General features: G+C 39.3%; 2 protein-coding genes across 3 annotated transcripts; both read right to left on the reverse strand.

Annotated features, from left to right (window-relative positions):
- Window positions 1–15193: 15193 nt before the first annotated feature.
- Window positions 15194–79827, reverse strand: TAF2 (TATA-box binding protein associated factor 2). Of its 2 annotated transcripts, XM_086608797.1 has the most exons (26): window positions 79674–79827; window positions 78142–78196; window positions 77190–77350; window positions 68869–68987; window positions 67402–67543; window positions 66805–67036; window positions 65379–65563; window positions 64695–64808; window positions 63110–63209; window positions 61396–61481; window positions 56571–56706; window positions 54966–55120; window positions 52766–52880; window positions 52562–52671; window positions 51720–51785; window positions 49481–49733; window positions 45904–46044; window positions 43785–43895; window positions 41910–42103; window positions 41194–41333; window positions 33615–33684; window positions 31963–32072; window positions 29281–29510; window positions 26424–26576; window positions 25911–26016; window positions 15194–15667 (listed from the first exon to the last, which is right to left on the reverse strand). In XM_086608797.1, the coding sequence occupies exons 1-26, from the start codon at window positions 79724–79726 to the stop codon at window positions 15402–15404; spliced, it is 3603 nt and encodes a 1200-aa protein (XP_086464923.1). In that variant the 5' UTR covers window positions 79727–79827; the 3' UTR covers window positions 15194–15401. The 2 variants fall into 2 exon arrangements, with proteins under 2 accessions (XP_086464923.1, XP_086464925.1); XM_086608799.1 differs by lacking the exon at window positions 79674–79827 and having other exon boundaries at window positions 78142–78204.
- A 5193-nt stretch (window positions 79828–85020) lies between these two features.
- DSCC1 (DNA replication and sister chromatid cohesion 1) lies at window positions 85021–97349 on the reverse strand. Its single transcript, XM_086609542.1, has 9 exons — window positions 97147–97349; window positions 95276–95444; window positions 94148–94282; window positions 92046–92136; window positions 90574–90712; window positions 89569–89621; window positions 88205–88359; window positions 87491–87639; window positions 85021–85708 (listed from the first exon to the last, which is right to left on the reverse strand). The coding sequence occupies exons 1-9, from the start codon at window positions 97314–97316 to the stop codon at window positions 85600–85602; spliced, it is 1170 nt and encodes a 389-aa protein (XP_086465668.1). The 5' UTR covers window positions 97317–97349; the 3' UTR covers window positions 85021–85599.
- Between the last annotated feature and the right edge of the window lie 12617 nt (window positions 97350–109966).

The following is a 109966-nucleotide window of genomic DNA, read 5'->3' on the forward strand; positions in this document are numbered from 1 at the left end:
CCAGTAGAGACAAGGACCTACACAGGGAATTTAAGCTGGTGATTGCATTGACTTGTTCAGCCACCTTTTACTAAACAAAGGGTTTGAAAGCCGTTTCTCCAGGCCTGAGTTTTTTGTTGGTGGGGTTTTTTTTGCAGTCTACATGAACAGGACAGGGCTCTGTGAGGCTGGAACAGAGAGAGGCAATGGGCTTGTGAGGGGATGCCAAGGAAGAGGCCTGGGGCAGGTGAGAGCTGAACACCCAAATTTTCTTTACATGTCATCTCTTGTCTCTTGGCACTGTGTTTCTTGACAGCTCTCAGCCACTTTCGTGACATGCATGCCAGGGAATGGGATAGGACAACAAGGAGTTCCTGTAGGTCTAAACAAGACAGTTTCCTGTTACCAGAGATGCACTTTTTTCCCAGGTCCTCTCCCAGTTTATTACTTCTCAGCCAACAAAAATCTCAAATCCAGCTAAGGTGGTGTCAGCTCCTCCTTTTTGCCATGTGCCCAGAGTATAGTCTTCCTCTATATTTCAAATATCAAACCTTTCATTACAGCTTTGAGCATTTCCAGTTTAAGTTGTAGCGTCTCCTGCAACATACCCATGTAGCTAGAAGAGCGTATACAACTCAGACACCACAGCAACTTGACAAGTTGAGTTCAGCTGAGTTTCTTGCTTCCATGTGGAGTTTGCTGTTATGGATCACAATACTGAAACCAGCATATGTCAGACTTCATTAATTAAGAGCTGTTGAGCTGACTCAGGCAACTCCACAAAGCTCTCCATCACAGCCTAATTTCAGGTTAGATTTCTTTGATTCATCTCTGAGGTTCAAGTAACTTCATTCCTTCAAGTCCATTATTCTTAATATCAGTGTTGATGTTCTTATCACCCCTTTTGGCTCAAAAGGTGAAAACTCCTCCAGGCTCGGCCTGTTATGCCTCTTATCATCCCACCTGTAAATTCATTACTTCAGAGAGAGAAGTATTTAATAGAACATGCCTGGGGAAGCCTGATCCAAATTAACAGGTGATGGCACCCGTCCTTCTTCCACTTCTTGCCTTACTGACAGTCATTTCCATATAATGTTAGGCATATAAACACCTTGGTGCAAAACCCACATTTTACCTTTTATAAAGTGCTCAGAGTACCTTCAGAAAACATGTAATTACTAGCAAAGTAGAATTCTTTTCTGTCAGTCCTCACACATTTTCCAGGGGACCAATATGAATTTCAAAAGTAAAATTAAGCACAAAATGTTCTTTAAAAGACAACTTTTCCAGGTGCTTTCCTACATTTTAAAGGATTTACAGAGCACAACTCCATCTTGGTTCCTTCTCAAGTTACCTGCAAGACACTCAGGAATTCCTGAAGCACAACGAAAAGCCAACTCGTATAAACACAACACAAGCACAGCAGAAATAAAACAAGTAATTAATTTTTAAAACTTATTATTGGAGCACATAGTCTCCAGCAGAGTTTCAGCACTCTATTAATTCAGCTCATTCTTTACCAATAGGTAAAGACAGCAGGATCTATGTGGATCTGTGCAAATAAATATGAGCAGCAATAATAAAACTTGCAGAGTTCCAAGAAGGTGTTGCCTCTCTCTTGCAAAGCAACAGTCTTCTCTCCCTGATCCCTTATGCTTTCGCCATTCATCTAAGGTTGGAAGTAAGACGAAATTGTTAAATCGGAGGCTGGGGAGCACGCCAGGCTTCCAAGCCCGGGCTGTGAAAGGCCCCCTCTGTCCACTGCAGAGTTTTATGGGGACTGCAGACAGCAGAGCCGAGACAGCCTTTCAGGCCTGTCTTTATCAGTCAAATCTTGTGCTCCGGAGGAGCGCCTGGGAGAGGCTTCAGCCCCCCCGGCTGTACTGGCGTGCGGGGGCCAGGGGTGCGTGCCCCTGGCCAGCCGGATCTCCAGCCAGACGTTCCCTTCGCACCGCCAGTTGGCTCCTGAGCTGCACTGGCCTCTCTCTACTTGCAGGACTTCTCTTTCTTACACCAGTTTCGATGTATGGAAAAACAAGATACCTGTCAGGAGAAGAAATTAAGTCCCTTTCAGTTTTATTACATTCCTTCCATTTTATAGGTGGGCTGTTTCTTTGTCGTTTGCTTTGCAAAAGACATTACAATAATAATTAACCAGTGGAAAGAGTTTGCTTGTGATTCCTTGGATGAATTGCCTTAGAGAGACTGTGTCTGAAGTAGCAGAGGTTAGTACTATATTTACTAACATGCCACAGGCTGAGTGAGAGAAGGGGGGAGTAATCCCTCAAAAAGGGCTGTTTGTTATAAAGCCCACCACATATACCCCGAAAGAGCAGAGGCAGCGAAGGAGCAAACCCTTAATGTGAACCAGACCGAATAAGATGAAACAATCAGCTTGATGGGTGAAGTAGTGATTTGGAAAATGTTCTGACGCTCCTTGCCATGGGATTTCCGGACAGTCATGGTGAGAGTAAGTAAACATGCCTCATCAGAAATAACATTAGCAACAGGCACAGCAGGAATGCGCAGCGGGGCCGTTCGTTCAGGAAAGGGATTCCTTCCTTCACCTGACATGAAACCTTATGCTCCGCGTGGTGCCACAGAGCAACTTGGATGCGAACTTTATGTGGGGTTCACTTCCATCAAAACACTCCTGAGCTGGAGGTGCAACAATGCGATGGCGCAGTTCATGCTTCATGACAGACCCAAGAGGTTCCCTGAACAAATCCATACCCGTTACGAAAGTTTGAGGAAACCATCCGGGAGCTGGCACTTGCTGGCTTCCAATTTCACACTCTACCCATTACACAAAGAAATTCTGTGTTTCAGTGACAGCATTACCCAGCCCTTTCTGGGAAGTTTTAAGACAAATCAATTTCCTCACCTAGAAAACAAGAATAAGAGTGTTAAAACATGTAAAGGCTTTTAAATACTCACAGTGAAAATGCTAATTGCTATTCTCCATGTAGCAGCTGAATCTTGATTTTTTTGTTTATATTTAATTGAAGGAACTCCTCCCATCCCTGGGGAGTGTGAACCGCACAGAATGGAGAGAAGCAGAAAAGAGATGTCTCATTTTGTCAAGAGAGGGATTTGGTCCCTCCAGGAAAAGGAATATAATACATAAAATCACTTTATAAATCTTCAGCTCCAAAGCTACTAATCCAGGGTTCCTTCAATGTCTTCAAACTCAGATGATCTCCTAATGTCCAGCCCTTCTATCTGATTAGCTGCAAAGAGATGTGAGCTTTTTTTGGTGACACCAAACTTGGGGGGAATTTGAGACAATCCCCTAGACTGGAAATCAACAACAACGATCGTATACAAAGGTTTGGATTTTTGGATAAAACATCAGGGCCCATGGGGAACATTCCTGCATTTAAATCAGCGTTTGATTCCAAAATTTGACATCTCCAACATGCTAGAGAGATTTCCAGAAAACAAGACCATCACTCAAAGTGTGACAGGGGCTTCTAACTGTTACAACATCATCTCCAACAGGCATTAACACTAAGCTTTAAACCCTGAACACTGGGGTTTGATGCAGCTCCAGGAAAGTGCTTTGCTAAGCTTAAGAGAGGATGTGCTAAATTTGGAATGTTGTCCAAAGAGAAAACCAATTATTTTCACCAGAGGTCCATCTAATGTTTTGCAATGACCTTAAAGCAGGCAGATACAACAAGGGATGGCAAGTAGCCACTGACGTGAATTATATTTCATCCCAGCTCCAAGGTTGCTTGTCAAATACAAATAGTGATCAAGTACTGAGAAGACACACGGTGTTCCACATGCAGCACAAGGCTGAAGGGAGCGCGCGGTATGGCTGAGGGTCGGCCTCCTGCCTTCTACGGAAGGAGCTCCCAGCTGGGTGTGTATTTCTCTGCTACTGAGGGCCTGAGCAAGACAGTGACCAATTCTGTGTGGCAGAAGACACCGACGTAGGCCAACATTTCTCCTGCCCTTTTTAGTATATTTGTACCTCTGCAACAACCAGCTTCAGCATGCTCTCAGAGGTATCAGCATGGTCACCTAAATGCAAAGTACATCACCCAAAATGTACCGCAAGTCACTTGAACCAGGGTAGATTCCCACTTCCACTGGAGTATATTCTCTGTCAAGGCACTGATTCATGGCTCTGCTATTCTGACTCCAGCGCGTCCTGTTTATTCAGGTACTTTCTGCACAGGTCCTGGTGCTGCAGACCCTTGTTTCAAACTACATCACCCACAGCAACAGGCAGATGGTCTTACAGCAGCCTTGCTCCATCAGCTTCCCCACATCAACATCACACTGCAAACCGAGCCAGGGAGCTGTTCCAGATCAGAATTTTTGAGCCAGCTTGCTCTCAGTCAGATCCATTTTGCAATGCTAAACGCTGATGAGAAGAAAGGGGCGCAGCACCGCACCCTCGATGCTCCTACACCCCATAGCTGCACTTGGGGGCTACAGGACCAGCTGAGTCTTCCAGGTGTTGCCCATGATACCAACAGCAACATGAAGCAGCCCAGCATGGTCACTGCATGCAAACTCCTGACTTCTTTATTTCTAAAGCATCATTCAAAACTCTTCTCTGCCCAAGACGATCAAGAGACGTCCTTGCAGTAGTGTCCAAGCGGTTTCCAAAAGATTGTGACAACACTCCTTTGAGGTAAAGGCAGCACTATCACCATTTTCAGATGAGACACAGAAAATTAACTATTTCCACTAATTTTAAGAGCCTGCCTTAGCACATCAAGAACCCCAGTTTCTAGACTTCATAGCATTATATACCACTACTACTACAGTCTGTAACAGGCACTACCAGAAACCTGCTGTACCGATGAGTGCAGCACAGACCCCTGTTATCTCCAGCTGAAGCCCTCAAGACTCAGCAGTTCTCCTAGTCAGAGCTGCGCGTTTCAAGCTGAGCGCTGAACAGAGAAGTTAGTTAAAAATCAAATTACTTTTTCTGAATATTATAGCTGAAATGACCTGCCAGCATCCCACAGTAATTCTCTCTATAGGGACATAGAAACAGGGTGCAGCCCTTCTGAACAAGATTGAGCTGATCTGAGCATGACCTGATTCCTCCTGCAGCCCCATTCCCACTACAAGACACTGCTCTGAGATAATCTCATCACGCTTTGATGCCAAAGGGGCTGAGTGAAGTTGCCCAGATGTTTTTATGTCCACTTGAACTGCAACCTTAATCATGTTCTCCAAAGAGAATACTTTGTGGCTTGTTTTGTTTTAATAAAGATTGAATTTGAAGAAGAGCAATTTCTAGTGTGTTGACGATGTGATGCATGCTGACTCTTTCATGGTTCAACAGCAGCACTGGAACACATTGGGCTCATGCAAGGTAAGAGACCGGTACTTAATAGCTGTTGTAGATTGCCATCCTTTTGGTAACTGATATCTACACAGGAGTAAAACATGTATTTTAGCAAACGACTATGAAACCTGTTGCCCAGGAGCACTGAGAGTCCTGAACCTCCGGTTACAACCCAACTTCTGGATGGGATTGTGGGTCTAAATAATTTCGTCAAGTCATCTTTGCCCATTGTGCCTTAATTCCCAGCTTCTCCTCCTTCTTTCTGTTCCCTCTTAGATCTTCCCTTGACTTTATTCTCTGTCACCAGTTCTTTTTTCCACCTCTTGATCCATTTGCTTAGTTCCCTCACTCCCTGGGCTAGCTTAACTTTCGATTTCACGTTTGACTCACCTTCATCGCGAGTCAGTCTAAACCACTAGACTTCCCTCTGGAATGGCTAAGTCTGAAGGACCCGTTCCCTTCTGCTGCCTCTGCCCTGGGGCAGCGATTGTGTGAACTGCTTCAGCTGTTGATCAAAACGATAAATCTCACAGAAATTGACAGGGCTTTGGTTTGGCCATGCTGGAGTCTCTTCTGGAAATCAGGCAAAAACTTCTAAATCACGTGGATGGTTTGGCCAATTCTACCTTTCCTGCCTACTGAAAACTGTGTCTTTTCATTATTTCAGGCAGATGTTAGTGGATGATTCAGGGAGCAGATACACATAGTTGCCAGCCACTGAGCTGAAGAAGTCCAAGAGATGATAAAGTTGAGCAGAACTGTGAGTTATCCAGAGCCCGTAGCTTGCGCTTGGGTCCCCTGGGAACACAACACACACTGAGCAATGGATTCCAAAATATTAAGAAATAAGCTAGCGTGTAAGAAAAATAAGGATCTCTTGTTGAATTAAAGAGTTAGGTCATTAATGCTTGTTCATATTACATTACTCACACTTGAGAGACAAATAACTATCTGTTGCCTCACTAACCCACATATTTATTTGAACAAATATTTCTCAAGAAGTAGGGAGAGAGAGCCATTTCAACAGAAAAGTTCTATATTATGGTCTTATCATAACAAGCCACTTCACAGTACACTGATGTGTATCGTATACAAGCACCCATTGTAAAAAGCTATTAAGTGTATCTCATTTTATGGTGCTGACATGTTCCTTCGTTCACGGAGGTCATTAGCTTACAACGGGGCCTCTCATTTCCATACGACCTCCTGAGGTTTTGCTATATTGCAGAACCAAACTTCAATGTGAGCATTAACAACTCCAAAGGACACGATCGGTGCCATATAAAATCAATTCGTTTAAAAATCCTGCCATCATTCAAAACAAGTTTTATATACAAAAATCTGCAGTGTCTGAATGGAAAGGACATAGCACAGGGTTAGCTCAACTTCACATGCTTAATACGTTTAACAGAAGGCTAGCATTTTAAAAAGAAAAAACACCCAATCCCAAAAAAAAACGACCTATTTGCCTCTAAGTTGAAAATGCAGCTCAGCTGCTTGTTTACAGGTCGGCCCGTAAATACGGTGCTGGACGCCAGCTGTGCGTGGAGGTGAGTCTCTGCTTACGTTTTGACCAAAGCAGTTGGTTGTTACCAGTGGCGTGCCAGGGTGACCCTCAGCCTAGCATGCAGAGCCATGCCAGGCAGGGGGACCTCTCCTGGATCGGGAGTGCAGAGAAGAGGAGCCTGAGAGCTGATGGGGTGCGAGGTGGCCCTTGTCCGTGCAGTGAATGCAGCTTGTGAGAGCTACACAACAGTTCACCTTCCACCTTCTCCCTCTTCCCCAGCCCAGCAAGGTCCTGGAACAGCATGAGCAGGCACATGGAATGTCCTGAACAGCTCACCTGAACAGCAGACATGGCTGATCAACATATTGGTCATAACGCAGAAGGAAGGGCTGGGGGAAAAGTCCTGGCAGTGATGACTGCAGCTCAAGTGAGCTCAAGTGTTTCTTGTCTATTTTATCCTGCCTACTCACAAGGGCAGAGAAATTATTTGCATGCAAATATAGGACTTGAGCTGTAATTTGAAGGAAGAGAAGGATGTTGCCTTGACAGAGAGGAACTCTGCAGATCCTAAAAAAACCCAGCTTGAATGATACCAGGATCCAAAAAGATGGCATAGTCATATCCCTCCAGTGAACGTCAAAGCCTCAAGAACATTAGGTACTAGACATGCAATAACTTACCACCTGGAGCTTCTTTTGACAGTAATAGCATTACGAATACTTTATACAAATTCAAAACAGTTTCAAAAAAATGCCTTAAGATTTACAGCTTCCCTGTTTTTCCCCAGTAAACAGAGTCAGAAGTTGCTTCAGGAGCCCAGCGAGTGCCGCAGGATTGTCCCAGCCTGAAAGCCTGCCCAGACTGAATCTTCCCATCATCCTCAGGTGAAGCCTCCATCATATTTAAGTACAAGAAAGGTAGATGAATGAGAAGAATCAGCACTCAGACTGGGTAAGCTGGAAGGGGCTCTCAATGGCCTGGTAATATCTGCTCCAGCTGGTGACACTGATTACTTAAAACTGGCCCAGGCCCTAGGGACAGACACGAGCCATTGGCTCGACTGAGAACCACGGCCAGAAATACATATTGATAAAAATGCTGCTCCTCTGTGCACAAAGGCCAATTCCCAATCGTATTTCTGTGCAGCCCAGGTACAAAATACATACGTAATAATAGAACAGGTAAATCGAGATCAAAGTATACTTGATTTTTGTAAATCAACTGTAAATCACATATTCAAAAACTTTCCCTATTCTTAATAGCATAAATCATTACAAGAAAATTAAAAGAGAAAATCCAAGCTGTTTGTTTCAGTTAGATGACAAGTATTCAGTCACGATAAATTGCTTGACTCTGGAAAAGAAACGGAGCTCTTGCTGCATTCTCAATTAATGCCAAGGAACACAGCACTCAAGTCAAAGCCTAAGCAGCTGTTATAAGGTATACACATTATCAGTGTCTCGTTTTCATTTTATAAATGGATTTTTCTCCAATCAAATTGTTGAACTTTTATTTAAAAAAAAAAGCACTGTATTCAACTGTCCTCTCCATACTATTTTATTTCGATTTTCCTATCTCCTACATTACAGCAGTAGCCAACAACCAATTCCTTGAAGTCCTTTATCAATTCTCTTGCAACATGGTTGCACTTTTCTCTTCCATGAAGAGACATAAAAAAAAGGTTTGTTGTCTCTCCTCCTCTGTGTCATGTCCTAGCTTGTAGAGTGCTGAGTGTTTTATTAAGCACCTGGCAGATTTTCAGTGCTGGAAAAACAGACATCTATTTTTAAAAATCTGAGTCTTAAAATTAAAGCAATTTAAAGTGTTCAGTGTTTTGAAATTGGTCAAGTACTCAATAACAAACATATGAATTCTAACATTTTAAATATTACTGCATCCTTTGATAAAAGCATTTGAGATAGAGAAGCATTTTCTATACATACTGCTTCGACAGAGATGCTTACATAGACTCTGGAACTATAAGACGTCCATAAGGGACAAGGAACACCTATGTCTGGTCCTCAGAGAAGAGAAATATGCTGTAGTATCCTTCTGGCCACGAGTCTGGGTACACACCAGAAGAAAATCACAACAAGAGACTCAAACCCCCAGCGCAGGGCATCATCCTGCTCCAAAGTAACTTAAACCCCTCTACCTTGGTGGATGCTCTTGAGCAATCCACCTTTCTTGAAGCGAAGCTTGGACATCTCTCAGATAACTATGACATCAATAAACTGGAATAAGAATTGAAAGTAAAGAAATAATGGAGAAAACCAAGTGAAGATGGCAGCAGCTCCATGGGTGAGTCCAAAATACCCGAAAGTCGCAGAAACTGCCTTAGGTGAGTGACAGAACTGACGCGAGACCTTTAATCTCTCCCCACCTGTCCTTCATTGTGGTGACAGACCATCTCACTCCCTCCTCTTCCTTCCTCCCTACCTCCATTATTTCAGTGTACAAAAAAAATAGGAATTAAGTGACTGAATTAAGTGGCTAAAACTAGCCAAACAATGCTGACGCTCTCAGTAACTTTCATACCGACTTGAAAAGCTGCACTCCAAAACTGCTGAAAAATCTTCTTTCCCTCATATGCTTCAATGACTCCTGGTGGGCGATGAGCTACCAAGAGACCAAAGTCTTTTCTATAGAGCCAAAGTTTAAGGCATTAAAAAACTTGAAAGATTGAGCTGAATAAGCGACTAGAACCAGCAGTGCAAGGTAAAACCAGGTCTGGGACTGGTTCTACACCCGCTGTAGCTGGGTGCTGAAGGGAGACTGGGGCCACCTTTCCGTTGCTCTCAGGGTGTCCCATTGGGTCGCGCACCGACGCGCACCCCCGGGCAGACACAGCAAGGCTTGGCACGAGGCGCTCCAGCACCCACGAGAAACAGAGGGTTACTCACACCAACTCAAACAGCTTTTACATTGTGAGCGAGTTTGAGTCATCCCTCTTTTTCCTGGAAAGGTGAGGAACAGATAACTTTCAGAAGCGTTTGTTTTTTTTTCCTGAAATGAGTTTTTGAAAAGGGGAAGAGTCAGTCAGGTCTTGAAATGTGCTTTCATTCCTAACGTGCTTTCAAACTTTTTCCTTTTATTCAGGGCATATTTTCATTTGGAAGTTTTATCAGTTACTTATACTTTACAGTATGATTTATTTATAAAATATAGGAACATTTAGAAAATGAAAAGTGCATTTTCAGTACAAAATGCTTCATATTAACACTCTTCAAAAATTCAGTTCTGTGGATAAAAGTAAATAGACTAGAATAGAATAATAATAAATAAATAAATATTAAAAAGCCTCTATTTGACCTGAAATTATCTTTAGAGTAATTTCTGAAAAGAATTTATTTTGCCCTTTATTGTGGACACCATTCCTTTTTTAACACAGCAAAGCAAAAAATAACGGCCAGTCACGTAGGCTCGTCTCACCCCAGCTTCCAAAATTTCCAAATCGAATCCGATTCAAAACATTCACTCAATCAATCCACAACAAAACTGAGACTCCCAACGAGGCGCGGATGTGAAAACTTGAGTTCACCCTATCGTATTGTTTTCTCGGAGCGAAGCCGCAAGGAGCAGCGGAGCCAAACGAAGCGGCAGCTGCTGCCAAGGAGGGGTTTGCTCCTGTTCCCACTCCCTCCCTCCTTCCCTCCCTCTCCCTGCTCCACCCGGGCCTCCCCACGCTGCGCATCCGCCTCGCCGCCTTCTCAGCCTCTGCCCAAAAATTTCAGCTCGCTAACGAGCAAGAAGGAGCCCAGTTAGCACCCAGGAAGTCCAGCGTGGGGTCAGGAGCTGGTGGGAGACGTAGGTCCTTGCTGTGGTGGTGGCAAGTTATTAGATCAGCCCAAGGGTACCCAGGGAGGTCCACTTTTACTCAGAAAGGAAAAAAATCCAGCTCAATACAATTTCAACGCTTGCTGTCACTTCATGGTGTTTACCACGTCCTAAGCACCGCACTAGGTGAAGTGTTTTTCAGACAAATACAATATCTTTCAATTGAAATCCTGACTCATCTACATCAAAGGTTACTATCATCGTAGATTTATCTGGAGAAAAACAATAAGAATTGAAAGCAAACTATATTTAATTAGTAAATTAGTTGGTAAAACTGTATCAGGTGACTATGATTCTATGATTCTATGATCACAGGCTTTACACACCACAGCTTAAGGTGTGTACAAACACCAATATATTATTATTGCCATTTATATTACAAAAGCAGGAAACAAATATATATTTTATGAATAATATCTATTTCTATACATATATGAAAATATAAAGATGTAAAAGTAATTAAATCTCATACAAAACTTTTATATTTACTATGTATATTTTAAGGGCCTCTATATAATACTGATGTTCCATTAAAAGTCCTAATTTTCTTTGACTTAACTATCTTAAGGAACCAAAAATATTAACATGACTAAAAATTCCTTAGAATTTACATAAATGATCATATTTCTGTGAATATGAAATCAACTAAAACCAAACAGTTTTTATATCCTAAAAAGGTAAGCCATGTAAGGACACCTTGTTATCATCGATATGAACCCTAATGCCAGCTGGGATACTTTATGGGACGGCACAATTTCTGATGGAAAGATGGTACCAGGTGACCCAAGAACTCAAAAAAGTTGCATCCTCCTGTCCTTCCTCCCCAGCCCCAGGACAGACTGACAGTGCCTGGGAGCGAACAGATCAAAGCTGAAACAAGCACTTACTCGGACACCTGAAGAAAGAATCTATCCTAATTGGATACTTGAGTGTGTCTACAAATCTAAGAGATGCAGCAGTTACTTCATGGATGTTTTATTCTATAATTAGGCTGTGAAATAAAGAAAAAGAAAAAAAAAAACAAGATAAATGAAGTCTGCATTAAAAAGGCATCCAGGTCTTTTAATATTACATATTTGTCCTGCAATTATGTGTACCATAATGTTTATAATGAACAAAATCAAGGAATTCATGTTAAAAACTGAGATGTCAAAATAAATTCTCCAGACTTTGACCTCTTTGAGCATTTTCAACAACACATGCATTTCTACTTCATATGTGTAAGGCATATTCTTTCAGTATTTGCACACTCCCCACCTAAATCAAATATTTCTCCTTTTGTTTCAAGGAGAGTGCACTACAAACCAGAAGTTTTAACCGAAAATCAGAACCCAGACCAAACTCAACTGCCTGGCTTACGGCCAGCCTACAAGCTTTGATGGTGGTGAGGATGAAGAGCTTAATCCACCGCTCAGCTACAAAGTTTTAACTCGAATTGATGTTGGGTTGTAACTTTGAAATAGTCATCGATTTTTCAGAAGAAGAAAAACTCAAGCTAAACCACAACCGGCAAGATCTTTGGCAGGCAGAGACCTCTGCTTCCTAAGCCTCCCACAAGTGCCCACCGCATCCAGGGAGCCACCGCAGAAATTTCACTGACAAAAATGGAAGATTAGAGAAACCATGCAAGCCAACAAGCAGCAAGGTCCCAGCACGGTGGCAGGGCGAAGCATTCCATAACCATCCCCTGCAGACATCTGCCAATCTGCTGTTCGAAAACCTTCAAGAAAAGAGCTTTCACACCAACATTAGGTGCCCGGTAAGAGTATTTCCCATCTTAACATCCAACAAAAACATCTTTTCTTGCAAATAAAGCTAATTCCTTCCTTCCCAAAGGAAATATCAAGAACAACTGATAAAAATTTTTGTTGTAGCAATCTTTTAGGTATTAGAAGGGAGAGTTCTGTTCTTGGACTTCTTTTATTCTAGACTGGGAATACTCAGTTCCCTTATTGTTTTTTCTTATATGCAATGTTATCTATTGTTTCCACTTGGGGCAATTTGCCCACCTGTTTCTTAAAACATGTTGCCCAAAATCATTGACACTTGATAGAGTAATTACTTTCACATTTAATATAAAAAAATCCTGTTAACTCTTACATAAGTTCTGCTTTTTGAAATTGTATCAGATTGCTCATCTCTGTGCAACCAGATGCTTTTTTTCCTCACTGCACCTTGCAAGGTGTGGCAACAGCTTGTTTTCATGCACTTCCATTTTCCCTCAAGCTCAGTGTTTCACTGCTGCTTTTGGGTCACCTGCACAATCTGCCTGATTATTCTGACTTCTGAGCACATCCACCCGCTTGCGAGCACTGCCTGTCCGCGCAGGACCACCTACAGACCTCCAACTTGCTTTGTATTCCATCAAACTCATTAATGGATGTTCTGATCCAGGACCACAACATAACCTCAGAAACTGCACTGGAAAAGTCTTTTCAGATTCCACCGCCCTCCCTCCAATTTTCTATTAACAGTGTCTTTGCCATATTTCCTTAGCACATATTCAACAGTTCACTTAAAGTCATACTGCCCAATACACGATGGCAGAATTAGTGTCACAGCTCCGCTGCAGTTCTGTGCCTGTATCACTAAACAATACGTTGCTCCTCAGCATAGGAGTGTAAATCCCTGTCTCCAAAAGCAGAAACTACACCAGCCTAAATTGTCCATGACCTCATTCTTAAAACATAAATGCATCTGCCTTCGCTCTCCCCAACAATGCCAGCTTTCACTGCGTATTAGCCCAGGTCTCCCACAAACACCTTCGGCACTGTTACCTCACTCCTTAGCCAAGGGAAAAACTCCTAAAAATATTTCCATCAAGCTATTACTATACCCTCCTAACCTCTCCCTGTGATTCACAGTTCATGATGCTAACACAACAGCTTGCTGCTCAAGAGCGGTGGTGAGCTGAGCTGCACACATGCCCAGTTCACCCAACGCACGCTCACCACCTCATTCTACCCACACTTTGGTGTTTTCCTGTTCCTGTTGCGCCTTTAGCTCATCTAAGCCGTCAGAGCTTGCAGACGTTGCTAGGGAGGAAACAAATCACACCAAGGTGGGCTTCACCCGATGCAAAGAGCTGCTGGTGTGGTAGCAGATGGGCGCCACATCCCACAAGGAGAGAGGCTGCGATGCTGCCCAGGTCCATCAGGTCCCAATCCAGCCCAACCGTATCTTAACACGTGTTCCGACTACGATTAGCTCAACTATCCACACAGTATTAAAGAGGTTCGGTGTTTGAATAACAAAATGTTATTCAAACAATAACACGTGTATTACAAAACACTTGAGTCTATCATCTTTCCATTCTACAGATAATTTGGTATTAGAAAAACTACAGGATTCAACAACAGGTATATAAAATAAAAGTATTTATTAACTTTCACGAAACAGAATATGGCTTAAAAAAATCTTCTTGGGTCCCTGTTGAACCTTCACTCTTTGCCCTAAGCAGGAGAATCAGTCTCTCACAGGAATTCGGGGAAAATTTAAAAAAAATATTAAACCTAAATACAACCATCTTCTAGAAAGCCATATGTGAAGCGAACTCTGGGCAACAGAAGTCAACCAGTGCATAGAAATAAAACCCCTGCCTCTACATACAAATAAAGCAAATACATAAAAACTGGCAGAAATTATTTGTCTCTATTATCAAAACATCTAAAACCTTAAGTTTTTAAATAAAACATTTGCTGGGTATAAAGAGTACACTGTACAAACCACAGTTGAAGAAATTTACATGCATCCATCATTTAAAGTACCTGACCTAGCTCAATCTACTAAGGGATTTCTCCTGTGGACTCATGAGCCGATCATGTAGAATGCTTCCAAAAAAAAAACATCTCTCAGCAGGAGGAAATATATATTTTTCAATATTTTAATTTTTTAAGCTTTCCAAAAATTATTTTTTTTTTTTTAATTTTAGCAAAGCCATCTTTCAAAAGCATATTCCAATGTCAAGCTTGAAGAAAAAATTCTGCCTCTGTCAAAATAATTTGCAAACTTTATTGGATTTTTAAAAGCCTGATTACAGGACAAAACATGCATTAAGCATTTTGCTAAAATTCCAAAAACATAATTGCAGAATGTCATTATATTCAAAGGATTACGTCCATAATAAATATCCACAGCTTAAAAGCAGCTTGGAGTTTTTTTAAGAGTTTTAGTATCTGAAAAAGGCAAACGTTCCGTATACTGTTCTTAAAATTCTGACATTACATTGCGATGGTTACAGCAAGAAACAGTTCAGTTGAAGACTACAGAAAGTCCCTGTCTTCTCAGGAGGTCTACACTTGGTTATACAATACTGCTCTGGAAAAAGCACTTCAGCAAAGGTCTGGCAACTGGCTTCTGCTTAAAACATACTCTGCCTCATAACATTCTTCAAAGGCTGAAAACATAATTGACTCTGGCAGTACACATGGTCAGCATGATGCGCGGGGGGTTGCCAGTGGACATGGGGCCCTTACATAAAGGGCTGTTTTCTTTGTTTAAAATGGAAAAAAAGAGTGGGAGGTGTGGAGAACAGTGAAATACAAAATGACTCAGAATCATAAAACATATTTTTTTAATCAGATTATTTCAACACGGCATATGCAAATAGAAGGCTTCAAACGAGGATGGTGGCAGAGCTTCTGAATTGCTAAGGCAATTCACATATTCTTACTTCCATTAAAAAAAGACAGAAGCTATAGCTGTACATCTCCTTCTACGTATTCGGAGAATATTGCAAGTTGAACTCCAGAGAAGCCATCGACCTCAGTCTGAAAGTGACGGCGAACGAATGGATCGTGCACTGGCTGGACTGTTAGAGAAAGCAAAGGGATCCTTTTCCTTTTCTTTATTATCATGTTTATGTTTATGCTTATGCTTGTGCTTGTGTTTCTTCTTCTTCTTCTTGTGCTCATGGTGATGGTGGTGATGGTGATCGCTATGTTTTGAAGAGTTTGATTCTTTACTAAACACAGAGAGTGGAGCTGCTGAGACAGGGTGCATGCTCATCTCTCCCGAAGATTGCTCTTTACCTAAAAAAAATGAATATAGTGGGATTGATAAATGTTTAACTTGCATTGTTTTTAAACATAAAAAATTCTGAAATATTAACCTACATTATCATTAAACATGCAAACACAGAACCTGCTATGATACTCGTACTGTTAGTTTTTGGGGTTTTTTGTTTGTTTTTGTTTTTTGTTTTTTTTTTTTTCAGAAAAGGCTCTGGAACATGCCATTAATGCTCCCATGCTACTGACAATTTTTACAGAGGTACTCCTTCCTCCCTTGAAGTACAAACATATCCCAGACAATTAGGAGTTGTAAAGAACTAAGAAATGGCAAGTTTTACTAGCTTCCAGAAACTCATTTTTAAAGAGACTAGGAAGGCCACTACATAGGAATAATGAAAATATAACTGCTTATGACAGCTATGACATTAAGCGCAGGCCTGGCATACATTAAAGTGCAGTTTTGAGATGTGAACGCCTTTTAGTCAGGAGCTAAAGCTCCCTGCAAGAATATACAAACCTTTTGATAATGAACAGAAGAATTAAATTGCTTTTTCCAAAAATTACCTCTTACAACCAATTTAGCCTCTTTGAAAGATTGTATAAAGTTTTCTTCTTCAATAAAAACCAAATTCCAATAAAAACAATTACACCATCTTTATTAGTACATATTTCACAAATACACTAGAACTACTTATATATTGAGTAAGTCTGGCATCTGAATCTGAGGAGACAAAATCTGATCCATGATCTCTCAATTCCTGAACCACTTTCTCATTCTCTCCTTGGCTCATTTAATATTTCTTATTTCACACAAACTGCAATACTTTCAACAGTAGGGATTAAAAGGCAGTAATCTAAGACTAACATTGTTAATGTGGGAAAATGCTTGGAAGGGAGGAAGGCTCAAATTCCTTTAGGCAAAAATTGAATCAAATCACTCACATAGCAAGAATGTGCTTTAGCTGCTGGACAAAGCAGAAAAGCACCATCAGATTTTTGAAGGCAACTACTCTTTTAAGCTTTACTTAAAATAGATTTTCTTCACGGCTGCTTTAAATGTTTCCCCCACCCCCCTCCAGTTTTTGATGGAAACAGCCCTGTAAAATAGCAAGGAACTATGTTATATACTTTGTAATTATATCTTTCTATAGATTTGAAAAGGTTGGGTTTTTTTGTTTTGTTTGTTTGTTTTCTTTTTTTTTTTTTCTCCCCAGTACATCTTTTTCTTTCTTTGGTTGGTTTTGCATCTTTAGGGGCAAGAACAATTCGTCTCTGGCAATGATGCCTGGAAGTCTGAAGAGCAAGCTCCCTGTAATATTATGGATAAGCATTGAGAAAGATTTCCATGCAATCTTTCTAGCCTTATCCAAAAGATTAAGAACTCATTCAATCAAGCACATATATAGTAAAGTTTCTAGACAGTACAGCTGTTCTGGTTTTTGTTGTTTGTTTTTACATATGGCTGGAAAAAACCAAAATCTGCATCTGTAAGCAGTGCTTAGAAGTCAGATTAGAAATACAAAACATTTTTATGGCAAGGATAGTCAATGACTTACTATGAGACATGGTGGAATCTATTGCTTAAAGTCTTAAACAGCAGAAGCGATGTCTTTCTAGAAATAAATATGTTTGGGCTCAAATGCAAGATGTGAATATGATGCAATATAAAATGCTGCTGATGTTACGAAGGAGGCCAGACTAGGGTACAACAGTTTTCTATAGACTTAACATCTTGAATATGCAAGTATTTTAAAAAACTTTAATTCTTACTGCATCAGAAGTAGTAAGCAGCAGTAAGCTCATGTTATCAATGCAATGATTTATTGTTAGAACTCACAATGGCTTTATTTACTTGGGTATATTACGGCAGGCTGAAGACACACACACAAATTCAAACCTCCACTTGCTGACTTCGATGCACAGTTACTACAACTTTTTTACACAGTTACCTGGAGCAGTTCTCGACGACGCAGACAGCATGCAAGCACACTGAATTTGATGCAAAAAGGTACATGACTGCTTGACTCTTTAACTACTTCTAATTATATTTCTCTTAAAGAACTCCTACCTGTACCTAAACCTATCCCCGTAACCTGAGCTCATTGCTCTAAAGCAGACAGTTTTTAGACAAGTAAGAAAATTTTCTTTAGCAGCTACAAGCATGCAAAACCAGCCACAAAATAGAAGGGAACGGTGGAAAAAAGTGCATATCTGACTCAAGCCACTAGAAAAGGAATGGTTAGAGACTGTCCCTCAGAAAACCAAAGCACACAGTATTTGACACGATTAAAACAGGCTGCAGTAACTAAAGGTGATCTGTGGCAGCGACACAAACACAGCCTCCAGTGACACAGAAATAAAGGTTATGGCAGCAAGCCTAAAGACAACTGATGGGTGTTTGTCTATAAAAGTTGTACAAAAGATTATCTAAGGTGCAGAGCACATTCTCACACGTTTTCAAGCTACAGGCAGATGATGCATTAACATATACAAAGTAAACTAAAGCCAACATAGAAGAAAACAAAACCCCCACACATATGACACAAACCCTTAAAACTTCACAGTTCCAATAGTTCCAAATTGTGAAGTTATTTTTATATGGAAACTGAACCTGTAAGTCTAGATGCTACATTTGAAACAACCTCAAACCAAAGCTAAGCCTCTGAGCTTTAAAAATCTTACCCCAGTATAACTGGTATAAGGACATGGGCTTAAGTCTGCAGGGATGATGTAGCAGTAGTGCCAAGTGCCAGTGAAGACCAAGGATGCAACCAAACAGGTTCTCTTGACTCCGTTGCGCTACCTGCCACTTGTGCAAATTTCCCACTGTTTCCTAAACTACCAGCTCTGCTAAGGCAACAGTCTGCGTTACCACTTCTTCACTTATTTCAAGTAGGCTATTAAAAAACCCCTATTATTTAAAGCAGTTAAACACCATTGACTGGAGCGAGTCAGGGAGCAACTACAACAGGAGCTAAAGCCAACAGGACTGAAGGGGTGGCGATGAGCATCTGGAAACTGAAAAAGGCAGGAAGATCTTCAGGAAGGGGAGAAATAGGTTCCAATTGCAACTCAAGGGCTACTGATCCTTAAGGGGACAGTCAACATTGGTAGTGTGGCATGAATCTCAATAAAAAAATGAAAGAATGTCATTACAAAAATCTACTTTTACTGAGCCAGTACCAAAAGTACAAACACTTTCTTCACAGAAGTCAACAATAGCTATAATCTGTTGGGTTTTTAAATGGAAAAATAACTATCCAGAAAACTTCCTCCTACTGTTAAAGAGTGCTTTGAAATCGGGAATCAAACATACCGATCCTGGATGAGGGCTCAGAAAGGATACACGCTGACTACCGAACTCAGTTGTCTGTAAAATGGACAGACCTGTAAAAGCTCTATAAAAAAACTGGACAGATCTGAACCTGTAAAATTCACTGTTAAACTTGCAGAACATTTTTTCTGCATTTTGATTTCTTTTTAATTTATACCTGCTTAAAGCCCATGAACCTGCAAACGAGGAAAACAAGGCTAAATAAGAATTGCTTTACAGGGCATTAATATCATTCTCATATCCACAGGAGTAGCAGGACTGCTGTGAGGAGGCACAGAGCACTCCCTTTTCCTGTAGGGAACCCATTTCCTCCTGGCAGAGGGAGCAGGACTGGGATCCGGGCTTCTCAAATCACAGGAACACACACAATAAACAGAGGGCGAGCCCACGAACTCGGTTCTGAAGTGGTCAGTAGTATTGCTTGGAATAAAATGCACATAAACCAGTCTATCCACTTGAATCTCTTTCTGTTTGGGATGCGGAGATTCCAATGTAATTATTGGCTTTGCGGTGTTCCAGCTAGCTGGATAGGCGTTTGAAATTAGACAGGATTATTTCCTCATGGAAGAAAGATCAGAAACTTTGTGCACACCTTGTCATAGGGATTAGTACAAACGCTGTAGATACCGTGAGAGAGAATAAAATATGAAAACACAGATCTCAGCTTAGTTTTAGAATGAAAAGGGTTTAGATCTCGATAAGCTTTAAAGTAACATTTTCTGTCTTAGCAAAAATCAGTGTCAGATAATTATAACATCTTGTTCATCAATTATCTAGGGTAAATTATTTTCTTTTTAAGAATCATCGGTGCATGAACATTGAACAACGCTGTTGGGTACAGTGTTTTACCTATTTTACTCCTACTTTGTTATCAAACCTTTACAATTTTAGAACATGTAACTTGAGACTTTAACATGCCAACAAGCTGTCATAAGATCTTCCATATGGTCTCCCCTGTATTTCTGATTTTGTGTGAAGAGGGTGGGACGCCACAGACTTACAGTCTCTGTTTCTTTGCATGTACAATCTATTTAAAACAGTTGGCTTACGTAGGACTTTTCCAAATTGATCCTTGCTAAAAATGACCCCGTTTGCACCCTGATTTATGCAAATGTCAGAGAGGCAGAAACCAACTTCACAAATCACAGCAAAGGGCAAGGCCCATGGGTCCAGTGTTTCAGTTAAAGACTATGTGGGTGCTCCAGAACCTGACACCGACCACCTCTGGGAAGAAGAGGACATCAACACAAGCATGTGAGCACTTAATACTTTTCTCCCAGAACCCAAAGTAAGCTTGCTAATGAGAAAAATAATGCTCTCTCTTAGCCTTGCAGTTGAACTGCAGCTCTGGCTAGAATTTTCTCTAAAGAAAGAACACTAAAAAAGCTGAAAAGATCTTGAAAACTATTTTGACAGTTACCTTGTTTTCCTTATTTCTACTTTTCTTTTTAACTATTACCCTGGAAACTTAGTATTACCCTGGAAGCATTCAAGACACACTGGTTTTTAATTTAATGTTGTGTTTATGCATCTGTTGAGCCATCAACAAAGCACATCCAGAAAGTTACCAAGCATAAATAATTCCAAGTTTCCAGAATGCAACTGTCTTGTCATTTGTGTTAAGGAGCAGAAATTTCAAGTTATATATCTCTGAAAAAAAACCACCACACAATCTTCTGTCTGGTAGAGTGTTCTTTTAAGGACCATGTGACAAAATTTTAAGTTTGAGAGCAAGAAGTAAAGATCTAGTTAAAAAAAAATAACCCAAAACAACCCACATCTGAAGATCTGCTAAACAAATCTTAATTTGGCTCCAACATAAAAATTTTAACTAGTTCCAATTTAAAGACTCACTTGACTTCATATTTTTTAGTAGGATTTATATACAGATAGATAATTAGCCTCTGCTGAAGTACTGTAAAGGCGAACTGGTGATTTAACTAATATACAGTTTTAACTCTTAGAACTGTTTTATTAATTTCCTCATTTGACTTTCATTTAACAACTATATTGCTTTGTCCTTACATTAAAATAACAACTGTGGTGTTATTTTTCCTACGTTTACTTTAACATTCTAGAAAAATTCCAGAATATTCCCTACTCTAGAGTTCGATCAGTAAGTCACTTCAGAATACTTTGTGCCTCTAACAGTTTCAGGTAGTTCACTTACAAATTTAGTTTCTAACCTTATCTTCGAGGTTCGAGAGGGATAAGTTGTTTTCTCAGAGACAGTCACAGCTACAGTATTATGGTTTTTTATTAAATCGTGTAGTTGACACACTGCAGCCACACACTGATGCAATCCTCATTTATGTTGTCACTTTACTGCAGGGCTTATGTTTCTATCTAAGCTGCTTTCATGCACTTTACGATAAAGCACTTGAAAACGTGCTTCCTTATGAAGCATACAATTAACCACATACTATTTCAGTGAGGCAAAATTAACTACAGAACATCAAAGCCTATGAGTTACCAGTTTGGAAGCAGTTATATTTTAGGTAATAAAGTCAACATACATGTAACGGATACTATCAAACATACTATATTAATATTATATGATTTTAAAGGGTAGTCTAACAGAACAGTTGTAACAGCTCTTCCCTCCTTAAAAAGTAAAGCAAAAATCCCTCATCGTCAGTGGTGTCCTCCTATCCAAGCTTTCATTCATACATTCGTCTGTGCGCAGATGCTTCAGTAACCTTTTTTGGCAGAGGGCCACTAACTAACGGCTGAACTTTGAGGTACTGGTGCTCTTATAGCTGGCTCGGGTAACTCCACTGAGCTGCAGAGGACGAGGCTTTTTTTACACAGTTCAGACTGAATTCCTATTAACTGCTGTATCCGCACTTGAAGAGCGGTGATTTGCACCACAGGCTCAAATCTAGTGGTGTAAATGTACTGTTTAAACATAAAACTACAGTAGCTTCCCTCTTACTGCAGTATGTGCTGTAACCAGTTTCAAACCGTTACAGAAAGCATACAATCCAGCTGAAGTACTTCCTGAAACTGCAGACAATAACTGTGATAAACAAGACCACAATCCAATTAACACGTACGAGAGCAGCCTAGACATTCAAAGTTTCATGTACCTCTAACATGGTAAACTGAGTGACCTACAAGGTCAGCAGTGGAAATTTCCAGTTTGATTATCCTGGAAAACAGCAAATGGATGAACAGAATGGCCAAAGGATTCTTCTGATCTGAGTTCAAATGCTCAGGATGTGTCCTCAAAGCCCACTGCTCCTGAATGTGACCAGAAAAAGCACTGCCTGTGCACAAAGAGAACATCGCTATACTTACTTTCTTATTCTTTTGTAGAAATAAAGATAAGAGAGAATTGGATACTGCTTTTTATCAACCATCAAACGACCAAAAATAGTTTGGAAAATTCTAATTAAATGTTTATCACTGATGATCTGTTGAACCATAACGATGTGTAACTTCACTGGTAGATCACGCCGGCTACAGCCAGGCAGTTATTTTGGAAGCAGAAAAGAACAGGCCAATCAATAACCACTGACACATACGCAGAACTTTTTCAATGTTCATTTTGAAGTACTGTGAAACTTCAAAGTGAAATATTAAAGTAAATAAAGAAACATATCTTAATCTGATTTCACTGAAGTCACCAACACGTGACAAGTCACCTTACAGTCTGAAATGAGAGTTTAAACCTACTGCTTACACAAAATCCGATCTTGAAATTCTTTCGATCTTAAGAGTAGGGAGTGTTACTACTATTCCTGATGATTTAGTAGCAAATAGAAATCTGTTCTCACATTAGAAACGTGACCTTGCACAGCTTTAGAGGCTCAAAGGAGGCTGCCACGTTTCTAGTCCTTACGGCAGATGCATAATGAACACAACAGCATTCTTCAGACAGTTTACAAATGATGTTTTGTTTCAATAACTTTTTGAAAAACACTCAGAATCCCTTACAACTACCAGAGTCCGCAGTTATATTATCGTAGAGAGGATGCTTTAGTAGAATTTGAAACATTTTCTATATGAACAACTACAAAAGATGCTATAATTATAGTACTGAAAGCTATAATCCTGTAAGAGTTGTAGTACAAGACTTCTTTTATTGCCCTTTCACATCCATGAGCAGAAGCATACAGAAAAAAAAAAGCTTTCAAAGGAAAATAATGTTTTCCTGGCTTTATGGGGGTTACATCAACTTCGACAAATTCAAATGATCATCTGGGGTGGTGTGGGGAGTGTGGAAAAAAAAAAAAAAAGAAGAATACACAGATACGTCAGGATTTAGACCCAACATGAACTGCCTCCTGGCAGCTGCTGTTCACAGGCTGTGTTTGGCTGATGACCTAACACTTCATGTGACATGTGGGGACACAACCCACAGCTGTGAGAGGAAAACTGAGTATGGGCTAAGAGCTCACTGCCTTCCAAGTAAGAGTCACAGAATTGAGGCAGATGCAAGACCTTACAGATTTACTAACGAGATACTGAGACCATTTCAGAACCTCTTGTCACTCTGTTTCACAATAACCACTCGCTGAAATGCACCCATCCTCCGTCGTTCCTGCAAAAACTCAAAAGCCCTCAGGAAATATTATCTATGATTCCTTTGTAAAACAGAACACTCCTATGTGTGAACAGTTTTATTTACGTATGCTTCCATTTTTCCCCATCTGTTTGGCATTTCTTCTGAGAAGTATGCCCTTTCCTAAAGACTGAACTGATTTTATTTACTCAGTCTGAAATTCATACATCTCTGCTTCTAAGAAAAATGCTATGAATAAGAAACAGGTGAAATTTTAGAAGCAAAGAATATCTGAAGTGGAACTGTTTCTAACCGCACAAACCAAAGAAAATTAAATTAGTCTGAAGTGTTTCAAAATAATGCTTTTCGAAGCCTTACTATTTAAAATGAATTCTATAGCAAAAACCAGCATTTGTCTCTTTTATTACCTAGGAAAGAAAATGTATTCCAGTGTGCTGAATGCCTAAAGGGCAGAGGTGAGAAGGTCATTCAGCACACAAGTGAAACTCGAAGCAGCTTTTGTCTGCTGCGGGTCTGCAAAAGGAGCAGTCAGCTGGCCACCACGCCGCTCCCGATCAGACCTCACCCTTTCTGAACTCAACATGCAACAGTCCTGCAGACAGAGCTGACGTAAAGAGGGTCCCGTAAGTCCTATTTGTGAAGTATTTGGCAGAGTTTTGTTTATGACTTTATATTCCATAGAGTGTGTGAATCTAGTAAAAAAAAAAATGTTGCAAAATACCATGCAAGAGTTATAAATACTAATCCTCAGTGGATCAGCTTTGCACTCGTGTGCCCTGGATGTGTCATTCTTCGCTGTAACAGAAAACGTGATGGTTGACCATAACACTGAGGACAAAATTCAAAGAGCTCCGAGAGGTTTAAAGTAAAGGTTGTGTGGAATTAGGCTCCTAAGTTCATGACAACAACCTATATGCAGTCTTCCCCTCTACTCTGCTGAAATGCCTACGGTTTAGGCAAAAAGTTGTGAGTTTTGCTACTCTACATATCTAACAGAAAATCCATCCTGGTGGAGCTGGCTGTACAGGCACATGTCATTAGCCAAAGGCCATCTGGAATCCAGAAACTAGACCTCCTTGTGTTTTGTGTCCCCATATGAACTTAATTTGTTAGCTAAGCAATGACAGCATTTACCTTTTATAAAAAAAAACCCACACCAAAAAAACAACAAAACCCGTTAGTGGCTAAAGCATCTGCCAAGGAAGTAAAAATGTAAGTCCTAGGCCCTAAGGGAGTATGAACCTACAGCTTCCACACCCGCAGCCAGCACCAAGGCACCAGCCTCAGCAGGATACTCAGAGCAGGAACATCCACCACCCCTTCTTTTAAACAGGGCCACTAAATTGCCAGGTCACAGGGAAAGCAGATGAGGTCACCTGTCAGCACAGCTCAGGACCTAGGGCACTCAAGACAGAATCAATGTTCCAGATCCTGCTGCTAAGGTCTACTTGTGTTTTACATTAGGCAAACCATTGGATAGAAACGGAAAAACAAGCAAGAGGGTAATTAGTCTGAATCCTACTTTTAAGGCCAAATACTTCATTTTTACACATTGCAGTACTGCAACCTTAAAACTTTGTTTTGGATGTGTACCAAGGAGGTCTCAAAATGCTTGTTACACAGTCACACTACCTCAGCTAAGCTCCACTGGGACATTCTGGAAGTAAACTTAAGAAATGTGGTTAAAATATTTTGAGAAAATGAGACTAACCACTGAATTTCTTTGCTAGTAACAGATAAGCAAAGAAGGTGGAAGTTCATCAATGAAGTTCAGCCTGCCTTAAGGTCTCTAAGAAACACTATGCTTTGAGAACTGATTTTGTCACATATATTATGAACGAGATACTACGAGAAGAAATAAAAGAAGGGCTTGAAATGAAACTATTTTACTCATAGATGCAATCTTTTCAACTTTGAAAAGCCCTTCTAAGCATCTTTGAGGCTTGCACGATTTTTAACTACTGATACTAAGTTATAAATCATTAAGATTACAGATTTTTTTTTATCCAATTAGTCTTGCTTTTTTTTTAAAGTTAATCTTCAAAATTATTATTTTTAAAATGACAACTATCACAAAATAAGTTTCACCCAATTGCTCACGGGGTTCTATTTCAGTTTTATGTTATTTTTTTAATTCTTTAGCTTTTCACTTTTATGAGCATGATACATACTTGCCTTACTTAGATATGTATGAAAATACGTACGTACATAGTTATCTATAAATATACTGGAAGCTAAAGAAATGTCCTCATGCACCCTTCACATACTTCCTTGAATTCAGTTAATGTTTACCACTCACCAGCACTATACATATGGGAATAAGCAGCAGCTAAAAAAACCCCACAACTGAACTAGCTGAAAAATTAACACTCTAATTTTTCCAATAAATTTACTCATACCTGGTGTGGATGGTCTCTCCAACATATTCAAATGATGATAAATAAAGGCTTGACTGTCATGAACTGTGTCCATATCAATTTCCTCCTCCTCTTGAGAGTTTGAGAACTAAGACATCAGGAAAAAAAATAAGCAGATGCTAATAATTTAAAGGAATATCACTAAATAGAACTTAAAATATTTTATTTTTAGGTAAACTGGGGGTGAGAGGGAAAGGAAGTGATATCTACCACTGTAAAGGAATAAAAATTCAATAAAATTAAAAGGGTCAGTGTTTTTTCTTCTAATTTACCATGAAGCTGTGTGAACAAGGGCATTAACTGTCAACTTTAGTTCTTCCCAGCCAATAAAGAATCTGATGGGAAATGATTTTGCCAAAGTAAGAGTAACAACTACTGCACACATATATACAACATGTCTTTTGTTTGAACACAGCTTTAAGGGAAGTCAGCAGAAGCCACTGCTGTTATTCTGAATACCCTACACATTGTGCAAGTTGGATTTCCATTTCTTACTCTGATTTTGAGTTTGACTTTACTGTCTTCATTCTTCTCTAGTATTTGCCCTGGCTCCAATGGAGACCCGAGTGGCATATCAGCCTTCCTCTTCACCCCCTGCTGATGACCAGAAATGCTGGATGCTGTTTCCTTAATAAGATGATCATCCTCCTGAAGCAGCATTAAAAGACCAAAATTAGAAGATAGCAAGAGCCATGTTTCAGCCTAGAAGAGACCTGACAGCTGAAAACACTTCTGAGTAAAGTGGGTGATTTGAACAAAGTTTTCCCTGTAGTTCTGGCAAAAAGTATCTTCTAAAACCCTGTATGGATTTGTGCCAACCTCTCCTACAAACATAGTTTCTCTTTACTCCTATCCCTGCTCCCTCTGCATATCTAGTATTGGCATCTTTTCTGTCCCTTCTCACAATCATGGTACTGTTGGTGTGCCTTGGGAGGCACTGGTAAAGCAGTACTGTTGCTGCCTCTGAATAGCCTTTCTATAAATCTGTGCCTCCCAGACTCTCCTCAGTCCAAATCTCAGTTGAAACACTGTGATCGCCTCTGATCTACACAGGCTAAATCTTCCTGTAGTTAGCTTTAAAAGCTAATGCTTACTGTGTTGAACACAAATCATAAAGAGCACTTAAAACTTGGGGTTTTCTTTGTTTTGATTTCACAATATTTATGAAAAAGACTTAAACTGTTTTCTAAATTACTGCTTAGATTATCAACCAAAACAGGGTCAAATGAACATAAAAATAGCAGGAGAGTCTACTAAGTTACACGTATAGTCATTAAAACAGGAGACAGGTGTTCCAAGAAGTGCAATACACAAAATATAGAAGGAAAAATAAAGTACCCACAGAAGCAAACTTAATTAAAAGTCCACAAAAACTAGATAAAAGCCACATCATAGACTCTCAAGAGCATATGCTGCTCCATTGAACTAACTGCTCTTCCTCTATCCTATGAAGGGCACTCCAGTCCCATCACTCATGCCTTGAACAATTCGAATTCAATTTTATGAAGCAGGTAGCTTTTACCATTCTCAACTAATTGAGTGTCACAACACTATTGGTACTGATATTAACATGTTTATATTATCAGCATATACAGTCTACTTTAAAGAAGCTAGTTGATCTAATGTATTCTATCACTTGTTGATTATTTTCACCTCAAATACGTACTTCCCTTTTTTCATCACTATTATTTAACCCAACACACTGCTGTTGTGAAAAACTTTGGATAAACTTTGGCTGATGTGAGACGCAGCCTTTGTTTTAAATTACTGGTTTATTTTTTTTACAAAGGAAAATCAGTTCCCTGAATTATGGGGAGTTACAGTGAAAATAGTGACCTTAACCAAGTAAGGAGTAGGAGAATGGAGATGAGGCACAGGAGAAGATAAGAGGGATGAAGTGTGAATTGGGGCTTATATTAATGCTGTTATTTTCAGACTAGTGTAAGCCAGTAGTGCTGCTAAAAGTAGCCGCCTCTTCCCCTTCCTCACACATTTCTGTCCTGGCGGGTCACAAGCATTTGTATAATTACATGGTGAACTGGACCAGGAAGCTGACCCTGCAGGAAATACCTGTTCATAAAACACGTATTTTTCCAATCCCATCCTCCCCTGATCCAGCTCATCATGCAGCAACAACAACTGTGCTAGCACAAGGCAGAGGACAGTATAGAAAAAGGAAGAGTTAAGAGGAAATTTTTTGATTAAGATAGTCTGGCTGCTAGAAAAGTTTGGATGTTCACTGAACTGCAGCCTAAAAATCTGCCAACAAAATGTCTCCCGCTATTTAATTCTGATGTCTGTGTGCAGCAAATTAGGACTTACTACATGTTCTGTAAATATGTAGGATAGCTCTAATGATGTCTGACTCCATAATTTTCTCCTCCTACTGGAAATAGCCTGCAAGGTACTGTGATAATTTGCACTTTCAGTATACTTCTGAATAAAAACAATTTAGAAATTAACTATGAGGTTGATAAAGTAACAGTACAACATTCCATCCAAAAAGGTGGAAAGAGTTTCAAACATGCTAACCACACGTTCACATTCTCTTTCAGGATTTACTCCTGAGGAGTTTCAATCAAATGTAGTTTTTGAAACTGGTACGAAAATTACTCATTATTTCCATGCCTGTTAGTTTTTTTTCCCCTGGTAATTAAATTTGTCCAACAAAAAGACTTAGTCTTGCAGTAGTGGTAGTTATTCTTAGGAAAAGCATGACTTGAATAGCTTGCAAGATCCATTTTCTAACTACACAATGGACTATGTTTTAGGACTGAAGCCTCCGAAGCCAGAAAGATACCAAACTTATCGTACGCGATTTTTCAGAAGTTGTTACAAATCCTGCAGAGCACAGTGCTAAGTAGTCAGATTCAACCGTTCAACGATGTGCTAAAGTTCCAATTTTCACATCTCTTGAGGTTGTTTAAAAAGAGGTATACCTATGTATTTTAAGACGTAATAAATTCACTGATAAAAGGTTTTGTTTTGGAAAATTGCATAACTTGCCCATAAGCAATATTCTTAGTCTAATAAAAAAAGTTTTCATCACAGCATCAAACATTTCTGTGAATCACTTCATGTCTCATAAGCAATAAAGTTTTATAAAGAATAGAAATGATGAGACTAGAAAAAACAAGTAAAAAGCTTGCATACATCATGAAAAACAGTTAAAAAAAGTAAAAAAAGTTATGGTTTTGCCAGTTTTTCAAGTGGAAGGAATAATAAGTAAGAGGCTGCAAAGGTAGCTTAGGTAAGGCACGAGAAGCTTGAACACAACACAAAATGAAATCAGCAACCAACGCAAGGCCTCAGAGCCAGCTGAACAGGATGTATGCAGATGGCTTGTGCTTACGGTGTTCTGAAATCCCACCGACTGTCCGTGATTGTTAGTACTATTCACAGGTTCTGGATTATTTGCAATCGATTCAGGGATAATTGTTGGATTAAGAACAGCCTTCTTTTCTTTCAGATTAAGAACAAGTCCAAGCTCTGGCAATGGTAAACAAGAAGGTCTGCTGAGGCCAAAAAGTGTGAAATAGAGGTCCACAGCACCACAACGTAATCTCCAGTCGTGTGAAGTTCCTAAAACACAAAAGAGATTATTGTTAATACAGAGATACAATATTCTCCACCCCCCCCCCCCCCCCCCCCAAATAAGACAGTTTAAGTGATCTGGATCCACTTGAATCTGACGTTTTCTGTGCTTAAGATACACTTCCCTCATTATTCCTGCCTCTTAGTGACTCAAACTCACCTGTCACATCCTGTATAAAAGGAAGGCTTTAAGTTGTTTGGGTTGTAAACTGGATATGTTTAACAGAACAAGACTGGGAAACTAAGTGCTATAATAACATAATAAAAAATAAAAGGAAAATAATCACACCCATATGCTTTTATTTTTAAAGTTTCACTTTAGGTTTTAATATTGGACAATAAAATAGAACATTTTGTAACCAAACTGGCTCCCTGTATCAGTGGATTTGGTTGCACTTGCCTATGTATTCCATGAAATGTAGCAGGAACCTTAAGCATGACTGAGATCTGTACCCACTGGAAACCACACTGACAGAGAACACAAACTAGCAATGCATAAACATGCTTTTTGATGTCACTACTATGTCATGTACTTCACTGGATACTCAATGCTTTAATTTGTATTCACACTGGAGATATACATTCTTACTGTACAAAGCAATGCTTCATTGATTTTCTTTTTCACTGCCAACTGCGTACTGCTTTTATATCTTCATACTCAAGTGGTCAAAGCAAGCTGGGCACCAATCACAACAGAAAGGCATCTAACACCTGGTGCAACGCTGCAAATACAGTGATTCTGGTGTTAACTCAGCCCAGCTCTCGACCGATTGCAATTTTACTGAACATGTTGTTCCACAGCGGGAATAGAACTATATGTGGCACACAAGGCACAGATGTGCCAACTGTCATGTTGATGTGGCTGTGCAAGACTTAGCACGAAATAAAATTACAAGATCTATGCCTGTAAATACTAAGTTTGAGGCAGCTAAACAGTGTTTTGAGTAAGCTTAGCTGTACATACACTTACGCAGTTACAAGTAACTCTGATGAGTTTGATGAACAGCTGGGTAAGGAGAAAGCGATATGAATATTAATCTGGACATTTCTAACATTAAAATACTCTCCAGAGAATGACACATGCACAAATATTAATTTCAAAACTATTCTAACATCTTAAAAATAAATGATTTACTCAACTTCTTAAGCTAGCACATCTTAAAACAATATGATGAATTCCCATTCAGTATCTCTTTCCTTTTCCAGTAGAACAGCTAGGCTTACATACAATCGGTTGCTGAATTTCTCTGCAGTCTTTGGAATTTGTGAGTATTATCAATTTAATACAGATTAACACAGAAGAAAAACAAAGATTCCATACATCAATCAGAGTCTGTTTTCTATTTCATGTGCTTATGTTAAATAAAAGCGACTCACGATTCTAGAATCATGCAGCTTTAAACTTGGCTGCTACCTTATCTCACATTAACAAGCATTTTTTCAAGGCACCCTGGCATGCTATGTTTTCCCTTACAGAAAATAAATTGAAACATTATGTCATCTTGATGCTTAGAAATTTAAGTACTTAAAGCCCCATGAATCATAATAAGAATGTATACCCTATTTGTTACTTGCAAAAAGAGGTAACGGTTGTAAGTAACACTGCACACATTCTTCTCAAGAAAAAGGAAAAACAAACTCTCTGATGGGAACATCAAAATTGTTTATTTTCTGTGCCTGACACTTGGCAAATCCTACAAAACTGAACTACTAGTAGTCTCCCCACTTCAAACCCTGGAGTGTAGCTGTAAACTTTTAAACACTAAAAATAATGATACATAGTGAACAGACAGCCTTCAATGACCTGAAAAAGCTACGTAAACATTTAAGTGTAATCCATGTAGTAATATGCCAGATGTTAAAGGGCAGTTTGTCAGGACTGGATAAAACTGCTCCAGTAATGAAAAACAGGTCAATGGTAAAGATGCAAGCCCCTCTCTCATTAGGATCTTTCCTAATTGCACAAGGCAAATTGAGTCTTCAGTTTATAACAGACTTCTAGAAATCTCGTTTAAATTATCTATACAAACGTTATCCTCTCATATTCTCTCTGAGTTTAGTAAAAGAGGACAAAGGGACACTATCTAATCTAAAGCAAACTATATAAAGAAAAAAGTAACACAGGCAGCATCATTTGAGGAAACATTTGCTTTGAATGTCTGGGTCAAAGAATCATTCCGTGCCAAAGTGCATCAAAGCACACTACAGTAGTAGATAAAAGAATGAAAAACAAGGAGGTTTGGTACCCTGTGTCACTAAAAGTTCTGGAGGTATGTACGTGACATTGAACCTCTGAGATGGAATTTTCACTTTCTAATTATTGAAACTAAGAAAGCTCTTGCCGTATTCTGAAGCAAATCTTTAACACTTATTTCAAAAAACCTTACAATAAAAAAACAAACAACAAAACAACCAAACAACAAACAACCCGAAATCCAACCTGAATTCATCAGTTTCCAAAGCTGATCTACCAAAGCTTCGTTACATAAAGGGGACTCCATGTTCTTGGTAAAAGGTGGATTCTTAGTCAGCATATCCAGAATCTTATGCCTGAAAAAGAAACAGAAAAAATCTCCTTTATTAAATCCAAATGAATAAACTAATAATACAAAGTCTGTTCAGTGTGCAATATTCTTAGAAACTTATTCAAATACGGGATTTCTTCCAAAATTTTAAACAGTGTTTTACGCTTTTTGCTCTTCCTTCTGTCCACAATATGCATAGACACATATTTACCATCAGCAATATAATTTAAAGTAAAAAGCAAGGTGAAAAGCAGCAGGATGTTATCAGACACAATTTTTAACAGTTAGGTATAAATTTGTAGGCTACATCACGCTCTTCTGTTTAGTAACAATCTTTCTACCCACTGACTTGATAAGTACAAAGAAGGCGCAATATTGACTAATAAACTCCTTACATACTGACACAAAAGACTTTTTAAATAAACTTTAAATGTTTATGACTGATACAAAAATGACAGGACCAAAACCAGTGACTTGCACATCCTTCTGGAAAGGAACACCGCCACCTCTTAAGTTACACTGGTGTATAAAAACTCTGCACTTACCATATTTGCTTACGATTTACACTTGAAAGTAGATACATTTGTCTCCTACTTTCCTTCTTTAAACTTAGCCTTGAAAACATCTTATGAATGAGAATAATTATTTGTTCCATTACTTATTATTTTAACTATTTTCCCTGTCTAGGCAACTTTCCTCTTGCTGTCTTACACATTTGGGACAAGAAAATTCTTACAAATATTTTTTTCTCCTTTTCCTTAAGAAGAGGCTTACATACAGCACTGAATTCAAAATTTAAATTCCTCTTTAAGAAGATACAAATCAAAAAATCTCCTTCCTAGACTGCATCAAAACCTCCTCTAGTGAGTCTAATTGTATCTACTTTCATTAAGAAGAATGACAGAAATAAAATAGGGCACAATATTGCAGTTATGATCTTTGTAAGAAATCACCTATACAGAGAAGGTGCAACTAATACTATTAACTTTGAAACTCGGTATTTTAATGGTAGCCATAAAATGTGTTGGGGAAAAACATGATTATGAACCTCTGTGTTCAAGGGTTTATAATGAATGTGCTAAAATATCCAATCACTCATTGGTGAAAATAAAGTTGGAACAGGCAATACTAGAAATTACATGATATTTTCACATGTTATCCTTTCACCCCATCTACAGTCTAACAATTGCTTTACACTCCTTGCTGGCAAAACACTGTGTGCACTGTGTCTCAACTTTTGTCTTTTCTAAATACCACAAAGTCTTTTTGCCATACGCAACATCAGATTTATATACTTCATTTATGATCAGAAAATGACCTCTAACTTCAAATTTCCATCACAGGGGTAGAATATAAAAAAACAAAAATAATATAATGAAGAATAAGAGAGATGTGAACTGTCGAAACATAAAAACAAGTTTCAATTTATATAACAAGAAGAAAAAACAAGTTTGTGAAAAAGTATTAAGCAGTTAAGCGTTTGATGTATTCTAGCAATTTTAGGGAAAGAATTTACTTCGTAGTTCCAGCATTGGTGAAAATACTGGCTCTTTATTAACGCACTAACCTTATGTAGGGTACAGGATCATTCTGAACCATAGTAAGCAGCCACTGTAGTTCTTCGTAGCTCCTATCAACTGCAAAGTAGAATAAAATTCCTATAAATATATATATAATCTGGAAGGATTTTGACTGAGACAATCACAAGTTCCCCAACTAGCACACGAAGAGCTTGAATCACTGCAACTAAAGAGGAATTTCATTAATTACAGTGCAAATTCAAAGTAAAAAGTGGTTCACTTTACAGTGAAATCGAAATGAACACAAAAGTCCCTCATGCCTCAATTGGTCAGTAACCACAAACTTGACTATGAGAAGGTAACTGTCACTCGTGAGTGCTGATTGGGAAGATCACAGAGTAAATGATCACCTTGATATTGTGTGCTCCCTAAAACAAATGCAATTCAAATATTCTTTCAACAATCAGAAGTACAACATTTTCTACAGGGAACAGGGAATATACAATTCTTATGCACAGGAATTTGTTAAAGTTATTTATAAATAGGACAGAAAGTGGCAGACTACAGGGCATATACAAAACTGAAGCATACTCCTCTCAGTAGCTTGCCTCAGCTTTTTAAATCAGGATACTTTGCAACTAAAACGTATTTTGAAACTTAACAGCATGTGCTTCTAGAAAATTGCTGCCTGACATTGTTTGAAACAACATCAGCTTGTTAGTTTAAAATTTAAATTCCATGACAAAATTCCTTTGATTGTCAAGAGTAACATTGCAAAGTAACAAACAACGCAGAATATCATCACCACCGATGGCACAAAAAATGAAATAATTTTTATGTAATCTTTTTCTTGGGTGCACAACAGTAAGATTTTACAGCAGTATTCTTCTACTTTCCTCAAAACAATGAAGAGCTTGCATAGGCTTTGCTTTACTTCAGAATTTGGGGTGTATTAGTCATTCCTGTACAGACAGCTCCAAAAACATCTCTGTTGCCTTCCATTTTGTGGTCCTAGCCATGTATTTCCTTCTTCCCTAAGCCTGTATTTTCAGTTCTAAATACCTCGGTTCTTCCCTGTCTGATGTCAGTCAGTTTTCAGTCAATCATTTTTAAATACAACTCTTTTAGTCCAATCAATTCTAATATCTATTATTCCCTTGCTATTTCACTAGAGCAAGCTGCTTTTAAAGGAAGAGGCAGTTATTTAAATCATACTATGAGAATCAGCACTTCAGTTCTATCAGAAGTTCTTTAAATACTTTGGAGAAATAGAACATAAGATCTCTTCTTGGCTTGGGAGGAGGCAGCCAAGCAATAAAACCTACATTTTAACATTGCTTAGAAGATGACTGAACAGTCTTTTGCAGGCCACTTGTAAGTCAACTCTGCTCTTCCTATAATCCAAGCAAAACACAACCGGTTACACTGGTGAGGCATTGACCTGGGCTGGTAAGCCCTGTTCAGGGGTAGAATGTATTAGCTCACAAACTGCAATCTCGGATTTGCATTAAAAATCAGAGAAATCTTTGAAAAGCTATGCCTAGGATATACTTTTAAGGGATTAGTGACTGCCTGTGCTCGGCTCCATGCACAGCTGCTTTTCCTGGCAGCTACCTTGCTTGGGACAGAAGGCAGCTAGAACACTGCATACAAAAGTTGTTCTGCATGGAAGAAAAATAATGTTGTATAACCACGCAGCAAAGACTCACAACACAGAGAACACATTAAGCCACGACCATAAGCAAACTGCAATTACTTCAACCACTAAAAAAAAGGATTTTAAAACAGTTTTTGAATAGAAAATGAGAAGTCTAGGAGATGAATCCTTTAGGCTGACAGTACTGCATAACAGCACCAAGAAACACCACACTTTTGTGGTTAAACAGTCTTTTTTGCTTCTTAAACTTTGTGCTTGAAACAAATGAAGTCTTCCCTGCTGTTTGCCTTACAGTGTAAACTAGGCCTGCCAGACTTCCAAACCTTTGCTACTAATGCATTTAACCTGCTCTTCAAATTTATAGAACAACTACGAAACACTTTGGGGAACAACGACAAATTAAAGCTGACTTTTGGCAGAACAAATCTTTTTAGCCAGAAAAGTCATGGAATCACACAACAGCCCAGTTTGGAAGCGACCTCAAAACATCATGTGGTCCAACCTTTTGTGGGAAAGGGAGCCTAGATGAGATTATCTAGCACCCTGTCCAATCTCATCATGAAAACCTCCAGTGATGAGGACTCTAGCACATCCCTGGGGAAGTTGTCCCACTGACTGATAGTTCTCACTGTAAATATCTTGATATCATGCTCGTAGGCTCTCATCCTGCTGGGGGATTTCAACCATCCCAATGTTTGCTGGAAAAGTACACGGTGAGCTGTAGGCAATCCAGGAGACTCCTGCAGTATAATGAGGGTAAATTCTTAAGCTGAGTAATAAAAAACCCTACCACAGGGGATGAGATACTGGACCTGATGGTCACCAACGCAAGTGAGTTAGTTGGTGACGTCAAGATTGGAGGCAGCCTGGGCTGCAGTGGTCACACGCTGGTGGAGATCACAGTCGTGAGGGATATGGGTCAGGTAAAGAGTAAAGTCAGGGCTCTGAATTTTAGGAAAGCAAACTTCCAGCTGTTCAAGGAGTTAGTCAGTAGGACCCCCTGGGAAACTGACCTCAGGGATAAGGGAGCAGAACAGAGCTGGCAGATCTTTAAGGATGCTTTCTTTCCATAGAGCGCAAGAATTCTTGATACCGAGGTGCAAAAAATCAGGCAAGGAAAGCAAGAGACCAGCATGGTTGAGTCGAGACCTGTTGGTCAAACTAAAGAGCAAGAAAGAAATGCACGAGCAGTGGAAACAGGGACAGGTATTCTGGGAAGAGTACAGGCATGTTGCCTCGTTGTGTAGGGGTGGGGTCAGGAAGGCCAAGGCATGGCTGGAGCTGAACTTGGCGAGGAATGTAAAGAATAATAAGGAGGGCTTCTACAGATGTGCCAGCCAGAAAAGGAAGGTCAAAGAAAATGTAGCCCCCTTAGTGAGCAAGACTGGCAAACTGGTAACAACGAACAAGGAGAAGGCTGAGGTACTCAAAAACATTTGGCTTCAGTCTTCACTGGCAACCTCTCCTCCCACACCTCTCGAGTGGATGGACCACAAGGCAAGGACTGGGAGAGCAAAGTCCCTCCCACTGTAAGAGAAGATCAGGTTTGTGACTACCCGAGGAAACTGAACATATATAAGTCTGTGGCATCTGATGAGGTGCATCCAAAAGTCCTGAAGAAAATGGCCCATGTAGTTGCCGAGACACTCTCCATGATATTTGAAAAGCCATGGCAGTCAGGTGAAGTCCCTGGTGCCTGGAAAAAGGGAAATATAGCACCCATTTTTAAAAAGGGTAGAAAGGAGGACCCTGGGAACTACTGATCTTTCAGCTTCATCTCTGTGCCTGGGAAGATCATGGAACAGATATTTGTAGAAGCTATGCTAAGGCACGTGGAGGACAGGGAGGTGGTTCGAGACAGCCAACTTGGCTTCACTAGGTCTGATCAACCTAGTGGCCTTCTAGGATGGAGTGACTACATCAGCGGACAAGGGAAGAGCTACAGATGTCATCTGTCTGGACTTCTATAAGGCCTTTGACACGGTCCCCCTCAACATTCTTCTCTCTAAATTGGAGAGATAGGGATTTCATGGGTGGACTGTTTGGCGGACGAGGAATTGGTCGGACTGTCACATCCAGAGGGTAGTGGTCAACGGCTGAATATTCAGATGGAGACTGGTGACAAGTGGTTTCCCTCAGGGGTCCGCACTGGGACCAGTATTGCTTAATAACTTCATCAATGACATAGCCAGTGGGATCGAGTGCACCCTCAGCAAGTTTGCAGACAACACCAAGCAGCGTGGTGTGGTTGACATGCCTGAGGGATGAGATGGCATCCAGAAGGACCTGGACAAGCTTGAGAAGGGGGCCTGCGTGAACCTCACAAAATTCAACAAGGCCAAGTACAAGGTACTGCACATGGGCCAGGGCAACCCCCGGTATCAATACAGGCTGGGAGATGAAAGGATTGAGAGCAGCCCTGAGGAAAAGGACTTAGGAGTACTGGTGGATGACAAGATGGACATGAGGTGGCAATATGTGCTTGCAGCCCACAAAATCAACTGTATCCTGGGACGCATCAGCAGGTCAAGGGTGGTGTTCTCACCTCTACTTCGCTCTGGTGAGATCCCACCTGGAGTACTGTGTCCAGTTCTGGAGTCCTCAGCATAGGAAACACATGGATTTGTTGGGAGCAAGTCCAGAGGAGGACTAGAAAAATTATCAGAGGGGTGGAACACTTCTATGAAGACAGGCTGAGAGAGTTGGGGTTGTTCAGCCTGAAGAAGAGAAGGCTCTAGGGAGACTTTCTAGAGGCCTTCCAGTATTTAAAGGGGGCCTATAAGAAAGATGGGGACAGACTTTTTGGGAGGGCCTGTTGCGATAGGACAAAGGGTAATGGTTTCAAACTAAAAAAGGGTAGATTCAGACCAGATACAAAGAATTTTTACTTACAATGAGGGTGGTAAAACACTGGAACAGGTTGTCCAGAGAGGCCGTAGATGCCCCATCCCTGGAAACATTCAAGGTCAGGTTGGACGGGGGTCTGAGCAATGTGACCTACTTGAAGATGTCCCTGTTTATTGCTGGGGGGCTGGACTAGATGACCTTTAAGGTCTCTTCCAATCCAAACTATTCTTGGATTCTGTGTTCCCTGGGGACCCCACTTGTGACAGGCTGCCAGCTGGAGAAAAAAACTATTGATTGCCACCCTCTGAGTGCAGCCCATGACTCAGTTATCCTACCCATCTCACAGACCACCCATCCTGTCTGTATCTTGCCAGTTTGTCTAGGAGAAGGCTGTGGGAAAGCAAAGATATGTAGATTTTCATACTCCTGGTAGGCATAAAAACAAGTGATTGCTATCTTAAGCAAAAATCCCCTTGAGATTTTTTTCAAATTACAAGAGATGGTGTATCAGTTCTCAATTACAGCAGAGCATATCTGAGATTCTAACATTAATGAGATTAGATAATCATGGACATTTATCTAGAATGGTTTCGATTTGTTTTTACCTCTTATAAATATGCAACTGCTCTGTTGTACACATATAACTGCTAATAGTCATGTAACTATCAGAAGCTCACTTTAAAAAGTTAATAAAACCTGTTCCCTTCAAGTCAGTTTAGATCAGCTGTCCAAGTCCTTATATGCTGCCTCAAGCATTTTACAGAGTTACCGTGTCTCAAAAAAAGCCTCACTATTAACAGCAAAGAAAACAACTTCTTCAGTTCCATGGAGAAATGATTTCTTTTAAAGCAACTTAAAAAAAGGCAGTGCTATTCCTACCCTGAGAGTTAATAGAAAAACATGGGAGTTCCACTCTGCCCCAGAAAATACAGACTTTCCTTTTTATGGAAATTACAAAATCTGTCAGCTTCCTTTACAAGAACTGTTAAAAAGCCAGCTTTGGCACAAGCAACAGGCATTTGATAGCTGCTGGTTTACATCCAGTTTGAACTGCAAACCAGGTAACAGGGAACAACGAGAATCAGACCTCTTGGCAATAAACGGCCAATCATCTCTCCTTCCAAAGCTTGGTTCAGGGTACCGCAAGACGAGCACTGCTAACCACCAAACACTTACCAGTCTTACAGCAGGAGCAGAAGCTGATGTGTTCAGTGCTGGAAGGCTGTATTTGAGAAATGCTACGGATGATCAGTTAGATAGTAGGCTGTGCTGTGAACTGTAGTGACTTTAAAGCAGACAGACGTTTACATCTGCTATCTCTGCATCAGAGAGAAAGCTGTTGGCAAGGAGCAAGGCACTTAGTGCAGTAATACTCTAATCCATCATCTCCAGATCTCACAGTGAGCTCGGTCGAAAATTATGTTCAGCTCAATCTCTGATTTCTTTAAGTAATCTATTACTTTTTATCATTCAAGTTTTACCTTTCTGTAGAGTATTTCAAGCAACTTACCCTATCTTGCTCATACAGCATCCCATTTGATGAGCTGTTTTAAAGAAGTACTATATTACTTTGCAGTACAAACACTTTCTTATTCAAGTCAGTTATTAACCAAAAACATCATCCATAAAAGGTCAAGAATTTAATAAGAAAACATTACTTCTATCAGTTTGTCTTTCCAAAGGGTGGGATGAATTAGTGAGGAGATCATTCTAAAGGAAGCAGGCTGATGAGTAAGCTTTCCACTCTCCAGCAAATCTTTCCACTAATACTCTATGAAGGGAGGAACAAAGCAAGTCACCTAATGGCAAGAAAGATGCACAGCACCAGCAGAGTTCTGAATTCTAGCTGGGTATCATTGACAGAGTCACCAAATGGTACATGTGCACGGGGTACGGATCCAGAATGCCTGGTGAAGTGCAAGACTGAGGACAGAGAGTAAAAGTGATGCTCGGTGCACAGCCTCCCTTCAAGTTATTATTTTTTCTCTATGACAGCGTGGTTTCAGTCTGTAAGCGTCTGCCCAAATTCTGCCAGATGCATTCAATGAAAGACTCCAATTGCCTTAAAACCTCGTTGCCCATCTAGTTTGAGAAGCCTTTGGGCAGAATGACAGCAGTAAGATCAAAGTCATAAAGCCCTTATGAAAAAGAGAAAACAATTATTCATGCAAAAAGCAAAGGAAACTCTCCACTACCCTGACAATGAGAATCTGACATTTGAGGCAAAATAATTAGAAGTCTAGAATCACCATTCTGCTCGCAGAGGAAGAACTGAACAATTTGGCCGCCTTGATAGGAATAACCCTTCAACACAAAAACTGTTGCAAATCTGCTGAACAGAGAAAGACCAACTCAAATAAATGAACAGGGCAACATAGCACTAAATTAATTTCAGAAAAATGCAAATTATTAATGTTATAATTTCTAACTGCCTCTAGGAAATCTGTTGGGATTGAATTTCAACTTCAAATGGCATTTAGGAAAGCTAATGTTGTAGCTAACTGTTGAACTAACTCTGTCCCAGTCAAAACCAGGACAGCTACCCAGTATTTTTTTCAAAGACCTGCAACACTCAACTAAGACAAAGACAATATTAAAAGAATGGAAACATCTCACAGACACAAGCTATATATAAGGAACAGCAAGGCAGAATCAACAATTAATCATTAAAATAATCTAAGTTTCCAAAATTTAAAGCTATAAGATGCATTGAAAAAGCAAAATAAAGACATTAGCGAGAAGGTAAAGCAAACCCAAGAGCTTTGACTAGCAATTCTGGCTGAACTGAACTGAATCAAAATCACTGAAAACAAAGTGTTAAAATTACCAAAACCGCTTACCACTATTACCACTACTCATTGTGCTGCCTACTCATTATTTCAAAACTCAGGTATCTGATTCGATTTGCAAGTCACTGAGAAACAACGCTCACCACATCTTCACAAAACTTGCATTCTCTAGGACAAAGCGCTAATAGAAATCTCAGCTTCTTATCAATACATTTGTCATCACACAGGCTCTTCTGGTGGACACTATTTCAACCTAATATTAACAAGGTAAGTACTACCTTTTCCTACTATATCACAAGTGTTACAAAGTGTCAAAATACTGGAAAAAGGTACCTTTTGTGTAATCAACGACAGCCTCCAAAGCTGCTATTCGGATATCTATGAAATGCCCATATTCTGCATATGACTTGAAGAGAGCAGGATCGCTTGGGACGTGACCATTCTTCTGAAGCACTCGAATAGCTTTTAAACAGCTGGTAGAAAGAGGAAATTTACGTTAGGTTTGTGGAATGTCAGCCAAGCACAATAAAATTACTTTCTTTAAAATCAAGCACTGCAATTTTTCTCAATTATGTTATCCAAACTAACATGTTACAATTACCTTCACAGCATTAACACATAGCTCTCATTAACTCTGAATTAGGCAGAAACACAAACAAAATTCCCCACCATGTCAAATCCATTATTTGGTTTCAGTAGAACTATACTAACAGAGAAAACTCAGTTCACATTACCTTGTGTCCTCTATGGATATTGTTACAAGTTTACCTTTTGCAAAACTTTCATAAATGCTTTCCTTAAAGAGGCACAAGCATGACCAACTTCTGCCTATTAAAGTCTATATAGATAGAAATTAATGTTGAAAAATAAAGCAAATCAAGACAAACTTGCGCTATCAGCTTCTGGAAATTGGAAGGAATTTTACATTTAAGGTTAAGACACACAAGCTAAAATCTCAAATACTAACTACAGAAAGGTACATAAAGCCAAAACCAAGTCGTGTTAACGTGTCTGCTCTCTTCATGTGTACAACAATTATTAAACCACACCTGACTGTAATGGTATGCCTGTAACTGGGAAGAAGCTTCTCCATATTTAGGAAACGGGTAATTTCCTCAAGAATAAGTCGAACATCAGGATTTAAGTTATCCAATGTTCGAACTTCATTGTTCACACTGACTGCAGGAGTTACAGAGTTGGCTAGGGCATCAATCAGCTCAGCACGATAGTAGTTATCTGAAAACTAGATAAAAACAGCATTTGAACACAAGCAAATACAACAATATATATTCTTTAAAAGCTAAGAAATGTCGAAGTATTGTTACAGAACAAGATCTTAAAAAAAAACACGTGAGAAACTGCATGAGAAAGAAAAACTGGAACAAATTTGTTCTGAAAATGGATTTGAGAGTGATTGAGCAAGCAGACATATTATCAATCATTAATCTTCACTCTGTAGTAAGAGCGTATTAATGGTAAGATAAGAATATTAATAGTAATACATTGTTGTATAAAAATGGAAAAATCAGGCATTGAAAATTTTCCAGATATAGAAAAGAAAAGCTATTATTTCTAAACACGAACATCTAAAACTACCTGTCTGTTTCTATATTCACTACTAAGATTACCAAGGTTAATGGGTGCTTAGCAACTCAGAAAATCAGACACTTTATCTGAATAGCAACTTCACAAGCTTCTGAGGTGAACTAATGGGCTCATTGCTGTTTCGGGAGGAAAATTCTGCTTCTTCATTCACTCCTTTTACCTGGATTCACATTTTCACACTTTTCATAGTGCTGGCTGTTGCGTTTGTGGGTCGTATTAATTTAGTAAGCAGCAAAAAGTTTAAAAATAAAATTTAATAAGCAGAAAAAAAGCACCAGATTTGAATACTAGTTAATTTAATTTAAACAAACCCAGTACCTGTCAGATCCCGTAGAAGATGTCAAATGCATGTGTGGAAGGGACGTGGAAATGTGAGGCGGGATTTCCCCTTTGGCAGTGGGTAGATACTAGCACAGCTCACCACATTTGTAACTACTGCTGCTTGCACTCACACTCCTAGCGCTCTATCTCTCCACCCTCTATCATCCTCTTACTTCATTAATCTTGCAACAAGTGTCTCGTTACAGTATGTGCTTCTACACACAAAAAAGTGAGGCTGAAGAGGCTTCAGATTTGTTCCACTTAACTTTGGGTACTTAATTGGGAAGGTTATGCTAGGCTCCCAGCAATGGTAGACTTCCTCTGTAGCTAGGGAGATGGAATTCTGTATCACCTCAGGATCTTAAAGGTCATCTAATCACCCTTCAGAGGTGGTCTGTATGGGAAGGAACTGTAGATGACACCTCCCCCCACCTCCCCCAACTCAGACGCTTCAATTTAGTGATAGAACAATATTATTCTGGGTTTCAACTGTTATTTAACCAGACGAAGACAATCCAGTTCTGTGAGCTAGTGCTGACATTCAGAACCCAGAAACCCAGAGTCCTGTATATCATTAAAAAAAAAAGATTATTTCCTTTCCTTGATCTTTCGAATACTCTTCTCAAGGTGAATAAAAACCCAACAAGTCAGTGCTTAAAATCGCATGTGACACGTTCACCTCATGCACAATTTCTCAAAAACATATGGGTCTTTTGAATGAAAAAGAGTAAAGTAAGAAAAGTATGTCTGCAAATTAAGACAGGCAGGTCCTTAGTAAGTCAACAAGCACAAAGAGCTTTGAAACACCCAAGAAATTCTGCCATAGAAATGTCAGCTACAGTACATTCTGTAACATTTACTGTTTAGTTTAGCATTTCATCTTCTTATCAACTCTCCTACTGAGATGTTTACATTAATGGCATAAAACATCATGCAGTATATTAAGTAAGACTTTTTTCAACAAAAAAGTGAGAGATTAAAATAAACACATTCTTTACCTTATTCTTCCTGTTATCATTATACTTGATCAAATCCAAAATAAACATTAAAACCTCCTTAGGACAGAGATTGTGAACATCTCTCAGAAGGGCCATGGCAACAGGCATAGTCTGTATGAAAGAATTAGTAATAACATCATTCTCACATTAGTGAAATGATAGTTACACCCTAAGAAGAGCTATGTCCTGAAAACGAACAATTAATTTTACAATAGCAAATCTCTCAAAAGTTGTATTTAAATGCTTTTTGAAAGCCACATCACATGCTGCATGAATTTCAGATCAAATGAACTATGAGATTATTGAGCAAGAATTAATTATAGTGCAGATATATGAAAAAAAATGTGTATCCAAGAAAAGACACTCAAGTCAAGGCACTATCAAAAAGGTAACAAAAATCATAGAATCATAGAATCATAGAATCGTTAGGGCTGGAAGGGACCTTCAAAGGTCATCTAGTCCAACCCCCCTGCAAGGAACAGGGATATCTCCAACTAGATCAGGTTGCTCAGGGCCTCATCCAACCGGGCCTTGAACGTCTCCAGGGATGGAGCATCCACCACCTCTCTGGGTAACCTGTTCCAGTGTTCTACAACTCTCATAGTAAAAAATTTTTTCCTAATATCCAACCTGAATCTACCTCCCTCTATTTTAAAACCATTACCCCTTGTCCTATCACAACTGGCCCTCCTGAACAGCCTCTCCCCATCTTTCTTGTAGGCCCCCTTGAGGTACTGGAAGACCGCTATAAGGTCACCCCGGAGCCTCCTCTTCTCCAGGCTGAACAGCCCCAACTCCTTCAGCCTGTCCTCATAGGAAAGGTAGTCCAGCCCTCTTATCATCTTCGTGGCCCTCCTCTGGACCCTCTCCAACTGGTCCATGTCCTTCTTATGTTGGGGACTCCAGAACTGGACGCAATACTCCAAGTGAGGTCTCACGAGGGCAGAGTAGAGGGGGAGAATCACCTCCCTTGACCTGCTGGCCACGCTCCTCTTGATGCAGCCCAGGATGCGGTTGGCCTTCTGGGCCGCAAGAGCACATTGCCGGCTCATATTGAGCTTCTCGTCCACCAAATAATGAAACACATAAATTATGATGGATCTAATTCTGAGACAGACATTGAATTTGGATGTTTCCATGTGAACATGAAAGCTTCCATTATCGTTGAGAGATATAGATCCAATAGTCAGTGAAGCCTAAAGAATTATTAGCCAGACAGGCATCACCTCGATTAGGTATTTATTTTAGAATGAGCTAAGCATCTCTCTAGGCTCCACTCACATAAATTTAGGAATCTCACTTTAGATCTATAAACTAAGGACATGGGATTAAAAGGGAGAAAATCGTAAGATTTAGTGGGAAAGAATGAACAATGACAAAAAGAGCAGAAAAATACCAAAGAAATTCAAAAAGAGAGATGTGGGGAGAAAGATGAAGCAGTTTTGGACAGAGTAAGAAAACAAAAATTGAGTTTTCTCCATAATCAGGAATATGAAATCTGCAACATAAGAACTCAATCATCCAATAATTATGAGGTGAATCTTGAGAGAAAACCACTGTAATTCATTTTGTTACCCACTGTAGGTCTCGGTAAAAAAAACCCGGCATTAACATCAAAATAAGCTGCAGCAATACATGATGCTGACAATTAATAGAAAGGAGAGGGCAAGAAGGATCACGCAGTGCCTTCAACTAAAAAGCTCACCAATTTAAGATTTATGAGATTTTATTTGCAGTGTGATATCATTGCTATTAATGCATAAAGACAGCTGCTGAATTCACCTAAAAGATAAAATTACCAGCTTTGTTACTGTACAATAAATTCTGTTTAAGAATGAGCTCACAAATATTTACAAATAATTATTATATGTATTTTGTTCTTCTGAAGGAAATGTTAATTTAACTTCAGTTGCTCAGAAAAAATTGCTAAAATTTTGTTAACTGATTTTTGACTAAGATGGAAGAAATAGATGCCATATAAGAAAGAACTAGTTATTCTGGATTTTTATGAAAGGATAAAGCAAGACCGTGCTATCCATGTTCCCGTAGTTATCAACCATAGGAGCATTTTTTTATTTTGACATTTCTTCTAAAATGTTCAGTGAAAAAAAAAAATTACCTTTTGCAGAAAGTAGCTTTGAAAGTTCATGAAGTTGTTGGTCTTCACAATGTTTGGACAAGTCTTACAACAAAACATTCGGGTAAAGAGTGATTTCATGGCTGGTGGTCCTGTCCATGTACTTACCATGGAATTTGCAATCTGTATAATTAGGGAGGAAGGGAAATCGTATTAACATCACCACTGCAAGTTTAATTTGGCTGTAGAAAAATACACATTTTCCATAATCAAAAAGGATAATTGCCAAGAACACACTATCCTTCAAATAGATACCTACTGCCATCAATGAATTATCTCATATTAGCTAAGTTTTTACTGCCATCCCCAAAATATTTTCTCTACATTAAAGGTAAATTTTATGAAAATTGTTTCACTTGGAAGATGTCTGCAACTAATTATCTTTCCATGATAAACTTCTGTTCTTAATTATTTTCTTTTTTATTTTAGATGAAAATTCTGTGTTTACTAAGCCAAGTTTTCTGACTTTACAGACGCCAGTGATGGAAGAGGCTTCTGTAATACCAACTTCCCAAATTTACCCTGCCAGTAACCTCAGCCTAGACTTTAAGTAGGCCTCAGCCATCCTAAGACTAAAAGACCACCCCTAGAGAGAAAGGCAAGTCAGCTACCTCTGCCTTTAACTGTAATTCACAAAGAGACTGTGCACTGAGACAAATTTATTGCTACAGTCCGTTTTGGTATAAGGCCACAAAGACAGAAGTGCTTTTGTGCCTTCCCAGCATCCTGAGTTTCATCCATTTGCTGGATGAAGCAACAAGAACACCTATGCCTGATGATGGATTAAGCTTGATGACAGATGTGTGCGTGTGTGTGTGTGTGCGTGTGCATGCACAAACGGGGCCAATGCACCCTACAATGCAGCAGAAGTTTCCATTGTTACAGACCCACCACAAACTAAGGAAAAATCTGTTTTCACACAGAAGAAAACGGTCTATTTCCTTCTAAATCATTCAGCTTGTTTCAAAGGGTATTAAATACGCAACAAGAGAAAGAAAAGCAAGAGGCTATCTGAAGAGGGGTAGCAACCCATTTCACCATTGCTCTTACATAAGATGGTGCTTTATTACTGAAAACCATTTTTCCACTAAGTCAGGCTTCAAAGGAAAGTCAAGAGAGAAAATACTGTGGTCAGACCAGATGTTCCCTTTGCAATAACTGAAGTCTTTGAACTAAAGATATAGGTATAACTTTCTCTAAGGGATATAATGACTCTTCTTGAAGAGGATGCTTAATCCCAAAGACAGCTTAGAAACCATGGTGCTGAACTTAAAACTGCAAATGTAAAATTTATGTAGCAGTGTAAAATAAAACCCAACCCCAAAAATATCATCGAAGGTTGCTATATTTACATGATATTCACTATTCCATTAAAACTGGGGTGAAAATTTTAAAATATTTTTAACTTCTACTATTTTAAGCATTTCATTTTGCAAAATCTATAGATGAACAACAGCGTTTTTAAATTCAATAAACAGTAATTAAATCACCACCTTTTCAGTATTCTTTTGTCTTATAATGTGTTCTGATTCATTTGAACTTACCTTTAAATACTGCCAGAATGCAAGTTTTCTATTTATTCCACTGATATGCTATACATTCTGAATCAAATGTATTTGCACATTCCCTAAACCATAATGCAAATAGGCTGTCTTGCATTCTTTATACCGAAAAAGACAACAGGTAGGCTCGATTTCTGCATCCTTCAATTCAGTATAGCACAAAAAAACTGCCTGAGATGTAACTGTCATGCGTAGCTATGAAACTCCTCAATGTTTGTGGCGGGTAGTTTGTGCTATTGTTGCTGCTTTCTTAAACCTTACAGCACATCATCAACACTGCAATAGACCTGAACAGGAAAATCAGCCTGCATGCTCCCAGGAATCAATATTGTGGCATTGTTTTCTCCTTTCTCTGTAGAGTTATTTGTCATGAACTGCTAAGTAAAGTGAGCGTACACACACACACAAATCTATTAGCTTTTTTATCAATGACGATTTAATATTACCTGGGTACTCTATGCCAGAGAGACTGAAGTGCTGTTTTACAATGAAGTATATAATACCTTTAGAAAGTGTAGTAAATTCAGTTTTATAATTGCATTGTCATCTATCATTTCTCTTATCAACATGAGTACACCAAGAATGTTTTACAATAGTAACTGCAATCCAGCTAGAAGTTGTAAATCAACAAATAAGAATTCTCCCCTTAACAAACATGAGGGATGTAGCCTTTTTTCAATAAAGAATATAAATCCTGAAGATTTTCAAGCTGAGAAAATTAAATTCAGTTAATGACAACAGGAAGTGATTCTTACTAATGCCCTGATGCTGGAACTGGTAATAGAATACATTACACTTTCCTCGTAGGTACCTTACATAAACATATCTACAAGTCTGTCCTGCCATGCTCCTTCACCTTGATTCAGTGTAACAGCCATACTTCTTGCTTAGCTTTATCATCTTTTTTCTTTAAGTCAACAACCTTATCTGTACACTCAATATTTTTCATACAATTATAACTGAGCTAAACTCGGTATGATTATCTGCAGCCCAATTGCCTGAGAATTCAAAGTAAAGACAGAAAAAATGATTGCATTTAAACAGTGTAACAACTGCTCTTTTAATATCTACCTGTGGAATACACACTTTTAAATATTCCAAGTGAATTCATTATGAAACGTGCATGGCAGTACCAACGGCACTGGCAGTACCAATACTAGCACATGCACTGGCAGTATTACATCAGTGGTTCACATTACTAAAATACTTTGCCACAAACATTTATTGGATTTTGATTTTCAAAATATAGCCAAAAGATTTATTTCTATACAGGTACTGAATTATTCTCAACTGCACACAGCAGAAAGCAGGCTGTATGTCAATAATCTGAACCATACTAACTGTCAGTAAGTATGTCTTTATGTCCACAAAAATATGTCAAGAACATGCTTTTTCAGAAATTCTTGTTCTCTGTGTTCCCACCCAGTTGTTTTATAGGGTTCTCTAATCTTCATTCTTAATGAAGGTTAATTTTGTGTCTAAACAAAAAAGATCTTCCCTTTTCAAGGCAATTACTTGGCTTTTTAGTATTTAGTTGCAGACTAACATGATGTTTCTTTTGTGCCCCTATTCAATCTGAAACAATATAGAGCAGCAATCTGAATTCATATTAGACAGATAGATGAATTTCAGCACTTCAGAGTTCTCAGACAGGCCAAAGAACTTCCTAGTAAAATAAAAAAATACATTTTGGCTCTGAAAAAAATTAAACAAAAGTCTTTTATTTCTGCCACTTAATGAAATCTGGAAAAATCCCTTGTGGTTTTCATGTCTGACATCTCAATTTCAACAATTATGAAAGCCTTCTGCAGTCTCCATTTACAGACTAAAATAATACAGCTTTCCTTTCAAATCAGTCATGTTAAAAATACTTGGCAAACACTTTTAAGAGGCTAGATATCAAGCCAGTTTAAGAACTGTGATGAGTTTTGACCCGTTTTCAAACATTTACAATGTCTAGCGGATTTCTTCCCTTACTTCCATGTGCACAACCTCACCTTTGCAAGGCAGAAGCAGGCCAGCATTCTCACTCGGTAGAAACATTGTTCCTGTTCTAGTATATCAGTCAGGGCAAGCCGTGAGGCTGGAGTAGGGAACTTCTCCAGCGCCAGAATGGCTTCTTCTTGCGCAACCACATCTCTCTCGTATCGGAGCTGATACTGCCACATGAAATCAGATTGTTCGAACTCCACCTTCCTCAGTACTGACATATCAGGGTCTATTCTTATCCAGAGCAAAGGGGAATCAGCACTAAGACAGATACGAAAAACATTAATAGCTTACAACATTTCAAGACTATAGAAATTCAAAAGATGTTCTAACTTGTTATGAATTATTTTTGAAGTATTTAGAGTCAAAGAATCGCAAAAGAATCTAAGTTAGAGGGGACATTTGAAAGTCACCGGATCCAATCTCCTGCTTCTAGGACGGCAATTCTATAGCCTCCCAGGGCAATCTGTCCAAACCTCTAATATGTCAAAGTGAATACAGTGTTTTAGTATTTTTAACCTATAGATCTGAGTTCATGGTAAACTACTGTATAATTTCAATATATTTAATTCTGCTTCCTCAGATACCATAATTTTCGTAGGTGAGCAGCACTTCATCACCTTCTACAGTTTAAGATTACAAAAAAAAAATCTGACAAATAAAATCTGGTGGTAAAGACCCAGTTTTTTATATATTATTTTTTATCAATAGACTGGAAAGTGCTTTACAAACACACACACAAACGTTATGATGTTGAAAGCTGACAAGGCTAACCATGCAAATGCACAGAACTGCGAAGACAAATGACAATAAAAGTCAAAGTAGCAAAAGACAGGATTAAAGTTTTAGTCCTACAGATAAAATTGTTGTATTCCACTCAAAGAAGTGTTTTATACGTTAGTATTCACACAGCACCATGACTGCAGAAGTCATTTATGGGAGCAACACGCACAAACTATGTAATAAATTCTCTTATTCCGTTTTCCACATAAAATTGATAACATCAAAATACAGATATGGAATTAGGAAAGAGTTTGGAATGATGGAAAGAGAATCATTATAAATATGATGTGTATTTCTATACACATTTTTAGAGTATCTAGAATTACTGTCAAGATAGCTGCTAGAGAAGAAAGGATAGTGAAAAGAAGAGCACATACACAGGATTTAGAAGAATAGAAAGAAACGAACATTATCATATATGCCTGGAGCAGAGGAGTTCAAACTGGACAAGAGAGTGACAGCATCACAGATTAAAAGGTCAGCAGACAAACAAAGCGTAAGTGACTTGCATAAAATCACATACCAGTTCAAAGGTAGTTCTAAGAAAATCATTAAGGTCTCAGTTCAGTGTAATGCAATAGCTACCTGGACATAACTGATCAGAACTACTCACAAATATTTATGCTAATTGCTCTTAAATATAAATAAAAAACTATGTATTCATTTGTCAACCATCATATAGAAATGATAACAATAACTTGCTCTATGAAAATATTCCCTATAAAATTATTTCTCATCACAGCTCAGATGAGGTTAAATTTACGAGAATCTCCAACACTTTTAAGGGGACAAGCAACTTACCCTTCAAACTGACATCATTAGTTTTGAGAGATTATTTACTTCACTTAGCCAGCAAACAAGGGACCAACTCCTTCAGTATTTCCAAGAACACCACTGGCTTCGACTCAAGGAGGGTAAAGACGGTATTTACACTGACCAAGAATTTGTTTCCAAAGAGCTAAACAGTTCCAAATGAAACTAATGCCAGTACAAATTTCAGTATGAAGTATTTAATCGCTTATTTTCAATTTAAAAGGATTCTTTGGTAATTAACCACAGATATCAGGAACTATCTTAGTGCTACTTTAACGGTCTTCATCGATGTCCAAGCAAAAATTGCTCTTACTTTGTTTCAAGCAAATTCTTGTTCACTTTTTACCTATAAAGCTGAAAGCTATCATTAGAAATGTGTAAGAAAGAATCAAGTAATTTATTCTATCCTGCCTTAGATTTTTTTTTTTAAACTAATTATAGTAGTTAACCCATACGTTTTACACTTCACCAGCATTTTCCCAGCTACAGAAGAAAAGTCTCAAAGAAGGCAAAGAAATGCGGCATAGTCTTGAAATTTGCCAGTCATATACTAAAGCACAAGATTACTCTCAAATCTTTTAAAATAGCATGTTTTACACAAGGGAAACATGGCTCAGTCTCACACTGACAGACTCCAACAAGCTAACTTACTCCATAGCAGAAAGGTCCATGTCCACCTCTTCTCCATTCATCAGTGGAATCTTTTTCTTCTTATTTCTATTAAAAAAGAGAAAATAGAAAAAAATAGGTATTAATTACCAAGCTAGTAAAGCTTTGTTTATAAATGGAGCTTAAGCTTGCAAAAGCAGTCTCTGCGTATTTCACCACACCAAAAAATAATGCTTTCTCTAGCAAAAAATATTCACAAAGTTAAGCTGTGCATCAGTTTTGTTCAAATAATAATCACCAATACTTTACATTGGTTTAAATTTGACTTCCACCATTTTTAAAATTACACATAAGCATAAAAATTTGGGAAGCAGGGATCAAATGAGTTATTGAGATGCATTAGGAAACTGAGAGAATCTATTTGGGATGTTACTTTTATTGCTCATTAGGTTCAGTGAACAGCCCTGGCACTCTTAACAGAAAACTATGCCAGTGCTCAATGATATACCTTCACTTGAGGTTCTTCTCTGGCCTACATTTGTCTTCCCTCTAATCTGCCTTTCCCATTCAAAGACATTTTGAATAATGTGATTTATTAGAGTCTTCATTCAACTTGTTGTATATAAATAAGCTCTTTATAAAACCTTTATAAAATTTAAGACCTTTACTTATAATTAAGCCTGCATATAAAACGTAAGGCTTCTTGCTGTTCATAAACAGCAGTAAATTCTATTTTCTCCTCTTATATCACAGTTAAATCTTATTCAGCAAGATTAAGAAAATATAAACATAAAATTTAAAAAACATATATTTATCATCAAAGGCACTATATGTTTTCGTATATCCATACTAAAATTACTTGTAGTTTGTGTTTTAGTTCTTACCTTCTGCTTTTAGAATGGCAAGGTATGTCATGTTTAAGACTGTTTTCTTCAATTTGCAATGTATGGTTGAATGATCCATCAAGTTCTTGCACTGTCACTTTAAGAGGACCCTTCAAGTTCACAAGATTTTGTTATTAACATGATTCTTATTAATGTATACATCATACTTGTACGTGTAGGTAAAATACAGAAAATCAACCTTACCACATATTTCTGAGTCCCAGGAGATGTGTAGTCTTGTTTTATTTCCAATTCCAACACATTTCGTTTTCTATTAAATGCAAAGCTACCATAAAACTTTACCACTCCACTCTGATCCCTAATAAGAAGTATAGGAATTCTAGGGCACAATGCAGTAGTTACAAACATAATTCTCAATGTTTTCATTCTTTACACTTGCTTTATGCTTCCATATTCCTAGAATTTCCCATCTCAAGAAAATCATGAAACAAAAACACTCATGTTCATTCACAAACTTTTAAAGTTTTTTTTTTTCTTTAAAGAGCTCTTTAATGTACAATCATGTATCTTATCAAGAAAAACTGAAGTACAATGAAAATTATCTAGTAAGAAAACAGTCATTATGAAAAGCTATACTGGACCCTACCACATCCAATGTACTTGGCATGCTCTCAAGGAAAGTAATTAAGCAAGAGTTTAGTAATTTCAATATGAATTGTTTTACTACATATTTCAGTTAAATAAAACTCAGGGGAAAATGTAGACAGTAGCTTCTGTTTTCTACTCATGCTACAATTAATTATTTTAGTGCAGTTTTTCAAAACGGGTCACTGTGAGCATTCACGTGTGTTTGCGTGTGTGTGTGTGTGTGTGTATATATATATATAAAAATATATATATGAGTTCACATATACATGGGAGTATACAATATGACTGACAAAGTAATGATCTCGCTCTGCATTTTTATCCCAGGCAATGATTTCTTCAAGTCAACTGTTTCTGTGAATAACTTCATCATTCTTTTATGACAGCCATTACTGCACTTTATTTATAGTAAAACTAAAAACTATCTGTAGTAAAACTAAAACACCAGAACGAAGTATTTTAGTCTAGTGCATCCTCCCAACAAGCCTCTGACAATATAAGACAGAAGCAGGGAAGGAAAACTTGTTCTTTCATGTCTTGACATTTAGGGGAGGAGCTTCCAGATTCAAAGAGGCTTCTTATCACACACTATTATTAACTTTTCTCCCAAAATATGGTCATTTGGCTCAGACTGCTTCTGTTCACGGTACCTGCCTTCATAAAGGTCTGTGACATCGTCATCAGCTTAAGGCATTTTTAGTGGTATCTTCAGCCCAAGGTTTAAACTCAGCAGCAACACAGCACTCATGAATAACATCAGACAGTGCTAGTTAACAGCAGTAAGATACACTCCCAAACAACACAAAGACCCACTGGGGTCTTACAAGGTGGAAAATCTGATGTCACAGGTACAACAGTGTTTGAAGTATGGTGGGAAGGTTGCAACCATTGGATTAAACACAAGTTACAGTTAACAGGATCAGCCTTGGAGCCAAAGTCCAGAGAAGCTGAAAAATCCCCAGATCTGAGAATTACAATTCTTCTTTGCTTAGAGAACAGACACAGTTGAGATTCAACCAGCTCAAACGGTAATACTGACATTTAGGTATAGCTGTAGTGTGAATATATGCACATGTAGAAGCCCTGTTTTCCATAAGGGCTTGGCAAAACGAAGTGTGGAAATTCAAATAATGTGTATTTATACTTTATGAATACTTTTGATGCAGATAAATTCTAACTTCTCACATTACTCTATAAATATTAATTATACAGTGTTTTTTAGTTAGACTAATTAAAGCTACCAATTAAACCTGTTAAACGGAGCAAATTCAAATTTACCCTCACATCAATCCAAAATAAGAAATCCTATTTCTTGACTAATATCACTGAGGTTTATAGCTACTAAGCTATTAAATGTCAGTGTATTTTAAACTATCAATCTGGGCTTTAGGTAACTCATTTCATGGTGATTTACTGGAAATCACATCTTAAAACGCACCAGACTATAGCATTTTCCATGTCAGACTTCAGCATATTTCTATGGGCAGTGTCCTCTGGAATCCCTTTAGTATAATTTGGCCTTAAATTCCAGCAGAGTTCTTGTGCCTCTTTCAAAGTAAAACTTAAAATAATGAAATCCCTTCTAGTAAAGAACACCCAAAAAAGCTAGCATACTCTAAATAACTATGAAAGGAGTATGAACCTGTGGCTCACATCTATTTCTAATTTAAAGAATAATGTACTTAACTGTTTTAAACAAAGATATTTCATACTTTTCTTCCCATTTCTTTAATAAAGTCAATTAAAACCCCAATTCATTCTCCATATTAACAATCCAGACCAAGAATAAAAAGGATACACCCACTGCTTTATTAAAGGTTGGATGTCTTTGCCAGAGACATTTGAGATAGATTTCAAAAACCCAGATGTGGAAACCAACATCTGACTCCACATGTGCGACTGGAACTTCTGAGATGAAGCAGTGCTGGCCAGACTCAACAACTTGTTGAAAACCTAAAATGATAAAAAGTTATTACTTTCACTAAATACTTCAATATATAAAAAAAATCTTTCCTGTTTAGCTGCAGCTGAACTGCAACAAAAGGCCAATAAACTCATTCTCTGACAACTGGCCTCAAAATAAAGGCTTTCAAAATAAAGACATGTCAGAAAATTATTTGCTTGTCCATATCGGAAATTGTGATTTGCAGACAAAAATACATTTTTACTTAAGGCAAATCATCCATGATACTGAGTAAAGCTCTGAAACCCCAACTTCTTAACATGAGAAACGTTGAATAGTAATAAAACCTGAAAGTGTCGTCTTTACTCATCACTGCTACAGGTACAATTTATCGTGCAGCTTTTTAACAGAGCTGAATTCAAAGTGGAATATAGGAACACTTTTTGGCATCCGTTTTCTAGTTCTAAGCATCACTATACTTCAAACCCATGTCATTTGTGAGGTTAGTCACTGCAAGCAGGCATGGCCTTTGTTTACCAAATTATAAGGCAGAAGGTAAAGGGGTGTGGTTTTAATCGTTTCTTTCCACCTGGGCTTTTTCAAAGAACCAAATTCCTCAAAACTACATCTACATAACCAAAATCCATTAAATGACCATCAGCTTTCAAAAATTATCTACAGTAAAAGAGATCAATGACTATATCTGCTTTTTAGAAATAAAGCAGTCGCCAGCTTCTCTGCTTTGCTATTCCTTTATAAAAATTGCAAAGAATAATTAGGATTTATGTAAAAGAAGCTTTAAAAAAGGTATTTCTGCTGTATTTTCAATCTGACAAGTGCTTATAATAGCTCTAGGACAAGCACATACTTCAAAAAACAAAACAAACAAATCAGCCAATCAAAACACCCTCCTGAAACCTAAAGTTGATAGGAAAAGGTATCTCTCAGTTTCTAATAAGGTGTTTGTTTATAGCACCCTATCTTTTTTAAGGTATATCACAAAAGATATTTAGTAAAGAAGAAAACCTACAACTCTGCAGAAGTTGGCATTTCAGAATAAATTTTAATCTTTTATTCAACTGCTTCTTCTAATATAAAGACCTATGCTCCCTCTAGCACTGAAAATGTTATACAGCGGAGAGAGCAGAAGCTGGATTCTCATTACTTTTATTATTTATAATTCGATTACATTACAGTTAGGGTCAGAAAAACAGGTCCTCAGTGGTAAAAACTAATCACAACAACCCAAAGTGATGAAATACCTTAACATTAAAGAGAACACAAAATATCTAAAAAGTATTACAAGTTATGTTTAATAGCTAACCATATCCCCACACAAATTACCTATATTTTTTGTTTGTCCAATCCTGCTGAAACTGAAAATACAAATGGAATCCTAAGATGACCTGTTTTATTCTTCCTTAAACTCCATTTAATGACTAGAAATGCAACTAAAGACAAAAAGTTGTCTATATTCCATATAATCATTTAAATACTTACCTGTAACATGAACTCCATGCTAATCCTGTTCTCAATTAGTCTCATAACAAGATGTGCTTTACACTGGAACATAGTGTAATATTCCCAGGACAGTGTATGAGGGTGTTTGATAGAAAAATGTAAATGTGATGCAGGGCTGAAAAATAATAATAAAAAAATCTCTATTTTGCATTTTATGGAATGAGACTTAAAATATATCCTAGCAACCAAGATTACAGCTGCACCAACAATTATTTAGGGTCTCTTCTACTGCTTTAAAGTTATAAATCATGACATAATTAAAGCAACCACATGCTTGTACAGAAAAGTGACACGGGTGTATGTACCTGGCATACAGTAAGTATTGTTCAGACAATAATGGCAGGTAACACATGTTGTGTATTATTGCAAAGACAGTGGTAGCAGTAGCAACCAGAACAAGGAATCTGTGACTTGAGTCTGGAAATTACTCATGAATTCGCCTGCTCCACCCTCATTTAGAAGTGACTGGACATAGTGACTATTTTCTATTTAAATATATATAGTGACTATAAGTATCTATAGTGACTATTTATTTTATATTTAAATAATAATTGTTGCAACTACAAAAAAGTAAGAGTTTTAAAATTCACAGCAGAATTCCATGTGACAAGCCAAAGGAATTGCTTGGATTTTAGCAACTTATTTTAGTTAGCAACTTTATGCTTTCAATACTTGGGCAAACTGATGTCTTCTAAATCAGATAACATGCCAAGGAAGACTAAGCAGATCATCATGTTACAGCTGCCACACTGTTTCCATAACTTGAACTATCTGTGGTGCTCCAACACACACATACCCTCCATGCCTATAAGCAAAATATTTTAAAGGGTTTAATTTCATTCCATATCAGAAGACAAACAAATGGTAAAACCCTGAAACTTTTAAAAACAGAACTGATTTTTGAATAGCCTTAGTGCCCGTACAGCAATAAAAATACCAAAAGACTTAATTTTAATGAGCTTTAAAATTAATTTTCTCCACCAAGCTTTACATTTCAGAATACAAACATTCTGACCTATAATCTAGTTTCAAAGTAGAAAAGTAGCTGTAATACTATAATTCTCGAGAAAAATAGGACCTTTTTGCCCCCTTTCAATTATTCAAGAAGTGGAGATAATCTGAAGTTTGACTTTATTTTATTGATGTACCAAGTCTGCGGCAACTGTGCTTTGTTGTGCTATGGTTTTTCTTCTAGTTCTTTTCACAGGACATTTGAGTTTTCAATGAATGAATAACAAACATCCTAAGAAACTGGACCCACACCATGTCAGGCCAACTTCTTAAGAAGTGGCAATTCAGATTTGTTTTATGCTACTTGGTGGTGAAACGCAAATTGGCCACTGTGACATAAAAAACCGTCAGCTACTTAAAATTTCTGGGCTCAAAATTGGATTCTTCCCCTGTGATTTTTGCTTACAGATAACATAACTAAACTGTTTCCACATAGACCAGGCATCTGATTTGTCCAAAGATTTTAGAAGGAGACACTGCAAGACACAATGAAATAATTCACAAATTGTAACAACCAAAGATTAGCCCTATAAGTCTGATCTTCCATGCCAGCTGCCTCAGGAAAAGAATGGTCTTCCAGAACCTTCAAAGACCTATTAAACAAACCATTTTAACTTTGACCAGTCTTTCCATGCAGTTGAAAGTCATAAGCCAGCAAGAAGCGTTCTACCAGGACAGGACTAGCACTTAGCTCCTTATCTTCAGCTCTTAAGATTTCAGAAGATGGCAAGAACTAAGGTAGCTGCACCACCTTAATATTTTTTCCATCCTTTTATTTACTGGAAGACTCCCTTGACTTTCTTCATGAATGTCTGTTTAAACATCTTAAGAAGATACAAAAAGAACACTATTTCTATATTTAAGCAAGTATTACCCTTCTTAGGTATACTGAGTGTATGAATAAGAAGGTACTTAGGTTTACTACTTGCTGTTGCTAGTTGATAAGCAACTGATAAAATTCTCCTTATGAAAATTGTCCTGTTATTTTGGGTACTCCTCTATTCTGAGGTAGAAAAAGGTTAGCAACCATGAAAGAATTGAAATGCAAGGAGGAAACTGAGGTTGTGGCTCAGACATTATATAATAATTTGGTCTCAGTATAAAACTATTTATCCAGCATCAAATTATACAGTTGATTGACTTTGGTAAAATTCTTTTCTTGAAAATTACAACCAAGCCAGGACCCACATTCTTGGCCTTATTAAATTTACTAAGTTTTGACTGATTTTGGTACTGGTTACATTATTTAACTGCAAATCAAAACTGGGACAGGTTTGTATTTGATGGTTATGTTTTGTAGTTCATTCAATACGAATACATTTCTTGTGATTAAATTTTTCTTCAATCATTATACTTCTAAAACCATAACTGAATTGGCACCAAATGAGAATTAAAATTAGCAGTATGGACTGAGAACCTTTGTCAAAGCGAAAACTGAACTAGTTCTTCCATGGAAATTTATAATTCACACACTCTCAAATGCACTCCAGTAGTTCAATGTAAACCTGTCGATATGCTGCTTCCATCTGAAATATATCTACATACATTTCTTGAGGTTTTTAATTTTTACAACAGGGTGGTACCATGACAATCAAGGACTGAAGAGAACCAAAATCTGAGAGGGGAGAATACAAAATGAAAATGTAATGAACACAAAGCTTTATTTTGAAACTTTCATTCCTGCAGCAGATAACCTGCAGTTTCCTTCCTTTCATTTTCTCAGGCTCTAGGATTTTTTCTTTAAAATAAATGCTCTGGAGAGTTCTGTTTGTGTTTCACTGCCTAGTGACAGGAAGAATCTGCGAGACCTGTGCTTTGCACAGAAATTAATTCATGTGCCTGCCTTATTTTCTTCCCAGTGATTTATTTCCATATTCTACTTCTAATTTAGTTGAAAAATGAGATTATTAACTAACGTAATTTTTCCTTCATAGTATTATTAATTGAGACTGCTGTAATGCAAATATGCTTGGCAGTAAACTGTATCATAACAACCACAAAAAAGCAAAAAATATATTGGAGAGAAATGTTCTAGACATCATTATGAAAATACCTCCCTAAATATGAATCATTTCCCAAAGTCAGGAACATATATTTAATCTACATACAAGGGAACTTTGCAACCTATAAGAAACAGCAAGTTGTAATTTATATTTAAGTGACATTAAGATCATTATTAACAAGCCATATTACAATGGAAGTAGTGAAATAGGTGGAAACAGAGTGTCTAACAATGTCAGGTCAGGTAGAAGAAGGATACATTTAAGAGCATTAGAACAGGATTTTTTCAATTATTTGTGTTCAAATCTAGAGTATATACAATAAAACTAATAAAATTAACAATTACAAAGAGACTTTTCTTTTAGTCCATTTCCTTTTTTTAAAATGTGCCTTTTTTCTCTAATTTCATCTGATCCTATTACTCTGAATTTAGTTTCTCTGTACAGGGGAGTATGTTGCCAAATTGTAATGCTGCCAAATGAAAAGACAGACAAGACCTAATTCAGACCCAAACTTTCCTTAAAAAAAAGACACCATCACCAACAGGATGCCTAAAATGACTGCTGCTAGCTGTAACTTGTTTATCAGAGGTATATGTAACAAAAGCATCTAGGTACTTGGTCTGCTTCACTACAAGACAGTGAACTAAATCAAAATCCATGAGCAAACAAGCACAACTGAGTAATGGCTTGGCAGGCATACACATACACAAGCTGCACCTGTGCCTGTCAACATCCAGAAAACATGGTAGTTTTTGAGGATTCACCTGGTTGGGAAACTAGACAGTGTGTCCTACTCCCGATTTCAGAAAACGCCGCCTTCTTTTTTCATCTCTCAAAAAAGGATCAGTATTCAAACTTGAAATGGGTTCTTTGTATACTTGATTCTGTTCTAAATCCAGAGTTTTAGTTTTAAATGAACAAAACCTGGATTTGCACACACTCAAACGCAAGAGAACCACTGCTGCAGACAATTTGGGTTGTATTTTCACAATACAGGGCTTCTGCTGCAGTAAAAGCTGAAGAAATTCACACTTTCCCACTCCATCTGCACATGCTGCTCATGAGTTTGCAAAGAGCAGCCCGTTGTGAGGCTGTATCATAACTAGATTAACTTATCCAAGAAAAGAAAAACCCAGCAAAAGGTTGTAATTTAAAGCTGCATCAACTTACTGATCTGTTTTCTACTACTACTTTCTACCTCCAGTGGTAAACACTGGTCAGTGGCTAATACAGGAGTATCTCAAAAGAGGTTAGGGGAAAATTCCTAAGCTAGCAACACTGAAACTACAGTTATTGGGAAAATACAAACCCAGCCAGTCCGCAGTTACCAATGGCACTTCAAAGATGACTGATCTAATACTTTTTCTTTAGTCGATAGGAAATCTCAGTAAAAGATTGCAAGGTGATAACAGAGAGTGGAAAGAAAAAGAGCACAGAAAGAGAAAACTGATGATACTGTAAAAAGCCTAAAGATCACTAACCACTCCAGAAATAGCTCAGGTCAAAGTTCTGGCTCCGTATTCTCTCTCATTCTCTTACTAAAAAGTAGTTCCAGAACAGCATTAAAAACATTCATTACTTTTAATTCCCTTCAAGGTTTAAAGTGAAAGAAAAATAAAATAACAGTGATACAATGTATTCAAGATGTACTTTATGAGACCAGTAATACATGCTTTGGGCAGCTGAAGTCCTTCAGCCTTTGGCCTTGTGTTACACAACACACCCAAGGCATATATTAATGGCCCCATAAAAACATACCCTGTAATGACTTGTGGCTTAAATAAACATACTTGTCTTTCTCTTTTCCTCCTCCGAATATTGGATGCAGTAAAACTCCACCAGTCTTCAGTTCATATGCCACTATTTGATCTAACTCCTAAAAAGTACAACATACGTAAGCGAGCATAATTTTGGAAAGTAGAAAAATTATTTAAAGAAGACAGGAAAGCTTTTAATACCATTGTCCAAGCCATACCTCCTCATTCAACTTGTTTACAAACACAAAGAGCATTTTAAAATCAGGGATGTTCCTCAGCATGGCAAGCAATAATAAAACAGTAGAAGTTAGCAGTTAATACCTGTTCTGGGTCCGGATATTGAGGCAACTACAACAATATTTAACTACAATATATCTAAAAGATATTACTGTTCAATAAGTAAGTTGTCTCTGTCCAAAAGAAATAAAGGTGATCACCATTTCCTTTCAGTGCAGAGTAATACTGGGTATATCTACAGAGCAGACCGCAGCATATGGAAGTCCACCTTGACCCATGCCCAGGCGAGACAAACTGGCTCTGAACCGGAACATGAATTTGAACTTGTGTGGTGCTGTGCCCATGTTAACAAGCACACTTTAAGGCAGGATGTTTGCATGGATTCACTATCACCCAACAGTCAACACGGCTTTCACATCAAATTGGGTCAGCTTGAGCATAGGGAGAGTGAATCGATGTCTGTCTGCTACTCCGTGTTAGCAAAGGAATTTTAAAGTGCTGGTATGTATTGGTATTTATTGATTCATATCAACTTACACACTTTCATGTATTGATAATACATTCAAAGCAGTAAGGGCAGAACTGGAGGCTGTGACAGCAGCACCTCTTAGTTCTGTGTGGAAGCACTCACTTAAATCATAGGGAACATCATGAGCAACTAATATATCTGTAGGCAATTTCTGCTGTACGCAGCAGTCAACTCTCAGATGGACCTTCATCTAGTAGTGCTGTTCTCCATAGCACCCACACCTTCAGTACAGACAGCACAAGACTGATGAGCTGAATGTACATTGGGCAGATAAGGATATGGTATCGAGTCCCCATGTGAGTAAGGGATGACAATGCAGCCCACGGGGTTAGGAAACTATTTTTTCGAAAAGGAAGAGTAAGAAAATATGATGAAAGGGAGAGGAAGAAGATATATGAATGAATGTTACCAGTGAAGAGTCACTGCTGCTATCACTGAAAAGTACCTGTCTCAGAGAACTACATTTGGAAACGTATAGACAGAAATTTCTTTTCAAAGAAACAAAATCCCTTCAACAGGAATTTTGTTACTGTTTCATTATTTCATTTAGTACTTCAATGATACTAAAAGATACTTGATCCACTATTGATCCAAGCTAATGCTGGGGCCCTTCAGAGCTATATGGATGGCCATCACGGTACAACATATTCATTAAATATATCGCTTTATGAATCCTATACTCCATTTTAAGTGTTTAAAAAAGTACAATCTTTTTTGACTCTTTCTGGTTTTGTGCAAAAGCCCAAACGAAAAGAGGAAAACTGATTGAACAGAGAGATAATGAAAATTATTATTCATAAGGCAGTCACAGAAACCTATTTCAGTTAATATGTTTTGATATTTTTCCTTGCAGCAAGAGGAAAAATATTTTAGCTTTAAGTTCTGTCACTACTAAACTATATTATATTCTGGTTTTATATTGCATCTTCTTTGATGGAAAATCTCTGAAAGGTAGAGAAAATACCATTATTATGTTGTTACCTGTTTAATCCAGTGGCGATACTCATTAACGCCAAAGGTTTTTTTCATCCAAAGGCCATAAATATAACCAGAGATTCCCTTTAGTACCCATTCATCTGACCTATAATGAGAAAGAAGGATGAATTATAGCACTTCAGAAGGTGTTTTGTAAGGAGTGGTATTTTTGACGAGCTCAAAATAGCCACAAATTTCAGCAGGTTATATAACTTCTCTAAGTCAATAGGAGTCTGATGAGCTGTGAACCAATTTATGTAACTTGGCACCTGGACGGGACCGATGAAACTGAAAAGCCAGTGAAAACTGAACTTTTACCACAGAAGCCCAGATTAAAATATAAAACCAAACTATTTTAGCTGAAACAGTAACAATAAAACAGGGGAAATGGACACTAAACTTAAAACAACTGCGAATCTATATGATCTTAATTTCTTGATAAACATCTCAATGCAAGGCAAAAGATTTGGACAGCAAGTAGACAAAATATCGATCTCAATTTGGTAGACACCCATCTAAACACCTCCTTTGAGAGTTATGTTCTAAGAGAGAAAAATATGGACAAAAACTACAAAATGATCATGAAAGACAATTCTAAACATAAGAATGACATACAGAGTATGACAAAGTGGATAAAATGAAGACACAAAGGGAGTCCTTACAAGGGAGGAAAAAAATGCTCTCACAAAGGACGTAGACTAGAAATAAGGAAGAGAGCAAGAGAAATTATAGAATCATAGAGTGGTTAGGGTTGGAAGGGACCTTAAAGATCATCTAGTTCCAACCCCTCTGCCATGGGCAGGGAAACCCTCCACTACACCAGGTTGCCCAAAGCCTCATCCAACCTGGCCTTGAACACTTCCAGGGATGGGGCAGCCACAACTTCTCTGGGCAACCTGTTCCAGTGCCTCACCACTCTCAGAGAGAAAAATTTCTTTCTTATATCTAACATCAATTTAAAGACATTTTGGTTTCTTTTTTTTAAGCCAAGGATACTCTGGGACATACACTTTTGCCATGAAAAAAGCAATGGGCTACTTGTCCCTGATCTATGAAGTGTATGCAAAAGGCTTTAAAATAAACACTGATGAGAACTGCAAGAGCCAGTTAGAGGAGATTTTTTGAGGGATGGAGTTATAGGTAGCTTACCATCCCAAAGAATTTGCTCATTTAACATTAATTTCTGCATTCCCCTCCCCGAACTTACTCAGTAATTTATTAGTTCTGTGCTCCACAAGTACTTCCTATGCAAGTTACACTTCTTCATCCAAAATACATGACAGAAATTTACTGATGATACGAAACAGTATCCCCTCTAAACTTCCAGGTGAAGCACACTACAACATTCAGTAGCAACAATTGCTGAGAGAAGACTTGTTCGATCTTTATTGGAACCTTTATATCTCGCATCCCCCTCTCAAACAAATAAATCCCATGGATTTTCATTTATTGATATGGTTTTATTATTCTTCCCTCCTCTCCCTTCTACAGTTACTGTTTTACTTTTTTGATAAAATGTAGCACGCAAATTAAAATTTGAGTTTCCTAGATCTTCTCCATTTTCTAGAGAGTACAATGGCAAAATACTTACCAGGACATTCTGGATATAAAACATCCAAAGAACTGCTGGGCCAGGGCCTGTGCTAAGCACCTCCTTGTCAGTGGAGTTTCATCTATAATCATTGCGCTGTGTAACAGATTTGTGCTGGACCCCATAAAAAGAAAATAACACAGTATAAGTTCCAAAGAAACAAAATAGAGAACTTGCTTTAAAAGCCAAAACAAATAAAATAACTCCTTCATTGTTTTCCAATGAGATAGTAACATCTTTTATTTAATACCCTTAATCTAGGCAGATGTCCTGCTATTTTCATATATATATGACTCTCTGTGTAGAGCCAAAGTAGTTTGTTTTAACTTGTGAAACTCTTTTGGATTCTTGGTACCCTACTCCAGTTGAAGGAAAAAAAAACCCATAATCGAATTTCTGCACTTAATTCAATCTTAAATATTTCATGCATGGTGTTTCTAATTCAGAAAGAAATCCACTGCCAATTTTTTCTTAAAGAAGATACATATCCAACATCTTTATAACAGATAAAACTGGAAATGGTGTTAAAAGCCTGTAATGTCAACAAAAGCCAGCCTTTTCAAACTAGAGAGCCCAAAACTCAGGCTATAAAAATAATAAGAGCTTCACGTATTTCTCAATAGTCTTGAATCTAGAGCTTCTAAGTCTGTGGATTTAGAAAGTGTAATTTTCTCAAATACTAACCTGAAAATACTCATGGATGCATAAGCAGCTACTTCAACATAAGCTTCATCTATAAAAACAGTCTTGAAACAGGAGTATGGATAGCGGCAGGTGAGAATCTCCTCATAAAATTCAAACACCTCATGAAGGTATGACGTGGTATGTTTGAGCAATGGGAGAAGTTGTGGTAAGCAAAAGTGAGTCACCTACAAACAAAGGGAAATTTGGTACAAGACTGACAAATGTATTTAAATCCATAAATATTAGGCACATTACATAAGAGAAAAAAAACACAACACAATGAAAATACAGCTGCTGTAAATTTAACAGGAAAGAGCATTTTCAAGCTGTGATAATGACTACCATGGCAGAAAAGTGAAGCAGGATGCCCATCTTAATGGTGAGAGCAACACAGGAAAATAGTTTGTAGCAGATAAAGCACAATAACAACATCTACTTAGTGATGTTTATCCTTAAAAGACACATGACATTCTTCTTTGATTTTGTAATCTAGGGTCTTTTGGAGATATTTTTTATTTTAAGCAGTTAAGAATTGGCTATTTTCAAATCAGTCGAGCAGTGCTACTGTTCAGAAGACTTGTTACAGCTAAAACTACAAGTAATCTTTGATATTACTGTTTTTTCAAAAAATTTATGATGCAGCCAAAGACACTGACTTCAGCAGTGACACAGGAATCAAGTTGAGAACAATACGTAACTTCAAGTCAGCCCTATAGAAGAGAAACTCTACAGAAATTGATCAATTTGCGTTTTTCAAATATCAATAACTGATTTTTTTTTTAATAGCTATTATCTTTCACAAGTGAGTGTGTCCCACCAGTAACAGTCAACAGAACACCACTGCTGAGGACTGAAATCTGATGTTTGCCTTTGGATCAAGTGAAACAGCTGTGTCCCAGTATTTTCCTATCACGCTTTCAAAAGAATATACAGGCCAGTCTTTAGGCTAAACTGGTAATTCAACCGGCCTACCAAGTCCATCCTTACCCAATCTGAAACTACAGATGTAAATATAAACTGGTGGACTTCAACTTTATGGCAGTAATTTGTGAAGAATGAAAACTCAATGCCAAATTTAGTTCAGAAGACTATTCAATTGTGTAGCAATAATTTTCATCTACTACCAGCAACACAATGGGTTTAAAGCTATTTTGAGAAATACGCTGTTACCAACTCCAACTAAATTAACCCCATAAATTCAGGCATAAATGGAATAATTGTTCGCTCAAAAGCTTTACTTTGGAGATAAATTTAAATCCAGGCATTAATAGACAAGTTTTACCATATAACTGTATTAACGGAGGTTGTATATGGACATACCCGTATTTGACCAAGATATACTGGCTGCAACATAAAACCAGTCCCCCATTCCTTAAAAAAAAAAACAACAAAAAAAAACCCCAGAGGCTTCTATGAAGATGATTACCTCATGCATGTAAGGATCAACAAGGATTTCAAAAGGTCCAATCGCCAAGGAGATGTTGGAAGCTGCAGTTGGAATAGTCAGCATGTAATGAAAAGTCTTCTTTCTCATATCATGGGTATATACCGTTTCCACCAAATCTCCGTTTGAAACAGCCACCATTGCAGCATCTACAGTGTACTCAAGCTTCCAGGTGCACAACTCAGAATATGAATCAACACAAGGAAACCAAAATCTAGGAAAGTTACGATTGAGGGAAAAACGGTTAATAATTATACTTCTCTTTTTCATAGATAATTTTTCTCTCAAGGTCCAAACTATAATCTTCAATACTTTGAATGTTGACATACTGACTCCTACTACACATAGATTTTATAAAGCACTACAAATTTTTTTGCTATGACCTCCTGCTGAGCTATAAAGACTAGAAATCCTAATTACTAATCATTACATCCTTCTTCACATCATTAAGATCCTTCCAAGCACAACTTAAGTTTTAGAATTTCTCAAACTTACAATTATTGAAAAAAAAATTTGTATTTCCTATACTTTGAGATTAAATTGAAAATACAGCCTGACATTCAAAGGTAGTTTTCTTACCGTGTAGAATTTTGATAACCACAAGAAAAGACATGAGCCCCTCTTTCTGCCATGTTGCCCTCCATGTTAGGTACCACAAAATGAAGGCCACCTTCTGGCTGGTCCAGAGAAAAGTTTATATGCACCTTCAGGACTTTGAGCTCTGCAGCACCAAGACCAAAATTAGAGTAAATACATACAACTTACAGGATTATTTCAGAATAATCATTCAGTTTTGGAGTCTTGGTCTTTCAAAATTAGGTAAACACTACATCTCACTTACAAAGGTCCACTTATAAAGCACAGCTCAAAAGCTTACAAAACTGAGACCTCTTAAGCTTAACTTAAAGATTCTTATAAATTCATATCCTGTAATTAATAAAAACAGTAATTGGAGTTATATTTCATCTTCCAATTCCCCAATAGTAAAGAATCTTTACACAGTGACTGTACACTAACCGTGATCTCCTTTGTATCTTGCTGAAATAATTTTCTACAAAAACTGCATGTAACAGGCACATTCTCAAAAGACATGTTATTGTTGCTTGCATTTTCTTAAAACCTCGTATTATAGTTAAAGCTTTTCCTGTAAGTGAAGTGTCTTTGCTTTGGTTTAGTTTCATAGAAATCTCACCTATGGTAAGTTGGCAAAAGGAATTCAGGCATATGGTGAAATTTACCCCAACATCTTGGCATTCAGACTTTGAAAAGAAAAATTATACCTGTTTGAATATTTTCCCCTCTAGGCTTACAAGTAACAAAACAGGAACTTAAACAGAAATTAAAATAAATAAATAAAATAAAAAAAAATAAATAAAATAATAAAATAAATTAAATGTGGCTTTCCCATTAAGATGTATCTGACAACACTGTGTGAGTCAGCTTCACGATACAATTGTTTTTTCTCTCTCACAGGTTTCTCAAATCCATGGGTAAAACTGATAAAACCATATAAGAAAATAATTAATGTTGGAGAGTAATTGATTAAAAAAGTTACTTGTTCCAGGATCTAGTATACCAGTTTACAAAGTAGTCTACTTTTCACTACTGAGTCAGTTTTAACCAACCACTCTTCAAAGTGAGATGGGAAAAAATTAATACATCTTTTTAAACGACATGTACATAGGCATATCCTTGTAAATTCTTTTCTTTGCAAGCAGCTTCAAACAGTTATAATTCAGCACCCAACACGCTCCATTATACCCACATCCTCATGTGTACTGCTGGGCTCATGACCACCCAGGAGTTTGTTTGTAAAGGGTGTTGAGAAACTTTGCAACCACTTCTCCATGTTACCAAGAAGCATGAAGGTATTTTTCAGACTTCAGCTGGAAAGATACAGGTGAGGAAAAGGAAACAGCAACCACCATTTCACGAAGTAATGCTATTTCTATTTATTTATATCTACTATCTTCCTATGCATAACTCAGAACTAACAACTCTATGGTATCTTAAATAAAGCTTTTCAGTGTGGTCTCTTTACTTTACCATCAACATGTTTCCACAACTCTGAGGGAACTTTAATGCAGAGCTCTCCATTTCCAGCATCTGGGTCCACAGCACTGACTGCGGCAGCATAGGCATTGGAAAAATAGTTGAGATTCCTCCTGTCAGAAATACCCAGTTAATTCTTAAAATACATGCTGAGCTACAACAAACAACTTCTGAAGTTATGGGATGTCTATACTGAATTTCATGATGCATGTTCAACCAAGTATTTTGTTGGGTTTTTAAAGGAGTGTATGGAAAAAGAAAGAGTAAACATTAGATTTCAAAAACCAGAACTTAAAAATAAGCTCTTATAGAAGTGATCTATGATCAGAAAGATTTAAGCAGTAATAATCCCCAGTAAATTAAATGAGAAGTGCTCAGCACTCTTTACTTCCCAATAAAAGTAATATTTATGCTTACTGGAATAGCAATTAAAAATTCTTGGGTTGGCAAATCTTGGATCAAGTTTGTATGTTTATTCTAAAGATCTGTCTTGAAGATCTGCCTCCTCATATATTGCAGTTTTGATTTGATGCTGCTTTTCCAAATGCAGCAAGATTTTAGCTTGGGAATGGTATTTTTCCCCCCTCTTAGCTTGAATGGATAAGAATAGTTTTACTTTATGCTCTTTTAAATACCACACAAAATACCTGATGCTAGAGTTTTGGCTTTAATACACTAAAACACAGAAATGCATATTATACTTTTTAGTGCCTATAAACAATTTTTTTTTAAAATGTTACCATCATTCATTCATTTAGGATACAGACACAAATTTTTGTAATCAGGTATCAGGTTTGAGCTGTTCAAGCTACTATGTATTAGGTGCTAACTGACTGCACGTTTCATTCCAAAGTAATACCGTTACGTCAGTTACCGCTTCAGTTAACTGTTTTCTACCGAAACGCGCAGGAACACGCGTGTGCCTGCGGTTACAGTGACTATGAGCAGGACGTTATCTTCTTGTTATTTAATCTGATTATATTCAGATGCTGGAGGACTGACCAGGCAAGTTCAAAAATAACCTCGGTTTTGCATCTCTACTCCATAGCTTTTATACTTTTTCAAAATGGATTTTCAAACTCTGTAAAAGATGGAAGCGACACCTTTCTTCATACTAATCCTCTAGCACACAGTTCTTCAAAAGCTTGCACAGCTCTGTTATGGGAAGAGAAAGCGTTTGAATTACTGATCATCTTTTTTTCCAGAATTTCAAGCATTTAGGTGTGTACCACTGATGAATCCAAGCACTATAAGGGCAGAGCCCCAATCAAGCATAAAGCTATCTGCAGCGTTACTGCACCACAAAGGAGTAAATTAAATTTTGGCTGTGGACTCCACTCTTCCATGGAATCTGAAGTCCACACAAAGCAGACATGATCTCATTTCAGGATTTCACTTTCATCTAACCATTCTCCATTCACCACCCACAGAGAAAATAGCATTCGACCCAAATTACAGTACCTTACTTGGAAGAATAAAGGGTAATTAACCATGCCAGGATGATCCTATAAGTCTAGGTATGTCAAACACCATTCCTATATTCCTAGCCTTCCACATCTAAAAAATTTGCTAAAACACTGAAACATATTGAGAACATATTTTCATGCAGTTCTTGATCTTTGGCAATAATAGTGCACAAATTCCCTGGCACCACTACCAAGACTGAGAATGTTAGGAGCAGTACTCGTCTACTTTGCTTGGAAGCTTCTGAAAATAGGACGTGAACAGTAAATGGGAGCATATGAGCATAGAAACACCCAAATCCCAAGTTTTAATACATGATCATTTTTTCCTCTTTCATAGACAAAATGTACCTAAAGATAGGATATAATGTCAACAAGTTTCAAAAGCACAAGGCTGAATTTGTACACTGGAATATACTATAACTTTGGCTGTGGTTCCAGAACAATTCAAACCAACTTAAACTCCAGCTGATGTGCTGTCTCCTAGTCTCAGCCACACATTCCTGCTCCCTCACTCATTAAGGAGACTACTCTTCATCCGACCCTGCGGTGATGCAGCTGGAAGTGCCAAATGGAAAAAAAAAAGTCTTTTTTCCTTGTTGCAGACAGCTTTCAGTAGGCTTAGCTCTCTGATCTGACATACTGAGGGGTAAAAGTGCTACTTCTGAGGCATGGTAGACTGTCAACGGGACCATAACCACCTCAACTGATGATGCTTTAAGCTATCTTCAAATGGCATCCTAGGAAGACAAGCAAACACCACTGGAAAAACTCTTGTTAAAAAAAGACCGCATGACTGAAAACTATCTTAGTAATTAAAGAAACCAGCAAGAGAAAACAACAGTAACATTCTGTTAGATTGTAAAGCCTCAAAGTTTTTCATTTTAATCTAAACTAGTTCTGAAAATTCAGTTAGTGATAGAAGATTCCTTTCCAATCCATCAGGGAGAATTTGGTCCAAGTTTGAGGATCGTGATGAGCTCGTGGTTACCTTTTAAACATCAATGGGTTCATAGACAGGAAAAGGTTATGATTTTATAGCAAGAAAGGTAGACTCCACAGGGCTTAACATTTTATGGAAAACAGTCTATTCTGATCTTTCTATTTTTGTGAAGTGTTCCAATTCAAATGGGTGATTCATTGTAAAAAGAATCCTTTAAAAGCCTTGCACCACAGATTAATTTTTTCATAGGTTGAACTATTCTCAATAAAGTGGATATGGCCATTTTAACAAAACCAGCATATGCCAAAAGTTACAGCCCAAGGAACACAGATAAAATTTCCTAATGCTACGTGTAGATTAACAATGAAAAAGTAATATGCATTCACGTTTTTTCCTGCTAGAGATACATTTTATTACTAGAATTCACCCAAAACACTTAATTAAAGCCTAAGTGCATGCTTGTTGACTGACTAGAAGCAAGCTGTAGAGATTAATTTTTTAAAGCTACTCCTTGATTCCAAAAACCTCCATGTCACCTTTCCATAGCATCTCTCATTACTAGCTGCAGCGATGCTACTTAACTGTTACACAGCCCAAACATATAGTTTATAAACCACTTTCTTCCTACAATATTTAACATCAACTTGGCAAAATAAGTTCTTTGATCAACATGTAATTCATTACTCTTCATTAACTGTAATTAATTTACTGTTCTACTTTGCTTTCCGGCTACAATTAGCACTTGGTTTTGGAGTCCAATCTCAAAATAGATGATATAGCATATATTATATACAGCATATTTTATAATATGTAGACATATAGGTAATTTATTAATAAGGCAATGATCTGAATCTTTGGCACACTGAAAAACCTGATTTTCATTCTTGCTCAAGGTTCAGGGCTTTGCCATCTCTTTCTTCAAAAGTTCTCTACACCTCTGTTTATTTCTAACAAAGTCTATCACGAATTTACAACTAGATAAGCATCATACCAGTGGAAATGAAGGCTATTTATTGCGGCAAAACAACACATGCCCAGTTGACTAGTATTGTTTTTTTTGTTTTGTGCATAGGCTACAGGCTTGATCACTGACTTCTCAGAAGACAGAATATTGCAAGACATGCCCTGAAGGTTACCACATTGCGCTCTCTCACAGATTACTGCTGCTCCTAACTAAAGCAACAGTGAAGTTGGAGATATCAAAATATCTTCATATTTTTAATGTTTAAAAACTGCAGGCTTCAATTAAAAAAAAAAAAAAAGAAAAGAAAAGAAAAGAAAAAGCTGATCTAGTGAATGAATAGGTATATACTGCCAAAGGTTAAAATTACTCTGAATAGAATGCCTATGCACAGGAAAGCACTAGATGCACATTAGCTAGCTATACTACACAGAAATAATAATAATAAAATGCAATAGCTTCTCAACCTTGCAACACACATGTGAAGGATATAACCAGGCAACAGCAGGACCATCACAAACCTCACTTATCACAGATCGAACCACTGCCTCAAAACTCCAAACTTTTCCTGCAGCTATTTAACAGTTTACAATCTTACCCACAGGATTAAGAAAACAGAGACCTCCTTTGCCTGTTTTCACATAAAAGGGGCCGAGATAAAAGCAGTTGTCTCAGTAGTCAGAATACATGCTGTGGGATTCCTGCATACTATAGCCCAGAAAAAGAAATCTCGCTTCCCTTATAGTGACAGAATCGAGAAAGCAACAATTCACAAGGAAAAGAGGGAAGATGAAGACGACAGAAGCAGCTGTAACACTCAAGAGCCTTAAGACAAGACCCAAACAGACATTCTCCAACACTACACGCAGTCTTTGCAAGATTTCAAACTCTTCCTTAAAAGCAGGAGCAAAGTGGGATTCTCTGCCACCTTGTGTACACATGGTAAAACTATGTGAATTGTTTTATACCTCACAGCGCTGTTCAGACGTTTGCTTAGTCAGGGAAGAAGTGACTGTGTTACATAAGTTCATCCATGTATTCTGACATGAAAAAGCTACAATGTCCTAAATTTCAAGAGGAAATTACAAGATGGAAGATCAACTTCATTTCTAGGTAAAACTTTAAAAGTTCTTTCAGTTGTTACCTGAAATTACGGCTTGGGACTGATGGATAAACTGGCAATGGCATCAAAGTTGGAAATATATTCAATGCACTAATTGAAGGTTTCTAACATTTCCTACAAAATTCAACAATTTTTAATTACCTTTGCAGTGAGGGTTTTTTTGTCATTCAGCAGAAGTGACAATATACAAGACCAAAAAAAATTGTTTCACCTTCTGCAACAGTGAAAAATATGAAATGACAAGAGATCACGTACCAATGATTTTTGCATCAATAGATGATAAAACCCAAAAGTATTATTTGGAACCGAGAACAATTGTTCAAATGTTCAATTCAGAACACAGAGATGATCTGACAGAAGATCTCACTGAAGAAGTAGCAGAGAACATCATGGTGAGACAGAAACAATTTCAGCTGGCGCTGCTTGTATCTCATAGATAAAGCTCTCTTTAATCTCGACTTTCTCACATCTCTTTTAACTATGTTTTCTTGCATGCCAAAATTTGCACAACGTAAACAATTAACCACTTGACATTAATCACTTCATTTGACCTTCACCTCATATCAGCAAACATAACCTCTCAAGTCACAGACATTGTAGCAAGTCTTCCCAAAGAAATAATTATAGTGGCTTAAATACAGAATTTTCCCTTTTTAATTGAACTCTGTTACTAACTAAGGGAGTAAGAAGTCTTAAAAATATTTTAACTTTGATAAAAAAAAATAGGAAAAAGGCCATTAAATTAACAACTTTTTCTACATAGTTTATGTATTCTTTTAGAAATCAACATTTAAGAAAACCAAAAAGCATTATCAAAAGCAAGAAAATATTTGTATATAAAACCTTAAAACTTGAACTTATTTTTTTATTTGCTACACACCACAGGAAAGAGTAAAGATATAAAACAAATTATTTTAAATAAACAGGTTGCCAAGAACTATCTTAATTTCACATTTACTAGTACAACAGACTACTGAAAAAAAACATGCAAAGGTAACTATCCCTGTAACACTAGAAAGAAAACTCGATGACTAATCTGTGTCCTGTTTAAAATAATTGACACATCCAGTTCAGCTGCAAGGGCACCAACGACATCATCACTAAACCTGCCATAAAAAATGAGAACTTGGAAGAGACGACCAGCAGAGCAAGAACTGACTAGATACAAAGACTACTACAAACCACTGCTGTTTCTAAAAGCAGTTCAAAGCAAAGAAGGACAGAGGAAATCCATTGGCAATTTTTTTTGTATGTATTAATTCTACAGATTTTAGATTTCTAGCATTTCTGTTTGGAATCCTGCCTTAAGAGCAGAGATGCTGTATTTAATCAAAACTTAGCTACCATCATGCTCGACACCCACCTGTGACCAGGTAATTCAACGGAAAAAACACACATCTCGTGTAATACTTCGTAACCCATGTAGCTTTTGACTTCTGAGATAAAGAAAGAGGCACACGAGTTCTTCATTTAGAATATTTAGTGACCTCTGTCTTTCATAACTGTGAATAACACAGGAGCTATGAATTATGGAGACTTACTATGAAGTTCAAACAGCAATGCGAAAAGCTGCAGCAGTGAAAACCACGGGCCACAGTAGCCCTTGAGTGGGATTGAGACGGGATTTTACTTTGCATGCATTGCCTTCAAATTTCGTTCACTGCTCTTAAACAGGATAATACGAAGAAAAAGATGATGATCCACTATACCACTAGGACGCTAAACAAGGAAACTTACTTCCTCCACAAAGCGACAGAATTATCTATCTCTCCTGATCCCTTTCTTAACATAATGGAGTGCTCACTCTGATCCTTTTATAAACGCTGCTCCTTTCTCACATCTTGTGGAAGTTATTCAGGATTCAGTTACTAAAGAATCAGAGTGGCTGAGGTTGGAAGGGACCTCTGGAGGTCATCTGGTCCAACCCCTCTGCTCAAGCAGGGCCACCTAGAGTCAGTTGCCCAGGACCATGTCCAGATGGCTTCTGAACATCTCCAAGGATGGAGACTCCACAATCTCTCTGGGCAAATTGTCCCAGTGCTCAGTCACCCTCACAGTAAAAAAGTGTTTCCTGATGTACATCAATTTCAGTAAAATTCAGTGTCCTATATAAATGAATATTGTATTTGCAAACTGAAACTCTTGAAAATTGAAACTCTTGGATACGTGATGAATAGAGGAATATCAAGTGTCTGCCATAGACAAACAGTTCAAGTCCAAGGGTGTGTAATTTAGGATAAAAAACAGCACTTGAATCTCCACAACTGAACAACAGAAGTTCTCTTTAATACTCTAGTTTTCAGACAACTGTCAGAGAAGTCAAATCAGGTTTAGCTGAGATGGGCTAAGAAACAACTAAAAGGCTCTAGTCATTAAGGCAATGAGCAGACAACCTCTTCTAGATCCAGCTACATCATACGAGAATGCCACTATTCTCACAAACCTAACCAGCGGGATTGTATGAATTCTCTGCAGTTTGCTTCGGAATAAGTCTAGCTAGTTCCAATCTGCCTTCATCAGCTATAGGAGCAAATCAAGGTGACATCATCTCTGAAGCTGCTGACTAAGCCTTCTCCATCTTTTCAGCTAGCAGATCTCTCAGAGCAATCACTGTCCAAGGGGACACACCAAATAGCTGAAGGACAGTAATAAGCATCTTAATTTAACAGTCCCATAGTTAACCTGACACAGTCACACAATTTGCGTTATTCCTATTATTTGTTTCTAAGTAATAAGATAATTATATATAAGGCTATCCAGACATGTTTAATAAAATCAGAAACAAATCTTACAAAATCTTATTTTGTAAGAGAAAGAAACATGGGAAATATTCCCAAAAGTTTTAATACCATATAAATATTCTTCAGTTTAAAAATAGGAAGGAACAAAAATGATCATCCAATCAGACATTACGTATCATAAAAATCAGGATAATTTTTGCAGGACAAATTATCAGAACATAATAGTTTTGATCTAAGTAATATTATACTGATGCAACCAAATTGATTTAACCAACTCTGCTGGAATAAAAAAAGAAACAAAAGAGAAAACAACAAAAAAACACCACAAAATCTCAAACTAAGGGCAATGCTCTCACGTGGAACTTGAATGTAGCTGCACTTCTGTAGAATGTTCTCTACAGGAATATAAACAAAATGATATTGCCTAAATAATGTAACCAAATTTTCTTTAAATAAACAAGTGTAAAAGTTGGGCACAGATAAACCTGAAGTCCATCAAAAATAAAACATTTTAGCCCAAGATTTCTTTGGCTAAAAAACACAAGAAGTTTCCTAAAGCACTGAGAGCTCTACTGGCATCCATCACTTTCTTCCCAAAAAGTCCTTTTTAAAAAGTTTCTGATACTTTCACAAAACAATACAAATCATAGAATGGTTTGGGTTGGAAGGGACCTCAAAGATCATCTAGTTCCAACCCCCCTGCCATGGGCAGGGACACCCTCCACTACACCAGGTTGTCCAAAGCCTCATCCAACCTGGTCTTGAACACTTCCAGGGATGGGGCATCTACAAGTTCTCTGGGCAACCTGTTCCAGTGCCTCACCACCGTAACAGGTTGCCCAGAGACGTTGTAGATGCCCCATCATTAGTACAATAAATTCTAAAGAAGAATAGCTTGAGTCAAAACTATTGCCAAAATACTTTCCCAAAATTAAGTCACCATACCAAAAGTTAACTGTTTCTGTCTGAAACGTATGCTACCATTAGGAAATCACCAGGTAAAACTTGCCAGTACAATAAAATAGGTTATGCTCAACAGCAACAGAAGACACTATATCTGCAGAGTTTCAAACATGTCACTTACTGCTTCGACTCATTGTGACAAACTTCCAGCGTTGGGTCGTTATAGATGAAAGCTGCTTCTAAATCGTTGACTCTTACTCTGTAAATCCGGCACTGTTTACTGTTCAGCTTGATTCTGTTCAGGTTTGCAACTGTGGGAAATATTGTCAGTTCCACATAGCCCTACGAAAACAGAAATCAAAACCTTCTGTAAAATCTTTATCAATTCACAAAGTAGAGATATATAAAGAAAATTCTTTCAAAGGAAAAACCGTAGGTAAAATAATGTCAATCTTTTTATTTAAAAAGGAAATTGGTTTGCCCTTTTAGATGTCTACAATACATTTTCTTTCATATCATTTAACAGGTGAATTATCCGAGCTGTGAAATAAAAACCAAAAATCTTCAAAAGGATTGACAATCATGCTTGTTTTACCACAAATAATCTGCCTCTATTGGCCAGACTTCAAGTTACGAGCATCACTATGTTTTAGGTTTCAGTATCTGAGCTTGAGACAATGACTTTTAAAACCTAGGCAGAATGCAGTTCGGCAGACATCTAAATTCACAAAAAGCCTCAATGACTTCAGGCCTGAAACGGTGAAAGTCTCTTCAAAGCCCCAGCGAACTCACATATAAGCTAGAAAACTCTATAACCCTATCCCTAACATCAGCTAACGCTGTGTTGAAGGTCAATTTTGAGTGGCAAATTGCCTTGTAATATTATTTACAAGGCAACAACTTTCTTTTAGAAAGCTTTTTCTTAGAAATTAAAGTGTTCACTCACAGTTAGAAGGCATTTTATTTGTCGCATCATTAGGAATGACAGTCTTATGAGAGACATCGGATTAGAAAGTATAAAATCTAAAGCTGAAGAACATAATTAGCTTGTTCGTGCAGTTGTTTCCTCTAGAAGCATGAAGAAAACCCAGATCTTTAGTTTCTACTTTCGCATTTTATTAAAAAGTACTTACAACAACAGACTTTCTCTGAAAACTTATGTTGTTGATACAAACTACCTGGTGAGTTGTGCTGGAAAAAAAAAATATAAATAATTAAAATAAGTAAAGTTTTGCACATTTTATAAACCAGTTTTAAAAAAAAGAGAGAGCGCTCAGACAGGATATATGTACATATAGATAAATACTGCATAAAGCATATATTTATATATGGAGAATTCATGATGGTCTAAACCAAAACATGAATGGAAGTTGCACATAAGGTCAGAAAAGTTCCAATATAACCAAAGTCTAGTATCATACCAGTATGAATAATGCCAGTAACACAGGAGGATAACAATGCTTTTGAACATGAGAGTATGTAAAACAGAGTATTACTAATGGCGTGGAACCGAGTTCTAACACTTTAGTGACGTGCAGTATTAGAAATGGTACACAGCTGCAATATTTGCAATCAGAGACCTGTGGAAAATTTACTTGGCGAGTTGACACTCACATATAACTTATGTAAGTAGGTACTATACATGAAAAAAAGATATAGTACGTGCTTTTACAATTAGCATGTCATAAGAATGTATTATTTTAAATAATTATTTATATCAATCAAGATAGGTATTTTAAATAAGTCAAATGTATTTGCTTAACTTTCGAATGATGTATTAGAACCGTAGGTAAATAAAACTGATTTAAAAAAATGAAAGAAAAAATAGTAATTCCAATTTTCTTTTAACACTTCAGAAGTTATTTGTATATTTTTTTCTGTAATAGGTGGCATCTTCACCACACTTCACAGTAGTGCTATTCACAACTCAAGATGCAACCTTGCAACAATACAATTTTTATGCCACATCACAAGTTATACGCACATACTCATGTACCCTGTGCGTTAAAAAGTGACTTTGCTTCAGTTGAGCAAGTTCAATAAACATTCTCACAAGAGGATGATAACATTTAGTATCCAATGATTCAAACATTACCTACACATGAAAACGTGTATGACAACCAGAGTGATTCTATTCAGAAATACATTTGTGTTACAATTTTATCAATAAAATCAAGGAGGCATAAACAGAAATACAATAAAGATCCACTGAAATTCAAAACCAACTGCTTTACAGCTTGGTTACAACCAAAAAAGTGAATGTGTAAAAATAACAATTTGCTTAACAAAGCTGCTTGCTATAAATGCAAGCATTTTTTTATATATATATAAAAACAGCCCATAAGGGTTTGACACAGCAGTAAGCACAAAACATGGTAGCATGGTCTGTAGTGCTGATATTGTGTGGAGAGATCTCCAAGGTTTGAATAGCACAATGTCAGTATGTTTGTAAGACAAGACTGCGTGGTTGACAGACTCACTGTCCACGAGAGAGTCTATTTACACAATAAAACATAAACCTACAACACACATATCCTGAGCGCAAACTACACCATAAGCAACAGTTCCAACTTCATCAGGCAAGTAATGACTGACCAGCCTGCGGTCTGTTTCACACGTGCACTGGTCTCAAGCACAGCAACTTTAAAAAAAAATGGATACTTATAATTTATATGGTCTTGGGCTCTCAAATCCTTTGTCTCCTTTCTTCCTATTCATCCTGAACGGCAGCACTAAACGCACACTGCTGACCGGCAGACTGGCATCAACATCACACTCGCCTGACAGGTCCTTCGGTTTCTCCCTGCGCCAGGTCTGATTCGGTCACGCATTTCCCCAGTGGATCTGTGACTCCCGACAATCAGGCATCCTGAGCTCGGGTAAGCACCATCGTTGTAACACAAAAAACGTTCAGTCTTTCTCCATAACCTTTTACGAGCGCAGCACGCGGTCCCTCTCTCCACTGAGGGTACGGTACCCGTTCAGAGGCGCTGCCTGCTCCCTTTCCGCAGAAGAACGTAAATCAACAGGCCCAACGGGCAGCGGAGGTGGGAGCGATCGAATCGAGAATCGAGAAAGCCGCGGCCGGGCAGGCACCGCCGAGGGGTCCCCGCTCCCGGGAGAGCCAGCTGGGGCAGCACCCTCCGCGGACGGGCGGGCAGCGAGCGGGCCGGGCGGGAGCAGCGCAGGCAGCGCCGCGGAGCCCCTTACGGCCCGGCCTTACCGCCGCTGCGGCCGCGGGCGTTGCTCCGGGCGGCGCGGCTGGGGGCTCCGGCGGCTCGTTCTCGGGCGGGGCAGCCAGCTGGGGCTGGCGGGCTGTCTGTCTGTCTGGCTGGCTGGCCGGCACGGAGGGGAGGGCAGTGCAGGGCCGACGGCGCGGGCTCTGCTGGCCGGGCGAGGCTCCCCTCAGCAGCACGCCCGCCGGGCCCCGCCAGCGCTCTTCCTCTCAGCAGCGGCCGCCATTTTGACAGTGACCTTTGACACCGGGCAGTTGAAAGGTCACAGCCCGTTCGAGGGAGCTTTATTTCTTCAAAGACGGAAAGCCTTTCGGACTCCTGCTTTTCAGAAAGGTGACATACCGATGGCAGAGGCAGCCATAGACAAAAAAAAAAAAAGAAGAAAATAAACACTCCCCAAAAATCCAAAAGACGGATACGAGGCGGGGCATATCCTCAGGCGCATGCGCCCTTCGGGCCGCCGGCGCACGGCCGCCGCTACTGGCGCATGCGCACACCGTGCCAGGGCGGGGGCGGTGCGTGGCGAGGGCGGGCGGTCCGTCAGCGTCTGCGATCCCCGGGGAACCTGCTCCGCCCCGCTCGCTACTCGGGCGGTGTGTGAGGCTCGGGTCCGTACAGGAACTGAAGAGAAGGATTTGGGGGTGTTTACAGATGAGAGGCTCAACATGAGCCGGCAGTGCGCTCATGCGGCCCAGAAGGCCAACCGCATCCTGGGGTGTATCAAGAGAAGCGTGGTCAGCAGGTCAAGAGAGGTGATTCTCCCCCTTTACACTGCTCTTGTGAGACCCCACCTCGAATACTGCGTCCATTTCTGGTGTCCCCACCATAAGAGAGACACAGATTTGTTGGAGCGTGTTCAGAGGAGGGCCACAAAGATGATCCAGGGGCTGGAGCACCTCTGCTACGAGGACAGGTTGCGGGAGCTGGGATTGTTCAGCCTTGAAAAGAGAAGACTTCAGGGGACCTAATAGCTGCCTTCCAATACCTGAAGGGAACCTACAGGAAGGCTGGGGAGGGACTTTTTACAAGAGTGTCCACTGATAGGACAAGGGGAAATGGGTTTAAGTTGAAGGAGAACAGATTTAGTTTAGATCTTAGGAAGAAATTCTTCAGTACAAGGGTGGTGAGACTTTGGAATAAATTGCCCAGACAAGTTGTGGATGCCCCCTCCCTGGAGGTGTTCAAGGCCAAGCTGACAGAGCCTGATCTAGTTGAGAGGCGTCCCTGCCCATGACAGGGAGGTTGGATTAGATGATCTCTGAGGTCCCTTCCAGCCTATGCCATTCCATGATTCTATGATTCCCCTCAGGCAGGGAAATGCCACCCCCAGCGCCGGCTGCAGCGGGCGCCTCACAGGCTGCGGCGGGTGGCCCCGCGGGAGCGGCCGTGCCGCTGCAGGCAGCGAGCTGCGGCCAGCGGAGGCCGTGACAGTGCTGCAGAGGGGACGGCGACATGCCCGGGTGCTGCTGCTGAACCCACCCAGGGCCCTCGGACGGGCCTCCGGCTGCACCACTCGTCATGGCTGACACACGCGTACCCCGCTCGCTACCTGCGTTTGCGCTAGTACAGCTCCAGCGACTGACACGCTCAAATCTACTAGAATGCACAAACTAAATATACCTGAATGAGCTTAGGGGCTAGACTCGAGGGCACACCCAACACGGACTCACAGGAAGATATTAAAACTCATTATTAAGCCTCTTGTCTTACCACCCAAGCTGTGGAAAGAACTAGCAGGGACTGTGAGGATGAACCACCGCCCACTGTACTTGAAGAGCAGGTTCGGGAACATCTGAGGAACTTGAAGGTGCACAAGTCCATGGGACCTGATGAGATCCATCCACGGGTCCTGAAGGAACTGGCGGATGAAGTTGCCAAGCCACTGGCCATTGTATTTGAGAAGTCGTGGCGGTCTGGCGAGGTCCCCGAAGACTGGAATAGAGGGAACATAACCCCCATTTTTAAAAAGGGGAACAAGGAGGACCCGGGCAACTACAGGCCGGTCAGCCTCACCTCTGTGCCTGGCAAGGTCATGGAGCAGATTCTCCTGGGAACCATGCTAAGGCACATGGAGAGCAAGGAGGTGGTGGGTGACAGCCAACATGGCTTCACCAAAGGCAGATCGTGCCTGACCAACTTGGTGGCCTTTTACGATGGGGTGACAGCATCAGTGGACAAGGGTCGACCAACGGATGTCATCTACCTGGACTTGTGCAAAGCTTTTGACACTGTCCCGCAAGACATTCTTCTCTCTAAACTAGAGAGGCATGGGTTTGACGGATGGACCACTCGGTGGATAAGGAATTGGCTCAATGGCCGCACTCAGAGAGTAGTGGTCAACGGCTCGATGTCCAAGTGGAGACCGGTCACGAGTGGCGTCCCTCAGGGGTCCGTGTTGGGCCCGGCCCTCTTCAACATCTTTGTCGGTGACGTGGACAGTGGCATGGAGTGCACCCTCAGCAAGTTCGCTGATGACACCAAGCTGTGTGGTGCCGTCGACACGCTGGAAGGGAGGGATGCCATCCAGAGGGACCTCGACAGGCTGGAGAGGTGGGCCCGTACCAACCTCATGAAGTTCAACCAGGCCAAGTGCAAGGTCCTACATCTGGGTCGTGGCAATCCCAGGCACAAATACAGACTGGGCGGAGAATGGATCGTGAGCAGCCCTGAGGAGAAGGACTTGGGAGTACTGGTGGATGAGAAGCTCAATATGAGCCGGCAATGTGCTCTTGCGGCCCAGAAGGCCAACCGCGTCCTGGGCTGCATCAAGAGGAGCGTGGCCAGCAGGTCGAGGGAGGTGATTCTCCCCCTCTACTCTGCCCTCGTGAGACCTCACTTGGAGTATTGCGTCCAGTTCTGGAGTCCCCAACATAAGAAGGACATGGACCAGTTGGAGAGGGTCCAGAGGAGGGCCACAAAGATGATAAGAGGGCTGGAGCACCTTTCCTATGAGGACAGGCTGAAAGAGTTGGGGCTGTTCAGCCTGGAGAAGAGGAGGCTCCGGGGTGACCTTATAGCGGTCTTCCAGTACCTCAAGGGGGCCTACAAGAAAGATGGGGAGAGGCTGTTCAGGAGGGCCTGTTGTGATAGGACAAGGGGTAATGATTTTAAAATAGACGGAGTTAGATTCAGGTTGGATATTAGGAAAAAATTTTTTGCCATGAGAGTTGTAGAACACTGGAACAGGTTGCCCAGAGAGGTGGTGGATGCTCCATCCCTGGAGACGTTCAAGGCCCGGTTGGATGAGGCCCTGAGCAACCTGATCTAGTTGGAGATATCCCTGTTCCTTGCAGGGGGGTTGGACTAGATGACCTTTGAAGGTCCCTTCCAGCCCTAACGATTCTATGATTCTATGATCAGTCTTCTCTTCTGAATCGAAAAAGGATTAAAGACAGTAACAACGCTGCTGGAAACGTGGCACAGCCACCAAATGAACTGGGTCCCCTGACCTCATCCCTCCCACCCCGAGTGTGCCCGGGAGTGTCTTTATTACAGTATCGGGAGGACACAATACGAAGTTTCTTCAAAACCAAGATTTGTTCTATTACAAGCAAGTTTTGAGTCATCTATTTTACGTTAAAATAAATGCTTGCATCAAAGCAGTGGATGGAGTTAGCCCTTTCACCATCAGCAATTCTTGAAATTTAGAAAGCAGCATCTCATTTTGAATGTGTGACAAAACACAGCAGAAGCACTGCGAACATGTAGAATGATTACACATGGAAAATAATTTAGACAAACCTGAATCATTACCTTGGAATTCTGATACAGCTCTACTCACATAATGCTTAAAATCTTACCTGTTTCACAAACAAAACCCAATGTAAATATACCCTGTTGTATCACAGACTACAAGACTGTTAATTCTCTTGTGTCCTTCAAATAAGGAACCTTATGTGATGCAACGGAAGTTATTCCCAAGGCTTTCACATATTACTGTTGATTTCTCCGAGAGGGAGCCTTCTGGTGCTATTAAAAGGACCACAGCTGTTGAAACCAGACAGCGAACAAGGCAATTCTTCCCGGCAGAGAGCCTCTATGAGCCAGCTGAGTCTCTACACAACTGGGTCAGACACCACACTCGTACATTTCAGGAACGCGGAGCACAGGGAATTGATCTTGCATCAGTGGGGAAGACTAAGCAGGGCTCAGGAAGTAGGTTTTATTCAGCTTTTATCCATAACAAAATTCCAGGGATGCAGACATCCATTTTAAGAGTTACATTTGATATATAGTTTCTTTCCTCTCCCCGCTCACCCTACATGTGGCACGCTAGCAATTAGATGCAGCAAATGCCTTTTATATAAAAGCCTACGACTGTTCAGGTTAAAAAAAAATAATCTGAAAAATATCTAATATTAAACTCTGGTTCACTGATATGAGCACAATCTTTTTCAATGATTACAAAATTTCAATTTCAGGCACTCCACTTTATGAAAATATCATTAAGAAAATAATCTTGTTTCATTGTTCTACACAGAATAATATTCCACCCTAAGATTTCAAGGCACAAATTCTATGTGCAGTTATTTACCATAACAAAGTTCTAAAAAAAAAATAAATATATAAATCATATTACAAAGTTTTTTAAGTTCTCTTTAAAAAGCAAAGGTAAAAATCTTCTGTAAAACATTAATTTTATCTCAGTTACATTCTAATGGCAGTTTATAGGCAGTTCATAACACAATGTCCAACTATTCTCTCCTACCTTCACACTTGATTGCAATTTGGTTTTTTGTAATATTTAAAAGGCAATTCTGCCAAGTGTTGAGTGTCACGAGCTTGTGCCGATGCTATCCACAGACATGACCATTAAGAGAACCTCCTTCCAAAATTAAGACTAGCGCAGTCTCAGTCAGGAATAATTTGTTCAGGAGCTTGTCAAGGTCTGCAGTATTCAAAATGTCAACACTGCAACAAAATCTTAATCATTATAAATACTTGCTAATGGGCAAAAGACGAAGCGTTCCATTTCGCTGTTGAAATCAATTCAATTGATTCGATTATTATCAAGCAGGTTTTAATTTTTCATGTCAGTTTTCATGTTTCAGTTTATGGTTAGACAGCTAAAGCGTATTCAAGAAGTAGCTTAACTCCTGGTGTAACTACAGACACAAAGGAAAACGGGCACAGGAAGGTGGGCATGGGCTGCTGGCACTATGGTTTCTTAGAAGAGGCAAGTGCCCTCACATTCTACTTAGCTAAGCAGAAAACAAAATTCGTTCAAGAAGCTTAGTTGCTCAAACTCAAAACCAATGTATAGTATCAGTTGATGACTCCTTTCCCCAGAAGGCAGGAAGCAGCAACATTCAGCATTACTCCATTCAGTATTCTCCGTTCTTAAAACAACACTCGTTATGAGATGGGTCTTCTAGAATTATAAACTTTAACGCCATTCTGCATTGAGGAGCGAGCGTATTTTGTCAGAAGAGCACCGACTGTCTGCTTCTCGGCACATAAGTCTCTACAGAGGAAATAAAGCAGATGACATCAGCATTAGAGATATTCTTGTACAAAATTAATCCGTGAAATATTTGTAAATATACCAATAAACTGGATTAGAGTATTGGGAGAAAAAAATCCCAACAAACTACTGTAACTGTCACATAATACTTTAAATTACCTAAAGTTTAGAACACGGCTTGACATTTAAGCAACAGGCAAAATCACATTATTTTATACATTATTATATAGCATGAGAGGAAATGGCCACAAGTTGCACAAGTGGAGGTTTAGATTGGATATCAGGAAAAGTTTTTTCACGTAAAGGGTTGTCAAGCATTGGAACAGGCTGCTCAGTCACCATCCCTGGAGGTATTTAAAAGACATGTAGATGTGGTGCTTGAGGACATGGTTTAGTGGTGGACTTGGCAGTGTTAGGTTAATGGTCGGACTTTATAGTCTTTAAGGTCTTTTCTGACCTAAATGACTCTGATTTACTTCTAAAACAAGGATTTTGGGGTTTAGGGGGGCTGGTTGTTTTTTATTATTGCTGTTCTCTAAAAGGTTATCAATCTAGCAAAACAGTCAGCTTCAAACTACTGTCTACGTTTAGCCTGTATCCACAGCTAAACACTATCCAGCTGTTCTATTATCCAATGACCCCTCCCCACTCAAGAATGGGAATCGGGAAAAGGAAAGACAACCCATGGGTTGAGATAAGAACTACTTAATAATTGAAACAAAATAAAATGAAAAATAATAATGATAGTAAATATATATGGACAAGTGATGTACGGTGCAGTTTTTCACCATCCCTTGACCAATGTCCAGCCCATTCCTGGCTAGCAATACCAGAGCAGGAAAATCCCAAAACTGCAATCCCAGTAGAGAAAGAAAATTGGCCTTGGGAGCAGAATGATGGGCCAGACCTTCCAGGGACAGTGACCATTGAGAAAGAGTGCCTATTCCCAACAAACTTTCCAGTTTACAGTGAGCATAACGCTACATGGTACAGAATACCCATTTGCCAATTTAGGTGTCAGTCACCCTGGCCACGCTCCCCCCAGGTTCTCGGACGTCTGGGTCGTTAGCAAAAAACAAGTTAGAAAGACCTTGATCACTATGGATACCTGCAGCGCACCGCTGGCTACGAATTAAAACAAAGTGTCTTATCAACTTTTGTTTTCACCGAATCGTGTGCTGCAGCCGTCTTAAAAATTACTTTAGAAACTTACGTCATTACTTTAGAAACACGGCATTTCTGAACAGAAAACCAATTCTGTGATTCTATCCCAGCGAAACCAGGACAACTACTTAATAATATTACAGTAAATTTAGAGACACTCATACAGGTTTGATGCAGTTACTTCTGGGTTACCATCTACACCTGCTCATGTGTATCCTGGCTGGGCCTCCCACACAGCACTGCGGTGTAAGTGTTAACCACCAAAAAACCCAAGGATGCAGTACAGGAAGCACTATTGCTCTACAGTTCTTGTGTTGTAAATATGGAGACTGACTATAAATGTCAGAAGGTCTAGCCTTTGAGTTAAATCTACCTCAATCAAATAAGACAGAGTTATCACCCATTTAAATTTAGTAGGATCAGCTTTTTCCGCAAGTTTAAATCCAATGAATATAGCTACAGTTCTCAGGGGTGGGGATTCTATTCATATAGAAGCTGTATTCATTTGAAATGGAAACTACAGTATTTGAGGCAATCATAGCTGATAAGAAGCCAGCTACGCAAAAAGGGAAAAATATAACACTGCTTATATTTTAATAAAACAAAAAATATCCTTACTGTATATAAGGGGTGATATCCACTTCTGTCCACTTTTCCCGTATGCTGAATAAGCTGTTGAATCTTTCCTGATTGTCTTCAGGTAAGTCTTCTACTTTCAGCAGAAAGATGGTCTCTGGTCTTGAGCTTTTATCCACAAGAGCCAAGCCCTGTAGATCAGCATCAGAGAGAAAACGTTAAGTAAAGACAAAAGAATTAAATTTTCTTCTTTCTGGCAATAATCCTTACCAGTTGCCCTTTGCTCCCCCAAAGCCTTCTAAAACTGCACTGCTAGAGGCGAAGTGAAAAAGTATATCATAAAGGTGCTGTTTTACAGGCAGTATTTATCATTTTCTTTATGACAAGAACGGAGGGGGAAATCCATTGAGTTCCAACATCTCTCTGCCTCCTTTGAGCAAAAGGATTTTCATAGTGCTTGCTACTCTACTGCCTGTCACTACAGCCTGCTCGGCAATAGCTTCAGCGCCTGTTCTAGTTACAAGCATTAACTGTACAGCTGCAACTTTTCTTCAAGCAGTGAAACATGCCAGACTGCCAGAAATCTGGATTGCCATGATTCCAGACTACTGATGCTCAGAGGATGTCTTAAGCAACACTTCAACTCAAAAGCTGACAGAAATAACACAATCGATACCCATTAATTGATAAAATCTATATGTGATACAAGTCCGTCAACAATCTACTCATGAAAGAATTCACACTTTGTGTTTTTACCTGAAGCTGATCAAGCCGCGTTGTCATCCCTTCAGGGACACTTTGTTGCCAGACTTCTTGAAACTCTGACAGATTGAATTTAACAGCATTTTGCAAAAGCATTTGTGCTATAGCTCTGCATATTTTATCCTCATGCATTTCAAAGTAAACCTCCCCTGTTGAGAAAAAAAACAACCCACATTATATCTTGGGTTTTACTTTTTGATAAAAGAACAGAGAACAACCTTGTATTTCTGCTCTGTTCTACAGTCTTCTACAAATCAAGTATCCTTTTTTTTCTTTTCCTCAGGGAGTAACCTAACTTGGTATTACTTTGGATAAATGATGGTTTCTTCTCATTCTCAAGAACAAATTAAACAGAATAATATGTGTGTGTGCAGCACTGTCTGAGCTACAGTATTCATTCATATCAATAAATGTACTTGCCTCCCATCTTTTCCCCTTTCACAGTAACACTATTCATTCCTATTTCTGAATGGCTTGTTTTTCAAAGTGTTGTCTGCAGTTTAACAATTAAACACAACTTTCACTTCCATAGTCATCCTTATGAGATGGTGAAGGGAATAACGAGAATTTATTTTCTGTCACACTGATTTGGCTAAAATCCTCTGAATTTTAGGCATAAACACTTCCTTCCACATTTTCAGCCCTCTGGACTTCCTGCAATTCAAACTTGTTCCTTGTGCAACCTGCCTAAACATGCTAAGAAAATAATCTGTGTCAGTCCAACTACTTTACTGTGTCCTTTAAGGTTGAGTGCAACTGCTACTTCAGCCAAAGGTGAGATGAAAACAACTGTGGGAAAGAATTCATATTGGATTAGGGCACTGAAATATTATGTCTGTATGTGAGATGAGCAATGGAGATTTAATCAATACAATCAATGGATCTTGCGGTGCAGTTCAGGGGAACAAAGGCAGACGTCTACTTCAGGCAGGCTGAATTCACAGAGATCTACACGTCACTGATTATTCACAAGAGCACAATTAATTGCTTTAACACATGATATCCGACTTCCAGGGTTTCTAAAAAGAGATTCCATCTAAATTTTACAAGTGATCTGTCTTTAGTCACAAAATTATGGCTTGTAGACATCTAATAAAGCACTTCAGCTACCTCTGATAGTTCCTTATTTTTCCCTAGTGCCTTGTAACATTACATACATCGTAACATTACTTTTTCCGGTGAAACTTTTGAAACTTTCTCTAAAATTTTACTGATTTTTAGCTCACTGTTTGCTACCTCCTTTTACTGGCATTGTAGCAAATTTGTTTGTTTGGGCCATCCTCACAAAAACTGCTTTTACTCATGAATAACTATTTCCTATATGCAAAATTAAAATATGCGTGCTTTCCCAAACTTACCATCATCAATGTATTTCCTTCCATAGCTTAAAAGAATATGTTCTATCATCTCTCTGAAAAACAAAAAAAACACACAGAAATCAAGGTTTAAAACTGTTCATTAGGACATCACAGACAAAGTTACCAAGAAGATGATGAAGGAACATGTAAAGTAGAAAATCAAGAGTAATACAGTATGGGACACGTCTTCATGGCTGAAACGAACAGATTGATAGAAGTTAAGAGGACAAAAGGGGACAAAAAGGACAGATGGGAGTTAATTCAGCATGTCATCACCAAAAGTCTCTTCCACTTCCTAGTTAAAACAAGCAAAGACTAAAAGGCATAAGGAGAATCAGGAAAAGAGACTCTTGCCATGTCACTTCTTTCCAATAAGAAGTGACACAAGTCACAAATTTGGCAGTTAATTATCCCTTAGTGAATAGCAGGCATTTTTCTAGACCCCTGGCATAAAACTACAACCTAACTGCAGACACTAACACTACAGCAAGATTTCTTTTTGAGCCTAAAGCCAAATAAATGCAAAATGCTACATATTGTAAACTTAAGACTTTGTTTGAATAGTAATCTTAAATTAGTTGATAATTCTAAAGGGCAGTACAATAAACTCAACTCTAACATGTGAATTCAGTATTATACAAGAAAATAGACCAGCATCTCAGACACTACACAAGAAGTAAGCTAAACATTTTCAGTAGGTTCAGAACGAGTATTTCAAGATGGTCAGCAATTTATGGCTTATGTACCTGCTACTTCCATCATTTACACTTCAGCAGTAATGTTTCTACCATTGAATCAATGGAATTATTACCAGGAGACAATAAAATCATTTACTAACCTGTCTGTCAAAACTACTAACGCACTTGTACATTTTAGAGCCAAAGAAAAATATATCATTAACACAATGGTACCTGGAACGTAGAGTTTCAAGACTATAATTCTAATAAATAATTAATAAAGATTGCAATTAGCAGTAGTTGATAATGATTAAAAGTAATTGCTTACGTGGGCTCTAGAGGTCCAAGTTCCTCCAGGCAGGTACGTAAAGGAACCTTGCTTAAAGACCAGGACTCTGAGTCTATTAGCTGAGTCACGTGATTCAAGAGCTTCGTCTCATAGTCAAATTCTAGAATTCTCCAAAATCCTGCCAAATAGAAAAATCACAAAACAGTGTTAGAAGGAAAACATTAACACCTTAGTTCTACTCCCCTGAAGACACACTACAGAAGTCTGGATATTTAGATAACAGCTTTACAAAGCAGAGCAACAGCATTCTGTCCTTTTCAGGATTAAAGCTGAGGAAAAGAACAGAATAGTACGAGCAAACGCAAAGGAGAAAGACACTAAATCATCTCAATTATTCACAACTGTTTATGTAGATTAGCTGCCACGGACACAAAGACACTACAAATCCTACCCCACGGTGAATCGGACCTGGAAAAAATAATAATTCAGACACAGAACTGCATGAACAGAACTGGCTGCACTGGCCCTGCAAAGTGGCAGTTCAGGTCCAGCCATGCTCACAGAAATCCAGATATGACAAAGCACAGAACTTATACAATGGTGCTGTGCAGCTGTAAGTGACAAGGAAAGTCATCTGTGAGATTGTCCTCACCTACCTAATGGGATAGTATAGAGAAGATGGATCAGAAGTCTTCCCAGTGGTGCTCACTGGTGGCACAGGAGGCAACAAGTACAAGTTGCAACAAGGGAAGTCCCAGCTGGGTATTAGAATTTTTTTCTCCTTGCAGACAGTCAAATACTGGAACAGCCTGGAAAGACGTTGTACAATCTCCATCCTTGGAAATGCTCAGAACTCGACCAGCTGAGGCCCTGAGCAGCCAGCTCCAAGTTCGCCCTGCTCTAAAGCAGGAGTTTGGATCTGATAACCTCCAGAGCTCAGTTCTGCCCTACATTATTCTATGACTCCAGGACTACTGTCACCTGGCGTCCAGGTGACGGTTTGGACTTGGCCAAGTAAAGGATGAGTAGGACCTGTCCCAAGGTGAGACACTCCAGCCTGCCTCACATCATAGGATGACTTCTGAGATAAACTCAGTCTGGGAGGAAGAAAGGACTATGAAAAGGCTGAGGTTACATAAGGATCAGCTATTTTTGCCTCTAGAAGTACAGAAACCAGTATCCACTCATCCACTAAGAGGGCAACCAGCCAAAATACATCCATGCTATGGGTGGGATACTCTGATGTCAGCGTTTGTAGAAGCAAAGAAGTAATCACCCTGAAAAGTGTCAGACTGGTTGATGCCTGCTTGGTTTTATCTTTTTGATCAGCTTCATAGAAGCAGAGGATATAGGAAATATGGAACCAGATCTTAGAATTTTGAAGTAACTTGCACTTTGAAGTAACGACGATGTGGAATGGGCCTCAGAAAAAGAAGACGCAGATATCTTGGGGAAAATAAAAAAGCTAGGTTATTTCCTCATAGGCAATAATATTCTTTAGAGATGAATACCTTCAATTTTGCAGGCATTTATAATCTGCAATTGGTGCAGTATTTCTTCTTCGCTTGCTTGAATCAGACTTAACAAATCTTCTGTTGTATACTGCAACAAGGGAAAAAAAGAAGGAAATAAACCAGGGGTTATCCTTACTGCTCCTTTGCTTCAAGCAAGCGTGCTAATGCTAAATGCATTATAAGATGTAATGAAAGAAAGACTTTGAAGAAACAAAGATTGATACCTTTTTTCCCCAGACTCTAAATTTTCTAAGGTTTACCACACTCTCTGAAACTTTTTCTGTAACTTACAACATTTTCTCAAAGGGTTATTCAATGTAAAAGCCAGTCTAATTACAGGGAAGTCTTTGTGCCATGCATAAGTAATATACCTGTATTCCCACGATGCCAAACCAGCACAGGGAGGCATCGTAAGTCAAGTATCACAGCAAGAATGAAAAGTGAATGTGTTCTGTCCTTCCCAAATCACATATTTTGATCTATGAGATTCAACGAAAAGGCAAAACAAAAATCACTTATCACTTTCGGATAAGTCAGAACTCCAACTTAGTACCTCCACTGAGGGAAAACCTCCTGCAGCATGACCTCAACAGTTATGTGTTGTGTTTTGGTGTCTGCTAAACAACGAGCAGACATGTAGCACAGATCCAGCCACTGTACATACAGCTTCTTGCAGAACAGTTACTTGGTGAGATAGAAGGGTGATGTGGATGCTGTGGTAAAAATTTAGGAGACATGGGAAGAACAGAAGGTGTCATGAGGAGTGAAGTAAAGGGAGGGAACACTAGACTTAAATCCACAGGGCTTCATCCATTCCTTTATTCACCTTACAGCCTTTTTAATCAACTCTAATATTAGAGTTTTGTTGATTATAATGTAAGTGTATTTTCTATCAGAAAAGAAAAAAAAAATGGATTAAGTACTTGGGTTCTATTAGACTATAGGAACACAAATGGAACGAACCAACACTAAGTTTGGAACATCCACATGTTAAAAAAGCATTTAATAAGTACAGAAAACTCTCCTCTGCCATTCCTATTAGACAGCATCACCAGGCGAAGCAACACTGAACTCACATCAGTATTTCAGCAAGGGATGACCATATCGTACAGTACTTTAAAAAACACTGCAAGCAATTCAGAGCAAACATATCCCCAGATCAGTACGCACGTGTGTTTGCAAGTTGGATGCTGCCATTCAGATAAGACCCTGCACAGGAGTCCTTGGTGTTTGTTGTCCCTCAGAGGCCTGGCTAGCACTCTAACAGCTTTTTTAAGCAATAACTGCTCTGAACTATGATGCTTCTATCAGCTGTGTCACCCTTGCAAACATAAAACAGAATGGGCTGACTTGCATCATGCCCATATCAGCAATTTCCAGATAAGGATAAGGAACATACTAAATACGTTAACTCAGATACATTCAACCATTTGAATATGCCTTGCCATCTCACTGTAAAATCCAGGATTTTAATTTGGTGCATCTTGAGCAAGCTGTCTACTAGCCTGTTTTTAAGTTTTCCTGTCATTTGCTAAATCACATCACTACGCATCAGGCTTCATTACAGAAATTCCTTATAGTGCTATAGCTCCTTATGGTTCCTTTCCTGTAGTTCTCTGGGTATTACACAGTACTAAAAACTGAAAACTGTGACAAGTCTACAGCAAGCCACCAACACATAGTAATCTATTTTCAAACAGATTAAAGATGGCTTATTTGTTGCCAGCATCCAATAAATATTACGTGTAACCAAACAACATAGCAAAAATTTTTACTACACACATATTGTTTGGAATTCCAGTGAGAATTAGTGTCATAAGAAAGAGAGCTTTCCCAGGGAGAGCTTTCAGACTAAAGTTCCATCAGTAGCATAGCTAAGATTCATCTATATTTATCAGATGTACCTAGTCGTTCTCCAGTAGGCCGATACATGAAACAGTCTGAATAATTACCAACTTGTTTAGAATAGCAGGCTTAAAGAATTAACCCAAAGCAGCACTGAGAAACAGGGTGTAAATGTATTTTTCTAGTGAAAACGTATCTTCACTTTAATTTGCCCATTACCAATCACAAGAAAGTAATTTACGTAGCTGATTTACCTTCGGAAATGTCAAACTCTGGTCTTTCTGACTATCTGGCCCTTCATATGGATCTTCCATTAAAAGCTTCCTCAGTTTCTTCAGTTTCGGTCGACATCTCCTTAATTCCCAATAGTTATTGGAGAAGCCAGCAATCTACAAGAAAAAAGCGACTCTTAAAACATTTTAATCTACCACTTGGATTCAAAGAAGCTTACCAAAAATTATCAGCAGCGTTAATCAGTCACTTAGAACAAGAATTTATTAATAGAGTAATTACTTTAAAGATGAAACAATCATTCTAATATTTTCAATAAAAAGAACATTACCACAGGCAGGGAAGAATAAAAATTCACCGTTGGTTGATAAAATATGTTCACAGTGCATATGACAAAGGGAACAACTCATCTCTACATGCAAGTAACAGAATATCATCATGGGATGTATTCCTGCACAATCCCCATCGACATTTCTTTTCCTCTTAATATTGTTATATTACTTGTATAAAACTCTTCCTGTCTCCATCTTCTCCACTTCTTCCCATGCTTGGGATCCACTTCATAGTCTCTTTACACCTTAACGAATCATCGTATCACTAAGCTCAAGTAAAAGAGACATTAACGAGACAGCAAGCTACACTTGCGCACAACAAGACATCTCTGTGCCTTACTCTGATTCGACACATAAATTTAAAGCGTGCAACAAGAAGCTCAATTCAACAACACCAATCTAATAAAACTTTGCCTCAGGATTACTCTGAAGGTGTTTCATAGGGTACAGCTTGGACTTCCTAGAAGATTCTTTGCAGAGGACAGAGCATTGAGGCCTTCCAGCATTGATTCTGCTCTTTACCAAACCAACAGAAGCGGGTACAGAATGACAGAGGCAGAAGAGGCTCCAAGTTCATGACTCCTGACCCAACCATTTCTCCTTCAATACACAAAGAACCTACAGGAGACTCATGTCCTTCTGCAGCGGGAGCTCATAGCTAGACCAATACCACAAGGCATCTAAAATGGCACTAGAAGTCTATGTTTAGGCAACTGAATCCCAGCCAAGTTTCACATATGCATCTTGGATAAAATACAAGAAATTATAGAGAATAAGAAAGTAGAGAATTAAAGCAAACAAAAACCCAGAAAGACATACCTGCGAATGAATAATATTACAAGATTCTTGATCTGCATTCAACTGTTCTGGAGTTTTGCAATCAGGAATAAACAGCAGCATATTTGAGGTATCTGCTATTTTCATGTCGTAAGTTTTATCTTTGCTGCACAACACTGCTTGTTCATCCTTTTCACCACGGATTACTAGGCTGGGAAAAAATAGCACAAAATAAAGACATATTTTTACCTGTATTTCAGGATGAACACCTATTGAACTTGTCTGATTTTTTTTTCACATTTATTCATTAGTAAAGAAGTTATAAACTGCAGTTCTATTTGGTAGCAGCAGTCACAGTATAACAAAATGCAAAGATGTAATTGCCAATTAATCTAAAATATCTAACACTATGCTTTTTCCTCTCATTTTTGAGCTTTCCCATTCTGAAAGACCGGCATTAAAGGTTTTTATGCAGATCACAGTGGAACTACCTCACCTGCCTAGTCACACAATCGCCCCTGAAACACTGATTAAGTGATGCTTAAAGCCTGAACTAGTTCATTAATCTCAAAAATGAGATTACAACTAGAGTTGTTTTTTAATGGTGACTGAAACTGGCCTCTTTTGAAACAAGAAAGCAATCAGAAATTCTGTCTATTGTGCAGCACCCTTCAGATAATTCCTTCTCAAAAACACACACGCTTTCTTGCAAGTAGTTCCAAGCAGGAAAGAAAGTCTACAGCATTTCAGGACAAACGATCAATGCAAACCCCTCTCTTCAGCTCGCATACTTGAAGAAATACAGGTTCTTAGTGAGGACATGATAACACCAAAGCAGGACCACAACAGGGGAACATTCAGTTCCTCCCAGGCTACACTAAATTAAGCGCTCAGACTCAATTTAATGAAACTGCTCCTCTTGCTTCCAAAACCTTGCATGCATGAACAAAGCTCAGCTGTGCCTCAAGTGGTCCTCAGTGTGATTCAGGCCTCTAACCACTGACACTTTATCAATATTGCACCGAGTATGAACAGGCTTACTAACGTGCATCTCTGACAACTATTTTTCTTTAGAGAGAGTTGTAATATTGCACCATTTTAAACATTTTTCTTATGTTACATCACTGGCATCGCAGCAAAGGAGGAATTTTTAAAACACTATCAAAAACTTGTCTCGAATCTGTTCTTGGTCCAGAGTTAGATGTCACATAACTGTCCTACCAACTGCCTACTCTAATCCTGTACCTCTTTCGCTGTCCTGTTTGCCTAACCTGTAGGCACCCTGCCACCCACCAGTCCTCAAGAGTTCCAGTATGAAAATCCCAAAGTCACTGGGACCCTTTCAAAGATATAATCTCCTTTCCTAACCCCAAATTTTTAGGCACCCATATGCCTGATGAGAAACTTCGCAGAGTTGGCTAGAAGAACTCTTGGCTAGAAGTCTCCTTGGAAGCAATTCTTCCACATGCAAAAAAGAAAAAAAAACTTCTTGCAGGTGTTGGTAGTTTCCAGCGTAACCGAGCCAGGTTTAAGGGACAGCTACATTTTCATGCAAACCGTACTAGAAGACTAAAAACCTGGAAAAAGTCACGTTTAAGAGCCACGGCAACTACTTAATACTCCAGATGGGCTAGCGCGGGCCTGACAGGAGGCAGCCCGCGGATGAGCAGCCCTGCGCCATCTCCATCCCGCGCCGCTGCTCCATCTTTCCCGCGCACGGCGGGGCGAGCTGTAAGGGAAAACTCCGGCCTCCTGCCACGGAGCGGGCCTGCTCTGCTTCCTCAGCCCGCTTCAGGTCGCCGCCCCGGCCACCACAGCTTCTAGGCCCCAAACGGCGACATGGCGGGGTCGCCGCCGTCCGCGCCACGCCTCGCCTCGCCTCCCCTCCAGGGGCCGCCCCAGCCCGCCCGCACCTGCGCCCCGCCTCCAGCTCGGCGCACAGGCCCGGTTCCAGCTGCAGCAGGCAGCACTCGCCGGCGCCGGCCTGCGGGCCGAAGCTGAGGCAATGCACGGCCGGCAGCAGCTCCGCCGCATTCAGCTTGGCCGTCTGCAGCGTGGCGTCCACCTCCGCGCGGCTCCGCATGGCGCCCACCGAGCCCGCCCGCTCCGAACGCCGCGCCACGACAGGACCCGCCCCCGCCGGGGCGGTGCCTGTCGCGGCAAGGGGTGGGCCGGGACGGCGGGGAGGCGGGCGCAGGTGGGGTGACTCTCGGGTTGATTCTCTGGTTGACGGCGAGCCGCCCGGCCGTGGCGGGCGGGGCGGGCGGCAACTCCTCCAGGTTACACTGAGGGCTTCCCGCTGAGGCGGCGCTCCACCGCCGGGGTTCACCTGGGACAAGCCTCCTGGCTTTTATCCGGCTGCGCTAAAGCCAGGCTGGGCTGTAATAAAATCTCTCTATATGCCTGTATTGCCATAAAATTCCACAAAACGCCTGAAATGACGTATATCTGTAAAATACGACAAAAACAGGCCCAATGTAGCAGTCCGTGCCCATCTCTGACTGGGGGCAGCACCCTCCAGGTGTTCCCTTGGCACCAGAGCACGAGCACGAGGGTGGAGAGCGGGAGGCTGACCGTCAAAGCTGCTGTTCCGGGGACGTGGAGTGAGGCAGCTGCTGTTGGCACCCACGGGCGACACCCACTCCTGCTCCTGTCGCGACAGCTGTCGCGATAGTCGGACCGCGGGCAAGTGTCTGCTGGCTCTTGCTGCCAGATGATCCCTTAGGAAAGACGTGGCACTGACCCATGGAGGAGTTTGTCTCCCCGTAACTCGGTGCCCAGTCGGGCTTCATGCTGTGGCCTGACCTGGGCTCTGTCTGCTTGAGGGAGCTGTGAGGAAGTGCTTGAGCTAAAGCCGTGAGAAAGATGAGTAAAAACCACAGGCAAGCATGATAATCACGATGGAAATAGTCCACAGCTCAGAGATTCACAGGGAAGTCCACTGACATCCTTAAACCATAAGAAAAAACTGAGTCATCAGCAGCAGATGCCTCTTCTCCGCCTCGTCCAGGACAGCTGCTCCCCAAAGGCTCGTGACGGGCTGCTGCAGGGCGTATCAGCGCTTGGCCTAGCAGCACGTTAGTCCTGGGTGTCTGCTGTGTGCCTAACAAACAATCACTTTGTGCTCATCAATTGTGAATATCTGCTTGCGGAGTCCCTCTGTGTTGGTATAAACCTGCACCACATGGCCCAGACAAGGAGGTCGTACCACATTCATGTTGGAACCAGAGGCAGGAGCCGGTGGGATGGAGCTGGCTCAGTTCCATATCCAGCCAGGCAGAGAGCAACTGTTGTTAAACGTGACAGTCGGGCATCTTCTCCCCGCAGAAGGTCCTTTGCCTGAGTGGTGCCAGCGAGGCACTTGGCCGTGAAGAAAACTTCGACCGAAGTGACGAGGCAGTTACCTCTACCACGTGTGCAGTGGCTTGTTCAAAGACTGAGATACCCACCACATTTTCATGTTTTATTACAGTTATTGAATGGTGCAAACACAGTCATTGTGTACGCAGGAAGTCTGAGGCGCTTCGGCCTTGGCTAGTTTCTGTTAATGCATAGGTACAAACTGGTACGTACAGTCTTATTTCAGATTGTGGCATTTTGCTTTAATGTAAATCTGTTCCCACATACCTCTAAGCTAAACCAGAAGATCCCTGTTGTGTCAAGTAAATGCTCACACTGTTACTAACTGTTTAAATATTAGCTTAATTATCCTGGTTTTAATTTATACCTTAATTTGTGCAATTTTCTGATGACCTTGCATGCCTGTTACTTTTCCTTTCTCCTTTTCACTCTGTGGAATAAAAAGAGATTCTGACATAGCCAAGGAACTGAATCCAAGGCATGAATGAATGGAGTTTGTATCCCGAGAGCTCTGCTATGTAACAGAAACCCAACGGGGAGAAAATCACTGAATGTTATTCAGGAATTGGCACTGATCTGTAGTCAGGAACATTTGAGACTGAGCCCAACATTTATACTAGCTATTAATTTTCCAGTTAGTTTTGTTTATCCTAGTAGTTCTGGTTTGTAGATGCTTTTTATCTTGTTTCCTAAGAAGCTGAAAAGTATATGCTTATGCTGCCTGGCCATCTCTGTCTGCCTGACCCTCACTACCACTCTGGAAATTGCTGTTCAAGTTCAGGCAAATTTGGCGGGTAAAGTTCCTAGAAGTTTTGTGGAAATCAGTGACTGGACAATATATTGGAGGCCCTACTTAGGGGAAAGCAGCTCTGATCCATTCTGTGAGGCTGCAGCCAACTGGCCTATCAGCAAATGCATGGACATAAATCTATAGGAAACACAGCTCATTTCTCAGGAAACGACTTGTATTGTGCTTCTGTTTTCACTGAGAATGCTTCAGAGCAGTGACCTAACCCAAAACCTGATTTGTGTAGGAATTCATAAAGTCAGTTTCTCGTAACACGGATGAATCATTTAATGAATTTGGATTGCAGAGAAAATGAAGAGATGCTGAACTATCAACATTGCTGTGGATTTATAAGGAAATGCACACTATGGTAAGGTATCTTGGTAGGACCCTGAAATTATTTTATAATAATCCTCTGGGATTGTTCGTTTGCTCTGGAGTTGCTGTAGCATAAATGAGTACTGGTTTTGCTTTGAGCTGGTGTGGCGGGCTGAAACTGTCAGGGTTCAGGTGCATGTAACATCATGGTACAAGCAGGGGTGAAACTCTCCTCTAGCAGAGTGGAAGAAAGAGTTGAGGAAGAAGTGAATTCAGCCATTCCTTCTCAACTGATCACCAGCTGAAGTCAATATCCCAAGGTGCACGTCTGAGGCTTTAAGTGGCTGCTGTGAGTGTACAGCTGAGAGGTAAACCTCTTTCAACAGATCTCAGTGTAATGGAGAAGCAGATTGAACAGCTAAATAGCAGTTCATAGAATCATAGAATGTTTAGAGTTCTAAGGGACCTCGAAGATCATCTAGTTCCAACCCCCCTGCCATGGGCAGGGAAACCCTCCACTACACCAGGTTGTCCAAAGCCTCATCCAACCTGGCCTTGAACACTTCCAGGGATGGAAGTGTTCATCCTCAGCTGGATTGGGGAGGGGAGGCAAGAATGAAGTCAAGTCTCAAGCAAGATAAGCTTTTGTGTAGTTTTTCAATTGACTGATGTTAATGGAAATTAGTGTTAACGGAATCTGGTTGACTAATGTTGAGTGAAGTTAGCAAAACAGAAAATGGATTGTTGAATATTATTATAGTCTTGCCTTTGAAGTTCCTGGCCCTTTATAATGTTTCCCAGGACTCAAACATCAAGGATGTGAACAGAAAAAGAAATGAGGGGCAGCTGTGACAAATCAAAGAAAGGAAGCTAAGTAACTCCAAAGCTCCACAACTAAGACCTAAAACAATGAACCGCAAGATAACATAACATATGTTATAACCGCACGTTACCAGCGGCAGGCTCTAGCCATCAGGCAGCAGGGTAGGAGGACAACTTCCCAGGTGTGATTTCAGTTCAAGTGCTTGGGAGCTTTGCAGTAAAATGTAGTGAGAAAATTGGGCTACGTGAAATGGGGGTTTAAATGTCAAAGAAAGATGTACACACTAGAAACTTCTAAATGGCTTTCAAAGCACAACATAGGTAACTGTGAAAATCAAAAGATAATAAAGCCAGCACTGGAAAAACTGGCACGGCACCAAAGTTGAATGCTGTGACACTTTATCAGCCTGGTGATAATTACACAGTTCACAGTCACAGTTCTTGGAGGTTATTCCACAAGAGAGGCTCACTTTTGTTAAAGCCTCACAAAACTTAGTTCAAAGATTTATTTTTTCAGCTGAAATGCCATCTGCAGTACTTAAAATAAGCATGTATGTTACATTTTCACCCATTAAATGACAGTTTCTCATTGTCTAGAAATATCTATCAATAGACTTGCCCACTGTGCTTCAACACAAAAGGTGTCTGTGGCAACTGGACCTGTAGATGTGACTGGAGTTAGAGCACAAGAGCTCTGAATGCCATTTCAGCATGGCCCAGACTGCTGTGAGACAGCAGGAGAATAACTGTCTACAATGAATGTGCCACGTTTCCTTCCTAGGAAAACAAGAAAGAGAAAAAAACCTCCATAAAATATACTTATGCCGTTGTATAAATCCATGGCGCACACGTCTTGAATAATGATTACCTAGTCTGTCTCAAATGTAAGAACTGGGGAATACTGCTGAAGTGAACAGAAACAAAGTTATAGATAACAAGAGAGAAATTTCTGTGCAACACATTGTGGAACTTGTGATACGTGGTAGCAGTCAAAATGAGCACGATCCACAACAGAGTTAGACAAATTCACAAAGGTTAGATGTGCTTGTCTCTGTAAATCACAATGTTGAGGTTTTAGTCATAGCTTAGGACCTTCAATAAACACAGACCCCCTAAATCACCAGGGCACATGCTCTTCTACTCTCCATTGGAGTCGGTTATTGAGTTGGACATATTTTTACTTTTTTTTTTTTAATTAATAGCTAAAATATAAAAGCCGTGGCTTGCATATTCTGTGTTCCAGGCATCGATTAACTTGTATTATCATGTCCCAGTAAAACCATCACACCTGATGATGTAAGCCAGCAAAGAACCACAAAGCAGGAGATAAGGAGTCCAAGGCGCAAACAGAAAATTTCAGCCATTTAGTAGAGTAACCAGATACCTCATTGCTACCTCAGATGACTGCTATCTTGCCACTCTTGATAGGTCAACAGGGAGATGCAGAACAGTTATATTCAAATTAGAAGAAAATAAACAATTGTAAGCAAACTTAAATGTTTATCTAAACTGTAAATAGCTTGGTGTATCTCAGTGACATAAAATTGGCTCTGTGCTGGAAACACTGGAGAAGAAACACTCAAGCACAAAGCTGGAGAGCACACGCCAAAATAGCTGAGGCACAAACACCATCGACACAGTCAGGAGATGACTGTGACAATTTCACAGCACACAGTTGTGACAAACAAGAACCCAGGTGCCCAACGCTTATGAGACAACTGGCGCTTATATATCTGTTCCATTGTTATGTCATTTCTTTGCAGGGTCAGCCAATGGAATTGCGAACGAAGCCAGAGGATCAGTCATGTCACACTGCTGTCATTCACGAAAGGATGGGGTAAAACCCGAACAAGCTGGTACCCAGCCTACATTCACGGCTTCTCCCAGGCTCAGCCAGTCAGTCAGACATTCTTAGCTACAGAGCGTGTCCCCGCAGCGTAGACATGGGAGCAGCGAGTGTGAAGGTGCTATGATTTCTGTTAACATTGGCATGAAAGAGCAGGACGCTTTTTTTCAAGAATATGTTAATTATAGAGGCACGGTCCCTTTTACATTTAGAGTATATGACAGGCGTGCATGTCATTTAAAGCATGAATACACCATGGATATCTTTTGCTTCATCTATGTTTTCTGGATAGATCTCCGGAGTGCTTCTACCACAGCAAAAATTGTAACTCAGACTCAGTTGATTTTGCTAGTTGGCAAAATTAACAGCAGTAATTTACTGTGGGCCCTAAAATTTAATCACATAATACACCTGCTGCTAAAATTATTTGAAACAGTGGTATGATTAGGACATAAATGTCTATAGATAAATGGAATTAAATGTAATTTTTTTAAAAAATACAGTATTATTTTGTGGCAAATTTTCACCTAATTTCTCAGTCTGGAGCCTTATTAATAATGACATACTAAATATCAGTATGTGTCATCTGACAAGTGATCATACCATCTCACTTCTTGATTAACTAGTATCTGCATAGTAGTAACCTCAGAAATTTTTTTTTACAGTTAAAGTATTATTATTTTTTGAGACTTTGCTAGGGCTAAGTGTACAAGTAAATCCCAGCAAACTGCATACCTATTATATCTGTATGAAGCTAAAATAAATAAATAGATTAATTAATTAATGTGAAAATTACAGCCATGTTATGAAAAATATATTAAAAAAAACCAACAGGAAGATGGATCAAATATTCTATTTGTGAAGAGTATACAATGGAGGAGTACAGTGGTGCAGGAAAACAGCAGTGAAGAATAGCAGGATGAAAACTTGAACGAGGACCCCGAAGAAGCCAATATAGAAAAAACTCATGTAACAAAAGGAGCAGCAGCCTTACGCAGGGAAAAATTCAAACAACAATACAAATGAGCACATCATAAAATTTCTGTCAAAAAAACCCTAGTGTTGGCGTGATCTATAAACTGCAGAACAAATGCCTGATTCTGTTCAATTCTAGTTGTTTCTCTTGTTGCTGCTCATAGGGCCTTCTACTCTCACCCTCAGTCAGGTTGAATAATGAGATATCAGGCTGGAGCCTTCCAAGAATTACCAATTAGCTCAATTTTGTCATTCTCAGCTTTCCTCCTGGTGCTGAAATATTAGATGACCAGGTTATCCCCTTGCCATCCTGCTCCTCAGTATACCTAGGAGTCTTTTTAGTCCCATGTCCTTTTTTTTTTTGGCCCCAAACCACCTGCTTGGCATGAAAGCACAAAAAACTCTGCAGACATCTCTGCAAGAAACACTTCATCCTGAAGATTTCCATCTACTCCTCCCTCACCGGATATTACTAGGGCCTATGCCTAAAGCATGAATGTTCCTGTATCAATGACATTTTTGATATTTTTTTCTGTGTAGATCCTAACCATCTGTATTTTTTTTCTCCTGCTGCTGAATACTAGAGCTTGTCACAAGGCCAAACATTTTTCCATTGTAATCACTGTGTCAATGAGTAGCTGGAATTTTTTTCTTACAACTCTGTGAGTGATGATTAGTAGTGGGTATATCACAAGGGATATGAATTTCTTGAGATGATGAACAATTTGACATCATGTGGTAAGCTATACTGGGACAATGGAAGTAACTTTCCATTCATCAGATGTTTTGACCTCTCAGATCTGCTATGACTCTCAACTCGGAAAATAACTTCATTGCCTGTACAGTTAGGAGAGATCCTTGTCCTCTCATCTTCTCCCCTCTTGATGTTGGAAGCTGGGTCACCAGTTTTGGCATGGACCTTACCTAACAGAATTGCCTTTCCCCCAGAAATAATTCAGTAAGTGGATACCAAATTATTGATTCGGTATGATCATAAGCTGCTCTCATCATGAACTGCTTGAGAAGAGACACCGTGTGAGGCTTGAAGGGAGATACTGCCCCTCAAGCCCTCTTTGGGGAGCTAAATGAGTTTTCCTCCTAAAATTAACAATTCGAATGAGAGAAGCATCAAAGGCAATTAAGAAACTTAGAAATCTTTAATTAAAAATTCTATGCAAGTTCCACTCCTGGGATCTGCCAAATTGGGTTATAGGAAATGCACAGGTGTAGCCGATCCTATTCCATGGTGAGGATGTGCAGTAAGTGGGTCTCCAGAGATGCTTCCAGGCCCGTTTTCTACACTGATATCTTTAAGACTGACAATTTGGACAGCTTCTCTCTGGAGAGGGGAGTCAATGCAGACGAGGAAACGTCTCATTTCTCTGCTGGTTGCTGTGGAGACAGGCAGCAGCCCACTGTGAAGACAGTGTAACACAGAGGGGAAAAGCTCTGAGGGACACCACAAAGACGATTTATTCCTTTCACCTCCTACCTCAGTCTGGCTCTGTTGCTGTTGTCTTCCTTCCAGCTTCTTCTCTTTCCTTCCTGATTCTCTCCCCCTCTTTTCTTCAGCTCAAGTTCCACTTCTGTTCTTAGTGGGACTCTCTTCTCCCTATTCCTTTTCTTTTCACAGTTCTTTCTTGTACCTTTTTCTCCTCATTTCACCCCACTTCCCTGGGTGAACTCACCATGGCGAAGTTCTTCCCAGACACAACTACAGATTGATTTTCAGATGCTTTTTTTTTTCTGCTGAGATGCTGAAAGCAGGATAGTGTTCCCAGTACAGTTCAGCCTTGTCAATATTATTACCAGGTTCTGTATTTCAAGAGACTAGAATTTGTTCTTATGAGAACATCGAGCTGTTGGAGCAGGTCCAGAGGAGGGCTGGATCAGAAGGCTGGAGCTCCTCTCCTATGAAGACAGGCTGAGAGTTGGAGTTATTCAGCCTGGAGAAGACTCCAGGAAGACCTTATTGCGGCTTTCCAGTACCTAAAGGGAGCCTACAAGAACGCTGGAGAGGGAATTTTTTCAAGGGCAAGTAGTGATAGGACAAGGGACAATGGCTTTAAACTGAAAGAGGGCAGATTTAGATTAGATATAAAGAAGAAATTCTTCCTTCGCAGGATGGTGAAACACTGGAACAGGTTGCCCGGAGAAGTTGTGGATGCCCCATCCCTGGGAGTGTTCCAGGCCAGATTGGACGAGGCTTTGAGCAATGTGGTCTAGTGGAAGGTGTCCCTGCCCATGGCAGGGGGTTGGAACTAGATGATCTTAGGGTCCGTTCCAACCCAAACCATTCTATAATTCTGTGATTCATTCCAGTTGTGTCTGTGTTGGTGCCTCCTTCCACCAGTTCCTTTGGCACCCAGTTTTCCTGACACAGAGCTGCAGCAAAGAATTCTGGTTCTCTGTAGCACCAAAAATACCATCTCTTTGATTAAAAAAAAGTACTGGTCATAGCTGATCATTTTGATATACCTCAGCATAATGTGATATCTGTTTTATTTTAGAAACATGTTCTACTGAGTTTATCTCATTGCTTCAGCACTCCAAGAGATCTGTATATATTTTGAGAACCTAAGAGGTCCCAGACAAACACTTCCTTGCAAGGTGCTTTTGTAAAAGAGAATATTGACTTATCTAGTGTTTTACTGGCTTTAATTTTTCATTTGACTGGTTAGTTATTTTGATGTTCATTATGGGCGGAAATTAATGATGGACTCAAGCATGTTCGTATTTGTAATCCTGTGCAAAAACTATATTGTCCAAAGATTATATCCTTATAAAATTACCATTAGCTTCATTTGACAGTCTTTTTCTTTTGCCGAGCATCAATTCACGACAATTTTCTAACGGCGCTTTCATGGTTTCCTGAAAAGACCACGGGGCGGCAGAGCCATTGAGAACATACAGCTGCTGCAAACACACTATTTCACAGATGGGAACCGGCCGCAGTCAGGCCACCCAGCATAGCTGCTGCTGGTGGTTTATCTCTGTGGATCTGAGTGACACCATCGCTTTGTAGCGTTTCTGACGTTTTACGGCGCTGGTGACATAATCGCACCGTGTTGTTCCTGCAGGCTATTCCCATCTGTGAAATAAAGTGTTTGCAGCAGCAGTTAAGGACGGGGACGATGCTGAAACCTCTGCTTTGTAGAGCGCTGTCTGACAAAAACTGCTTTTCTTTATTAAAAGCCTCATCAATCATCGGGGAGTATGGTTCTGTATCTCAGGGCAGCAGCTGTTTGGCATCCTGTCAGACTTGTTTGCATCTCTTCCTGCTGCCAGAACCGCATATCCACAGATATGTGCGCGCTGCACGCTGGCACCCACCGCCCGCCCCGGACCCTGGCCGTGGTGCTCGCTCTTAGGGCACGGAAGAGCCAGATCCCCTGAGGTAAGAGTGTGCTCCATCACGGGCGGCGTGGAAAGAGCAATGGTCGACAGAAACTGGGGCCGAGAAGCAGGAATAGGTAGCAAAGGAGTACTAAGGAACAGTGTCTTAGACTGAATCTCAGCTTTTAGATGTTGCCCCTCAAAGGAGAGGGGAAAAAAAAAGTGCCTGAGTGTTCAGGGCCGGTTACGGTGCAGAGTCAAACCATCAGTTCAAGCCACAGCGGTTTAAGCAAACCTTTTTGATCTTGCAGCCAGACATCAGAGTGCATTTACACAGATATAGCTGGGGGACAGCTTAAGAAGCTGTGTTTTACTGCTTATCTAGTAGGTGGTGTCTTCACGCTTGAGATGGAGTTAGAAAGCAGTTCCTTTTCAGCTCTTCGTCACACTTCCCAGCTGACTCACGCCTCCCAGCCCGTGCACTAAGCTGGATACTACAAAAAGGCCTGGATGACAACCTGGACCAAGCATACAATGTAGACATAGCTCAGGCTGAATGAGTTCATAACTGCTATCAGTTAAATGCAGAATAAAATAAAAAGAAAACAAACTGAAAAAAGAACTACTGAAAATACATACAAAATCTTCAAGGATTAAGATTTCAGCCAGTTTTACAGGTGCTTTTTGACAGGTGAATATTTTTGTGGTGCTCAAAATTAGAAATTATTGCAAAACTGCTGAATATATGAAATAAGAGGAATTAGAAAACATTCTGGGTATAATAGATAAGTAGAGGGACTTGAGTGTACAGAACAAATGGCATCACTGGCATTGGGTAGTGCAAAATGCTGGTTTAGCAGACTATACTGTTAACTTGAGTTCTTTGGTCTACTGGTCTGATATGAATTTCTGATCTTTTATCTTATTGAAGCTGTTTGTTTCCATAAAATATTTATCTGTTCACAGGAGCAAGCACTAAAACATGTACCCATCTCTCGGCTGTGCTTTAGCTGTCTGTCTGCACAGGAATCTTACTATCTCTGTCTGGCCCAGTGAGTGTTTGAACATTTAATACAAAATGGAGAAGTTGAGTAAGGGCAGGCTTAGAAAGCCCCTTTCAGATTGTCTCTCCATATCTCAGGATCAAAATGCCTCTTTCTCTGCGTTTCAGCTCACTATTATAGCAATTTCCAGGTCAGTGACACATGAAATGTAAGAATCTAAACAGATAGGATTCTCACTCTAGTGCTGAAATGTTGGACAGATTGTGATAAATTCCTCCTGTTATCTCACCATGGTGGCTTTTGCAGGAACTTGGATGTTATAACAGAAAAAGAGAAGTTTAAGACATACTGTTTTTGGTTTTGCTGAAAACTTACTGATTTCTCCTGTGGTTTATCACAAGACTAAAATTAGCTTGGCCAGATGCATTCAGTCCTTTGAATCACCCAAGCACCGATTCTTCTGACTGGTTCCTAGCAGACAAGTTAAATTGTTCTAACTTAGAGCAGCAAATGAGCAGCAATGAATGTCAGCTGTGCACTGCCAAGAATGGGAAACACTGTTCTACATAGCCTGAAAAAAGGAGGGGAGACTGGACAATACCTGGTAGTTCCCCTTGCCAGGCCCCTAATACTAAGGAAGTGAACTAGTTGAAACACAAAGACAAGTGAGCTCTCTTTGCAAATAAGCATGGGAATATTGAAAAAAAAAAAACCACCTCACACTAATTTTCCATGAGTGTTGCAAGACCTACTTAAACGAAAGGCCAACTTAAAAGCCAAAAACCTATTTTGTATTTGTCTTCCTCGGTAAGAGAGGGACCAAGTATTTTTAAATTCGATGTTTACATAATGCTGACTCTTATACAAAAGATGTTAGGAAAAACAAAACTGTTAACCTATTGAACAGCTCACCTGCTAATGGTTTTTCTCCCTCAAATGCTTCACCATCTTTTGCATGAGACGATCAATGCCTTAATGATTTGTCTGACATTTTCCTGTTTAAAAAGTTCTAATCATCCCAGCAAAGGAAAAACAACCTTATATGGGATTCAGGAACAACGCTATAGGAGAAATGAGAAGGACACACATGAATATTGGTAATTTTTTCATGTGAATGTCTCATGCTAAAATAAGCTTGCAGAACATTAATTAGTGAGACTACAGAATTAATTTATCAAATCTCAGATAATTTATCAAGTCAAAATGTAGGCCACAGATGTAATATTCTTTAAAGCAGTGAAAGCAGTAGTCTTATTTCACTACGTAAACATCTAGCGTTTCACCACTTGGGCATTTACTCAGTGAGATAAGAATGTTTATACAAATTACTAGAATGTTTTCTAAAACCAGTACTCTAATTCAATGTCCCTATTCACACATGATGTTCCACAGAACCTTGGGGGTTCAAATGTCTTGCCCAATACCTCACTGCATGCCAGAGAGCCTCCAGTATCATCAAAAGTCACTGAAATATACTTGATCTTTCACTCATGACTTTGGTTCCAACTCTCCACCAGACCTGTGCAACTCTTTTTACTCTCTTGATGTTGTAGAGGATGAGTTTTGAAGTGTCCCAGGGCTACAGCTCAAAGATCTGCCATGCTCTTGGCTGAGGAATGCCTTACTGTTAGCTAGCTACCTTCATCTCCCTTAACTCCAGCCAAGCTATGGTAAAATGCAAGTATGTATTCATATCTAAAATAGACATCAACTCCTAAAATTGATCCTATACATAGAAAAAAGAAATCAATCCACTTCCCACAGGCTACCTCAGAGGGATGTCTCTCTCTCTTGCTGTCGGCATTTCAGGCTCTGCACATGCTGTCCCACCTCTTAGAGGAGTGCCTTAGTCTTGGCACTTAGTCTCCCCTGGGAGGAAGGGTCAAGACATTTTAACCTTTTGCTAGACCTTATGTTCTATTGCAGCCTGTACATTAAAAACAAACAAGCTACAAACATCTAAACAGTTTATTTTATGTAGCTCATTATTGGCTTTTGGCTGAAACATGACCCTTTGGGGTTATGTTAATTAACCATTTCTGAGTGATGGCAGGCTTGTAGTGATGGATACCCAATTCCCTCCTCTTAGGCACACTGTAAATGTAAGAAATTTCATTGTGAACATGTGGAACAAATTACAAATGGGATATTAGAGTGCAAAGGCAAGCATGGCTGTGTATAATCATTAAATAATTCCATACAGGAAATTGCACCGGCTTGCATTTTCCAAGTTGCAAGACTATGCAAGGAAAGAGTCGCATTTCAGGCTGCAGTTCCACAAGCAC

Source organism: Tauraco erythrolophus, chromosome 3, assembly GCF_009769465.1.
Source record: "Tauraco erythrolophus isolate bTauEry1 chromosome 3, bTauEry1.pri, whole genome shotgun sequence".
NCBI lineage: Eukaryota > Metazoa > Chordata > Aves > Musophagiformes > Musophagidae > Tauraco > Tauraco erythrolophus.

Bases quoted from the DNA above. Each gene is read 5' to 3' on its own strand.
- TAF2 (XM_086608797.1), bottom strand. From the start codon at position 79,726: ATGAATAGGAAGAAAGGAGACAAAGGATTTGAGAGCCCAAGACCATAT. The intron at 65,564-66,804 runs GTAATCATCTTC...CTTTGTTTGTAG, and splicing joins TTGATCCTTACATGCATGAG to GTGACTCACTTTTGCTTACC. The intron at 64,809-65,378 runs GTTAGTATTTGA...TATGGGGTCCAG, and splicing joins GCATCCATGAGTATTTTCAG to CACAAATCTGTTACACAGCG.
- DSCC1 (XM_086609542.1), bottom strand. From the start codon at position 97,316: ATGCGGAGCCGCGCGGAGGTGGACGCCACGCTGCAGACGGCCAAGCTG. The intron at 88,360-89,568 runs GTAAGTTTGGGA...TTTTCTCAACAG, and splicing joins AAGGAAATACATTGATGATG to GGGAGGTTTACTTTGAAATG. The intron at 87,640-88,204 runs GTAAAAACACAA...GCTGATCTACAG, and splicing joins CGCGGCTTGATCAGCTTCAG to GGCTTGGCTCTTGTGGATAA.